The sequence below is a fragment of the Quercus suber genome, unplaced genomic scaffold (genome assembly GCF_002906115.3).
Source record: "Quercus suber isolate HL8 unplaced genomic scaffold, Cork oak 2.0 scaffold_91, whole genome shotgun sequence".
Taxonomy (NCBI): Eukaryota; Viridiplantae; Streptophyta; class Magnoliopsida; order Fagales; family Fagaceae; genus Quercus; species Quercus suber.
In genome coordinates, this window is record NW_027069556.1 from 1,281,450 (window position 1) to 1,425,628 (window position 144,179).

At 33.5% G+C, this 144,179-nt stretch overlaps 10 protein-coding genes, 4 long non-coding RNA genes and 1 pseudogene across 20 annotated transcripts; 9 read left to right on the plus strand and 6 right to left on the minus strand.

Annotated features, from left to right (window-relative positions):
* Window positions 1–15,833: 15,833 nt before the first annotated feature.
* On the minus strand, window positions 15,834–18,127 carry LOC111985574 (protein EXORDIUM-like 5). Its single transcript, XM_024017228.2, has 2 exons — window positions 17,538–18,127; window positions 15,834–16,841 (listed from the first exon to the last, which is right to left on the minus strand). Exons 1-2 carry the CDS (start codon window positions 17,987–17,989, stop codon window positions 16,226–16,228), a joined length of 1,068 nt encoding a protein of 355 aa, XP_023872996.1. The 5' UTR covers window positions 17,990–18,127; the 3' UTR covers window positions 15,834–16,225.
* Window positions 18,128–28,844: 10,717 nt separating this feature from the next.
* On the plus strand, window positions 28,845–34,135 carry LOC111985577 (uncharacterized). Of its 2 annotated transcripts, XR_010629337.1 has the most exons (5): window positions 28,846–29,113; window positions 29,284–30,623; window positions 30,919–31,081; window positions 32,745–32,800; window positions 33,674–34,135. It is a non-coding gene; the product is annotated as an uncharacterized LOC111985577 (long non-coding RNA). The 2 variants fall into 2 exon arrangements; XR_002880051.2 differs by having other exon boundaries at window positions 28,845–29,113; window positions 29,284–31,081.
* A 1,406-nt stretch (window positions 34,136–35,541) lies between these two features.
* On the plus strand, window positions 35,542–38,731 carry LOC136067927 (uncharacterized). Its single transcript, XR_010629338.1, has 3 exons — window positions 35,542–35,666; window positions 37,335–37,391; window positions 38,263–38,731. It is a non-coding gene; the product is annotated as an uncharacterized LOC136067927 (long non-coding RNA).
* A 2,873-nt stretch (window positions 38,732–41,604) lies between these two features.
* Window positions 41,605–44,147, plus strand: LOC136067914 (uncharacterized). 2 transcript variants are annotated; one of them, XR_010629312.1, is made up of 4 exons: window positions 41,605–41,738; window positions 41,873–41,936; window positions 43,404–43,870; window positions 43,950–44,147. It is a non-coding gene; the product is annotated as an uncharacterized LOC136067914 (long non-coding RNA). The 2 variants fall into 2 exon arrangements; XR_010629311.1 differs by lacking the exon at window positions 41,605–41,738 and having other exon boundaries at window positions 41,748–41,936.
* Window positions 44,148–45,371: 1,224 nt separating this feature from the next.
* On the plus strand, window positions 45,372–45,941 carry LOC111985572 (B-box zinc finger protein 32). Its single transcript, XM_024017226.1, has one exon. The coding sequence runs from the start codon at window positions 45,372–45,374 to the stop codon at window positions 45,939–45,941; it is 570 nt and encodes a 189-aa protein (XP_023872994.1).
* A 2,124-nt stretch (window positions 45,942–48,065) lies between these two features.
* Window positions 48,066–48,898, plus strand: LOC136067915 (uncharacterized). Its single transcript, XR_010629313.1, has 2 exons — window positions 48,066–48,324; window positions 48,425–48,898. It is a non-coding gene; the product is annotated as an uncharacterized LOC136067915 (long non-coding RNA).
* Window positions 48,899–52,755: 3,857 nt separating this feature from the next.
* Window positions 52,756–65,150, plus strand: LOC111985570 (uncharacterized). The gene is made up of 13 exons (XM_065774389.1): window positions 52,756–53,178; window positions 53,867–54,974; window positions 55,718–55,924; window positions 56,020–56,240; window positions 57,065–57,139; window positions 59,347–59,418; window positions 59,501–59,599; window positions 59,726–59,797; window positions 59,876–59,990; window positions 61,101–61,169; window positions 61,461–61,803; window positions 62,988–63,111; window positions 64,226–65,150. Exons 1-13 carry the CDS (start codon window positions 53,029–53,031, stop codon window positions 64,730–64,732), a joined length of 3,162 nt encoding a protein of 1,053 aa, XP_065630461.1. The 5' UTR covers window positions 52,756–53,028; the 3' UTR covers window positions 64,733–65,150.
* Window positions 65,151–68,090: 2,940 nt separating this feature from the next.
* Window positions 68,091–70,010, minus strand: LOC136067928 (amino acid transporter AVT3B-like). Its single transcript, XM_065774390.1, is given in 2 exon segments — window positions 68,091–68,955; window positions 68,958–70,010. Coding segments are annotated over 2 exon segments (1,263 nt in total). The 5' UTR covers window positions 69,607–70,010; the 3' UTR covers window positions 68,091–68,341.
* A 2,912-nt stretch (window positions 70,011–72,922) lies between these two features.
* Window positions 72,923–82,027, plus strand: LOC112010582 (alpha-1,3-mannosyl-glycoprotein 2-beta-N-acetylglucosaminyltransferase). The gene is made up of 19 exons (XM_065774391.1): window positions 72,923–73,207; window positions 73,407–73,457; window positions 73,557–73,644; window positions 74,503–74,565; window positions 77,610–77,644; window positions 77,738–77,814; window positions 77,903–77,948; window positions 78,098–78,160; window positions 78,480–78,546; window positions 78,617–78,685; window positions 78,787–78,856; window positions 78,966–79,027; window positions 79,173–79,262; window positions 79,356–79,450; window positions 80,155–80,217; window positions 80,318–80,356; window positions 80,441–80,611; window positions 81,275–81,402; window positions 81,567–82,027. Exons 1-18 carry the CDS (start codon window positions 73,136–73,138, stop codon window positions 81,389–81,391), a joined length of 1,338 nt encoding a protein of 445 aa, XP_065630463.1. The 5' UTR covers window positions 72,923–73,135; the 3' UTR covers window positions 81,392–81,402; window positions 81,567–82,027.
* Window positions 82,028–94,870: 12,843 nt separating this feature from the next.
* Window positions 94,871–96,070, minus strand: LOC112010589 (probable carboxylesterase 9). The gene has a single exon (XM_024042934.2). It carries the CDS (start codon window positions 95,843–95,845, stop codon window positions 94,871–94,873), a length of 975 nt encoding a protein of 324 aa, XP_023898702.1. The 5' UTR covers window positions 95,846–96,070.
* Window positions 96,071–99,463: 3,393 nt separating this feature from the next.
* LOC112010588 (probable carboxylesterase 9) lies at window positions 99,464–100,677 on the minus strand. The gene has a single exon (XM_024042933.2). The coding sequence runs from the start codon at window positions 100,564–100,566 to the stop codon at window positions 99,592–99,594; it is 975 nt and encodes a 324-aa protein (XP_023898701.1). The 5' UTR covers window positions 100,567–100,677; the 3' UTR covers window positions 99,464–99,591.
* A 3,856-nt stretch (window positions 100,678–104,533) lies between these two features.
* LOC112010594 (protein NUCLEOLAR COMPLEX ASSOCIATED 4) lies at window positions 104,534–111,677 on the plus strand. The gene is made up of 15 exons (XM_024042946.2): window positions 104,534–105,046; window positions 105,548–105,640; window positions 105,737–105,810; window positions 106,267–106,328; window positions 106,432–106,483; window positions 106,596–106,696; window positions 107,006–107,082; window positions 107,251–107,352; window positions 107,892–107,950; window positions 108,062–108,236; window positions 108,342–108,515; window positions 109,638–109,749; window positions 110,524–110,581; window positions 110,712–110,817; window positions 111,336–111,677. Exons 1-15 carry the CDS (start codon window positions 104,654–104,656, stop codon window positions 111,537–111,539), a joined length of 1,842 nt encoding a protein of 613 aa, XP_023898714.1. The 5' UTR covers window positions 104,534–104,653; the 3' UTR covers window positions 111,540–111,677.
* Window positions 111,678–112,255: 578 nt separating this feature from the next.
* Window positions 112,256–115,442, minus strand: LOC112010591 (probable protein phosphatase 2C 27). Of its 4 annotated transcripts, none has more exons than XM_065774393.1 (5): window positions 115,284–115,442; window positions 114,547–114,777; window positions 114,253–114,447; window positions 113,887–114,092; window positions 112,256–113,017 (listed from the first exon to the last, which is right to left on the minus strand). In XM_065774393.1, exons 2-5 carry the CDS (start codon window positions 114,742–114,744, stop codon window positions 112,459–112,461), a joined length of 1,158 nt encoding a protein of 385 aa, XP_065630465.1. In that variant the 5' UTR covers window positions 114,745–114,777; window positions 115,284–115,442; the 3' UTR covers window positions 112,256–112,458. The 4 variants fall into 4 exon arrangements, with proteins under 4 accessions (XP_065630465.1, XP_065630464.1, XP_023898706.1 ...); XM_065774392.1 differs by having other exon boundaries at window positions 114,544–114,777; window positions 115,284–115,441; XM_024042938.2 differs by having other exon boundaries at window positions 114,544–114,734; window positions 115,284–115,440.
* An 8,600-nt stretch (window positions 115,443–124,042) lies between these two features.
* On the minus strand, window positions 124,043–128,588 carry LOC112010581 (AAA-ATPase At3g50940). Of its 2 annotated transcripts, XM_065774394.1 has the most exons (4): window positions 128,481–128,588; window positions 127,149–127,216; window positions 125,064–126,067; window positions 124,043–124,854 (listed from the first exon to the last, which is right to left on the minus strand). In XM_065774394.1, exons 3-4 carry the CDS (start codon window positions 126,030–126,032, stop codon window positions 124,390–124,392), a joined length of 1,434 nt encoding a protein of 477 aa, XP_065630466.1. In that variant the 5' UTR covers window positions 126,033–126,067; window positions 127,149–127,216; window positions 128,481–128,588; the 3' UTR covers window positions 124,043–124,389. The 2 variants fall into 2 exon arrangements, with proteins under 2 accessions (XP_065630466.1, XP_023898695.1); XM_024042927.2 differs by lacking the exon at window positions 127,149–127,216.
* A 10,596-nt stretch (window positions 128,589–139,184) lies between these two features.
* LOC112010587 (probable anion transporter 5) lies at window positions 139,185–142,220 on the plus strand (annotated as a pseudogene).
* The last annotated feature ends 1,959 nt before the right edge of the window (window positions 142,221–144,179 follow it).

Consider the following 144,179-nt stretch of genomic DNA (forward strand, 5'->3'; position numbering starts at 1 on the left):
GTGTTGTGCACCTGTATGATTATGTTTCTCAATCTGACCATCCAATTGGTCTCAAATTTCACCAACACTAATATGTCACTATACTCTTCAATCCCAATGATCAAGATTTGAATATAATTTTCACCAAGTCTAGTGGTCTTAGGACCATTTATTAAGTTTGACTGGATTTGACCAACTTTAACTAAACTTTGACGGGACTTTCTCTAAATCCAACCGTTTAATTGTGATCATAATTTACCAGAATTAACTTTTCATTACACTCTTGAAATTCAACGATTAGATTTCAAATATAAGTATGGCGCGTGATGAACATGTGTTGTGTACCTATATGACTATGTTATCTCAATCTGACCATCCAATTGGTCTCAAATTTTACCAACACCAATATGTCACCATACTTTTCAATCCTAATGATCAAAATTTGAAAGTGAATTTCACCAAGTCCAGTAGTATTGGGACCATCTATTAAGTTTGATTGGGTTTGACCAACTTTGACAGCGCCTTTATCTAAATCCAATTGTTTAATTGTGAACATAATTTACTAGAATGAACCTTTCATTACACTCTTCAATCCAACGGTTAATTTCAAATCTAAGAATGGCACGTGATGGACATGTGTTGTGTACCTATATAGCTATATATATTCTCTAAATCTGACCATCCAATTGGTCTCAAATTTTACCAACACCAATATGTCACCATACTTTTCAATTCTAATGATCAAGATTTGAATATGAATTTCACCAAGTCCAGTGGTATTGAGACCATCTATTAAGTTTGACTGGGTTTGACTAACTTTGACTAAACTTTGACTGCACATTTCTCTAAATCCAACCGTTTGATTGTGACCATAATTTACTAGAATTAACCTTTTATTACACTCTTCAAATTCACGGTTAGATTTCAAATCTAAGTATGGTGCGGGATGGACATGTGCTGTGTACTTATATGGTGATGTTCTCTTAATCTGACCATCCAATTAGTGTTTTTTTTTTTTTTTTTTTTAAAGTAAACGTAGTTAGTCACATATTAAAATTCTTACATAAATATAATAATAACTATGATCATTTTTTTTTTAATTTTTAATAAGATAGAATGTGTGATAATTTTTGTGGTGTGGTATTTTTTTTTTGTTGAGAAAGTTGTGTGGTGATTTTTATTGAGTATATATGATTGTTTTTTTGTTTTTAAATTTTATTTCATAACTCATTAATATTAAATTCTTAATATTTTACACTCATTAACTCACTTAGATATATAAAGGTGCTTGATTCATGTACAATTACAAAATGCATGAGAAAATGGTAATTGCCAGTCAAAAATAGTAATTAATTAAAATTGTCTTCTTTTATTTTTATATTTTCCTCAAAATAAATTTGTCTTCTTTTATTTTTCCCATCCAAAATTTCCCAAAAATTTGTTTCCCTCCAACATATTTCACTTAGCTTCCCTCCCCCCAAAAAGCCAAAATCTGACATTTTATTACTTTAGTTTTTTTCCCCCAAAATTTGTTTCCCTTTCTCTAAGCCGTCACTCTTCTTCCCTCTTTTCTCTCCATCCTCACTGGCCATCAAACGACATCGCTTCATCCTCCAAAGAACCCGATACTCTCTCTTCTCTTCCCCTCACCAAACCCACTCCTCCTTCATGGCCGTCGCCGATCCCTTCAACCCTATCCCTAATCCCAAAATCTCCGCCTACTACCACACCGCCGTCGTCACTGAAATTTTTTTGGGTAGGGGGCCCCTTAAGTCTTGCGCCTATCCATCTTTTTTATTTTATCGCAAATTGGAATTTGGAATTCCCTAAAAAGCTCTCTATTCTGTGTTCCTTTTCTTCGATTGCAGAATAATGTTAAGAAACGTTTCAGGTAATTTTAATCTTTCATCTTATCTTTCTGTTTGGTTGCCTATAAAATTGAGAAGAGACAAAAAGTAGTTTTATATTTGCGATTCTTTTCATCAAACCCTATGCATTGCCCATTTTGCCTTTATTTTATGCATTTCTTGTTGGTTGCTATGATATTTTTTGATTGTGCATCAAAATCTAAAATTTATAATATTTAGTAGTTTTTTTTTTTGGTGGTAGATTAAGATATAAGAAAAGACATATTGTAAATGTATATGCCTGTCTAATTTATGGCTATCTTTAGTATTGTGAAGTTAGATCCTTATTGAATATGTAAATAAGGTTTCAACGAGGGTTTGATTGCATGTCTTAGCTCCTATTCTTTATTTTGTAAAAATCTGATAAAGATATTAAACTTTTACTGCAAATTGAAGTGTTAAGGAGGTTGGGTTTCCTTGAATTAATCCAAAACACCCTTTCATTGTCTTTTTTTTTGGTTGAATAAAGGCTATAGCTATAATTATTATTTAGATATATCTTTGTGTACAATTGGGAGCAAGAAGAAAGGACAATCCTCAAGCCACAGGCTCTTCCTTTTGCTGAGAAAACTTTGCTAGCTCTCTCGAGTTGTGTAGTTACTGCACAAATTGGAAAGAAACACATTCTTAGCTTAACATGTTTTGCCTAATATCATTTAGCAATTGTTCCTATTCAACAAAATAGCATGCTACATTTGTAAGTGCATTATCATCCCAGTGTCTTCACATTCCACAATCACTCTACTAAATTCCGTGACATGACTCCATTGCACCATATGTGAGAGAGGAGTAATGCACGTTCTTTTAATCAACGATGAATCACAAACTCTCTCAGACAATGCAGCAAACACCTCACCTGCTCTATCACGAATCACCGCTCCCACACCTCCAGTCCCATCTTTGAAGCTCAAACCAGCAACATTTATCTTAAAATAGCTTGAATCAGGAAGTAACCACTTCACTGGATCTAGATTGAAGTGAATATCCTGCTATTTCTAATCAATGAATCATTTTGTCATTTAAACATTGGCCACTTTCAAAAGCTACAATGGGGAAGGAAATTGAAAAAAACTTAAACTGGATAGTTAAATGCATGTGTTAGGAACTTGTAACTCAAATGGGAAACTCAGATTTGGGTTCATTCATGTATCAAGGTCAATTAGTCAATGTTAGTTAGAAGTAGTGCATGCAAATTTCACTTCATCAATATTGGCACCTGAACTCGTTGTTTTGCATTTGTGTTATGTGAGATTTTTTCATTTTTCATGCTATTCAACTTGCAATTCAGAGATTGGCTCCTGTGCTTGTATTCTCGTTTCAAAGGATCTTCCACAAACACATATCTTGTAGTTAATACATATTTAGATGAAATCAGTTGCTTTTGGCATTTTACATTGTAGATATTGCAAACACATCTCATGGACCTATGCTTTTCTGGTAAGTTCATAAATACTTTCTTGCAGCTCATTTGGCATGTTAATTGTAATTAGTTGGTTCCTTACAAACATTTACGCTTTCAGCCCTATATGTGAAGCAGCAGCCTTCTCTGTACAGTATTAAAAAAGGCTGTTAAATTTCTTTAGCTGAATTTTGTTAAACCTTTGAATGCTTGTGCAGATAAGCTTGGAGGAGGAGAATACAAAGGCCTTATACTCAGTGAGAATTATACTCACATTAAAGGAGGTAAGAGCTATCATTTGTAGAAGTATGATGTTGTAACTGTCATATACAACTTTTGTTTGGTCTGTTGATTCTCATTCAAACCTATTAGTTTCTTAAGAGTACATCTTTGAAACTCTGCCTGAATTTTAGGCCTGATCTTGTGTAAATGTGAATAATGAGATCTTTATCCCATACACGTCACTCAGTTCTATCCTTTATTTATTTATTTTTTTTGCCAAAAACCTTGGAGCTTAAAACTCTTAATCAGATAATGGCTGTTCACTACCATTACCCTCCTATTGTTGGATGGTGATTTGGCCCACAAAAGGGCTTGATACTGATAGTGGAAGCCTAGCTGCCACGCCACTAAAGTAGCATTTGAAGTAGATTTATCTTTCCACGTGAAGTCCTCTTCTGCTAAATTGAATATTCATCTAAAATCAATTATGATCTCCAGTTAGGAAGTCAATGCACTCAAGTAATTAAAGGTACCATTCGTATCAAATCAGATGTTGAGTGCATTGACTTCCTATGAATGATTTTACAATATTATTTGAGCTTGGCACCTATGCTTAGATTGGTGTACTTAGTTTGTGATGGGAAATTAATTATTGGTTAAACTATTACAATTTTTTGGGCCGACTTTATGGAATTTTGGCCATTTGGCTTACTTAAAATTCACAACTATTAATTTAAACTCTTAATTTTTTGTGTCCTAAATTCATTTTTTAATGTCATAATCTATTAATCTAGTCAAACAAATAGTGATATATGTATTGTTATTAACTTATTTCACAATATTATTATATGATTCTTTCTCTTATTGGGAGAGCTTCTTTTTCTTTTCTTTTTTTCTTCCAAGTGACAGGAAGAATCAATTTCTTGTGGCACTAGCATTATTTATTAAACAATTGACATAATTCTAGATAATTATGTCAATAGGTACACGTTCTTTATCAAATTTTCATTATTATTTGTTTTATCAATAGGTACTAGTGCCGTAAAAAAGAGGGATCGAGGAAAGGCAAAAGGCATCAATGCCGGAGATGGTGAAATAGAGGTTGAGATTTATGATGGCAAGTGAGTGACTTATTGCTATGTTGGTTTATTGAAATTAATTATGGTATCATAGCTATATGATAATGTTAACATGTTTGATTTCAATTTTCAGAATTATTACACCAAAAGCCACTTGAGAGATTACCATTCTTTTTCACCAAAAACTTAATGGAGTTTGGACAACTTTTACAAAATACCCAAATTTTGAGCTAGAGACTTTATATGCTTGATATAGAGCTCAACGCTTTAAGCATAAGCAGCCAAATGAGGAAGTGAAGAAGGCATTTGTAGAATCAGTGAAACACCGCTATTCTGATTGGATGTTTCGCATTAGAAATTCTATTTTTCAGAAGTACAAAGAGAAAGAAGATCGTTACAAGAATGGTCCTTCCTTCATTCTTACACCTTTTTGGAAAGAGATGGTAGATAAATGGATGGAGGGAGATTGGGGGGTGAGTAAAAGAAATACATGTCATAAACTCTCTCTCTCTCTCTCTCTCCCCATTATTTGTTAATATTTTCATAGAAACTAATGCTCTAGTGTGTGAATTATGTGTGCAGGACATAAGTTTGATAAATAAGGGAAACAGAAATAAGTCTAAAATTTTCTCCACTACATGTTCTATACCAATGGCCAAGTACAGATATGAAATGGTATATTATATTATCATCAAATAGTTTTAAATTTTATTGTATATTTACATAGTTTAATAGTATTGGCCAAGGTTTGCATTGGGTGAACCTGTTGTAACCAGTGGCTAGGTTTGGACTTGAAGTTTCACTTTTGTTAACTTCAAGGGCCAAGATATATTTTTCCTAACTTCAAGCTTTGGATTGTGTAGATGGCCTTGTTGGGTGTTGCACATAAATCCGGAATTGTTATATTATTTTAATTTATATTTAATTTTGATAGTGGTTTAAGTAATCAAATTAAGTTATTATCGTTGTTAAATTAAAAAACAAAGTTATTACTATTGTTTATGATATATTATTATATGATTAGATTTGATATAGTAATATGTGTACTTATTTATTGAAGCATTGATACAAATACAAATTCACTTTGATTGTTTCATTTTAACTCATGTTTAATGCTTTTATCTATTATTTATTTTAAGGATGGTTTTAGCAAAGATGAAGAGGACAACTCAAACAATAACAAGGAGGTCGAAAACAGCTTGGAGGGTGACTTAGTGGAAGACTAATATAGATCTTGTCATAATTTTAGTTGTTTAAGTTTAAAACAAGGTTTAATTTTAGAATTTCTTTGTATATTCCATATTTTAAAGTTTGAACATATATGAATTTTTATCATTTGATGGATCAATTTTTAGTAATTATTGTACTATTGTAATATGATAGTTAAACAAAAATGATATAAAATAAATTAAAAATAAATAAATAATAAAATATTTCAAAAATTATATAAAATATTATTACCGATGACATAAAAATTTGGTCATAAATAACTTTATAGTTACAACAGTCTCTCGCAATTTATAGAATAGCGACGCCCCTTAACCCCTTGCAAAAACATTTTAGGTGACAGCTTAATGTCGTCACTATTATTTCTAACTAGTTGCGAGGGGTTAAAATTCCTCATAAATAAATTTTAGCGACGACATTATTTGTCTCATCGTTAATTTGAAATTCACAAATAACTAATTGCGAGAGTATAAAGGTTTTTACAAATAGTTATTAATGACGACTACTTTCCCTTGCTAAAAATAAGTTGCGAGGGGTTAAAAGCCATGACAAATAAATTTTAGCGATGCCATTATTTGTCACTAAAAAGTATATCGTTAATTTGGAATTCGCAAATAACTAATTGCGAGGGTATAAAAGTTCTCACAAATAGTTGTTAACGATGACTATTTCCCCTCACTAAAAATAAGTCGTCGACTTTTCTCGTCGTTTGGTAATATATTTGTGAGGGCAAATTTGTTCAGTAACGACGATAGAGTGCCCTCGTAAATTTTTTATTTGCGAAGGTATGGTCGCAAAATCTCTTTTAGTGACAAGTGCAAATACGACGGCCTTCGAGGGCCATATGCCCTTGCTAATAACCTTTTGCGACGATATTTGAATTTTTGCGAGGGAATATGGCCCTCGTTAGTAGAATCTTTTCTTGTAGATATATATATATATTTTAACATTTTCTTTATGTCTAGAATATGAGAGATGATAAGAACAAATTGTCTGCCTTGCCTCTATCGCTTAGTTTTGTAATAGCAGAACACTGTTTTAAACTTTTGATCAATATATCCCCTTTATATTATACATGCATACATACATACATATATATATATATATATATATTTTTTAATATTTTCTTTATGTCTAGAATGTGAGAGATGATAAGAACAGATTTTCTGCCTTGCCTCTAACCCTTAGTTTTGTAATAACAAAACACTGTTTTAAACTTTTGGTCAATATATCCCTTTATATTTTTTTAAATATAAATTAAAATAGCTACCTTAAATATACTAATTGAATATACATTTAAAGAATTTAGTAGACCTTTAAACACATCTAATTGGAGTTCAGAGAAAGCACAACAGCCACTAATACAGATATAAAAATAAATAAATAAATCCAACAACCTGCATTATCCCTCTTTTACCATGGGCTAAAAGTGATGCTTTGTTAAAAGCCATTTCTTTTAATAATCTCATCAATTAAAAGTTTACTTAGGAAGGCAATGAGGAAGAATTTGAGAGAGAGAACAATAGCCCTTTAAATTTTAAACTTGATCTTGACAAAATGCAAATTTAAGGTAAGTTTTTTTGTCATATGAGATCAAAATCCTGTTATTTTTCTCATATATCTGCATAAATTTCTCCACCTTTCCCTTCTTATTTTGGATGATTGATACTTTATCTTGTACTACCCACATAACTAATTAAAGGGGAAGAAAAACATTAAGAAGAAGTAGAGCAAAAGAACATTCCATAGCATATATAGTAGAAATAATTAAAGACGCAACAAAGAGGTTGCAATTTATTCTTAATTATTCTTGGAAAAACCATACACAAACCAACATTAATTAACCATTCATTACATTGATGATGAGGCTTTTATCTAAAGCTGCATAATAAACCAAAACACCTAGCACATGGTAGATAATGTATCTAAATATGGTTCTCCAAATCAGGCTTGGCAAGTTGAACATGAGCAACCAGCACCACACTTGCATGAGCCCCTGCCAGCCCCACCAGCCTCTGCACTCTCTGGGCATGAGCATGGGTTGCACCCACAGTGCTGGCCACAAGTGCATGTCTTGTGTTCACCCCCACTCATAGTTGAATCCTTGCTACTGCACCTGTTTCACATTGCAAAATTCAATTTTTTTTTACTTAGGTATAAATCCATATTCACAAAGTTTGATGGTAATTTTTGGATCAAAGTATATAAAAGTATAAAAAGGTTTCATTGAAAAATACTCATATATAAATTCATGTTTGTTTATATAATTCTTTTGGGTCAAAGTATAAAAGGTTGCATTGAATTATTTAGAGTAACCTATATAATTCTTTTCAATTCTACATTTTGTTGTACCCTTAACATAACTCTAATGCTTTTCATATACCCTTTTGTAACATAATTAAATGAACAATGAAAAGCACGCTTTGGCCATGTTTGTTTATATGAGCAAAACATGGGGAGCTAATTGCCCAACACATATATATCGAACACTGAGTGATTACCTGCAAGAAACACCACCGGGGCATGGTACAGTGCAGCCACACTTGTCATTACAACCCATGCCTGAAACTCCTTGAATATCCGCCATTTTTTCACAACACCTTTCAATTGAATTACTTGCTATAGCGCTAGTTAAGGTACAGTAGTCTTCAGTTTGTATATCTTCCTTGCTACAGTGCTTTCCTTTATATAGTGCAATTCCTAGGCCTTTCATGTCTAATGCCAACTGGCACACGTATAAGATTTTCCGAAAATCTTACACGTACATGGCATTGTTGGGCACAAATAGTAAGATCAACATATGGCAAAGAATGAAGTTGAAGTGGCAAATCCAGAAAATCTTACACGTACATGGTATTGTTGGGCACAAATAGTAAGATCAACATATGGCAAAGAATGAAGTTGAAGTGGCAAATTGACTTCTTCATGGTTCTTCTTTTGCTGAAAAATGGCACACAAAGTTTTAGGTGGCTAACAACGTGTCAACTTTTAAGGTAGAAGAAGTGGTAGAGACTCTTCTTGTAATTGTTACACGTAGTACTAGCTACCTGTCACTTTTATATTGATCCGTCATTTTTTCTTTACTATTCACATCTGCCACATGAACTGTTTTGGCACAAAATATGCCATTTTACATGGTCTTAAATTTTTCTGTTCAAAAACCCAGATTGCCCTTAAAGATATTGTCTAATCAATAATACAAGTTTTGTCCGGAATTAGCTAAAATGATAGGATATCGTTGTTCTTTGACAATGTCATAACAACATGATAATAATCAATGTTGGAAATATTTTCTGTAAACATTCACAAACAGAAACACGAACAAAAACAGTCAAATTAAAGCTTTGACATCAATGACATGTATCATGTATGCAATTTGGAGGTTAATAAGTTTTCATGACTTGATGAATATGAATAAGCTTGGAGGGGCTATGAATCCCAAAAGGGCCAGGAGTATTTGAAAATAATTGCTAAGTCTTTGACCTTAGATTGTATATTAAACATCTTTCTCAATTAAGTTTACATTCTCCTTTTTTTCTTTAAAACGAAACTAAATTAGTATTATTTCACTCATAATAATACTACCTTAAAATAAGGTGTGCAAATAAGGTGTGCATGACATCCCACAAAATGTAATAAAAAAAATAATTAAAAAAAAAAAACAAAAACAAAACAAAACGTTTAGGATTTAAATCTCCTCTAGTGTGCTATTGAATTATTAAAAAAAAAAAATTAAAATTGACTCTCTTAAAAACATTCTTGACCTCAACCTATATATCCCAAGAGCACTAGCATCCGAGAATGATAAAAATAAAAAAAAAAATAAATAAAAATAAAAAAACATATTTTGCATCCTCAAACATTATTTTATATATTTTATCAACCCATTTTACAACTCACCCTACAATTCAGTTTTTATTTTTACATACAACTCAATAAAATAATATAAACTATCTGATAAAATAATAAAAAGTATTATTCTCTCTCTTTCCTCCTGCTATCTTTTTTTCTTCACACACAACCACAAGATTAAATATTATTTTTTTCTTTACAGCCTATGAATAGTAAGGATGCATATGCAACCTTACTATTCATAGGTTGCAATTTTTTTTTTAGTATACAAACTTGGATAGAGTGGATTTTTGCTGTCTTGGGTTGTAAAATAGCAACTCGAGGGTGTTTACACCCTCCAATGTTAGTGCTCAAACAAGTGGATTCTTACGGAAGATGATTAAATATATTTTTGGAGCAATGTTGCTCCCTCCTCTCACATGAGAGGTGGGCTCTACATGTGGGTCCCACCATGAGACCCACCCCAAGAATGAGCAATGCTCCCAAAGTAAGTATTACCCGATTTTTACTAAAAGAGATAATGATATAGGCCACGGTGGACGATAGCTCATTACTTTCATCCCCTTTGGCCCAACACAATGCTAATGCATTACTAATTGATATCTACAACCAGGCTTTCAAGTAAAGGGGTTTAAAAAAGAAAAAAAAACAAGATAAAAGGCTTTCAAGTAGCAGGTGATGATGCTACAAAATTATACTACCTCAAATTGTCCATATGGCTCGTCTATAGAAAGAGAAGAAGATAAGAAGAGTGAGCATAGCTAAGTTGTGTCGTCCTTTCTTTGGGAATGGACGAGTAATGTCTCGTCCGTGTTTCCTTTGGAGGCGGACGGTATGGTCTCGTCCGCCACAAAGGACGGACGAGTAACGCTTCCTCGTCCGCCACAAAGGACGGACGAGCAAAGCATGGCCGTGTCATGCTCGACCACCCTTAAATTGGATAGACGAGCCAAGCGCCCTTAACCAAAAAGGATGGAAACTCCATTGCTCGTAAAGAGGCATCGGTTCAGATGAAACGACGTCTAAAAGAAGTTACCTCCGATTTTGATGAACTCCTTAACAATAGGAGCGGTTATCAGAGCCAATAACCGTTCCACGCACTATATAAAAGTAATCCTGCGTAAAAGAAGGGCATGGAGACACTTTCTGGACTTTTGATCTAGAGAAGAAGAAAACACTTACATATTTTTCCTCTCCATAAAAGCCTTCTAACTTCATCATCGGAGGTTATAGGCCGCCTCCACCGGTCTTCGCTCTGATTGGTTTTGTTTTACAGGCCCAGTTCTCAGAATTGACGAAGTCTGAAGATTTCTAACCCACTGATCTTCCAGAACATCAGCAGGTATGGGGAGTTTTGTTATGCACATTCTGCAGAAGCACAATTGAAACTAGAAATCACTTGAACTTTGAATGCTCCTTCAATAAAAAGATGTGGATTTCTATTCTAAGAAGACCATTTCATTGTAGGAAATTGATTTTGAGAACACTATTTGTAAGCTAGTCCTAGAAAACTGCAATATATATATATATAACTAAATTGTGTGTTGTTATTATGTTGTCATTGTATTGTCACCATTTTGTTGACATTATGTCGACGTTATATTGTCATGGCTAATTATAGTATATTGTAAGAATAGTAGAATACGATAAATATGTATTCTCTCCTCTCACATAATAGTGAGTCTTTCTAATTAAATTCATGTTGAGACCTAGTATTCATATGAGAAAAATGAGCACGCATTTATTGTACTTATAGCGTATTTTATAATTTTCCATTTTGTCTTATTTCGATCATGCAACATACATAGAATTACATTCTCAATTCAGATTATGACAGTTTATCAAAAAAATTCAGATTATGACATTTTTCTTTTTGGTAGAAGTAGGCAATGCATTAAAAAACTAGGTACATAATTATTAAGCATGGACTAATAAACTAGTGTGCCAATGTCCATACAATCCAATAGATAAGCATTATAACAAAATAAGGACAATGATCATATATTCCACAAATCTTCTTTCTTTTTACTGCCCTCTTTAGCTAGCATGTCAGCAGTTTCATTAGGCTTTCGGAGCACATGAAGTGAATTCACCATCCATTTCATTGCTTTGAGGCTCCCTGAAATCATTAACCAAGGAAGAAATGCCAAAAGAACAATTGGTTAGTAATTTAAAACCTATGGATGAATCTAACTCCAGTAAATATTCCTAAAGAATATGGCCTTCTTTAAATGAATATATATTGAAATTTGGGTGATAAGCCCAGCTACTTTGAGGGGCCACTCTCATAACGTGGTTCCATCGCTGCTTATCAAAACAGTAGTGAGACAGCAATTGATCACAACAACTGTTGGTTATTTTATTATTTAGACACTCCTGGAGAAATGGAAAGCACTGACTACCATGGAGTCAACTTTTTATCAGCAGTGTAGACACTGAAACTTTTTTTTGCTGAATGTATTTTTTTTATTTTTTTGATAGGTTTTTTGGTTGAATGTAGACAGTGAAACTTAAAACTCATGGAAAGGCTTTGATGAAAACTCATGGAAATGCTTGTATATATATTATAGGGACTAATTTCATGAAGGAATATTCAAAAACTATATACATATTCATGTGCATCCAATCATGTTAACTACCAGAGTTCCTGCCCAAGCCCATATATAGTTGCCATGGCCTACAAGGGCGTGCAAGCAAGAAAGGGGAGGATCATGGGGACTGAGTCACAGACATACCCAATTTATTTATCAACTGTAGCTCTGCTCCTTCGTCCATTCCTTGAAAAACACAAATCAGCCATATGGCTATTTATTTTTGTCTCTTATACTCTTATTCTTATTGTACCAGCAAATACCTACCTTTACTTTGAAGAAGTAAATACTAAATAATTTACTTTTTTTTTTTTTGAAACTCTAAATAAATAATTTACATTTACCAAAAGAAAAAAGAAGTAAATAAATTACGTACTCTATAAGACTTTTGTGGCACAATTATTTTGACATGCCATGTGTGATATTAAACAACAGGAGTCACTGTAAAAAGCATAGAATTTGAATCATATCATGTGGTTGCATATGGGACTAGATCTTCTTTGTTCACCATGTTCATCAAACTTAAAAACATAAGGATAATAAACTATTCGATTCTATACCTATAAGATACCGAAAGTTTACATTTTTCCATTATAGTATTTTATTATTTTGTTCGTTTGTTTGTGTGTTGGGGAATGAAATGGCAAGATATTTTTGCTTGATTTATGGTACAATAATTGAGGTCCCCAACTTTGGAATATGTATAAAATGCTATTCTTTATAATGCTTATTCAATTTTAAATTAAACTATAAAATACTAAAGACCCCTATATTCTAATTGAAGTATATAGCTTGTGATATTCTGTGATTCTGGCCTCTTAAATCTACTTTTGCCAGAAAGTGCAGCTACTTTGGCCAGTTCTTCATTAACTTAGCCCCGACACAGAAGTTTCTATTGACTTTGGTAACTCTCTCTAATGGTTCGTATAATCAGTATGAAAATAACATTCTCATGTAAGCAACCAACTGATTGATTACATTTCGTACGTGCACAACATTTTACTCGATTAAAGTCTTGATTTGGTAATAAGAATCACACTTTTCTTGACACATTACTGAGCCGAATTTTTGTCTTAGACTAACATGTCCAGAATTGGATGAAAATCAATGGTGTATGAGATTTTGTTTGCTAATCTGATGCGTCAAATCGGTTGGTGAAACTCAAATCCAAAGAAAATTGTATCTTTTTTGACATTGAGAGCTACTTCTTGATGGTATTGTGTGTGGCTCTTCAACTCTCGTAGGTTGCTGACAGATTTTAATTTCAACCAAATGGGCCACAGTTAATATAGATCAGTCATCAGTGTTTCATAAAGGCACTCACATGATGGAGATATTTTTTTTCTTCCTTTGGATATTTTTGTTGTTTTATTAGTGTTTTCTTCGAACTTTTATAATAATCCGAAAAGACATTTATGATCAATAACTAAATATGCACATGCAGATAATATTTTCAAATCCTAGAATATTTTTTTATCAGTTGTTCTCAGTGACTGTGCCACCAACAAAAAAAAAAATCTTAACCCAACACTATAATTATAATCATTCTTACTACTGCTAAAATATTGGGACATCTATGATGCTGTGTGATCCAATTCACATGATCAAGTCCATTAAAAACTCTAGGATTCATAATATTAGTTATTACTAGTACTGAACAAATTGTGCACTCCTTTAATAAAAAATAATTGTGTAATCCGACTCAGTACTGTGTGTTTGTATTATCTTTTTATTGATATGTTTAATTTATTTACTTACTAAAAGAAAATTAATAAAAGTTATATTTAAAAAGTAAGATTTTAAAAAATTACACATAAACAAAATTCACATATAATAGAACCAAAAAAAAAAAAAAGTCATTCTCAATTACAAAGCTATAATTGCCTCTAAATCATATGTTTAATTTGAGACTATTGTTTTGGTAATAAGAAAAAATGTATAAGAGGGGAGAATGACAATTCCTGCGCGCCTAGAACAACATGGAAGGAAATAAATATCAACTCGCTCAATAATAAAGATCAAAAGACTCGAAGTCTAGAACCCAATACCTAAAATTTGAGACTAATTTAGCAATTAGGAGTTAATTTGGAAATTAATTAAAGTTCTATCCAGTTCTCACCCTCATTCAAATTCCATTTTGAGATTCACAATTCTATTGGGAAAAGGGACAGTTGTTTGTCACTCACCTCACCGGCACCAACAGGGTTTGGTAAATGGAGGTTTGGACGCTAGCTAGCTTTGTACCATTCTCTTATCACATTGAAACCAGCTACACACCCCGTTTGTAATAAACGAGCTAGTTTAACAGTGGGGGCCAGCATGGATGGCTTGAATTAGATATTTAGATCACATAACTCCTTTGTAATAATTTACCTCATTTATGTGTACTTTTGTGGGTCCTAGTATTAGCTGTGAATCACAAATGTTCAATTAAAAGTCACTACCACCCACTTGCCTTAAGACTTAAAGAGAATCAGAAATTGCCTGTCTGCTCTTGTGCCATCAAAACTTTTAAAAGGGCAAAAAGCCAAAACCCTCACCAAAAAGGGAGGAAGGAAAATTACTGACTAGGAAGAAACAGATTATACATCATTGGTATCATACTATCATGATTATCACATCCAAGTGGAGACTGCTGTGTAAAACTTTTTGCATTTTTTGACTTAGCCCTCAATTATTATAATAAAGTAGATTAATGAAAGATTACACATTTCCTATCAAACTTAAAGTATCTGAGACTTGTAGCAATCAATAAAGCTCCACATTGGACTTATGTACACACAAATTATTGTAAATTATTTCAAGATATTTCATGATATTTTGCTCAACTTTTAACTTTTGGTCAGTGTTGCTTTTTAAGATGGTAGTGTACCACATAGCATTGAAACATACTGACCTACTCTCCTTGTTATTTTGGTTATGCGGATATAAATTGATGCCAAAGTTTTGCCTAACAAGCACGATTGTTGTAATTTACATCATACATCTCTCATTATAGACAGTAAACCCCATACCCATCAAAATTTCTCAAGTGAAGATGAATCATTACTACTGCGAAGCTAATAAGTGCACGAATGCCTTAACTAGAAAAGGATTGGCAATTCACCATGACTTTGTTATTTTTGATAGCATGCCTTTGGACATTTGCATGCTTTGTTATTTTATGACAATTTGGGTATATAGTTTATGAAAGTCAGTTTTTACCACAAAATAAGAAAGAAAAAAACTAGTGCCCTCATCAAATTACTTCAATGATTTCATTATTTTCTTTGACAATATATATATTTTTGTAAAGGTATAATTGGTATTTGCTTTATCAAAAAGGGCATTCTACCGTGACACTACATTCATTTTAATAGCATTTTTGCACTGAAAAAGCAGACTGAAGAGTATTTAAATTTTTTCCAAGTTTGATCTGCCGAGTAGCATTGTCAGTGAAGGCTTGGCGCATGATTCTCTCCAATCACAACTAAACTGAAGTTCTTGCTTCAATGCTTTAACTCAACCCAAACATCAACAATCCAACATTTCACCCATCAAAAAGAAAAAATCTTTATACGAAAGACGAGTTCCCAAAAAAAAAAAAAAAAAATCAATATTCATCTCATGAATATGAATTCTATTACATCTCATGAATATGAATTCTATTACATATATACCATATAATCTAAAATCTCAATCCCACCATCACCACCTTCAAGAATTATGCATCACATACATAAATTCCTTCCCTCACAGTACGTGAGCTCCTATGCGAGATCCATAGGCAACAAAGGAAAATACATATATGCGATCTTCTTAACAACCAACCTTGCAGCCACCGCCACTGCCGCCACAACACACCACCACCACCACAATCCTAAATTACCCACCAAAAGAACAGCTCAAAAAAAAAAAAAAGAAGCTAAAGCATAGCTCATGAGCCACATTCCATTACAACCCCACTTAAAAAAGTTTCTTTCTTTTTCACTAATCCAACTTATTAGGACCAGTACAAGCCTGCAAAACCGGGCTCCAAATCCACTGCACAAGAAACCTCCTATTTCTAATCCCATTCATATTAAAACTCATCCCATCCCTACCTTTCATCACTTGTCCAATATACCCACCACCCCCACCACTCCCATACAACCCTTCACACAAATCCCCTATCTCTGTTGGTGCCGTTGGGTCCTCCCCAGCATACCAAGCATTCACCAATGGATTTGAAGACAACTCTGCCAACTCATGAGCTATCACACTGATCATTCCATCAATACCCACATCACCATTTGGGGGCGTAAGAGCTCCGGGCCCACCACCAGCCATGTACCCAGGAATGGCAAATGGGTACGCACAGACTTCTGGGCATTGCTTTGCTGAGTTTCCAATCCAAGCGTATGGCATGGTGTAGCCCACCATTGATGGAAACGTGAAGTAGTGGAAACCACAAACGGCCCTGCAGAACTCTTGAACTGTGACGTCTTGGGATGTGAGGATGAGGAAAATTCCGTTCTTGTGGTCGACGGGGAATGGGGCGGACTTCACGGCGTTGGAGATCACTTGCTGCATGCTCAGACGTGTGAGTTGGGTCCCATGGGAGTACCTGTTATACAACATATTACATAAGTAATTAAACTCACGAGTAAAAAAATGTTCAGTAATTTAGCATAGTAGCAATACGCGTCATTCTAAGTCAAGTTAATTCATTATAAGTTAAGTTAATTCGTTGATGTGGACACATCGACACGGCTTGGGCCCAGTGTTCCAGCTCATTAAACCGATATGCGGACACGTATCCTAAATGTGTCGCACGTTGCATCAGGTGTCAGGTCTCGTGCACACAAGAACACTGAACTAAGGCTTGGATCTTAATTTATCATGTTTATTAGCCATGTATAAATATAATCCTCTTCATTGTAAATAAATACTTCTATAGTTTAGATTAATTTTACAAATTTAAAAGTATACAATATATGTTAGATCTAAAAAAAAAAAAAAAATACTAGATTTAACTTGAAATAGAAAGAAAGCTTTTTTCAGAGTTTAAATAATTTTTTATAATTTAAAATGTACAGACATAACAAATTTAAAAATACTAAATCTAACGTTAAATAGAAAGGAAGCTTTTTTCATGGTTTAGATAAAGTTTTCTAATTTTAAATTTTAAATGACCAAAGTTACACTCTCAGATCCAAAAATGTACTAAATTTTAAAACTTTAAATACTGTGAAAAAAAAAAAACATTTTTGCTTGAAATAGAAAGCAAAGTAGGAATCTTTTAATGTAAAATTATTGGTACCTGAGATCGGAGTGTTCGCCGGCGATGAGGACGGTGCGGGAGATGTTGGCGCCGGTTTGATCAGTGTAGAGGGAAAGTGTGTTCCACCAGTCAGAGACTGAGGGAGAAGGAGCAGAGGTTGAAGAGAGAGATAGCAAGAAGTGTTTGATGGTTTGCTTGTGAGAGTTAGGCCAGTTGCCATACCATATGAGGTAGATGTTGATTGGGGAGGAGGAGAGGACAGGGCCCATGTGGTAACGGAGGTGGACAAGGTTTGAAGACCCTTCATATTTTTTTGAAGATGTGAAGGCTTTTTGTGGGAGTTTTGGGTTTATGTATTGTATTTGCGGTGGGTTTGGGTTTGTGTTTGTGTTTAAGGTTTGTGTTTTGGGTGTTGTGGAGGCATAGGCGAGAGTGGTAGTGAGGAAAATGAGGAAGAAAATTGGGACAAAGAAATGGGTTTGTGATGACATTGTTTATGCGTTTTTGGTGTGAGAGAGAACTGAGTTTGAGTGAAAGAGAGTGAAGGCAAGGGTATATAAAGGAGGGAAATGGGCTGGTGACAGCTGCAAATGTGTGGGTACTCTTTTACTTTGAGACAGTCTCTCTCTCTCTCTCTCTCTCCTTTTTCTTTTACTTTCTGGTTTATGTTTCAATCTATTCTGTTTTGTTATGGAGAAATGGGAATCAGCTTTTAGGTGTATGGGTGGCATTGGATTGGACTCCTTTTTTTCCTTGTTTTTGAAATAGTTACCGTTTTGGTTTACTTTCAGCTTTATTCCAAGTTTAAACTACTTCTTGTGTAGTAGTTCAATGATTTATTTATCTCTCTTTTTGGTATTGGAAGTATAAATTTACAGTGTAGAGGTTGTATCTGGAGTCTGGACCAAGTTACGTTTGTGGATTTCAAAACATTAGCCCCAGTTTATAGTAAATTACTACTCTTTTGTGACTAACTACTTGAATTAAGGAGACGATTGTGTGAAAGTTTTAAGCTTTAATTCTAAACCTACCTATACTACTTAAATATCATTAGACTTTACAGCTTTGTGCTTCGTAATCATTAAAAATTTTGTTTTTTAATGGATGGGTGTTACTATATAGATCTTGTTCAATAGGATTTTTACAAAGTGGTCATCCTATACACTTTTTATTCAATGTAAATTATAAATAATAAAAAAAAGAATAAAAATTTGGATTGAGAATATTCATCCATGCAAATTTTTCTAAGAAAAAATGGACTTTTCTTTTTTTTTCTTTTTCTTTTATTAATAGTAAAATGAGGAATGCATTAAGGACAAACAAAAATTGAGAGGAACCTATTCCTTGCTAAAGCATTTGCACATGAATTTGGTTCTCTATAGATAGATGTGTGTGGATTCAATGTTGATCAATATGGATGGTCGTCACTTCACTTGCACGCACAATTGGGCTAAGCAAGAGTTTAATAGAGGTGGGAGACTTGAACAGTTGGACACTTGGGCCATACATAAAGCATCCGACCCCACCTTTAACTAATTGATAGGTGTGTGACCCATCCCCCTCAAAACCCATAATTTAGTTTGAGCGCTAATGGTTGCTTCAATTCTCTCTCCAGGAACCATAAAAAACAAGTAGTTTTGCCAAACTTTGGAGTTTCTGTCAGCAAGAAGAACTCAATTACTCTCAATAAGTTACTAATTGGTTGATGTTAATAAATGTCCTTAAGGAATTGTTAATAAATCATATTAAGAAAGTTTAACATCATTATTATGGAAAATTGTCAACAAAATTGCCGGCAATTGTTAATAAATTATATTAAAAAAGTTTTAACATCATTATTATGTATAATTGTTAACAAAATTAATTGCTTTATCATTTTTTTATAAAACATTTTTAAAAATAAATTTTAAACCAATATCCGAGCATTGATTAATATTTCTCTTACTAATTTAATTCCAAAAGGTTTTAGCCTCGTGACATTCCCCAATCAATCACACTTCCTAGTGCTGGTTTATCATCTAAAAAGCTAGACAAAGTAGAATAGAAAATTTGGGCTTAGAATATTCCTCCAAAAAGATTTGCCTGAGACCAACAAAAAGAAAAAGAAAAAAAGAGGTGAGACTCTTCAATACTGTGAGTGATTTGGGGTTTCTCTAGATCAATTGGTTCACCTGGCTGCCTTATTGCTGAACTTTGGACTCTAAGACATGGTCTTGCTATGGCTAGGTAACTAAATATTGAAAAATTTAATTGTCAATGTGGATGCCTCTAAAGTTATTAGCCTTCTCTGTAACCCAAAAATACTTCTAATCGGCTCATCGAGGCTACTGTGGCTGATTGCAGTAACATTCTCCAAGTTTTTGAAGAATTCCATCTACAACACCGCTACAGGGGAGACCGACAAAACTGTTGATGCCCTTGCAAAACTTGGCTGCTGTCAAGCCAAACTTTTTGTTTTTTATGTAACTCCTTTCAAAATTATGGAGGTCCTATCTTCAATCAATGATGCTGTATTGAATTATTTACTCATCTAATTCAGGCCTCTACTATTTCTGATTAATACAATTATCTTTCTATTTTTTAAAATAAAATAAAATAAAAAACGCTCTTTCATTGTGATTTAAAAAATAAAAATAAAAATAAAAAAGGTTAAGAATGCTTACATAGTATGTATGGTCACAAGGGTGGGGACCAAGTCTCCAAAATTTAAAAAAATTATTTTATAATATGTATATTATTTACATTTAAAAAAATGTAGATTGATTCTCAAAAAAAAAAAATGTAGCTTGTAAAAACTAAAATTGGTCTCCCAAATTTTGAGTAATTTCAATGGTGCCCTTAAAAGAAAATAAATTATATTTAAAATCATATAATTTAAGAGGTTTAACAAATTGAACTAAGTAGAAAATAATAAATTTTTGTATATGTCTAATATAAGAAATACACAATATACTAATTAAAATTTAGAATAAGATAAATTATCTTAATAAATTAATTTGTATATATATGTGTAGAGGTTTGTTCTAACTAATATATTAGTATCACAACTTAACCTTCTCAAACTAAAATTTCTTACTCCATTTCTGGGCATGAAAAGATATCAACTCACCCAACTCAACTGTGGTTTGAGCAATATTACTTTCACTTATGTTCATCTGTGACATCATTTTTATATCATGCATTAATCGTTAAGAATCCGAAAATTTTACATTTTTACTCCAATTTGATCTATTTTGGATCTAGGTTTGTCGACCTATTTATTTGTCAGCACTCACGAGAAGATTAATGAACAGTGAATGTCAAATTGTCACTCTCGCAGATGACGTTTGCCCCTTTTATTATATATTTGATTGCCGCAAATCGTTGCAAAGGTTGAAAATGTTTTTCCAAGTTGGGTGTTGAAATTCCTATCTTCAAAATCATTCATTGAATTCGAGGATTTAGTTGACTTTTTAAAATCTAACTTATGGAGCAGTGCAGGGCAGTGCTGTACAGAATGCACCACCGCAAGTCCATAACATCTATTGCATATTGACCAAGATCTGTCATACAAGTCTCTGTAGTTTAGCAACAGCTACATCCATAAAATTAATATCAAAGCAAGTTCTAATAAAATAATAGAAATTCCAGTTAAAAGTTTTTTAATGCAAAGAATCACTGGTTGTTCTAACTTCTAACATGTTGGAAATTTTTAGAAAAAAATATAATGTTATAACAGATACATGTGGAGCTCAAATGATTCTTACTTTGGCATGGTAAGATCGTATCATAAATTGACAATTGTAGCCTTGTAGATCGACTAACAAAAAATTAGGACACAAATAACAATCATTGCACAAAAATAAATGAAGAATGAAATTGTGAATTCAAATCTAATTTAGTATGTGTGTAATTTACCAATTAAAAAAAATGTAAGATTTATGAGTTTGGCTCATGTTTTTCCATTTTAGATTGGACAGTTTGAAATTATTAGATCCGTCTTATAGACTCCTCTTCCCTTTCAATACTCATTTGTGTAGTTTGGGATAAATTATTTTATGAGACAGGTTTATGCAACATCCTTCTTAAAATTGATGAACACCACATATTTGTGAGACTCAAATGTTAGGAGGTAGGTGTTGTATAAACCCATAATTCTTTTTCTGACCTTTCTTGCCTAACAAAATTTAGCCACCTTGGGAGTTCACAAGTCCTACCATGAAGTCATACGCATGATATTACCACTTGATGTAAGTCCAAGTGGTGGACCACAGTACTCTAGTGCAGCCGTAACATAAGTCCAATTTCTGCTATCCAACACAGTTCATTGGATTGGTAGACTTTTTTTTTTTTTTCCTGTGATAAAAAATGGTGATTATGATGATTACTAGTAAAACTCAGCTCCATCACGTCCTTTTCTATCCCTATCATAATGTCTCTTCCCACTTTCCTCATGGCAGGCAAAAGAGACCCATATTGGAATTTATGTGATGCTAAAATGTTTAAGCTCGTGGCAGATTAAAGGTACCACGAGTTGCTAAGGTTTATAGAATAGAAGATATACTATGGTCCCATGTATACCAATGAAAATTAAAGAAGATGAATTGGTAATTTGGGTTATTGGTGAGCTGTTGTTTTGTAACTTTGTGACGATGTCACGAGTCATGACAAATATCTATGATTTATGAATGTGGATAGATAACTTTATCACCTTCATGTGATTTTTGAGCAACTTGAATGAGTAATCTTGGTGTCCGATGCATGAATACAAATTTAATTTCTTCCCCACCCCAAGGAAAGAGAAGAAGAAGAATCATGAGGTTTATTGTTTGTTTCTGGGTAGAATTGGCCTAAACATGACCCAGCTGACTCATCTAATTGCTACATCAGGCTTGAGATCTACAGGTCTTTGATAAGACGGTATTTTAATATCTGATATATGCATATTCTCTCTTACAATATATGAATCTAAGAATTATGTAGAATCCATATATTATGAGGGAAAATTCAAATATCGCATATATAAGATAATTATTACCTCTAATAACATATGCACAATATTCTTTTCACGGTGTAAGGATTTGAACAAAAAAAAATAAAATGTATAATAACATATTATTTTAAAATTTAAACATCTCCTCTCTTTTTTTTGGGTAAGTTTTATTTGAACCCAATTTACTTTTTAGGGGCTTCTATAAATATCAATTTTTTTTTTTTTTTTTTTTTGTTTAAGCTCGTGGCAGATTAAAGGTACCACGAGTTGCTAAGGTTTATAGAATAGAAGATATACTATGGTCCCATGTATACCAATGAAAATTAAAGAAGATGAATTGGTAATTTGGGTTATTGGTGAGCTGTTGTTTTGTAACTTTGTGACGATGTCACGAGTCATGACAAATATCTATGATTTATGAATGTGGATAGATAACTTTATCACCTTCATGTGATTTTTGAGCAACTTGAATGAGTAATCTTGGTGTCCGATGCATGAATACAAATTTAATTTCTTCCCCACCCCAAGGAAAGAGAAGAAGAAGAATCATGAGGTTTATTGTTTGTTTCTGGGTAGAATTGGCCTAAACATGACCCAGCTGACTCATCTAATTGCTACATCAGGCTTGAGATCTACAGGTCTTTGATAAGACGGTATTTTAATATCTGATATATGCATATTCTCTCTTACAATATATGAATCTAAGAATTATGTAGAATCCATATATTATGAGGGAAAATTCAAATATCGCATATATAAGATAATTATTACCTCTAATAACATATGCACAATATTCTTTTCACGGTGTAAGGATTTGAACAAAAAAAAATAAAATGTATAATAACATATTATTTTAAAATTTAAACATCTCCTCTCTTTTTTTTGGGTAAGTTTTATTTGAACCCAATTTACTTTTTAGGGGCTTCTATAAATATCAAATTTTTTTTTTTTTACTTTAAGTTTAATATGAGTGTTAATTTGATCTTTCAACTTTAAATTTAAACAATTGGCCCTATACATTAGGTATGTAACACATTAGATTTTATATTAGAATTTTGCTGTTAAAATGAATAGATTTAATCACATGATGTATACATGATAATAACTACATTTCAAATTTATTGATAACATGGAAAAAATTTATTTGTACGACACATCACGCAATGGGTCAGTTTTTAATGAAAAATAATAATAAATAGTTTTATTTGTTATAAACTAAAAATGCAAGAGGTTAAATGGATAATTGTTCAAATTTAAAGTTTAAGGACAAATTTGACGCTCAAATTAATGGTAAAAATTCCTATCTTTTGAAGCCAAACAACGATTTTTTCTTTTTTTTTGGCTAAATGAAAAAGGGGATCTCCAGTGTGGACTCGTCGATCTAATGACATATGATGATAATAGGTAACACCACGTATACCACTAAGGCCTTGTTGGAGCTATCACTTAAATCGCTCACCAATAAATTTAAGTACTCTCAAAGATTCAACATATACAATATTAACATGTTGTCCATATCAATATGGATGAGAGATATGCCACTAGATATTACATCTGTAGTCTAGGTTGATTTAATCAGCGTTCCTTAATAATTTGCATTTTCCTTTTTCTTAACAAAAAAAAAAAAAAATATGTAGGCTTAATTTAGAATTTGAGTCATAAAATATTCCCCCCAAACATACTCTTCGGCCACGGAAACAAAAACAAAAGCCCAAAGCCCAATATATAGAAAATTTACCTGTTCGAAAACAAAAGAATAATGAGCCCAATTTACCAAAAAAAATATAATAAAATCAATCCATTTTTATGGGTCCATTTGGAATAATTTATCTAAATTTTTGCTTCTTCTTTTTTTTTATGAAAGTGTGCATTTGAAAAAAAAAAAAAATGAAAAAAGGGGAAAAAAAGTTTTAAATAAATATACATAAAAATTAAAAGTTAAAAACTTAATTTTAAAGCGGATGCAAACTCGCCCGTAGTCAAAATTCAAAATTCAAACATGACTTTTGAGTGGAGTTGTGACATGCGTTTGTGTTAAAATCTATTTTTTTCTTCCTTGTGTGTGTGTTTGTTTCTCAAAAAAAAATTCAAAATTCAAAAAAATAAAACCCAATCAAAGGAGAGGGAGAGAGTGTATCGTTCATTCGTGTCTCTGCATCATCGCGCCCTCTACACCTGATCTACGGATCTTTATACATCTGACTCTCTCGAATACATATCCCACTCACCATCTAGTTCTCTAGAATGAATTGCATGTACTCATTTCTTCTGTTTTGCACAGTAATTCAGAGGACAAAATTGGGCTTTCCGTTTTGACAAAACGGCTAATCAAATGACATCTCAATTGAAGATCCCGCAATTGTCTTCTAAATGACATCTCAATTTGTGGGTCCAACTGCTTTCTTTCTTTTTAAAATTCTCTTATTTATTATTTTATTTACTTATTGTCAGGATAAATGTTAATATTTCATTTACAGTATGTTAATAGTTTCAACTTTCAACCGTTTTATATTCTTATATTTAAAGTCCAAACTCCCAATCAAAGAGTTCATTATTTATCCATTTAAACTTTCTGTCTCCTTATTCAGCCAAAAAAAAAAAAAAAAAACTTTCTGTCTCCTTTCTCCCTAATCCAAAAATAAACTATATACCATGGAAAACAAAGCTTCAATTCAATTTATATTTGTAAAGGATATGATCAAAATCAAACGGGGGAGATAATGTCAATTTGATGATATATTCAACCCCCTCCCCCCCCCTCTAAATTAATTTTAAAAAAGAAAACCCTTTTTTTTTAATTAAACTATATTTTTTCCGATATGATTTTGATAATAAATATTAGGGTAAATTACGATTTTGGTCGCTAACTTTTACTTTGTGTGTGAATTTGGTCATGATGTTTCAAATGTATCATTTTAGTCCTTAACATTTTGATATTGTGTTAAAATGGTCTTTAATGTTAAGTAATAGATAGAAAATGCTAATGTAGCTAATGATAAAAGTAAAATATCATTTTCATGCCACATATACTACCACATCAACATAAACTAAGGTGAATCAGATCAGTGGAGAGAAAATCTTGATGAGATAGCTTCAGTCTTGACCACTTATTATTGAGGTCTTTTCTCCCCCTCCAACCTGAGCCCTTCTTCTAGTGTTCCATCTCATGTCCCACAGGTCACGTGTGATTACAGAAAAAGAAGATTATGCATGATCAAGGTCTAATTGAAAAAGATAAGAGGGTATCATATGTTTTGAATTAATCCATTTTCAAATAGGCCTTGATCATGCATAATCTTCTTTTTCTTCAAGTTTATGTTTATTATGGCTTATTATCTAGCTTATATATACACAAAAATCTTACTTCACCCCCTAATTATAGTTTATCAAAACCTTACTATAATGAGCCGCTTTTTAAACAAGGTGCCAAAAACAAGTTATCCTAAATTGATACTAAAAATAATTAGATAGGAAAGAGAATGAAGTTAATACTCACTTAATTAATGTTAACAAATATAATATATATGACGAGAAAATTTTGTATGTCATATGAATGACAATTTTGTGTCACTTCACATGATTGGTGCATATGAGGAGTATTATACAAACAAGAAATTGTTCTTGTATATTGATAAGTCCTAAGAAATCAGTGGGCTGAAAAGTCTTCGGATGCTGTTGATCTTGAAGAATGAGTCCTGGAAAACCAAAGAAAATCAGAAAAGACCGGTGGAAGCTGGTCTTAAATCGTCCGATGGTAAAGTTAGTGGATTGAAATAGAAAAGAGAGCACTTCAAAGACTTCACCAATTTTTCTCTAGAATCCAAAAAAAGTGTCCATACCTCTGCGTAGAAGGGTCTTTATATAGTGTTAGCTTCACAGTTATTTCTCCTATCGTCGTAGAGTTTGGAGGATTCGGAGGGTAACTTCCATAACTGTCATAGGAGTCACCTCATCGGGACTTGTGTTCTGATTCAAACAATATGACTCTTCAACATGACTCTTGGCTTTTGGAAGAGTGTTGGAAGAGTGTAACTCTTGGTGAACCTCACTCGTCCATCATTAAGGACGGACGAGGTTCACTGCTTGTACGTCCTTCATTGGACGAGTGAATGAAGGACGAATGTAAGAGGACGGTAAAGGAAGGACGAGTATACCAACCCTTCGTTCTCCACTTTGTACATCGCTATGGACGGCCATATGGACGAGTAATTAACTTGACATTTTTCTTGCACCATCATATATAACATTATAATGTCTTTCGTAGGTAGCGTTTGGATCCAGCTGAACCTGTGTCTGCATTTTCAATGTTTTCCTCTTTTTCTTTTTTTTTTTTTCAAGTCGTGATTGTTAACTTTTCCCCGTGAACAGTACACACTAGTGGGTCCCGTACACTGTTCACGGGACTCACAAACTTTATTTTTCAGCAACTTTTTCATTAAAATAGGTCATACGGTACTATTCACACATTTAAAAATTATTTTACTACAGTGTTTTCAGTTTTCAACTGTATACAAACGAACCCGTAATTAACAACATGATAAATCAATTTTTTTATACATTTTATTATTACGTTATCATTTGAAATAGTGGAGAGAACCAAAGATTAATAAGAAAAATTTATAATAAACTATGTTGTGAACTTGTAAGGAGGAGAATAAAGAACATAATTCTCAATGTTTGGTGTCTAGTGAAAAGGGATAACAATATCAAAAGGATTACACAGAATGTTAGTATCTTTTTATCCATATTTGAGGATGCATCTAGATTGTCTAATAGGTGAGAATCAATTTAATTTCTAGATGAGATGATTTGCGTGCCTTCTTAACCACTAGTGTTCTACATCTTTCTTCTATAATCTAAGTTTGTTTTTTTTTTTTTTTTTTTTTTTTAAATTTAGGATATACTTGCTCAGATGAGAATGTCCAAATGGAGTCTAAAAAGTGTTTATAACGGTTATAAATTTTTAATTAAGTAGTTGGATACATTCTCTCTTGATAGATTGTGGTTTGTTTTTTCTTGACAACTTTGTTGTGCCCCTCAAATTATGCCTTTTTTCACTATCTTTAGTGAGTCGATCCAAGGATGTTATCTGTTTCTTCCTAACAATCACAAATATCAATTTGCATAAAGTAATAGGACTGCTTAAACTTGCCTTTTTCTTCATCAATTACTTATTAAAAATATGGTTAGATAGTCAAATCATAGCCTTGGGAACCTTGATCGCAGTTATATCAAGTTTTCTTTTATTGTGAATTTGGGATTGATTTGAGGCTCCCTTTTATTCTTGCTATTGCAATCTAACTTATCTACCAGGGCAAATTATTAGGTAGTCCCAAAGCATTGCTTGGGACTACCTAGTAATTGGCATTGATTAAAAAAATGGTTTTGATTTAGGTTTTTTTTTTTCTTTTTTTTTTAAAAAAATTTGTAAACTAGTTTGTTTTGGTTATTGATAATATTGTTTGGTGTTTTTTTTAAGGACTGGTTGTTTGGAATACCCTTATTTGCCATACGAATGCCAATTGGAATACTAACCAGTTCAACATATGTTTCTACTCTGCAACTTGACACTCTTTTTAGTGTTCACTAAGAAACCTCCCTCCAAGACCATCCTAGGCTTTGTTGTCTTTAGTGAAGCTATACATTAAAAAAAATACACATAAAAAGGACAACATTAATAATGCCCTATACTTAAAAAAATAAAAATCCCTGTACTTTAAAAAAAAAATGTCTACATCATTAATCATTCAGGCATGATGTAGTCTTCATAAAAATGTATAGGATATTACTGATGTAGTATTTTTTCTCTTTTTATGTATAGGGTATTATTGATGTGTAGGGTATTTTGGTCAACTTTTAGGTTTTAAGGGCATTTTGGTAATTTCGGTTATTTTCCTATATCGTTGGCATCTTGGTATTCACTTAGACTGTGGAATATAATCTTGATATTTTTCTTAAGATGCACCGCAAAAGAGTTCATGAAATTCATAAGAAGATGAAGGATACTGAACCTCTCATAAGATGCCTATACTTAAAAAAAAAAAAAAAAATCCTTATATTTAAAAAAAAATTATGATCTGACTTCAACAAAAAAAAAAAAAAAAATACGATCTATTGCTTTCTTCTTTTTTTCTTTTTCTTTCCTTTTTCATGTAATTTCTCTTGCATCTTCTGGTACGTGACATGTATGGATGGCAATTTTTATTCATATTTATAAACCCACCTATTACCCTCCTTATTTGAATAAGTTTTAACCTAACTCATTTAAATATTTGGGTTAAATGGATAAATACCCATTTAGTTATTTAATTAGATGGGTCTAAATGGATAAATCTACTAATACCCACTAAACCCACCTAAAATTTAAATTTAAATAAACTCACAAATACCCACTAAACCTTCTAAAATCTAAAACTTAAATAAACAATATAACCTCTAGATTTCTAAGCCAAAACATTCAGCCCTCAGTCTCACTCTCCTTAAACACTTTCCCTCAGATTTTCTCAGTAACCAAACAAAAGTAAGGAAATTCTAGAGAGAGATGGAATGTACCTAAATAGCGATTTGAGGTCGAGCTTCGATGGTGGCGTAGAAGGTCGTTGAAGGCATCATTGAAGATCATTGAAGGCATCAGATTTTCCAGGTAAGTCACTCAATTCTTGGGTTGATTTCTAAGTTAAAGTTTTTGAGAATTTTGGGTTTGGGGTTTTTGGAGACAAAAAAATTTCGGGTTTGGGGTTTTCGTATTTTTTGTTTATTGTTTTGTGATTGTTGCTGACCATGATTTTTTTTTTTTTTTTGGGGTTTAATTAGAGTGAAGCAATGAAAAAGACTTGGAGAAGATAGCTCAACAAGAACAGAAGCTATTTCCCTTTGAGACCTTAGTTGCTGCTAAAGATTTTCACAACTCACAAGCTCGGTGTGCCCCATAAGGATAGTGATGTGTATGGTTACTATGTTATCAATAGGACCAAATAGGACATTTGGTCCTATTGATAACCTGTTCATAAATTGGTTAAGGGTAGTTTAATGAATTGGTTGTTTGTAACATGTTCATAAATTCAACATTATCTGGGGTCTTTCAAAGGTACTAAAGATCAGGGGATTAATAAAATTTTGCAGAGGCATTTATATTTAGTAGTAGTTACAGTAATTTTAAGTGGAATTGTTTTGTCTTCTTTTATGCTTTCTAGCTACTTTTCATTGTGAACTTCATAGGAAGGAAATTATACGAATGGCTTTTTTTAGATTGATGGTTGGCAGTGTTGATGATAATCCCATGTTATGAGTTTTAGTGGCAACAATTGTGATCATTTATTCTGATTTAACAATTGGCTTCACTAGATTCCTTATTATATCTGCTAAAGGCTAAAAAGCTTTGTGTTCTGGGGATAAATTAGAAGAGCTTCTTATTGCTAATCAGAAATAGAATACTGCATTTGCAATGTAATTTCATATAATTATTATAGTTCAGAGACCCTAATTAACCAATCAAACTCTGATTCAAAGTTTGATGTAAAGTCTCTGGTAGTCTATAAAGAAGTTCTTAATAGTGTGTTCATGTATCTAGAACTTATTCAAATAAAAATTTAGATGGGATAATTTTTATTTAGAACTTAGATTGGATAATAAATGATTTTTATTCAGAATTGTGTTTATGTTCTTAATTTTTATTTTTTAAAATGATTTTCAAGGGATTGTATTCAGAACTTATTCAAAGTTTGAGACTAAAAAGGAGATGGGCTCTAGTTCTGATGACAGTTGTATGGCGTCTGTTTTGCAAATCTCAGAATTGTTCTGAATCTTACCATATTGGCATATTGTTGTTTGGCTTAACAATCTAGGAATATGGAATATCCAATTGTTGTTGTAACAGTAGTATTGAAAACTCAAATTCTTTTATTTGAAGTGACTGTCTTCTTTCTTTCAATTGACATTCTTTTGGGACTTTGTTGTACCATGAAAAGTGACAAGCATGTCTTTTTTTGATGTTTTTTTGAGTGTGTTAGGTGAGACTAAATTTATTCTCCTTGGTTTGGAGATTTGCTGAAGCTTAAGTACTTCGGAAAGCATGGGACGTAAAGGATGTTGCCCATCCCTACTTGCCTTACACTTTTGTTTTTGATTGCTTGGAAGCCCTAGTTTTATTTTAGGTAGTTGTTGGTTCATGAAAGTTGGGATGATTTATTGCTTTATTTTGTTGGACATGACAAATGAACGAAATTGGGTAGAATGCTATGGTACTCATCCATTTCAATTACACTTATCATTCTACTTCAATTTAATTTTAACTCTTATATGCCCAATACCATATTATTTCTTAAATTTTGTTTTTTTAATGTATATGTGCCATTAGATACTTGCTAAGATTGATGGACACTTGTCCTTTTGCTTATTTGTGCGGATAAAGTTTTGGAAATGAAGAGGCCATGGCTGTGAGTTTTGCAGGTGGTTGTTCCCTTGGTATGCATACTCTTTGGTGTTACTCGTATAAAAAGGGGAAAAACCTCCTCTACAGTTTGAAATCGTGACTTAAAGTAACGAGTTCAATTATTTTTGGCAATGAATGGATCTACACATTGTATGGAATAGACACTGCCAATATAAAAAGGCAAGTATTTGGCGTTGGAAATATGCTTTGATATCTCTAGCTTGATATTTTGTGTTCCCAAACTGTTATGATTGTATGTAGTTCCAAAAGAAATGCCTCGGCCTCTATTATAACTGTATCTTCCCTTGCCTTTGTTTGTGTCTGCATGAAGCTCTTGAGTAAAAGAGTTAATCTTTGCCTTTTGTACTGTTGATATTGCTGCCATAGCCATAAAATACTTTGAAGAGAAGTCATTTGATGAGCATCTTTTGCCAACAAGGCTTAATTAGAAGTTCCTTGCTCCCAATCAAATGAGTCCCTTGCTCCAAGTCATTCAGAAGTTCTCTGATTTGGTTGTCAAATGCTTAATCAAACTTACAAAGGTAGATTATAGTTTAAATCTTTCAGTCTATTTTACAACAAGAAGAAGATAAATTATAGTTTTATTAGATTTGTGGGGAAGGGGAAGGAAAGGAATAGGTTTAGGTGTCTTACTAGGCATGGGTAATTTCATCAATCCAATGGTTTTTCTAAAAACTTAGATTTATCATTCTAGGGGTATTTTTGGTAATTTTGGATGTCCAAGGGTATATTGGTAATTTTGAAAGTGTAGGGGGTATTTGGGTCATTTTGGGTATTTAAGGGTATTTTGGTAATTTTGGGAAGTCAATAGGGTATTTAACTAATTTTAGATGTATTTGGGTCATATTGGTTAAATGGGTTGGTTACTAATTAAATGAGTTTGGTGGATAATGGATAATTAATTTATATATAAACAGGTCATAAATAGATAAATGAGTAATTACACACTCAACTCATTTATGACCTAACTCATTTATGACCCAATCCGCTGATTTGCCACTCCTAGTGACATGACATAGTGTGCTTAGATATATTTGAAAATACGTGACATGACATAGTGTGCTTAGATATGTTTGAAAATACTCTCCCATAGTTTGGTAAGGACATGTAGCAGAATTACGTAATTGTTTTTGGGCTAGACTCAATACCCACAACCACCGTGCCGGAGACTCTCAACCCTGTCTAGATACCATAGCTGCTGGTGTTGGTGGAAGCCTGTACAGTTGTGTACATTGGCTATCCCCAACAATGATTAATTCCAATCCAATGCTACGATTCTACTGCCTCAAATTCATCTTAACCAAGAACCAACCTCTTAGAGGATCAACAACCTTCTTAGATACACAAATTTTGTGCTGCCAAAATTTTCTTGTGTGGGGTCGAAAAACATATTTACACTTGTTTGATAGGTATGATTCTACATTTTTCTTGTATAATCTATGTTTATTTTATTTATTTAGGGTATTCTTCCTAAATTTATAATCTGGTAGATTGTGGTGGAAAAAAAAATGACCCTAGCTTTTTTTAAATTGTTTTTGGTCTGTGATTGGTTTATCCTAGAAGATGTCAGGAAGAGAGAGATAGCCCACTTGCATACCTATTTTGTTTTGCCAAAAGAAAAAAAAAAAATCTTCTTGTAAATTTTTATTTTATTTTATTTTATTTTATTTTATGAATTGTACTTTGTTATTCTAGTGATGTTTTTGTTCCAATGTGTTACTGTAATATGAATCATTGTCATTCTCTTAGAGCATTTATATTTTTAAATTAAGTGCTTTTAATGGACCAAGGATCTGATAATATTTTTTTTATTTTTTTTAAGGCTGGCCTTTGGAATACCGATATTTTCCACACCAACTCCAATTGGAAGACTAATCAGTATGTTTCTACTCTTTTCTAAGTATAATTTCCTTGTTTTTATATTTTGTTATTTTATTTTTTTGCCATGGAATAGAATTAGCCTTGAAAGTTGGAAATAACATAGATCTTAAGGTGTAGGATGTGATGGACGGAATGAAGATGTCATTTGCTTGTCATGAATGTAGTCTTTGGATGATAGTATGTGTTTGTGCCATATATGTATGTGGGTAATCACTAGATTGTGGATTGTCAAGATGGTTGTAGAGGGGGCATGTTTGAGCTTTAAACATCTTGTATCTGCTGTGTTATTAATCAGTTGGTTGTGTGTGTTCCAGGGAACTTTTGAATCTCGTCCTCTTTAGTTTTAATATTCTTTTCTTTGCAATGTGAATCCCATGGCTCCACTTGGATACAGACCTTTTATTTGCTTCATGGAGGATGCTACTATTTAATAATATTTTAATCTGAGGATGGTGATTATAATTTTCATTTAGCTGTTCTAGTAAAGGATCATTGTTCTTTCTGGCTTTTGGTCCATACCACTTGTCTTAGAAATTGTTTTAATGAAGATTCTGATATTTATTCTATTCTTAGTGTCCGTTTGACATGATTAATTTTGTTAACTTATTTTACTATATTTAGCTTATTTTTGTTACTGTTCATTAGTCCTACTGCACTTTTTGATGTTATTCATGAGTCTCGCTGTACTATTTCAACTAATTTTTACCTTTATTTATAGTACATTCAGCAAAATGTTTTCAGTTTCAACAAAATAAGCAGATCCCAAACAAACCTCTAGTTTGCCCAACAAACATTGATGCCTTTTCATTCATGCTAGATTTAGATGTACTCTTGCTACTTGCTTGCAACTGATGTGAAACTGTTTTGTAGAATGAGGATGGGACTCTTTGGTAACTTGGTTCATTGCCACCGGGGGACTGATCACTTTCTATTACTTGATGTATCCACTGGCTATGATTCAGCCCTGAATCAATAGGAGATGATAGAGAATGCCGCTGTTATTCGTTTCAGTGGAAACTCCAAGCCATGGCTGGATTTGGCCGTTTCAAAGTATAATTCTTACTAGTCTAGATATGTTAACAACCATTATCTTCAATTTTGTGAAACTATTCTCTCTCTCTCTCTCTCTCTCTCTCTCTCTCTCTCATGTAGTGTTTGAATTTCAAGAAAAGAATTTCAAAATGTCTCGTTGCCTACCAAGGAGGTGTCAATGCTAACCTTTTGTTTTATGATCTTTCATTTACGCTGTGTTCAAATAATAAGTTCATGGACACTTCATTTTTTTCACAACATTTATATTTATATTTTAAAATTTTTTACAACTCTTGACATGATACTGTTGTAATTGGTGCATAATAAAGAATGTTAAAATTGGACCTAAGAGAAATTATGTTTACGTTTAGCCATGTCGGGAGTTGTGAAAATGTTGTCCCTATATGCTGTTGTTCAGAGATGAACATGCAGGATTGTGCCTTAAAAAATGGTGCTTGCCGAAAGAATAGCATGACTGAATGAGGATGACTGTTCATTTTTTTGTTGTAATACTTGGTAGAAGTTTTATTAGCTGAGTAACCCAATTTTAACCCTTACAAACCATTCATCTACTTTTCTTTCCTGCCAACGATATAATGCATATATGCAACATAACCAGGGGAAAAAAAAAATCTTGGAACTAGCTTTGACTTTCTAATCCACATGTTTGTTCAAGCTTCCAATACTCAAGATCAATGAAGGAACTTGAGATTCAAAGACTTGAGTTCTAATTGCTAGAACAATTGACGTAGAATATTAATTCATGTGGACTCAAGCCTCTAATTACATTTTGTTACCATTAATACCGGTATGTATATGTATTGAGGGTTAGTGGGTTTGTTTTTCATTTTAAAATTGATGAGAGAGAGAAACAAAGCAGGAAAGGTTGAACATTTTTTGATGTGACCAACTTTTTATTGGTTTTTATCTAAACCCATTATTAACATCACTTTTTTATTTATTAATAACTATTTATTATATCAGTTGTTTGTAATTTTTTTTTTTTCTGTAAAAATATTTGTATTTCTAGTATTATTCTAAATTCAAATACTCGTGTCCAAGCACAGGAGGAGTTGGAAGTGAGGTTTTAGTTCCATCCGTGAATGGTGAATACACAGTTGCAACTTGCAATTCTATTAGTTTTTTCTCAATGGGTTTGCTTAATTCCTGATTTCCTGTTTAATTTGACAGTACCCACAATTTCGGGCTTATTATTGGGCCTTTTCACCTTACGGGCTGTGGTCAGTTGCATGGATCTGTACTACTAGTCCACTAGTCAGTCTCTTTCCTCATCTAAATCAAAGGATTTTTTTTTTGGCTTTAATATAAGGAAATGTTAACTAATACGGTTTTCTTAACGTGAGTCTTATGTAATAATAATAAAAAAAGATAAATAAAAGAAAAAAATTTTTTAAAAAAAAACTTATAAATTTTATAAAAAAATGACATAAAATTGCAAAAAAATTGTCAAAAAAAAATCAAAAAATTTGTTGTTAACGGGTACCGTCAAGATAGAATTAAATATTTTTAATAAACTTATCTTATTTAATCACAATGTTAGTTTAATGAAGAAGAATGCCTAAAGCAGGCCACTTCCCCAAAGCTTCTTGTGCATCCTCAAGAGAAAAACTACTCCCCCAATTCGTTATTCTCATATACAGTTTTCTATATACGACCCTGCATAGCTAAAAGTCAGTTATTGTTACTCGTATAAAAAGGGGAAAAACCTCCTCTACAGTTTGAAATCGTGACTTAAAGTAACGAGTTCAATTATTTTTGGCAATGAATGGATCTACACATTGTATGGAATAGACACTGCCAATATAAAAAGGCAAGTATTTGGCGTTGGAAATATGCTTTGATATCTCCAGCTTGATATTTTGTGTTCCCAAACTGTTATGATTGTATGTAGTTCCAAAAGAAATGCCTCGACCTCTATTATAACTGTATCTTCCCTTGCCTTTGTTTGTGTCTGCATGAAGCTCTTGAGTAAAAGAGTTAATCTTTGCCTTTTGTACTGTTGATATTGCTGCCATAGCCATAAAATACTTTGAAGAGAAGTCATTTGATGAGCATCTTTTGCCAACAAGGCTTATTAGAAGTTCCTTGCTCCCAATCAAATGAGTCCCTTGCTCCAAGTCATTCAGAAGTTCTCTGATTTGGTTGTCAAATGCTTAATCAAACTTACAAAGGTAGATTATAGTTTAAATCTTTCAGTCTATTTTACAACAAGAAGAAGATAAATTATAGTTTTATTAGATTTGTGGGAAGGGGAAGGAAAGGAATAGGTTTAGGTGTCTTACTAGGCATGGGTATTTCATCAATCCAATGGTTTTTCTAAAAACTTAGATTTATCATTCTAGGGGTATTTTTGGTAATTTTGGATGTCCAAGGGTATATTGGTAATTTTGAAAGTGTAGGGGTATTTGGGTCATTTTGGGTATTTAAGGGTATTTTGGTAATTTTGGGAAGTCAATAGGGTATTTAACTAATTTTAGATGTATTTGGGTCATATTGGTTAAATGGGTTGGTTACTAATTAAATGAGTTTGGTGGATAATGGATAATTAATTTATATATAAACAGGTCATAAATAGATAAATGAGTAATTACACACTCAACTCATTTATGACCTAACTCATTTATGACCCAATCCGCTGATTTGCCACTCCTAGTGACATGACATAGTGTGCTTAGATATATTTGAAAATACGTGACATGACATAGTGTGCTTAGATATGTTTGAAAATACTCTCCCATAGTTTGGTAAGGACATGTAGCAGAATTACGTAATTGTTTTTGGGCTAGACTCAATACCCACAACCACCGTGCCGGAGACTCTCAACCCTGTCTAGATACCATAGCTGCTGGTGTTGGTGGAAGCCTGTACAGTTGTGTACATTGGCTATCCCCAACAATGATTAATTCCAATCCAATGCTACGATTCTACTGCCTCAAATTCATCTTAACCAAGAACCAACCTCTTAGAGGATCAACAACCTTCTTAGATACACAAATTTTGTGCTGCCAAAATTTTCTTGTGTGGGGTCGAAAAACATATTTACACTTGTTTGATAGGTATGATTCTACATTTTTCTTGTATAATCTATGTTTATTTTATTTATTTAGGGTATTCTTCCTAAATTTATAATCTGGTAGATTGTGGTGGAAAAAAAATGACCTAGCTTTTTTTAAATTGTTTTTGGTCTGTGATTGGTTTATCCTAGAAGATGTCAGGAAGAGAGAGATAGCCCACTTGCATACCTATTTTGTTTTGCCAAAAGAAAAAAAAAAATCTTCTTGTAAATTTTTATTTTATTTTATTTTATTTATTTTTTATGAATTGTACTTTGTTATTCTAGTGATGTTTTTGTCCAATGTGTTACTGTAATATGAATCATTGTCATTCTCTTAGAGCATTTATATTTTTAAATTAAGTGCTTTTAATGGACCAAGGATCTGATAATATTTTTTTATTTTTTATTTTTTATTTTTTTTAGGGCTGGCCTTTGGAATACCGATATTTTCCACACCAACGTCAATTGGAAGACTAATCAGTATGTTTCTACTCTTTTCTAAGTATAATTTCCTTGTTTTTATATTTTGTTATTTTATTTTTTTGCCATGGAATAGAATTAGCCTTGAAAGTTGGAAATAACATAGATCTTAAGGTGTAGGATGTGATGGACGGAATGAAGATGTCATTTGCTTGTCATGAATGTAGTCTTTGGATGATAGTATGTGTTTGTGCCATATATGTATGTGGGTAATCACTAGATTGTGGATCGTCAAGATGGTTGTAGAGGGGGCATGTTTGAGCTTTAAACATCTTGTATCTGCTGTGTTATTAATCAGTTGGTTGTGTGTGTTCCAGGGAACTTTTGAATCTCGTCCTCTTTAGTTTTAATATTCTTTTCTTTGCAATGTGAATCCCATGGCTCCACTTGGATACAGACCTTTTATTTGCTTCATGGAGGATGCTACTATTTAATAATATTTTAATCTGAGGATGGTGATTATAATTTTCATTTAGCTGTTCTAGTAAAGGATCATTGTTCTTTCTGGCTTTTGGTCCATACCACTTGTCTTAGAAATTGTTTTAATGAAGATTCTGATATTTATTCTATTCTTAGTGTCCGTTTGACATGATTAATTTTGTTAACTTATTTTATTATATTTAGCTTATTTTTGTTACTGTTCATTAGTCATACTGCACTTTTTGATGTTATTCATGAGTCCGCTGTACTATTTCAACTAATTTTTACCTTTATTTATAGTATATTCAGCAAAATGTTTTCAGTTTCAACAAAATAAGTAGATTCCAAACAAACCCTAGTTTGCTCAACAAACATTGATGCCTTTTCATTCATGCTAGATTTAGATGTACTCTTGCTACTTGCTTGCAACTGATGTGAAACTGTTTTGTAGAATGAGGATGGGACTCTTTGGTAACTTGGTTCATTGCCACCGGGGACTGATCACTTTCTATGACTTGATGTATCCACTGGCTATGATTCAGCCCTGAATCAATAGGAGATGATAGAGAATGCCGCTGTTATTCGTTTCAGTGGAAACTCCAAGCCATGGCTGGATTTGGCCGTTTCAAAGTATAATTCTTACTAGTCTAGATATGTTAACAACCATTATCTTCAATTTTGTGAAACTGTTCTCTCTCTCTCTCTCTCTCTCTCTCTCTCTCTCTCTCTCTCTCATGTAGTGTTTGAATTTCAAGAAAAGAATTTCAAAATGTCTCGTTGCCTACCAAGGAGGTGTCAATGCTAACCTTTTGTTTTATGATCTTTCATTTACGCTGTGTTCAAATAATAAGTTCATGGACACTTCATTTTTTTCACAACATTTATATTTATATTTTAAAATTTTTTACAACTCTTGACATGATACTGATGTAATTGGTGCATAATAAAGAATGTTAAAATTGGACCTAAGAGAAATTATGTTTACGTTTAGCCATGTCGGGAGTTGTGAAAATGTTGTCCCTATATGCTGTTGTTCAAAGATGAACATGCAGGATTGTGCCTTAAAAAATGGTGCTTGCCGAAAGAATAGCATGACTGAATGAGGATGACTGTTCATTTTTTTGTTGTAATACTTGGTAGAAATTTTATTAGCTAAGTAACCCAATTTTAACCCTTACAAACCATTCATCTACTTTTCTTTCCTGCCAACGATATAATGCATATATGCAACATAACCAGGGAAAAAAAAAATCTTGGAACTAGCTTTGACTTTCTAATCCACATGTTTGTTCAAGCTTCCAATACTCAAGATCAATGAAGGAACTTGAGATTCAAAGACTTGAGTTCTAATTGCTAGAACAATTGACGTAGAATATTAATTCATGTGGACTCAAGCCTCTAATTACATTTTGTTACCATTAATACCGGTATGTATATATATTGAGGGTTAGTGGGTTTGTTTTTCATTTTAAAATTGATGAGAGAGAGAAACAAAGCAGGAAAGGTTGAACATTTTTTGATGTGACCAACTTTTTATTGGTTTTTATCTAAACCACTATTAACATCACTTTTTATTTATTAATAACTATTTATTATATCAGTTGTTTGTAATTTTTTTTTCTGTAAAAATATTTGTATTTCTAGTATTATTCTAAATTCAAATACTCGTGTCCAAGCACAGGAGGAGTTGGAAGTGAGGTTTTAGTTCCATCCGTGAATGGTGAATACACAGTTGCAACTTGCAATTCTATTAGTTTTTTCTCAATGGGTTTGCTTAATTCCTGATTTCCTGTTTAATTTGACAGTACCCACAATTTCGGGCTTATTATTGGGCCTTTTCACCTTACGGGCTGTGGTCAGTTGCATGGATCTGTACTACTAGTCCACTAGTCAGTCTCTTTCCTCATCTAAATCAAAGGATTTTTTTTTTGGCTTTAATATAAGGAAATGTTAACTAATACGGTTTTCTTAACGTGAGTCTTATGTAATAAAATAAAAAAAAAGATAAATAAAAGAAAAAAATTAAAAAAAAACTTATAAATTTTATAAAAAAATGACATAAAATTGCAAAAAAATTGTCAAAAAAAAATCAAAAAATTTGTTGTTAACGGGTACCGTCAAAATAGAATTAAATATTTTTAATAAACTTATCTTATTTAATCACAATGTTAGTTTAATGAAGAAGAATGCCTAAAGCAGGCCACTTCCCCAAAGCTTCTTGTGCATCCTCAGAGAAAAAACTACTCCCCAATTCGTTATTCTCATATACAGTTTTCTATATACGACCCTGCATAGCTAAAAGTCAGTTACAAGTTACAACCAAAAAATGGGCTCCATAGGATAGCAATCATATTTTCAATCCAGTTTTGCTTACTAGCTTGTAATTGTTTTAAGGTAGTGATCTTCCTATCAGCTCTTATATATCATTGCTTCTGCTTCCACAAGGCCAGTTGAAGCTATAGGCCATTTAGGCCACCGCCTAAGGCCCCACTTATAAGAGGCCCCCAAATAGTAATAATATATTATATAATATTACTTTTTCATCTAAGAAAAAAAAATTACAAATGGTTGTCACTAAATCCCATCAGGCCATGAAGGCTTGTTTGTCACAGAGACCCGTTTCTCACCAAAAAAAAAATAGAAGAAGATTTCAAACGACTATCACCAAATCCCATCAGGCCATGAAGGCCCGTTTCTCATAAAGGCTCGTTTTTCACAGAGAAAAAAGCTGAAGTGATAATGTGACATGAAGGCTAATCCCATCAGACCATCACCAAATCTTTAGCTTGCAGAAGAAAAGATTACAAAAGGTAGAAAAAAGAGACAAATAAGAAAAAAAAGAAAAAGAAAGAAGAAAAAAAAGCACTCACTCTCTGACTCTCTCTATCTTGATTCTAAAAAAAAACACTCATTAGTTGGTTTACTCATCAATTGGTGTTGACAATAGACTTGGTGTGTTCACTGAAGGTTTGTTTTTTGTTTTCTCTTCCTTTGTCTCTTTCATCTTCTTCATGTTTGCTGCTGGGTGTCTCAGTTTTTTTTTTTCATGGGTGTCTGTTTTTTTTTTTTTTTTTTCTCTTTTAAAGAGGAGTTTGCTCACAGTTGTCTGGTTTTTTTTTTTTTTTTTTTTTTTTTGGCTGAACTTTAGTTTGGTTGTTGTATTCTTAACTTTTTTTTGTTTGTTCTCTTAAATTTAGATTTCTTTATATTCCTTTAGATTCCTCTAGAAGCCTTTTGAATAGTTCGAATAGTCAATAGACCCACTTGAAGAGAAAAGAGTTAAAGTATTGATTCTAAGAAGTTCAAGTATTACATGTTTTGTTTTGTTTTGTTTTTTTTTTTTTTTTTTTTGTTTTTTTGTTTTGTTTTGTTTTGTTTGTTTGTTTTTTTTAGAAATCAGATTTAAAGGGATAGTGGGTTGGTCTTAGTCTTAGTGGATCAAGTTGAGTCTTACACATTTTGCCAGTGGGCTGGTCTTAGTATTAGTGGATCCAATCAAGTTGAGTCCAACACATTATGCTAAAAAAAAAATTATTTATTGCTACACAAAAAAAAAAAAAAGAGTATTAATAACAAAATTATAAATTTAGAATAATTTACTTTGTATTAATATTAATTTTAATTTTTTTTTGTGTAGGTTTAAAGTNTTAGAGCATTCACATCAGCCCATTTAAAGTCTTCCAAAATACATATACAGTGTAAATTTTACACATTTTGAGTAAAAAACACCCACATCAGTGGGTGTAAAAGTATGTAAAGCTGGGTATATTTTTTCATGTGCTACAGTACCCGTGTAAATATACACGGGTACTGTAGCACATGTAAACATTAAAATAATAATTTCAGCCCACGGTACAGTATAAAAAAATCATTTTTCTCTTTTACGCTCTTTTTTTTCACTCACCTCTCACTGAGCACACCACACAGGTCTCTCAGCTTCTCTCCCTGTTTCATTCCTCTCTTCCTCTCATCTTATTTCTTCGTCTAACTCTACTAAGCTTTTGCTCATTTTCTATTGACAGACTCATCTTCTCTATTTGATCAGTTTGGGGGTTTTGTAGGGTGGATCAATTGACAAACTCATCTTCTCCATTGACAAACTTTGGGGCTAATTTCTCTAAAAAGGTATGGGTTTTTCTCATTGAGATTTTAGGGTTTTTTTGCTTTTTGGTTTCAAGCAAGATTCTTGGGAGTTTCTCTAAACGTTTTTTTTAGGGTTTCTTGTTTCAAATTTTTTCTGGTTTGGGGTTTTTTTAGGGATTCTTCAGAGCACACCCGAATGTTTGTTTTTGGAATTTATTAGCATTTCAGATTTTGTGTGTATTTATATTTGATTATTTTAGAGTTTAGGTAAGGATTAAATTTTGTCTTTTGATAGGGATTAGTATTCCTGTGTGTAGGGAGTGTTTGAAGACTTTGAATTGATTGAACCCCCTGTTTTGGGACTGATTAGCTTCTCCCTGTTTTCGGACTGATTGAACAGGGTATATACTTTGTGTCTTTGTGTTTTCGGACTGATTGAACATTGTTGTTAACCAAAAAAAAAAATCAATTTTGATAATTTCCAAATTACAACTCTTAATTAAATCCCATCTCAGAATCCCTCATGCAAGCTTTCAGCCCATTTTTCTTCTTTTTATTTTTATTGTTTAGTGCTCACTGTTTCCTAATTTAGAATCGGGTTTAACTCAAAATAACACATATATATATATATATATAAGTTGCAAAGTCCAATATGTTTGGAAATCACAGTATTCATCCTTCCCTGTCACCACTAGGATTAACTTAACTTGGCTTTATCATCATGATATTTTTCACAGCCTTACTATCAACCTTTAAATCATACTCCGTAGTATATACTGTTTTTTTTTTTTTTTTTTTGATAATTAATAATTCAATGTATCAATTGTTTTCAAAAAAATTAATGACAACCATTATAGCCATAAATTATATATTGGAGAAAACAATCACTGTTCTTTCACAAATGGATTTCAATGCATTACAAAACAAAATGACAAGAACAACACATTGCATGTTGCCTGCATTCTCTAGGCACATTCTTCTTCTTCCTGCCCTATGCATTTTAAAGAATTAAGTTCTCATTGCTACATATAAAAGCTAAGACAATGTTCTGAAGATAAAGAAAACGAGAAGATTATACCATGAAGATTATACAAAGTAGTATATACTTTGTGTCTTATGAACTTAACTATTGTTTGGTACTTCTTTTGTTTTATGTACACATTTATTTGGTTGTTTGATTTAGGGAAGGTGATAAGAAAAGACTAATTACAAAAACCCATCCAATTGTACTGTACATAAAGAGATATTCATCATCAAGAAAAATTAAATTGATAAAGCAACCCATTTATGTGCATCACACAGTTATCCGAAATAAAAGAGAATTTCATAACCCATTAATTCCATGCTAGTTAGCTATTTTTTATTTTTGGTAATGCTAAGTGTTTTTACTATGTGCTAATATTGTTTATTTAATGTGTGATGAATTTGTTTTGAGGAATGCCTTTTCTTTTTTGTTTTCAATTTTGTTGCTTATTAGTGCTGCTTCTGAATTACTTTGGTGTTTGTTAGGTGATGGATTCACAAAATCAAAATCCCTTCTTCCTTGACATTTTACAAGAAAATGAACAAGGTTTTGAGTCTCTTGACAGTAGCATTTTAACGTCCACTCCACATTCAGACGTGAATGTCCATCAATCTCCACCCCAAGTTGAAATAGGACAATCTATGCCCCCCATTGAAAAAAGAGAACTACTAAGAGACGACAACGGGGAATCAACTTCACTATAGATGAAGACATTAAGCTAGTGTCGGCATGGCTCAATGTTAGCTTAGATGCCGTGACATCAACGGACCAAAAACACGCAACATTTTGGGAGAGAATTTGGTCCACCTTCCACAATGACAAGAAATTTAACCGCACTAGGGATTCTTTAAATAGTCGGTGGCAAACAATTCAAAAGGAGACCAACAAGTTTTGTGGATGCTTGGCCCAAATTGAGAACCGGAATGAAAGTGGTAAAACTGAGCATGACAAGGTATTTCGATGAATTATCTAATATTTATTGTACATCAATACACTTTTAGTTTTATGATTCTCGTTATTTACTTTTGTAGATTGAAGATGCAAAAGCTATGTATCTATATAGTTGCAAAACTGCATTTCAATTGGAACATTGTTGGAGAATTTTGAGGAATGAAGCTAAGTGGTTGATTGTAAGAGAGAATTTGAAGACCCGCAAAAGACAACCAGCCACACAATCTTCTCATCCTTTTGCAAGCTCAATAAATCTAGATGAAGATAATGATGAGACGAACACCATATTAAAGAAATTTTTTTTTGTGTAGGTTTAAAGTGTAAAGTGATCATATTAAGTAAAACTGCAATTGTGCTTTTGATAAAACAGGTTTTATTGTTTTATACATTAAATTTATATTATTCTAGTTAAATTGTATTTTTTTTTAATTATAGATTGTGTTTCATTTATTCATAAATATTTTTTAATTACAAATGTCTACTAAAAAATATCTATCTGGATATGAAAAATTAAAAGAAAAAAAAGACAAAGAGGAGAACTAATTTAAGATCAACTATGTCACAAGAAATATTAAGTGGATTAGCTATACTATCAATTGAAAAAGAAATGTTAGCGGAACTTGAATGCAAAAATTTAATTATTAATTTTGCCCCTCAAAAAGCAAGAAAAATAAATTTTAATTGAAAAAAATATATGAATTTATAATTAAATATAATAAAAGGCCCCGTTTAAAGCTTTCGCCTGGGTCTCCCAAATTCGTTGAGCCAGCCTTGCTTCCACATTAGCAACCAAAGCAGCAATCAAATCCTCCTTTCCTGCATCATTAGAGGGAATGGGCACAGCAGCCACAACATGCATGTTGTTTTAGGTCATCTTGAACCTGCATTAAGAATGAAGAATAATTTTACAGTCCACATAAATAAATTTTCGAGCAGCCAAAGTCAGGCTTCTTTCATTGCAAGATATGGGTTGAAATCCCCAACTCAACTAAAATGCATATATATATATATATATATACACTCCATAAACTACTAGTTTGATTTGTCCAACTTTGCCTTAAATGATTCTCCAAGTTCTAAATTGCAATAGGGACGTAGATGTGAGCTTGAGCACATATCATACCATTAGGGGTGACAATTTTTATCCATATCCATGAACCCATCCATTACCCACCTTATTTGAATAAGTCTTAACCCAACCCATTTGAATATTTGAGTTAAATGGATAAAGACCCATTTGGTTATTTAATTAGTTGGGTCTAAATGGATAAATCCACTAATAACCACTAAACCCATCTAAAATTTAAATTTAAATAAATCCACAAAAAACCATTAAACCCTTCTAAAATCAAACACACTCTACCAACCACTCTTCAACATTTCCTACATTTTCTCATCATCCAAACAGAGTCATAACAAACACTACTACTACTTAACGCCAACCGCCAACTTAACCATTTTTTGTCGGAATATTCCCTCTTATTTCGTTTACCCTGTAAAAGATGAAGAAGATTAGGGCTTGTGAGCGTTGCAGCGAAGATTCTTCGCTGTACTGTGCTTCAGACTCTACATTTCTTTGCTTTCGCTACGTCGCTAAGGTTCACCAGGCCAATTTCCTCATCGCTCGCCATGTTCGCCAAGTGCTCTGCTTTAAATGCGAGGCATTTTCTGATTATCGGATCTCCGGCGCCGAGAATGATTGTCTCCAGTGGTATTACTGCCTGGCTTGCTCGCCGGAGGACGAGTTTGCTTCCGATTACAATTCTTCTGCCTCTTCTTCGGAATGCATTTTAAGCTCCGAGTTGTGCGTCGCTGGTCCGAAGAGAGTCGAGCTCGAAAATCGGAGTAAGGATGAGAAGAAGAAGAAGAAGGTCGCGAAACTTAGCGTTTTGAGCTCCGTCACGAAGATCTCCGGCGGCGGCGACGATTTGGTGTTTCCGGTGAAAATTTCTGTGAAGAAAATGCCTTTCTTTTTGTTTCAGGCGAGCTCATGTCTTCATGTTTTCTTCTTTTTCTTAAAATTTAAGCTTTGTTTGGATTCCAAGAAAGTTAGGAGAGAAAGGAAAGATTAAATGAGTTAGAAAAGGTTTCAACACGTGCGCTAATGGCAATATTAAAATTAAATGGGTTAAATGGGTGGGTTACAATTAAATGGATAATTAATTTATATATAAACGGGTCATAAATGGATAAATAGGTAATTACACACTCAACCCATTTATAACCCAACCCATTTATGATCCAACCCGCCCATTTGCCACCCCTACATACCATGCACGCTCCTGTCCATGTCATGTGATATATAGTGACACAAATTGTCTGGGTAACAACACCTAAAAACTTAAATAGTAACTCCTTCATGAGCCCCCTCCCCTCCACCTTCTCTCATCTCTCTTAGGGCAGTGAAGGAGAACAAAAGGGCTGAAATATTAAGAGGAGGTGAGACTATTCGAGAAGGGGAGAGTGAAGTCTGTGAAGAGTGGGGTGAGGGATCCAAGAGAGTGAATTATCATGGATTAATGGACACGTGGCTTATCGTGGATTCAAGAGAGTGAATTATTGTGGATTTTTTACCCAATAATTCACTTGTCACAAAAATTAAAAACTTAGATGAACACGTGTCAGAAAATTGGATTTCAATTAAAATCTAATATATATATATATATATACTCTTTGATGGATACATCTAATATTATTTAGACTTTTTGGTTTTTGCATTCAATAATTTACTTGCCACAAAAATTAAATACTTAGATGGACACATGGTGAAAAATTGGACTTCAATCGAAATTAAATTTAAAATTTAATTGGATTTAGACTCTTCGATTTTTACACTAAATAATTCACTTGGCACAAATTTTAAAATTAAATGGGATACATCTTTGCTGAGTTGTCCTCAAGTTTTTTCCTAGTTAAACGTAAAGTTTAGGGGTATTTTTGAATTACATAAAAGTTCAGTCCAAAGAGGGAAATCCTCTTATAGATAGTATAGATGATGTCATTTTATACTTACTTATAATTTATCAAATCCTTACTAAAATGCGTATCACTTTTAAAATGGTGTCCAACAAAAATTAACCAAAGGGATACTAAGAACAATTAAAGAGAAGAGAGGAGAATAACATACTCACCTCATGTCAGGAAATAAAAATTTTACCCATCATAATTTATCAAATCCTTACTAAAATGTGCATCACTTTTAAAATGATGTCCAACAAAAATTAACCAAAGGGATACTAAGAACAATTAAACAGGAGAGAGGAGAATAATATACTCACCTCATGTCAGGAAATAAAAATTTTACCCATCAAGCAATATTTTTTGTCATGTGTGAGTGTGAGTGTGAATGAAAATTATGTGTCACTTTGCATGATTCGAGCAATTAGATGAAGAATAGTATACAAACAAAAAATTGGTATTTATTTACAATGTCTTTCTCAATTAATAATAGAGGACACACTTTAATTTTTTTTTCTCCTCTAATTGTTACTCTAGTCTTTGAAATAGTGGAGGAAACCAAAGATTAAATTTTGGTACTTGTAGGGATGAAGGGCCCAAATATAAGTGTTGGGCCATGGGTTGTGCCCGAGGATGTCAAATAGCTCGAGGATAGATGAATACTAGCGAAAGCATGCAGATTAATGGGTCGTGGAAGAAGTCTAGTCTCAAGGAATATGGAAAAGAATCTCAGTTAACACGACTTTGTTGTAGCAGAAAACCATTATCATCGTTATCAATAGCTGATTTGGTTTGGTTGATGGGGTGTTTGTTCATGAAAATGGTGCTAGTGATGGTGGGCTTCCAAATCTTTTGGAAACACACATTAATCCACAAGAATTGCTATCTTTCAAATGGGCCAAAATTGAGAATTAACCATGTTTGCCAAATAATATAATTAGTAAGCACTGTTACAAAACTATATTTTTTACTAACATCTCGAGTTTAAAAGACTAAATTTAGGACCTATAAATCGAGTATTTGAGACTCAATTTCCAGGGTCTGATCATGTTTGATGTGGCCTTTTTTTTTACATGGCGTTCACTTGGAAATTAAGTCTTTATGACTCGATTTATAAGCCAATCAGTAAGCCAATCAGACTGGCACACTTGCCCATTAAAAAATTAGTTAAATATTAATACAAAGCCCAAGTTAATGGATGACAGCCAAGCATTTGGTACAAGTATTTGACACTTTACACTTTGAGTCTTTGACAGCCAACCATTTGTTGTCTAGTAGGAGACCGTGATAGAAAAAACTAAAAGCTCATATTCATCATCTCATTTGCAAAGACATAGCAGACTTTAGAAGACCCAAAATGCAAAAACAACAAAAACGCAGAAAGAAAGAGAGAGAGAGAGAGAGAGAGAGAGAGAAAAAGAACAAGAAGAAGAAATGGAGATGCAAGCTCAAGATCTGACTACATTTCATCGTGGTTGAGAAGCTTCAACAATGGCGGTAAGTATCCAAAAAAAAAAAAAAAATTGACTTGGTTGAACCTCTAAGAACCGGTCCTGGTTTCAAAATCATGATATATGGGTGTTTGGGCTGTGTGCAGCGGTCACGATGGGTTGGATTTTGGGTTCATCTGTCACCGTGGTTGTTGGTGTTTTGGCAGTGAATGGGTTTTCGTGGGTTGCGATCAGTGAGTTTATGGGTTGCTTATGGTAGCATTGAGATCGGTGGTTGTTTTGTTTTGTGTGGATGCGGTGGTTGTTGGTGTTTTTGCGGTGGTTGCGGTCACCGTTGGTTGTTAATGTGAGAGAAGCAGAGGGACGAGAGAAGAGAGAGGCCGAGAGATGTTTTTAATCTTATCTTAAATTTATTTTATTTTATTTTTCCTAAACATAGAATGGTGTTCTTCATAAAGGGTCAGCTTATAAATTGAGTCTTAGAGACTCGATTTTCAAGTGCATGCCACGTGGAAAGACGTGATTAGACCGTGGAAATCGAGTCTCAAAGACTCGATTTATAGGCCCTAAATCGAGTTTTTTAAACATGAGATGTTAGTAAAAAATATAGTTTTGTAACAGTGCCTACTAATTATATTATTTGACAAACAGTGTTAATTTCCAATTTTGGCCAATGGGCTAAACGTTAAGCAAAACTTAAATATAGACGCAGGTGTTGCTTTTCAAATGGGTTAAATGTTTAGTGAAACTTAAATATAGACACAGGTGTTGCTAGTGGCAAAGGACTTATTAGGGATTCCCACGATCCAATTGGTATTACTACTAGTCTGCAACAGAACTTTGGGATCTTAAAATGCATTGGATACGATTAATAGACTACCAATAGGATTTGACAACCAATATGATTTTCCAAAATGATAATCATAATAATCCACATGTTCAGCCCAAATGAATTTTTTGCATAAAAAAAAAAAGTCAAAAGCCAATAATCCATTTCTCTTCAAGAAACTCCAGACATTCACCATAACACATTGGCTTATCTTTGCCTTAATAATTATCTTAAAGTAAAGGATGACTTGTCTGGTTTGTATCCAACTTTTTTTTTTATTATTAAGAAATGCTACGTCTACGACAATTTTACAATATTTTTATAACAAATCACAGGTGGTTAGTTGTTATTGGTTCAAATTTGAAACTAACACTAAGATTACTTTTTTGCCCCAACAATAATAACCAGTAACAACCTGCCACTTAGGATTTGTTGTAAAAATATTGTTGACATATCATTTCTCTTTTTTATTAGGTTGTTTGGTTTGTATCCAACTTTTTTCATTACTTTGTCTTAAAAGTAAAGGATGATTTGTCTGGTTTGTATCCAACTTTTTTTAAGGTATTAATATTCTACAACTTTTTATAAGGTATTAATATTCCAAATATTTTTTTGAAAGAGAGATTAATATTCCAAATATGAGTGAAGTAGGTCGATATATTTTAAAACATCAATTGCTATCCATTACTTGTTCATCATCTCATCATTCGTTGACACTAGCTTATTGCAGTATTCCTTCCCAACATCTTCAAAAACCTAGATTTAACCAAAAACAAAAAGTAATTATGGCAAGCCAACAAATATTAGTAGTGGAGTCCATTTTGGGTATTGCCAAAAAACAAAAGAACGAATAAGTTAAAAAAAAATAAGAACAAAAACAAAAATAAAATTAAACATGAAAATGAGTCAAAACAAAAGAACTTGATCGGTAAGAAATCTCTTGAATTGCTTGATAGTTAGCAACTTAAATACGAGAGCCAAATGCATGCTGTTGTAAGAAAAGAAACAGACAAACTAGATACTCCCTGGCTTACTATTGCACATTATTGTTCTAGTGATGGAAATAAAGATTTCAAGCAAAAACAAAATCGAATACCAAATATGTGGGAACTTGTCAGCACCATCGAAGGGCTACTTTTGTTACTATGTCTTAGTGATCGTTTGGATACAAACGCTTTTGCATTTGTGCTTGTGCTAGTATTTTTTGTGTGAGTCCCATGCACTGTTCACGGGACCCGCAAGTACTGATTTTTCAGTAATTTTTTTAAAAAAAATTGGATCTCACGTCACTATTTATATATTCAAAAATTATTTTGTTACAATGTTTTTAGTTTTCAGCAACAAGAGATATTCAAACAGACCCTTAGTCTAGTTTTTTATAAGTTCATAAAATAAAAATAATTTATCTCATTAGTTAGTAAATTAATTATATATTTTTTATTAGAATATGTTTCCTTAATTAAGGGATAATATTTAACAATTTTTTAATTTAGTTAAAACTTTATCATTTAAATTTCAACAAATTTAAATTTTATTCAAACTAAAAGCCTACTATAATTTCTAAGCTTAAATCCCACACAACCCACGTTTTTGTTTTTGTTTTTTCCTTCAGGTTGAATGATTTAACAATAATTTAAAATAAATTTAAATTCTATTCAAACTAAAAGTCTATTAAAAAAATTTCTAAACTTAAACCCCACACAGACCCACATTTTTGTTTTTGTTTTTTTTTTTTTCCCCTCAATTTGCATCTTTTTAAATTAATATTTTATTAGGGTATTAAGCTATAAAGCTCTTGACTAAAGGAGAGGATTTAAAAATAATTTAATTTAGATAAAGCATTATCATCTAAGTTTTAGAAATTTAAATTCTACTCCAACTAAAAATTTATTATCAAAAATTTTAGAGCAAATATATATTTAGCCATGATTTTTCAATACAATCCCTCTTTAACCAATAAGTCATCCTTATAATCAAATCCCACACAATACACCCCACGTTGTTGTATATATATTTTTTTCAAAATGCAACTTACACTTATATTTTAATCTAATAATTTCATTTTACTTATTGTTCTTTACTTATGAATTTGCGTGTAGGATATTAAGCCAAAGAAAATTAACCATAAAGAAGCAAAACAATGGATACCCATTTAATTCTTGGTCCTCCTATGTAAGTTTTTATTATTTATTTTTATATTCTCAAATTTGAACTCTTTTGTGTATGTTTTGGTTTTGGTTATTGTATTTAATTTATGAGTGTGTTGATTTTTTCAATTAGACTAACACTAGGAAAAAATATCTAATAATTTCATTTTACTTATTGTTCTTTACTTATGAATTTGCGTGTAGGATATTAAGCCAAAGAAAATTAACCATAAAGAAGCAAAACAATGGATACCCATTTAATTCTTGGTCCTCCTATGTAAGTTTTTATTATTTATTTTTATATTCTCAAATTTGAACTCTTTTGTGTATGTTTTGGTTTTGGTTATTGTATTTAATTTATGAGTGTGTTGATTTTTTCAATTAGACTAACACTAGGAAAAAAATTGGAATTAAGGAACTATTTTGTTTATTATTATTTGTGTTGGTTAGGGTATATAACCTAAATAGGAATGATCAAACTCATTCCATATCTTATATTAAGAAATTAATAAAAACACATTTAAAATATAAAAATAAATAAACACTAATAAAGTCTAAACTCTAAACAATCAGAATTTAAAGTAATTTTTTATTAAAATTATTTACTTATTTTATAATTTATTATTACTATTTATTTAATAATTTATTTTTAATTATTTTAAAATTTTTGAACTTAAATGTAACTTTTCATCAAGCCGTGCATTGCACGGGAATAATGCTAGTTACTAATACAATAAATAATTTTTTCCATAAATATTGATATTTTCTTCTCCAAACAGCATGAAAATCATGCATCCTTTGGCGTATTTTTTTTAAAAATATTCATATTATGTTGCAAAGGCTAAAACTATTAGAATAATAAATAAATTATTGGTTCTTAATCTTATACTAATCTGATAATATTTTATCTCTTCTCTATATATTAAGAGAATTTGGAAAGTTAATTATGACTTCAAAAAATGTCAAAAATACCTATAATCTAATTAGATAATCGTTATTCTTAAAAAAAAATGGATTAAAATTTTAATTCAAAAAAATTTTAAAAAAATTACTAGAGAAGTTTTTTTCCTAAAAATTAGCACATACCCTATTTAAATATGAGAGGTGGTAATATGAGAAGTGGTACGTACACAACATTTTTACAATATTCTCATAACAAATCATAGACGATTAGTTGTTATTGGTTATAATTTAAACCTATCATTGAAATTAATTTTTTACTCCACCAATAATAACTTGTAACAATTTGTCACATAAGATTTGTTATGAAAATATTGTAAACATATCGTTTCTCATTTAAATATATCTCACACATGTTTAATATATTTTTTTTCTTCTTAAAAATTAGCACATCCTAAACCCACCAGTTTACTCAATTTCAAATCCTAAATTTTTTGAGAAATGAGTAAGAAGACGGAGGTAGTTTTGTACTTAAAACAGAAAATTAAAAACATCCATCCTTTTTTTTTTTTTTTTTTCAATCTCTCTCTCTGTCACTATCTCCATCTGTTTTCTCTTTCATCGAATCGCACACCCAAAAATAAAAATAAAAAATCATTTCATTTCATTTCTTACAAATCGAAACCATATTTTTTTTGATCGTTCTCGGTGCTTCTCACCACACCGATTTTTTCTCATGCACTCGCGCACGCTTCCGATCACTGCCTTTTCTTTTATTCCAATGTTCTGACTGATCGATCCTCCACACACACACACACACACGCGGAGGCTGTTTTGAATTTCAGCGGCGGCGGCGGCGGTTGCGGCAGAAGAAATGGCTTCGGCGCAAAACCAAGCGCCGAATGTGGATCTCTTCGATGCGTATTTCCGTCGCGCCGATTTGGACCGCGATGGCAAAATCAGCGGCGCCGAAGCCGTCTCCTTCTTCCAAGGCTCCGGTTTGTCCAAGCAAGTTCTTGCTCAGGTCTCTCTCTCTCTCTCTCTCTCTCTCTCTCTCTCTCTCTATCTATCTATTTGTGTATGTAATTTGATATTGAGTTGGATCGGAGTTATTCGAAAATTTTGATGTATTTTAGTTGTTTAAGCTTTTGTTAATGTCACTGATTGGTGCTAGGGTTTTTTGGATGCTAAATTTTGATATCAATTGGGATTTCAATTATAGTTAGGAACATGTGTATATTAGAGCGGTGTGCAATGGGACATGGAATGGGTTAATGCATTGAATAGAGTCTTCTTTTTTTTGAAGAGTGTTTTTGATTCACTTTCGGGAGTGGTCAAAAAGGATATGTCTTTTAAGGATTGAATAGAGTGGCAAAATAGGATAAATGTGGCGACTGTGATTAGTTTGTTGAGAATTCATAGCTGACTGCAAAATTGTTGTCATTTTGATAGTAATTATGCGCCCGTCGCACTGAGATAACAGAGAGTATTGACTTTTAGATTTCCTTTACTGTAAATGTTAGTGCTTGATATAGCTCTTTGGGGGAATTTCTCGTCTGTATACTTCTTCTTGTGTATATGGGTTGCAGCTCCTTTGGCACGTAGCATTCTTAGTCATATAGGAAAACGAGAACAAAATTATGGGTATAATGAACATGAGAAAGGGTATGATTTAATCAGTTTTAGTTTTATGTTGGAGTCTTTATCTGCAGATATGGGCGATTGCCAACCAGAGCCAGAGCGGGTTTCTTGGTCGGCCAGAGTTCTATAATGCCCTTAAACTTGTCACTGTGGCGCAAAGTAAACGAGACCTAACCCCTGACATAGTGAAGGCAGCATTGTATGGCCCAGCTTCAGCTAAAATACCTGCACCACAGATCAGTGTTACTGCCATGCCTGCACCTCAGTTCAATACTTCTGCTGCTGCATCAGCTCCTGCCCCTCCAGTTGGTCCGGTTACTCCAACATCCTCCCAAAATCTTGGGTTCAGGGGACCACAAGTTCCTCCTAATGCGGGTATCAACCAGCAGCATTTTCCTTCACAAGGAAGTCAGTTGATGAGGCCTCCACAGGCTGTAACTTCCTCTGCTCCCCACCTGACACAGGGTGTTGGCATTCGAGGATTAACTGGTGGAGTTGCTGTGACTGGGCCTCGCCCTCCAAATCCAAGCATCTCAAGTGATTGGGTTGGTGGAAGGACAGGTGCCATACAAGTCCCAGTCAGTGGAATGAGTACCTCAGCCAGTTCTGATGGATTTGGGCTGGCAACATCTGGATCGCCTGCCACACTGCCACCTAGGCCACAAGCAACATCTGGAATGAGGCCAGCCGGACCACCGGCTAAGGATTCTAAACCCTTGGATATATCTGGAAATGGTTTTGCATCTGACTCAATTTTTGGTGGTGATGTTTTTTCTGCTACCCCATCTCAACCAAAGCAAGATTCTTCCACACGTACGATTTCTGCAAGCAATTTACCAGTCTCATCATCAGTTGTTCCGGTATCTTCAGTGATCCAGCCTTCTTTGCAGACTTCACTCCCAACACAGCCTGTTGGTGGTCAGCGTCAGCAGGTCCCGGCACTTGCAAATCAGTACCAAAAGGTTTCAACACAGACCATTTCTGCATCTAGTTCATCTGGAATATCACTTGGTGCTGGGATTTCTGCTTCCAGTCAGTCCCAACAGTCATGGCCTAGGATGAGTCCAACTGATGTTCAGAAGTATACCAAAGTATTTATGGATGTAGACAAGGACAGAGATGGGAGGATAACTGGTGAAGAAGCCCGCAATTTATTTCTTAGTTGGCGACTGCCAAGAGGTAGAACTATTTTTCATTATGGAATTTGTCTTTGGGCTTTATGCCCATTACTAAATTGCTAATGTGGTTTATGAAAGGTTTATACTTTCTTGTATTTTCTTTTAGTCTGAATGCATAATATGCTATCAGTTCAAAGCTTCTGCTATCCTTATATCTGAATTTAGGTTGCTGTGAGTTATTGTTTCTTTCCTGTTTAACTTCCTGCTGGAATGTTTATTCAAATTATTAAGTTATGGTTTAAGTGCCCAATTTCCAGAATGGTCTAGATCATCTGATATATAACTCTAGCATAGAAGGAGCTTGGCTACTGGGTCATTTATTGTGCGTTTGTGACTTGTGTGCTGTTGAATATCTTTGGTGATCACATAGCCTTATGAGTTTGCACAAGCTCCATGTCATGGACCTATTGTTGTATAAGATGGGTTTTATCATGTACTAATGATTTTTTTTTTTTTTTTTTAATTTTTAATTTTTTATCTTGGTATGCTCAATGTTCAACTCTAGCAGATAATTTTATTTACAGAAGTTTCTAAAGTTTAGCGGCTTCCAAAGACTGGCTTTAAACCAGGAAAGGTCTATCTTGGTATTTTTTAAATTCTAAGGCTCAACATAGCCAGGTCTAAGGCTACGTCTTGTTTTTTGGCCCAACTTCTTACATATGTTTTATGCAGATAATTTCTTAATGGCAGCTAATAATCCCATGATCACATTGTTCTCACTAGTATATATTGTTTATATTTCAGAGGTTTTAAAGCAGGTGTGGGACTTGGCAGATCAAGATAATGATAGCATGCTTTCTCACAGGGAGTTCTGTGTTGCTCTGTATTTGATGGAGCGGTATAGAGAAGGCACTCCTCTTCCAGCAGTGCTCCCAAGCAGCATTATATCTGATTTACCTACCCCTGGCCAACCTACCAACTACTCCAATGCAGCATGGGGACATGCGCCTGGTACTCTTCCACACCATGAGTCTTTTAGTTTATGGTACCAACTGGTGTAATTTATTACAAAATAGATCCTATCTTTACCCTTTTTTTGTTCAAAGGTTTTCAACAACAGCAAGGGATGCCTGGTCCTGGTGCTCGGCACATGGCAGCAGGAAGGCCTCCGAGGCCTGTTGCAGTCCCTCAGGCTGAAGGGTCACAGGCCAATCAGCAGAAGGCAAAAGTTCCAGTGTTGGAGAAACACCTTGTAGATCAACTCAGTACCGAGGAGCAGACCTTGCTCAATTCAAGGTTCCAAGAAGCAACAGAGGCTGATAAAAAGGCACTTATTCTATCTCTGTTTCTTGCATCATTTTTCTTTAGCCATTTGATATTTTTGCTGGATTCCCATTATTTGCTATATCTGGGGATGTTGCAGTAAAATTAGGTGTTCAATGACATTTGGTTTCTTTGACTGGTTCTCCACTTGATTACCCTTGTGCTCTACTCTTTGCCATACCTTGCAAGCTGAACACTAATATTGCATGATCAACCAGCAAGAGAAAGCTTTTTCAACCATGCTGGGCCTGTAGCCTTTTTTAATTGTTGAAATCTACATCAGTTTGGTAGTGTCTGTTCTTCTATTTCTTCATTATATTTATTTCACTTGGAGCCCTATACTTTTCCGTAACCTCTTTATTTAGCATCTAAATCTATCTACTATTTTTAATATCACATTTCTGTTTTTCCCCCCTATCTTTGTATCTTACATATTTTGTACCATAGTTCTCTAGTTGTTAACTTGTTATAGGTTTATGGTTGCATACAATTGACCCATTCACCCTACCCAAGCCCTTCGTGTTTCTCTTCCAGCAACATAGCAAATTATAGATGACCCTTCTTGCAACATTGAAGTTTTAACTTTTGGTTTTGCCCTGAATTTTTTGTTTTCTTTTTATTATTTGTTCCAATTTGAAGATCTATGCTAAGTTGACATAAAAGCTTTCTGTTGTGATAATGAGTCTTTAGCGCATGGCATGGTATAGACTTGAATATACTTTTTATCATCTTCACCTGGTAGCTTTTTTACTTTGACCAAGATTTTGTGTTCCTCTTTCCTTCAAGAGTTGCTAATCATCTTTTGACCTGATCCTTTCTTAATTGTAGGTAGAAGAACTGGAGAAAGAAATATTGGATTCTAGACAGAAAATTGAATTCTGCCGCACTAAAATGCAAGAACTTGTGAGTATTTAATGTTCTTTTTGAAGGTTATATGACATTATGGGTCCGTTTGGATAGAACTTATTTTATTGAAACTGAAAACTGAAAACACTGTAGCAAAATAATTTTCAAATGTGCGAATAGTGCTATGGGACCCGTTTTTAATGAAAAAGTTGCTAAAAAGTAAAAAGTAAGATTTGTGGGTCCCGTGAACAGTGCATGAGACCTAATGATGTGCTGAAAAGTCAATAATATACTGCTACTGTTCATGAACAGTAGCCATGTCCCTTGAAATGAGTGCTGCAGCAGAGGAAAAAAAAAAGAAAGAAAAACGCAAACACAAGAAAAAAATCATCATTTTTCTTTAGCCATTTGATATTTTTGCTGGATTCCCATTATTTGCTATATCTGGGGATGTTGCAGTAAAATTAGGTGTTCAATGACATTTGGTTTCTTTGACTGGTTCTCCACTTGATTACCCTTGTGCTCTACTCTTTGCCATACCTTGCAAGCTGAACACTAATATTGCATGATCAACCAGCAAGAGAAAGCTTTTTCAACCATGCTGGGCCTGTAGCCTTTTTTAATTGTTGAAATCTACATCAGTTTGGTAGTGTCTGTTCTTCTATTTCTTCATTATATTTATTTCACTTGGAGCCCTATACTTTTCCGTAACCTCTTTATTTAGCATCTAAATCTATCTACTATTTTTAATATCACATTTCTGTTTTTCCCCCCTATCTTTGTATCTTACATATTTTGTACCATAGTTCTCTAGTTGTTAACTTGTTATAGGTTTATGGTTGCATACAATTGACCCATTCACCCTACCCAAGCCCTTCGTGTTTCTCTTCCAGCAACATAGCAAATTATAGATTACCCTTCTTGCAACATTGAAGTTTTAACTTTTGGTTTTGCCCTGAATTTTTTGTTTTCTTTTATTATTTGTTCCAATTTGAAGATCTATGCTAAGTTGACATAAAAGCTTTCTGTTGTGACAATGAGTCTTTAGTGCATGGCATGGTATAGACTTGAATATACTTTTTATCATCTTCACCTGGTAGCTTTTTTACTTTGACCAAGATTTTGTGTTCCTCTTTCCTTCAAGAGTTGCTAATCATCTTTTGACCTGATCCTTTCTTAATTGTAGGTAGAAGAACTGGAGAAAGAAATATTGGATTCTAGACAGAAAATTGAATTCTGCCGCACTAAAATGCAAGAACTTGTGAGTATTTAATGTTCTTTTTGAAGGTTATCTGACATTATGAGTCCGTTTGGATAGAACTTATTTTATTGAAACTGAAAACTGAAAACACTGTAGCAAAATAATTTTCAAATGTGTGAATAGTACTGTGGGACCTATTTTTAATGAAAAAGTTGCTAAAAGGTAAAAAGTAAGATTTGTAGGTCCCGTGAACAGTGCATGAGACTTACTGATGTGCTGAAAAGTCAATAATATACTGCTACTGTTCATGAACAGTGCATGAACAGTAGCTGTGTCCCCCGAAATGAGTGCTGCAGAAAAGGGAAAAAAAAAGAAAGAAAAACGCAAACACAACCGTAGAAAACGTGTATCCAAACCCACAATATATGTGTGTTCCTTTGATTGTTGTTGGGGATCTAATTGTTACATATTGATAAATGAAAATACTTGTTTGTCCTTTTGCTTACAGCTAATGACAAGCTTTTATGAATAACTTTTTAAAACTTCACTTTTTCAAAATACAAGTATACTTCAACACACTTTCAACAAAAAAAAAAAAAAAAAATCCTCAAACACACACAATATATGCAATGCTCTGCAAAATAGTGTTTCCTTTGCATGTGACATTGTTAGTTATGATAACTGAAAAAAAAAAAAATGTTTTGATGCTAGCAGCATGGACATGTCTTTAGTTATCTAATCCACCTAGGTTTGTTTGTTTGTTTGTTTGTTTTTTTTTTTTTTTTTTTTGTTTTTGTTCCCCAAATATGAAAAAAAATGACTGAATTTAATCGTCAATTTGTTAGTAGACCTCTTTTTTCCTGATCATTATTCTGATTGCAATCTGCATTAAAGGTGGATAAAAAATGTAAAGACATCATGTTTCTTACTTTGAACTTATAGGTGCTTATTCTGGATGGCTGGGAACTGCGCTTGTTTCTACTATTCTCTTTGTAGTCAGAAGCAATGATACTTAATTATTCCGCTATGTTTTCCCTAAATTTATTTTTCACTTTGGTACAAGGTTTTATACAAGAGCAGATGTGACAATCGCCTAAATGAAATCACAGAAAGAGCATCTGCTGATAAACGTGAGGTATCTTTGGATGCTTGAGCTTATGTATGTTTCCTCATGTTTCTTTTGTAATATGGGCTCAATGATCAGTATCTGTCTTCAGGTCGAGTCCCTGGCCAAGAAATATGAAGAGAAATACAAGCAAAGTGGAGATGTAGCCTCCAAGTTAACTATTGAAGAAGCAACATTTCGCGATTTACAGGTAGCCATAATTTCTTTTCATGAATGACCTATAAATGGCCTGCCGTTGGTCATTAAGTATTAAAAGTGTGTCATTGTGCTAGTCCTTCTGTTTTATGTTAAACAATCTTATGCTTTTTATTTGTAGGAGAGGAAAATGGAGCTTTATCAGGCCATTGTTAAGATGGAACAAGATGGCAGTGCTGATGGTGTTCTTCAGGTATGTCTTCACAAATTTGGTCTGGTGTGCAGGCTTATTTAGAACTTGTTTATGTTCATTTTCAACTGCAAATTTCAGGTCCACGCTGATCATATCCAATCAGATCTTGATGAACTAGTAAAAGGTTTAAATGAACGCTGCAAGAAATATGGATTACGTGCGAAACCAACCACATTGACTGAGCTTCCCTTTGGTAAGTTTTTGTCATACTTGCCCTGTTTTGTTTATTCCCTTTACCCAATGAGGAAGGCTTGGTAATCCTTCACTTTTTCTTTTTGTTATGTGGGAAAAGTATTTGCACTGTAATTGGATATTAATATTAAATTATAGAAATCTTAAGTTGAAATGTGATTATGAAAGGATGACAAAGGATAGGGGAAAAAAAAAGATTTATTGCAAACATTTTTGTTATGAACTACCTAATCATTCATTTTAAAATTTTCTATCTTTTCCTTGTTATTATGTAGAATGCAACATTTTATTATTTTAAGACAGTTCCTTAACAAACTTTTTGTCCCTCAAGCTATGTTTGAGTCCTTTTGCTTGGTGGTAAGAAATAGTGACACTTGTCTGTGAAATACTCATTCTTTTTTCCATTAAACAATGAAAAGCAGTTTTGTTTCACAGGGAATGAAATTTATTCCTATTTGTAATTAATTAGAAGCTTTCATCATGTTTAATAAGGGTCTGTTTGGGATCCGTTTATTTTGCTGAAACTGAAAACTTTTTGCTGAAAATACTGTAGATAAAGGTAAAAATTAGTTAAAATAGTATGGTGAGACCCATGAATAGTACTAAAAAGTGTAATGTGACCCATGAATAGTAGCAAAAATAAGCTGAATGGTAAAATAAGTTGGCTTGTTAATTTGAAGCCAAATGCACACTAAATGTGACTTATTAATTGCAATCTCCCCATTTTGAGTGTGAAATAGTAAAGCATCTGACAAGGATGGATTGATTATTGAGAAGAAATGGTGTTGCAGCATGATTGGATGTTGCTGCCCCAATCATTGATCTATATTTTTCCCTTCTTCAAGGCTTCAATTGATTTAATCCCAATTTACTTTTAGTTCTGTCAGTGTTATCCTGGGTTTGCCTTTTCTGTTCATCCAATTTTATTTTGATAATTTAATTGTTACAACAAGTGCAGGAGGGGGGATTCAAACTGTGTTTCTCCTCATAAAGAAGACCAAGCCATTGAGTTACAAGGCTCTTGGCTTGTTTATCCTATTTCATACTGCTGAAGATTTTGTGTTGTGTTATATTGCATTCACTTACCTAAAGTGTTTTTATTATTTGTTAGGTTGGCAACCTGGGATCCAAGAGGGTGCTGCTGACTGGGATGAAGATTGGGACAAGTTTGAGGATGAAGGTATGCAAAAATAATTCCACATAGGATGAGATCAGTCTTTACTTATTAACTTAAAGAGATATTCTGGGCATATCAAGTGGTATTTCACCTTTGAGCATGTGATACATTGGGTTACCAATCATGCATTGCTACATACACAACAACAAAGCCTTTGTCATAAATCATTTTCAAATATATATGTTATGATAATTGTCTTGCATATTTTGGTATTGCCATTTGTCCCTTATGCAATGTGCTCTGGTTGTGAGCCCGATGGCTGTGGTTGCTAATGAGTAATGCCCAATTTTTCAGGATTCTCTTTTGTGAAGGAGCTCACTCTTGACGTCCAAAATGTCATAGCACCTCCAAAGGAAAAATCCAAATCAGCTAGTAATGAAAAAGCCTCCACAGTTGAAAGTCCAACAGCTGCTTCACCTAAAGCTGATGTTAAGGTGGAAAAGCTGCAGACTATGGATGACCAAGCTGTTGAAAATGGATCGGCATATAATAGAAGTGAAGATGAGTCAGCAAAAAGTGCCCCTAGCAGTCCCTTTGCAAGGAGTGCTGTTGAAAGTCCACCAAGAGAATTCCCAGATTCTAACTTTGACAAGGCTCATAGTGCAGATGCCTCACCCAGTAATAAAGATTTTCAAAGGTATTCTTCTAAAATTGGTATATAAGTTTTTGTCTTGCAATATGTGTTTAGTTGACGCTTATTAATGCAGCACCTTGTTTCAACATTGAATGTGTATCTTTTGATTGAATTGCCCATTAAGATTTGTACGTCTTCTTCTTTGTTTTTATTTTGGTGAAGTGTTATTGTTCCCTCATTCTTTGTTCATTATGCCTTCTAATCAACAATATATCAATTTATTCTTATTATCACTAATGGGCCTATCTCAACTATCAGAGGTCATTATTTTAATGGTTTTTTCCTGAGTCTGCTCTATATGAGGAGAAGGTATTTGGTATCAAATGATATCATATTAGCGGTATCAAAATCTATTAAGTGTGAGACATGTCCACAAAAAATAATTAACCCACTAACAATTGAAAGACATGTGTTACTGGGTAGTTATTTTTACATACATGTCTCTCATTTATTCGATTTTGATACGGATGATGTGGTATCATTTGATACAAAATACTTTTTCCTATATGAGACCCTTTCATCTTTCAATGTAAATTATTAGTTACCATGTCTGATGTATTCAGAGAGATGGATAAAAGAAAAGGAAGCTATAACTTAATAAAAAGAAAAAAAGAAGCTATCATGTCCAATCTCAAAACATTGCATTGCAGTCTTTTTGACATCTGTTTGTCCTTGTGTGGCATTTATCTGCGGATAACAGATAATACTGCTGGTCTCTTTCTTTGTTTGATTGTTTTTGGCTACTAGTTTTAGTAGTCATTGCAAGTGATAGCAGTCTAATCCTACATGTTCTCTTCTTTGTAAATGGTGATACCTTTGACTTCTGACATTTACCTTTAATTCATGCATCTCATCATCATTGGATATATGCATGAGACACATTTACCTGCCATGACTTTGTTCATGTATACATAACTTGAAATACTCATATTCAATACCCCATGTTCATGTCAAATGGTAACAGTTGAATACTTGAAAGTACTGTTCTTTTTGTTGCTTCTGTGATCTAAGTTTATTAGTAGCTTTTAGAATACCAGTGCATATCTTAGCCATTCTACAACATTCTCTGGTTTGTCCTCTCCACTTGATGTAAATCTTATAATTTATATTACACGTATCTTTTTTTATTTTTTTATTTTTTAAATAAATATATTACGCATCTAATTATGTATTTACTATATGTGCAGTGATGGTGGTGCGGGGTCTATGTTTTCTGGTGATAAGAGTTTTGATGAATCAGCTTGGGGAACATTTGATGCTAATGATGATGTTGACTCAGTGTGGGGCTTTAATCCAATCAAAACAACCAAGGTATGCAAACCTACTTTTTTTTTTTTTTTTTTGATAGGTAATAAGACTTTTATTGAAAAAAATTGAACATCATGTTCACGATTGAATACTTTGAACAATGAAACAAATACAAGAAGATCAAGAGCTAAAAGAAATAGAAACTAAAAAAATCAGCTACACCAGTACAATCCGTACACCCCCAAATATGAGCCCAAAGAAACAGAGTACGAAAAAGTAAACATTTTAGATGTTCCAAAGTTCTCGCCTTGTCTTCAAAAATGCGGGCATTACGTTCCTGCCAGACTAACCACATTAAACATGCTGGGACCATGTTCCGAATGATTGAAAGATGCTTTCCAAACCAATTTCTCCAAATAAAGAAAAAATATTTCATTGACCTTGGCATTACCCATTGAATCCCAAACACTGCAAAAACTTCACACCATAAGGCATGAGAGAACTTACAATGAAGAAGAAGGTGGTCCACTGATCCCCCATCACAACAACACAAGCAACACCTATTGAATATTTTATTTAACAAAGGACTTCATGTACTCTATAGTCACGCTGCAACATATCCTGTAAACCTTGTGAAAAAGCAATATAATATATTATGTAAAATAAGAAACATTTGTTGAAGTAAAAATCTAGAAAATAAAAAGGAGGGCCAAGCCTAATAAGATAGCTTGTATACAAAAGTTCCCAACATACGAGCATGTATTCCTTTAAAATTTCGTAGGTTGATGTAATTTCGCATTATTTTTCTTCACTCTTAATTGACAACTCAACCAATCCCACACCCTTAATAAGATAATTCTTGAGGTGGCTCAAAAATTATTTTTGGGAAAAGTTAATGGGTGGGTATTGGTTTAAGAAATATTTTGAAAAACTTTTTATGGGAAAAGAAAATAGTAACTGATTTTTTGACAGTCTTTTATATTTCCTATAAAAGTGGTATTAAAACTTTTTTAAAATGGTCTATTAACAAATGCCCTAAGGGCATCCGTTAACAGGACCCATTAATTAATTCTATGGCTTTGATTGTATAGCCACTTGAATCTTTATGTTTGGTCATTAATGTGCTGGGTTCTAAATTCCACATGCTTTTATATAAAAAATGACTTGAATTGTGCAGGAGCCTGCTCAAGAAAGAAATGGAGATAACTATTTATTTGGGTATGGGGATTTTGGTCTAAACCCTATCAGAACAGGGTCACCACAGGCAGGTGGCCTTTTCCAGAAGAAGAGTACATTTGCTTTTGACGAGTCTGTTCCTAGCACACCCGCTGGCCTTTTCCAGAAGAAGAGTACATTTGCTTTTGACGAGTCTGTTCCTAGCACACCACTCTACAGTTCAAGCAATTCGCCACATAGATATGAGGGGTCAGGACCCGCTTTTGATGGCTTTTCAAGATTTGATTCTTTCAGCACGCATGACAGTGGCTTTTTTGCCCCACGTGAATCTCATACACTAGCACGATTTGATTCTGTTCTCAGCAGTAGAGACTCTGATCAGGGTCATGGATTCCCAACCTTTGAAGACTCGGACCTTTTTGGATCTGAGCCATTTAGAACATCCATAGATAGCCAACCTGCCAGTCAACCTGCTAGGAAAACATCTGATAATTGGAATGCATTTTAGCTGGGTGGTTCTGCATCTTATCTGTGTGCGTTTTTCTGCGTTAAAACCTTCTGAGTGCTGTTTATTTCATGATGATGCAATCTTTGGAGTGGTTTGAGTCAGCATGCTTCGGTTTGCAACCATCGAGTGCTTGTAATGTATTTTTGTATTACTCCTTGTGTATCCATCCTCCCTTTTATCTTTATTTTATTTTTTTTTCTTCCATTTACTTTTCTAGCTCTTCAGGTATTCTTTTTTTCTTTTCCGTCTTTGTCAGTCTCTAGTTCTGTTAAAAGAAAATTCTAAATATATATATATATATATATATTTTTGTAACACATTGATGAGTGTGTATCTTATCATCAAGGAGTTATCTTTGTTGTATGCAATTAAAAATCTTAAATAAATTTTTTGGTCGCTGATGTGTTGTTCTATGCAATTATTGAATAAATTTTGTTAAGTCAATGTGGCTTTATTGGGATCTTTCCATTAAATAGAATGTATATATGCATTGCATAATTATATTGGTAAGGGTAATGGGCCAAAACATAAAATTAATTTTTAATATGTTTCGGTGGGTGGCTCGTTGCCTTTCGTATACCCACCTCTTCCACTTCTCTCTCTCTCTCTCTCTTCTTCTTCTTCTTCTTTGTCTTATCACTTCGTGTGTGAAGGGTTTGACCAGTAATGTGGCTTAGCCGGATCTGTTTGAGATTCTCATTGATGATGAACTTGATGTTTTGGGGGTGTGGAATCTGGAAAGAGTAGTGTCGCGATCAGTGTCATCACTCGTAAGATTTAACACGATAGTTTCAACGGGTGTAGCTGGTCATAGAGAATGATGGCAAGGAGACAAGGTTGGGTAGATCATAGGTGCTCCATCCCTTCTTCGAGGAGGGATCATTACAGGTCTGGATTATACACGGTGGAGTTATTTTGCCATCCTTATTAGGTAGGGTGGTAGCATTAACATTGACAGGGTTGAACTGGTCAAGAAAAGGAGGGGGCATTTTGTGTCACCCTAACCTGGAGTGCTCTTCTGTTTCCCAAAGCTTATGCACTCCTTCACTTTTAAGTTGGTTATATCTTTTGGAGTTTTACCTGCACTGTTTCATTCTGACTTTATTTACGAGGTTAAGTGGGAGGATATAAAATGGTAGGAGGATGAAAAAATAGGAGGATAGAAAAGATTTTAATTTCCCTTTGTTGGGAGTGGAAAAGTGGAGAGAAGGAAAACGTCAGTTTATATAAATTTACGCATATACCTTTGTTAAAGAATGATGTCCAATTAAAACTAAAAAAGCGATAAACAACCAAAAAAAAAAAAAATCAATCAATCACCTAAATTTATTAAAAAATAAAAATCATGTCCAAAAAATAAATCACATCTAAACAAAAAAAAAAAAAACAAAAACAAAAAACACAAAAGAAAGCATAAAAAAAGAAAAGAAAAAAAAAAAAGAATATGAGCACTGGACAAAGCCTGCCCAGGAAAAAAAAAAAAAAGGGATAAGGAGAAGAGGCCAGGAGAAAGGTAAAAAAAGAGAGTAAAGAATTAGAAGAGCAACGTGGACGAAGCTCTTGTGCAACTGCACATAAGTATTTTCATCCAAAAATGATGCCCAATTTTTCTTTTTAGTTTTCTCCTCATTTTGGAAAAAATTTTTTGGTGCGCCGGAGAGAAAATACCTGAACCTTATTATTTATTTTCTTTCCTCTCCATCTAGACAAAAACACTCTAAAAAAGTTTTAATTTCCTTTTTTTTCTAAAGTTTTCCATCCACCCTATTTTATCTTCATACAAACACACACTAAAGTGTGTGGGTAAGAATAAAAAATTAAAATTATTTCACTATTCAGCTTATTTTTGTTACTATTCATGGATTCTATTGCACTTTTTGGCACTATTCATGAGCTCCACTGTACTATTTTAACTAACTTTTACTATCTACCGTACTTTTAACAATAATTTTTCAGTTTCAGCAAAATAAGTGATATCCAAACACACCTAAAGGAAAGGTGAAAATGGTACCGGTTAAATTAATTTTTAGATCTTTAATGATTTCCTTCTGCAGGTACAAGCACCTAAAATTCAACTCATGTTAATTAGCAAGAAGTGAAAACAGTACTCATTTAAATTAAAATTTTCAATAGTCAATTAACTTATTATAGCTCTTGGGTCATTTCAATGCCGTCTTTGTGCGTTATATATATGTGCAATTTAGGTCTTAAAAACGAAGTTAGGTCTAATATATATAACTGGTCTTACGACCTACCTTAACCCCCCCATTTGACCCTCCATTCTTCTAGAAGATGCAGAAATTGTTGAATTTTAAACTTCTTTAGAATTAAAAAGAATTGAAAAGACGAACAACATAGTCTATTTCAGGGGGCTGGTCTACAACCGTATCAAAAATGCACCCACACGAATCTTACACCGCATTTCTTATCACTTTCCAGATAAGGACACCAACCCTTACCCCACTGACACGAAAATTAGCGGCCAATGAGCGTTAGCAATCAGAGAAGATGTTACTAAAAAACTGATTTCAGCTGCCAGGTCATAGGGAAGATTTCTTGTGAAATAATTATTTATTGTATCTGACATATTCATCATCTCTCTCAAAATCTATGGTCTTAAAAATCTCGCTCACAAAATGTAAGTCCCACAACTGTGTAGGTCTAGATATTGTAAGAGGAATGATATATGCCAAATGCATTAACTATTAAAAAATTAATTGTTAGTTATGACACATCAACCTGTTAGGCAGGTGATGTGTGTATTGCCCTTGTTTATGGGCTTGGCCTACAGACATTTTACAAGAGATTTGAAAGAGTGTAGAACAAATCAAATTAATCAACCCAAGCATTTCCCTAATAGGAATTTCTGAACTAAGGAATTGCCATATCTAAAGATTTGATCCTAAATAAACATAGGTTCAGAAACCAAAAATGTTAATGTCTTCAATGTGACAGAAATGCAAAATCAACTGATAAGTCAGGTTGCATTTGCATCATCACAAATAGACGATTTAAATTTGAACACGTCTTACTTTATGAGACAAATTATGAAGTAGAAGACCTTGTTCCTAGAACTGCAAAACCAACAATAAATATACTATGAACACCTACAGGCAAGACAAAAGATGGTGCATGGCAGATGCCCCTCACTACCAAAGACGAGATAGCAAAACTCCAGACTAATGGAGCCAAATTGAATTGGTTCATTAAAAGAACCACTGAGTTGACAAAGTAACTTGGAACAACTCTGCAGGCATTAACAAAATATACTCCAAGTGAAGTCTGATTTTTCCAAATGGAAAGTAACTCCAATTCTAGTCCTTTGAAGACAAAAACAGCTACTCCATACAAGAGAAGATGAAAGAACAAAAGCTTTAAATCGAGATTCTCATAACACATTATTGTAAAATCATATGAAAAATGGCTAAGTAACGTAACTGAAACATACCCCACAAGAAATTCACAAGAAATTCAGAATTTCTGTAAGATTGTAATTTTGTACCTGCATTTTTTTATGAATAATAAATAATAATGCCATTTCTTACCAACATTGGTAACATGGTTCATAGTTCACTCTACACTACCATTCACAGTACACTCAATTTGAAATCATTCAGTTGGGAAGAAAATCTCCAGCAGAGCATACCAAGTTCCTGAAACCCCAAGAACAATTCCTAACAACATAATCCCCACATCCAGAGTCCATCCTTTCCATCCTATCTCGCTCCTAAACACCTTTAAGTGAAACAAGGGAGGCAAAACAAAGCCCAAAGCACAGCATACACCACTCCCCACCAAAGACAAGAAGTCAGCAAAATTTGGGACAGACAAAGCCACCAAACTCACCAATACAACCAGCAACCACCTCAGCCACAGGCAGTAAGACCCACCCCAAAACCGCCTCTCAACAATCTCATAAACTGGGTTCATCATTATAGGCAATGTAAAGAACAAATTCACACAAAGACCAAGTTTAACGAGAGTGCTCACAAAGCCTCCACCCAAATTAGCTGTGATCATATCCTTTGTATCTTCTCCAAAAGCAAAGTAACCGAATGCTCCAAATCCCCCATACATCAAGGCAATGAAAGCCATGGTCAAGGCCAAGACTTTCCCAAACTTGTCCTTATCTTTCATCTCTGACTCCAAAGGCAAAGCCATCCCAACCCCTTCAAATGAATAAACAGCCACACCCATTCCATAAAAGAACACAGAAACACCCCAAAGGCCTTCACAGCATGGCTCTGTTTCAAAAAAACCAACACATCCTCAACCATCACCACCCCAATTGCTCCAAGATCAACCACATCAGCAAAAATACTCAAAGGGGCTAAATGGGTCAAACTTGCAATTGAATTCAACCCCAACTGAAAAGGCAAGCACCCCCATATGTAAAAACTCTTGGGTGCCAATCCCAGAATCGTGGTGCTCAAATTACCAACATCAACCAAAGTATTGCCAATGAAAATCAAATAACCAACACAAAAGCCAGCTTGTGATAAAATAATCAGAATATCAACAAGGAATCTACCAGTTGGGCCACAAACGGTGAACCCCAAATCTCCAAAAGATGCAATCTTTGAGAATCCATTAGAAGATTCAAGCTTCCGGCGAGTGTAGACCAAGAGCATCATGCAATAGTGAGTTAGAGCAGCCACAGAGAAAATCATGAGGAGGTTCATGACCCAACCTGTGCGCTTGAAAGAATAGGGAAGGCCTAAAACACCAGCACCAACAATGGCAATGAAAACATTGGCAAAGGTCTTGGCTTGTGAGGACAAAGCTTGTGGTGAGTGACCAAGAAGAGGTGTGTCTTCTCTGGGTGGTGATGGAGCTTTCAATGCATTAGAGGAAGACCCTGCTTCAAAACCCATTATGTAAAACTCTGATTTTGACGCCAAAAAGTTTGTCTTTTCTAATCAAAATTTTGGTTTTGACTCAAAAAGTTTTGATTATTTGTAAAATTCTACAGAACTGAATGAATGAAAAAAATATGTCCATGAAAGAGAGAGAGGGCTCTGATTGTGTTTGTTAAGGCTTGGCAGATATATGCAAAGAGATTGAGAATTGGCAACGTGAATGGAGAGAAGGCTTTGGTTTCGGGTGTTTCAGTTTTCAGTTTGTGACAGAAAAAGTAGGTGGAAAATGGAAAATGAATGAGAAATCTTTATTGGCCGATAATTACCCGGCGGAAATCTAAACAGTCCTAGCTGAACTGGACACTTTTGTGGTTTACAGTTTTTATATGATGAAAATATCTGTGATTCTTTTTGGAAATAAAAGGGCCATTAGTGGTTCCTTAAAATGTTGGGAAATGATTTGCTTATAATAGATGGTAAGGCAGTTGATACTGTTGTTTAAACTATATTTTTGTTGTTTAAACAGTGTATATACGTTAACCCAAAAAAATAAAAAAGTATAATACTTTTTATCTAATGTATTTTTACAATATTTAAACAATGTTACTAAAAATCTCTTACCAAACCGGCTTAGTTTGAGCATGTAATGAATTTTTTTTTTTGGGTCTAGTGTTATATATATATTTTTTAATTTTGGATAAGTTTGTTTGTTTGTTTGTTTTTTTTTTTTTAATAAGATATAATTTCTACTCTAACTTAATCTAAGTGTATATGTGTGTGAAACTACCTTCTAGAGACTTGAACCCCGGCTCTTACCCCTACACCTTACAATTACTTATACTTGTGGAGTAACCATCGTACCAAGGGTGTGCGGTGGTGGATAAGTTTGTTTTGAAAATATGAATTAGTAGGAAAATGTCCTATCTCGTAGCCATTTTAAGTGGAGTTGTAGATATATTTTTACCGGATTGTCCTCAAATTTTTTTCCTATTAAACATAAGGTTTATGGATATTTCTAAACCACATAAAAATACTCCAATTCAAATATGAGAATTCTCTTATAAATAGTATATAGATTATATAAGAATAGAAGGTGAAAATTGTGCCAAGTGCCAACCTAATAAAGAGTTTCCCAACCCAAAAAAAAAAAACTTAAGATTTATAGAGATAATTGACTTATTAAGATTTAGATTAGAGAAAATGAAGGTTCTAAATTGTGCCAACTTATTTAAAAATTTATAATTATAGATTTTTTTTGAGAATTTTATAATTATAATTATAGATTAATTTAACCATTTAAATTTTAAATGGCTCAACCTAAACTTTATAAATAATTTACATTTACATTTTTTTTAATAGGAACCGTACATTTACTTTAACTTTAAATCATAACCATTAACTATGATTTAATGGGGAGGACTGTGCCAACTCATTTGGAGAGGATGAGTTAACTTTCCAAGAAAGGGTTTGTGGAGTTCAAGTGAAAGGCAAATGATATCCTTTATTTTTAAGTTCAAGAATTTGGTTAATAACCTTTCATTAAACCAATCTGAAATGCGCCAAAGGCCTTGTAGCTGAATTGGTACCTCCCCATGCACAAAGTGCTTGGAGGTCTTGGGGGGAAAGGATTCGAGCTGCGAGGTTAGCAGCATGTTGTAATGATCTCTCTAAAAGAAAAAAATCAATCTGAAATGCAAACATTGCTATGCTCTTCAAAAAAATCAATACAATTTGGCAAACATTCATATGCTTCTCTAAGGAGAACATTACCATTTAACTCACCCCAAAAAACATCAAAATTGGATTGAGAAGAGAAGTCTCAACCTTCTCCACCACAAAGATAACAGAGCTTGGTGTCATGAAAAGGAATCCATTGGTGCAAGATCCAACTGTTTGTTGCCAAGGAACTCAAATTTGAACCAATTCAAGTCGAATCTAGGCCAATCTTATACTAAAACAAAATCTCAAGGCAATACGTGCTTGTTTTGTAACTAGTTACATAAATAGTTACATAGAATAGAATTTTTATCTTATATTAAAAAAAGGAAAAAAGAAAAAAAGAGAACTAGTTACATAGATATTTTATATTTCTGAATTTCAAAATTATATCAACAGATTAAATATCTATATTACTGCAAAAGGTTCAAATGGTGCAAGTTGAAATTATTTAATTGTCAATAGGTCATAAAATCTAATCTTAAAAGGAATGCTAGAATTTTAAATACGTGCTTGTTTGATAGTAGTTGATATCATTTCATTTTTAGTTTTTGTTTTACAATATTATACCTAAAACAAATAATGTTTTTTATATAAAAAAATAGATGCATTTACAAGTTGCTCAAATAAATAGAATTGAGTCATATACTAAAGCATAATTTTTAACTAAAAAAAATTAACGACGGGAGCAATAATGCTAATTTTTTAAACTTGTGCGATTTCTAGTTTTACTTTAAAGTCCAATAACTTTCATTTTATAAAACTTTATTACTTTATAAATTTTAGGGAACAAAATAATGTATATGGGCCAAATTATATTTCTCTTATATATATAAAAAAATAAAACCTAAAAAAGAAAAAGGAAAAAAGAAGAAAAAGAAAGTAAGAAGATGAAGGTGGCCTATGTTAGCAAGTAGTAATTTATACTATCTATAAGATGATTCACTTCTTTAAACTGAATTTTTATATGGTTCAGAATTATCTCTTAGGTTGAATAGAGGGAAAAAAACTTGAGAACAACCCAGTTAAAATATATCTCTAACTCTATTTAAAATGTCTACAAAATATAACACTTTCTTATTAATGACTGGACATGTGTTTGTATCCTGATAGGTCTAGTGGCCAGTGGATAGAAGCCGGATCCCTTATTAATCCATATTTTCAAAAACAAACTTATCCAATTTTTTTTAAAAAGAAAAATTATGACATCAGACCAAAAAAGAAAAAAAAGAAAAGCTTCATCACACGCGCAAAGCTTAAGGTTTTATGATATTTATGAGATTTTGAGTTTAAATCTCTTGTGAACATATTTGACCAACTTGGAGCATAAGACAGAATTGCATATTGGAGAATAGTTTTTTTAATATAAAATAAAAATTTTACTATACCTTAATTTAAATGTATATGTATGTAAAACTTGAAATCAGACTCTTACCTTTCTCCACCCTCGAGCACTTATATTTTTGAATGACCAACGCAACAAAAATATGCTAGGGTGATTGGAGAATAAAATAAAATAAAAATGTAGTAAAAAACAAAGTGAATTTTTTGGTACTATCGTTTGTAAAAAAATAAAATAAAATAAAAATGTAGCAATAAACAGAGTGAATTGACTGACTCTTCAGAGCCAAGTCGAGAGAGTAAACGCACGCGGATCTAAAGAAATGAAATTCTGAACCTTAAACCATCTCCTAAAAGTAAACAAAACAAAACTAAGTATTTTGTTTTGCAGAGGAAGCTTTAGCTTTAGCTTAGCTTCTAGTTCTTCCAAATTCATAGTAAAATTTTTTATCAAAAAAATTCAATTTTTCTCAAAGAAAGTAAAAAAATGGCGAACATGGTCCTCTGCGACTATCGCTTCCTTCTCGTCGTTGCAGCCGTGGCCTTCATCTACATCCAGGTACCACTATCGATTCCTCGGAATTCACGCTCAAGTTGCTTCCTTTTGTTGTTGTTGTTGTTGTTTTGTGCCAATAATATTCTCTGAAAAAGTAGTAGGACTTTTCATTTCACAATTTCGTAATGTGGGTATTTATGTTACAAAGCTTTTAGCTTTCTCAATCCTTTTTTTTTTTTTTTTTTGGTTTGATTTTGAATAGATGAGACTGTTCGCTACACAAACAGAATATGCTGATCGCCTTGCTGCTGCGGTATGTCTAATCATGATGCTTGTTAAAAGAGAATTTTATGGGTATAAACTTATCATCATGGGGTTGCACATTGATTGTTTTTTTTTTTTTTTGGGAAAGGTTGAAGAAGAGAATCATTGTACGACTCAAATGCGATTACTAATTGATCAAATAAGCATGCAACAAGGGCGAATTGTGGCACTTGAAGGTGGGTGTGTGGTTTTGTTTCTTTTTCTTGTAATTTTGATATTGCTATAGATGTTTGTTTTAGGAAACATCACACATCAGTTACTGGTTTTACAAGGTCTTTTCCAAGAGATGTGTAGTAGACTATGAGAAAGTATGGGGAGCCATTGGTTTGGTCACGATTCGGTGATTGTAATGTGTTAAAGTTGTTGGGTAATTAAGTGATCAGCAGACGCACATAATGGTTGAAGAATGTGGCCATCAGCTAGATATGAGTTACATTAAATGTTTCTGATTAATTTGGAATTGTAACTGGGACATGTTAATTAAGGAGGTAATAGAGAGTATGACTTTGGATATGATAGAATGGTGAAAAACAATACATGTGGCTAACTGTGATTAGTCTGTTGAGGATCCATAGCCAACTCCAAAATTATTAGGGCTAAGGCTGGGTTGTTGCTTTTGTATTGGGGAAATTTTGTTAAAATCCTTTTGAAGCAATCAGGAGGTCATCGAATGAAATCCATGTTTTGATTTGGGTCATATTGTCACTATGATTATGGCACATGTTTAACTTTAACACTTGAGATAAATTTCTCGCATATGACATAACACATACGTGATCCCATGGTAGTGGTAGTCAATTTTGCATAATTGTTTGATCTTCCTTGGGCATTGCATGGTCATTCTGTGGCTATTTTTTGTCCGTTGTTGTTCCCCTGTCAAAAAATGAAAACATTTCATATATGTAGTTCCTCACAAGGATCTGGACAAGGATTATTTTTATTGCTTTATTATCTCTGTTTCTCTGTGTCTAAGTTGTTAATAACTAACAGAGAGTTTATTGGTACTTATTCTTTTAAGACTGCTTCTATTTCAGAAGAAAGGAAACGCCGAGAGCAAGATTGTGCACAACTGAAGGCCCTTGTTGAAGAACTTGAAAGTGTGTTTATCAATACTTAAACATAACTCTTGTTTTTAAGTCTATTTTATCTCCTAATATTTCCTTCCCCATGCATAACATCTGATAATCATTGCTGTTTTGAAAATTTGTGGATATTGATTAAGTGATTCCCTATATGCTTTCATAGCATGCATGTATATATGTTCAGGTTGTGTAATCTTTTAAAAAATGTATGTACACAAGTAAATCCTTCCCAAATATATCGAATCAGATTTAATTGCTGGCAAAAGGATGGAAACCTGAAAATAGCTAATTTGAAATAAAAAGAGCTTCAAAGACCAATTTTGAGAGAGGGCAATGCATAACCCACACCCCCCCCCCTCCCAAAAAAAAAAAAAAAAAAATGTCTTCATCATTTGATGAATCTGGGTTCACGTTCTCAAAGGCATTCGGGGAGAACTATCTTCCCTTCCTACGTACTCCATGTGATTCTTTACGATACCAATTTGTATTTAAAAAGGTTGAGAAAACTTCAAGAGAGATTTTTAGTGGGGAGGGCAGGGCAATGTTTCTAAATTCCATCTAGTGAATTGGGGGTAAGGCATGTTCACCAATGGAGGGGGAAGGATTGGGGATTTGAAAATTGAGTACTTTTATCAAGCCCTTTTAAAGAAATGGTTGCAGAGGTTTGGAGTTGAGAATGAACATCTTTGGTGACATTTCATTTTTGCAAATATGGAGAAACATGGCTGTTGGACAAAGGTGGTAGTTAGGGGTCTATGGAAAGTATTAAAGGAGTGTGGAATACTTTTCTGAACTTATTAGGTTTTTGGTTGGAGATGGCTCCTGAGTTCATCTTGGCTTTGACCTTTGGTGTAAGGATTGCTCTCTCAAAGAGTTCTTTCTTAACTTGTTTAGATTAATAATGGATAAGATTTCTCAATCGCAATGTATCTTGTTGATAATTGAGGTACATGGCATTGGAATCCTTAATTCACACGGTCCTTTCAGGATTAAGAATTAGATTCTGTGGAGAATCTGTTTGATTTGTAGTATTCAAACTTTGCGTCTAATAACAAGAGGATCAATTATCCTAGAGCTTGACTAAGGATAGAAAGTTTGGGGTTTGACGTTAGTACAATGATTTTCTTAGAGAATCTACAAGAGTACAATTTTTAATGGAGGACAGTATCTTAGAAAGTTGCTTCTTTTTTTTTCTTTTTTAATTTTTTTTAATTTTTTATTATTATTATTATTATTTTTTATAACTTGGATAAAACTATGATGGCAGACAATCTTCAAAAACAAAGTCTTAAGGTTTTTGATTGGTGTTTTAAGTGCAAGAATAGTACGGAGTTAGTTGAGCACTTCTTACTTCATTGTTTAGTGGCTTGGGATATTGGTAATTTTTATTTGCTAAACTCAAGGTAGCTTGGGTTATGCCAAAAACTGTGCAATAGATGCTAGAGTGTTGGCAAGGAAGATTTCATTGTCACAAGAGTTTCGAAAATATGGAAAGCAGTTCAATTATGTGTTTTGTAGACAATTTGGCAAGAGAGGAACAATAGAACTTTTAATGGCATATAACGCCCGTTATGCAATCTATGTTAAGATCTTTGACTACATTGGGTAGTGTCTCTGCATCATCTTTTCTAAAGTTTTAGATCTTTTGAATCTCATATTGTAATAATTTAGGAGTGGTTCAATGCAGTTGTGGCTCTAGGAATTTTGTTTAGGGTGTTCCTTAGGAAGCATAAATTACACAATCTTATTTTTTTTTAGCCTTTAGGTAATTAGGTTTGATTCAATGTTATTAATTCCATTCCGTTCCGGCTGTAACAGCCGGAAAATACTGTGCCAGTAAACAAATTGGAATAGTAACCCATCCTATTCCACTTTGGAAAAAATTTAGGGTCATTCCGGTTTATTTTGGGTGTTTCGGTAAATACCGGCCGAAATTTAAGATTCGGCCGGCATGAAGTTTGTGCTTAAAAAAAAAGAAAAATTGTTCTTAAAATCAAAACAAGTTTGCATTCTGTTATCCAAAAAACCTCAAATGGAAAAAAAGAAAAGAAAAGAAAAGAAATGAACAAAGGTACTTGTACAACTAAAAAAAATCGTATTGAGAAATTTGAGACTCAAAACTTGAGAAGAGGCACCACCGCACTGGTACTGGTAGAAGACACAGAAGTTACGAATAAGGAGGAAGGCAAAACGTAGATGTAAAAGTGTAGATGAAAATGCGATAAAATTTAAAAGTAAGAAGTGTAAAAATCGAGGAGACAGGAGACGTGTGTGGTTAAGAAAAAAGTAATTAAAAATGAAAAGTAATATATGTTTGGTGAGGAAAAATAATATTGTAATAAAAAATAATAAAAGGTTGAAAATTGTGTTGTATTGGACAATGTGCTCAGTCAAAGGAATCAAGCCACTGTCCAGCCTATATTAGTTTTATTATAAATATATATATATATATATTTATATATTTTTTTTTTTGAGTTTTTCCTTTTTGCTTGAAAGATCCCAAAATATTGTTAAGTTGCTCAAATTATGGACCAAAATTTAATTTTATTAGCATAAAAAAAATTCAAGGTGGTCCCAAAATTTTTTTTAAAGGTAAATAAATATAAAATTTTAAATTATTATATAATTTTTTTTTTCAGGTCAGGGTGGTCCTGGGACTGCCCTGGCCATAAGGTGGGGCCGCCACTGGTTCAATGAGCACTTTGCTAATTCATACTAGCTTCTCCTTCAAATAAACATTTTACTTATCAAAAAAAAAAAGGAAGAATGCTTTAGCCTTGAAAGACATTGGCAATTCTCTATTCATGTTTGTCTTATATGGATTGTGCAGATTTATTTCCTTTGCTGCTCTCTTTACAGCCAATCGACTTTAGTTTTTTATTTTTTTGTTTTTAAATTAATTGGTTACTTGGTGATTTTCTTACTTGTGAATCTCCAAATTATTGAGTAGATTTCTTTGCTGTTGCATTCAGGCTCTTTTCTTTTATGTCATTTTGATATCATATGAAATTACCTGTTTGACACAAGGCACTTAGCATCCTCTCTTGTTAAATTTTCAGTAAAGGGCCTACAGAGACTGACCGACAAAGTACAGGTTCTGATGAAATATGATGTTTTCTAACTATGTTTGTTGTTTCGGGTCTTTGCTTCTAATCCTTCTGACAAGTTGGTATGCCAAACTTCTTAGGTGCCGGTGGCTGCAGTTGTGATTATGGCATGCAATCGTGCAGATTATTTAGAGAGGACAATTAATTCTGTCTTAAAGTATGTTCACTGCATTCTATGTTTTGTGCTTTTAACTCAATTTTTCATATTTTCAGCTGACCCTCTGGCATGATTCTCCATTTTCCAGATATCAAAGTTCTGTTGCTTTGAAGTATCCTGTCTTTGTATCCCAGGTACTTACCTTTATAGGCTTGTTATTTCTGTTTTACAAATTAAGGTTTGCGATATGGGCATGCTTGATGCCCTTAAAACTATGTTCTTACTTAAGCTGTGGTTTTGAAGAGACTCATCACCAAGCATGGTGGCTTTTATTTTCTCTCAGGATGGAAAACATCCAGATGTTAAAAGTAAGGCATTGAGTTATGATCAGCTGACATATATGCAGGTAACTGTTGTGCATTTGTGAAGTTGTTTTTCGTGGTCAAATACCACTGGATAGTAGGGATTTCTTGCAACTGTCGAACATGTAGATGTCTGTCCTGTATATATCAAATATCTTCAAAGAAAATTTTCCTTGGCAGTGCTTTTAAATGAACATGAGACAAGTTTATCATGTTATATAAAGATTTGATTTTGTTGGTATACTCATATACTTTTAATTAGAAAGTGATTTTAATGTTCAACCATCAACTTATGTCCTTAGGAATAGCCTTAACTTGAGAGCTGTCCAGATTACCTTGAACACTGACTTCATTTCACTGCAGCACTTGGATTCTGAACCAGTGGAAACTGAAAGGCCTGGAGAGATGGTTGCATACTATAAAATTGCTCGTAAGGATATCTTGCTCCTTCTTTGATAACTTCTATAAACTTCACTGCTTATGTACTTGCTTATTTTTAGGTCATTACAAATGGGCATTGGATGAATTGTTCTATAAGCATAACTTAAGCCGAGTAATCATACTTGAAGGTGAAACATTGTTGCTTTATTTTTTTTCTTTCACTTCTTATAATATTCCTTTGAGTTTGTGGAAGAAGTGTATACTGATAAAATAATATCTCTGTGCATAGATGATATGGAAATTGCACCCGACTTTTTTGATTATTTTGAGGCTGCAGCAGCACTCCTCGACAAGGATAAGTACTGTCTTCCGGGAGAACTCAAAACTTTTAAATGATGGATATCATTTTATTTGAGTTATACTTCCAAAATTGATTTTATCATGTTTTTTGATTTTGAACCATGCTAGGTCCATAATGGCTGTTTCCTCATGGAATGACAATGGACAAAAGCAGTTTGTGCATGATCCTTGTAAGTTCTTTTCATCCCCCTTTTAGTATCATTCATTGATTAGACATTTTATTTGCTAATGTTTAAATAATATTTTGATAATTATTGAAACAGAACTTTCCTGTACTTTTTGTTTGCTTGATCTGCTATTTGATGTGCTCTGCAGATGCGCTCTATCGTTCAAATTTCTTTCCTGGACTTGGGTGGATGCTGACTAGATCTATATGGGATGAGCTGTCTCCAAAATGGCCTAAGGCATATCCTTGTTTTAATTTACTTTTGTGCTTGGATCCAACTATCCATACATATTGATGCATCTCTGTTTAAAATTTTCTTTAACAAAACCTTACTTACTGGGATGACTGGTTGAGGTTAAAAGAGAATCACAAAGGTCGACAATTTATTCGTCCAGAAGTGTGCAGAACCTACAATTTTGGTGAGCATGTATGTATTGATTTATGTGTTAAGGTTTTTATTTTATTTTTATTTATTTATTATTATTATTATTATTATTTGGTTTTTAGGTTTTCATTATCCCCCACCTCAGGTTTGCTGATAACGCAAGCATGTATTGGAATATTTAGTCAGTGAATGTATATTATTATATGTGCATGCAGTCAAATACTTGAAATTTATCAGTGATGCCACCAAATCTTCTTAGACAGTTAAAATTGTTCCTTGCAACAGCATATATTCAGGAAATTAACATAGTGAATTAAATGTTTGTGCGTTTACAATGGACAATTCAACCTGGTTATATGCAGTCAACAAATTTTTTTAATGGATAATATACTGTTAGATGTCTACTTGTTTTGAATCTTTATTTGAAAATCACTCATTTTCAGAATTTTGAAGTACCATTTAAAGTTTGATGCTAAATGCTGTGCTGATTTTTGTTGTTTCACCTGAGGAATATTAGTGACTTAACTCAGTGATTAAAGTAAACCTAGAGTGCATGCAGCCATGCCAATGAGCTCTAGTTCAAATGGCACCTCATTCCCTTGTAAGAGCAAGGTCTAGGGTGAGGTCTTGGGTCCAAAACCCTCTGAGTGCATAACTTAACCATTGAAAAAATGTGGATGCAGCTGTCTTTATCAATGTGGATTTATTATGGATTTCTTTTGAAGTCTTTACGTGATTTCTTGCAGGGTTCTAGTATGGGGCAGTTTTTTAAACAATACCTTGAGCCAATTAAGCTTAATGATGTCCAGGTTAGTACCAATTTCTCTTTGATTATTCTGTCTTGTTTGATTTAGTACTCGTTTCTTTTACATTTTAAATTTTAAAGATTTTTCCTTTTCTTTCCAAAAGGTTGACTGGAAGTCCATGGATTTGAGCTACTTGATGGAGGTAAAATATATCTTAGTTCTTTTTGAAGTGACTGCAGCCTTTGTTACATTTATGGTTATATAAAATATCCTCTAATCTTCTTAGGAGAAGTTCACAAAGTACTTTGGTGACATGGTGAAAAAGGCTAAACCTGTCCGCGGAACAGATGTTGTTCTGAAGGCATATAATATAGACGGTGATGTAAGAATACAGTACAAAGACCAACCAGAGTTTGAACGCATCGCAAACCAGTTTGGAATTTTTGAAGAGTGGAAGGTAATCCCTCACGGTTATGGCATACATTTCCTTTCATTTATACTCATATGGGGACTAAAATGTTTGATTTTATTTGAATATAGTGGATGATATGGTGGATAATTCCTGTTTTGTCCATCGACTTTGTTAGTGCTAGAGCTTTGATTAATAATAGCAGAGTTTTTAAGCTAAATAATTGCATACAATTACTGTTATCATTGCACAGAGGAAGTGATGAACTTGGTATTCAAAAGATTTTGAAATCCTCTTTGGCATTCTTATTATCGAGTGGTTGGATAATTCCTTTTTGCCTAGCTATTATTGTCAGTCTGACTTGTAATGTTTTGGGTCTATTTTGAATGTTGCATGCAATCAAGTGTGTGGTAATGAACCTAATGGTGCTTTTGTAGTTTTGTTTTCACCTTGACATAAGGAAACAATGAAAAGTTGGAGTTGATCTCACTCTCTCTCACACACTCCTATACTTGCACTAGGAAACTAGCACATTGACAGTGACAGAATACTAGCTGAATTATTTTAATCTGGCCTCTTTGGCTTTATGTGTTGTTGCAACTTGCAAATTTGCTTGTATAGTTGTATTATCTTTATTTGAAACTGATTTTTCTGCTGCTTTTTCATAAAAGCTTATGCCGTGCTTATCTTCTTGCTTTTACTCTTTTCCAGGATGGTATACCAAGGACAGCATATAAAGGAGTAGTTGTTTTCCGGTACCAAACCTCAAGGCGTGTATTCCTTGTTGGTCCAGATTCCCTCAAGCAGCTTGGTATTGAAGGTGCTTGATGCAAAAACAGGTTAGTGTAGTGACCACGTACACTTCATTATTGTCTTGTAACTTCACCAGAACCACCTTCAATATTGGTTGCTTAAAACTGTTGAAATTTTTTTGAGAGTAACTTAGTGATGAGTTCTTATTTATTAATTGGCATGAACGATTGTCTCTCATTTTAATGGACAGAGTTTATGGGGAGAGAATATTTTGACTGGGATAGACAATTGAGTCCAGGCAAAAGAATTGTTTTCAAACTAGACGGGGCACTGTTACAATTAGATATACAGCACCATTTACACTAAAGGATCTGGCCCCGAGTTCACAGGTTGAGTTTCTCAACAGCAATACCAACTTCTGTAATTGACACATTTAACAACTTAATGTAGCAGACACATATCTTTGCGCTCGTCAAGGTGGTTATCTCCAGAGGTTTAAACATTTGCAGATGGTCTTAATATATAGGCAAGAAGATGCCATGACTTATAAGTGTATACTTTTTCAGTTTTTATTTAAGCCCTTTTATTTTCTTTGATGGATAGCCACAATATGAGAATGTAATCCTAATTGTTGATTTGTGGCATCAGATGTACTTGTTGACACTGCGCAGTTTTGATATCAAATGAACCTCAACACGATAGATTCACAAAGGGTTATAATTTATGCACCGCCATATTAAAAAGGATGAGGCTTTCGAGTCAAGACTCCAGACTAAAGAGAGCTCTTTATGGATCTCATAAAAAAATTCCTGAAATTGTAGGATTTGGCAATTAGTAGCCAAAAAAAAAAAAAAATTTTTTTTTCTTCCAATCAGAAGTCACAGCTCACTACTTGCAAGTTGCAAGGGTGTTTCAAACGCTAGCGTGCTTTATTATTATTACTTGTATTTCATGGTTTTCCCGAAAGTCAGAGAAGTACTATATAAATTGTAGGATCATCATATTAATTTAACTAGTTGAAGACTCATGCGATGTGTGGAAATAAATAATTAATTATTTTGTAATTTATAATATAATGTATAATTTTTTTTTCTTTAAAATTTGTTGAAAATAATTTGTTCTTTCTAAAATTTAAAAAATTTCTATTTGATCAAATTAGGTCTACTTTGGTCTCATTCCGTCCAATTTGGTTCACTGGGTTAATTTCAGTCCCCTTTGATTCATTTTGGATTGATTGAGCTTTAAATTGATTCTTTTTAAATGTTGTCTTTTCAAGTTTAGCTCAAAATTTTTTTTTTTTCTTTCATAATTTTTGAGTTGAAAAATATGAAATTTTATTATATTTGAGCTAAATTCTCTAGTTTTGAGTTAAAAAAATACAAAAAAAATAGACATTAAAAATTAGAAATATGAGTCCTAAAAATGCAATAAAAATGATATATATTCAAAAGTCCAATTTGGTCCATTATGTCCTCTTCCGTCCATTTCGATTTTATTAGGACCACTTTGGTCCGCATTAGTCCTAATCGGTCCATTTTAGTCTACTTTAGTCCTATTCGGACCATTTGGTCCTCTTTGGTTTTATTCGATTCATTCTGTCCACATTGGTTCTATTCGGTCCACCTCAGTCCAATTTGTTCCTATTCTGTCCTTATGTCTACTTTAGTCCTAATCAGTCCATTCATTTTTATTCGGTCCCCTTCGATCCTATTCTGTCTACTTCAGTCTTATTCGGTCCATGTCGGTCCAACTTGTTCCCATTCAGTCTTATTCCATCCATTCGGTCCACTTTGGTTCATTTGGTCCAATTTGGTTCATTTTGGTCCACTTTGGTCCATTTTTGTGGAGTTACATATAGGGAAAAGACATGTTTGGGTTAAGAATACCTATTTTAAATCTAAATTTATTAAAAAATATATAAATCTCAAATTTGTAATATCTGAAATTTTAAACATAACATTTATTGTTACTACATAATTGTTGAGTCATATTAATGTAACATTTCAAATCATTTTGGTTCAGCTAAATTTAAGTGAAAGTCTTTCTAATATGAAGGCTATGAATATAATCTAATCTTTAAGGTAGTTATTCATTTGTTTTAAAGTCATTACTTTCAAGCAACACACACACACACACACACACACACACACACACACACACACACATATGTATGTATGTATGTATGTATGTGTGCACGCCTAAAATGAGGCTATTGGGCTGGGTCTCGCTTGGACTCACAACTTATTTGTATAGTGGGTTTGGATTTCCTACTTTGGGTTGTTCTCGGCACAGAGACTCAATGAGATCATTTTTCTCTCTCTCTACGTCACTTCCTTCTTTTTCCCTCGAATCTTTCCATCCCCCCATCCCTTCTCTAGCTTCTCTTATTTATAGCCAATTATTAGCGGGGTGATTATGATTACTTCCAAAACTAGTGTGATGAGGGGTCCAATGTCATTAATTGTAAGTGGGTGTTTAGGTGAGAATGGCTTTAGAAATGGTTCCCACTTCAGCAGATGTGCTCGGCAACGATGTTTCCTAAGGCACTGTCGGGCACGTAAAGGGTGGTGTGACCGAACTACCGCAACCTTGCTCGGGGACGACTTGCCGAGCAAGGACCACGTGGCAAGGCAAGATGCGAGCTAGCGTCGGCTGCCTGCTCTTTAGGCCTTCGAGTAACACTCAGCTTTGGGCTCATAGCTTTTGTGGGTTTGGGTTGGGATTTGGGCAGAATGGAGGTTGGGCCTTTGGGCCATGCTATTGATCCATAGTCCAAGGCCCAAACGGACTTGGATATCACAGGGCCGTACAGTATGTATGTATGATTTTTGTTTAAATAAATTTATACTGAATATGATAATCAAAACTCATAAGAAACTTGTACTGAATATGTATAATTTATTCTTTAAATTTTATTGTACATAATTTTTTCTCCCTAAAAATTAAATAATTTCAAAAAGTAATTTCCATCACTCTATTTTTACAAATATACAATTTAATAATAATAATAATTTTTTTTTAACATTTTTGATCGATATTATTCTTTTTTGAAATGATCAACATTTTTCTAACTATTGTTATTATACATTATATTTTCCCAGTTTCTTTTGGTACAATTAAAATTTTTAAGTTTCAAAGTTATTATTCAAATTCTAATTCTTTTAAGGAGATTATCATGATAACCAAACTTTTTATATAATTACAATTGATATTATTCAAATAATTAATAGTACTCTCAACCCAAAGTTGTATTTTTCCATTCTTAAATAGGCACACCAAATTATATTGAAGTGATTAGAAATAGACCAAATGGACCAAATAAATCAAAGTGGATTGAATGGACTGCATTGGACGGAAGTTGATCGAACAGGACCGGAGAAGACCAAATGGACCAAAATTGAGCAAAGTGATTCAAATGGATCAAACTAGACCGAATAGACCAAATCTTTCTAAATTGACCAAAGTATACTAAAATGACCGAAGTGGACTAAAGTAGACCGAATTAGACCAAATAGATGAAGTGGACTGAAACAGACCAAAATGGATTGAATGTCTATCTGTAATTAGCATAGTCAAGATTGTGTTTTGATATAAACTCAGATTCTTACTTCCAAAATAATTAAGTACTAACTCAAACAAAAATCAAAACGAAATTATAAGAGAAATAGAGATACTACTTGTAATGGGAACTAAAAAATACAAAAACAAAATGTATGGAACCAAAATAAAGTTTTAAAAATCACAATGATCCATCAATATAAAGTAGAGTTGCAAGAAAGAATAAAAAAAGCAAGAGAGAGAGAGAGAGAGAGAGAGAGAGAGAATACTATGAAAATTATAGAAAATAATATGAGAAGAAAAAAATAAAAAAAAAATAAAAAAATAAAATAATAAACACTAAATTACTCAAGTCATATTATATTATGTAATAAAATAACATTATATTCTTTTATGTTATAATACCTCACCACGATAGATTCACGAAGGGTTATAATTTATGAACCACCATATTAAAAAGGATGAGGCTTTAGAGTCAAGACTAAAGAGAGCTCTTTATGGATCTCATAAGGAAATTCCTGAAATTGTAGGATTTGACAATTAGCACAAAAATATAAAAAAAATGTTTTTTGTTTTTTTGAGTTTCAACCTATAGTTTTGGCTCCCAATGATTTCGAAGAAAAAAGAGTTATGTTAGGGATATTACAAATTTTATTATTATATTAATCTTTCAAAATCATGTGTGAAATTTTAAACATTTGACAAATTGATAACTAAGTTATTTTATTATTCTTTTTTATTTATTTAAATTATTATGTTGTTGACGTGGCACTACTTATATTCACTATAACATGAGCTCATAAATCTTTTTTTTTTTTTTATTTTACAGTAAATTAAAAAAAAATAAAAAAATAAAATAATAAACACTAAATTACTCAAGTCATATTATATTATGTAATAAAATAACATTATATTCTTTTATGTTATAATACCTCACCACGATAGATTCACGAAGGGTTATAATTTATGAACCACCATATTAAAAAGGATGAGGCTTTAGAGTCAAGACTAAAGAGAGCTCTTTATGGATCTCATAAGGAAATTCCTGAAATTGTAGGATTTGACAATTAGCACAAAAATATAAAAAAAATGTTTTTTGTTTTTTTGAGTTTCAACCTATAGTTTTGGCTCCCAATGATTTCGAAGAAAAAAGAGTTATGTTAGGGATATTACAAATTTTATTATTATATTAATCTTTCAAAATCATGTGTGAAATTTTAAACATTTGACAAATTGATAACTAAGTTATTTTATTATTCTTTTTTATTTATTTAAATTATTATGTTGTTGACGTGGCACTACTTATATTCACTATAACATGAGCTCATAAATCTTTTTTTTTTTTTTATTTTACAGTAAATTTGATAGTACTTATAACTCTTTTTTTTTTTTTTTCCACATAATTTCTCAAAGCTGGGAAATATTCTATTATCCCATGAAATTTTTGATAAATAGAGTAATTCTGGATTTCTAGTACCACAACCAATTCCATACTCGTTTTTACAACTACCCTGTTCAATGACATACATATATGTGCTGTGGTCAAAACCCTTCGCCCTACTTGCAAGGGTGTTGTAATTAAACTCAGCCGTACAATCTCTCTCTCTAGATTTTCCCAATAGTGTGACATGTACCCCAGATAAGTTCTAGGTCAAGTTTTTAATTCTAACACTCTGTTTTTTTTTTTTTTTTTTTCCTTTTTTGGCAATGAGTGCAAATATAATTTTCTAAAATGAGAAAATTTTAGAAAGTAAAAAATCACCACATAAAACAAAAAAAGATCTTCTAAACATACTGAGGTGCCAAGGATGCCAAATCTATTGTTCGTCTCTTTCCCTATAGTTTCCCTTCTAGACAGAATAGCACTAGTATGGGCTTGTATCAAGAAAACAAAAAAAAAAGAAGAACAGGTATGCATTTTTAAACTTTTTAATGGACTATAATTTATTTTTATTTATGATTTATCGTTTAGGAAAAGTGTTGAAGAATGTCCAAGGGTCGAAGAATGTCCAAGGGTCTTGTAGTTTAGTGACATTACCAGCTTCTTCTTCAAAGAGAATCTTGATTCAAAACCTCCTCCCTTATTAATGATACTAAGATCATATTTCATGTGCTAGATACCTCCCTTCCTTAGTCATTTTCAACCAAAACAGAATTTTGTTGTTGTTGTATAGTTATAAATATGGGTAATTCCAATTGCATATATTTTTTTTTACATTTTTTTATACAAGATAGAAATTCTACTCTTGCCTAATTTAAGTGTATATGTGTGTGGAGATGTTTTATTTTGGGAGGTTATTCTTATGGGGTTCTAGCTAAAGACTTTCCATCTTCTAAAGAAAATGGTTATTGAATTTATTAAACTTGTTATTTTTCTCTTAAATTTATGTTAACTCAATTAATTTTTCATATAACTTTATATCAAAATATATGGAGTTCATTATAGCCTATAAATGGAAAGTTCATAATGATTAGTTCATATCTATCTTAGAGCATTTCTATTAGCTTCTTTAAAAAAATATGCATTTTGTACTATTAAAACACATTTTATTTATTTTATATTGTCACTTTAAAAACACACCCCACATTCCATTTTTTATTTTAAAATCTATCACACTAAAATAATATATTTTCTTTTTATCCCACGTACTTTTTTATTGTTATTTTCTTCTTCTCAGACAAATCGAAGGAGAGAGTATAAAATATTAGTTTTCACAAAGATACACAACACTACAGTAATCTTTAAAAGTAAATAATGCAATAGCAACACCCATACAGAGTTTTAGTGTTTTTTTTTGTTTGCATTACCCAATGGGAATGCTCTAAGGGGTTAAGTGATAACCCATGACTAATGTCATTATTTGTATTGCATCATGTTTCTGGTTCTATCGCTCCCCCTTGCCCCACTATGCCTAAAAAATAAAAATAAAAACCTATTTTTTGCCTTCATTTTAACTAATCAAAGTTCTTATTTCTTTTATTAATAAATTTTTAAAATTTGGTGTGAAACATAGCAAAAGGGTATTATAAGAAAGGTAGTCAACATAATTAAAATTGGTTTCTTGTTGTTAGAATTATGATTAAGTGATTAAACTCATAATTTCCCAATAGCTTAAGTTTTTGGAACAATTAATAATTTAACATGGTATCAGAGCAGAAAATCTTGAGTTTGATCCCTGTTTTCACTCTATCTCCTATTTAATATGTTAAATTCCCACTTGTTGGACCTTCACTTATTAAGAGGAAGTTTAGACCTATCAGTGAGGGGGAGTGTTAGAATTATGGTTAAGTGATTAAACTCATCATTTTTTTAATAGTTTAAATTTTTGGGATAATCGGAAATTTAACATTTGTAGCTCATACTTTTTTTAAAATTTTTTTTTTTATTTACATTTTTAAATTGCAGTGAAAACTTCAATAGTAAAGCTGATCATGGAAAATGAATCACATTCTCACATAGCAGATGAAAATTGCTCTTTGGGTAAAGATGTCATGGAAATATTAGCAAGACTGCCAGCAGAAAGCCTTATCGAGGGTTTGCAAAAGTTGGTTTAGAATGATTTATGATCCAAACTTCGTACACAAATTTAAGCAAGTATTCATCATTAGAAAATTTCTTCGGCTTCAATATTTAGTTTTGAATGTCAACAATGGCAATTTGACAGGTTTTTTTTTTTTTTTTTTTCCTTTTTTGGCAATGAGTGCAAATATAATTTTCTAAAATGAGAAAATTTTAGAAAGTAAAAAATCACCACATAAAACAAAAAAAGATCTTCTAAACATACTGAGGTGCCAAGGATGCCAAATCTATTGTTCGTCTCTTTCCCTATAGTTTCCCTTCTAGACAGAATAGCACTAGTATGGGCTTGTATCAAGAAAACAAAAAAAAAAGAAGAACAGGTATGCATTTTTAAACTTTTTAATGGACTATAATTTATTTTTATTTATGATTTATCGTTTAGGAAAAGTGTTGAAGAATGTCCAAGGGTCGAAGAATGTCCAAGGGTCTTGTAGTTTAGTGACATTACCAGCTTCTTCTTCAAAGAGAATCTTGATTCAAAACCTCCTCCCTTATTAATGATACTAAGATCATATTTCATGTGCTAGATACCTCCCTTCCTTAGTCATTTTCAACCAAAACAGAATTTTGTTGTTGTTGTATAGTTATAAATATGGGTAATTCCAATTGCATATATTTTTTTTTACATTTTTTTATACAAGATAGAAATTCTACTCTTGCCTAATTTAAGTGTATATGTGTGTGGAGATGTTTTATTTTGGGAGGTTATTCTTATGGGGTTCTAGCTAAAGACTTTCCATCTTCTAAAGAAAATGGTTATTGAATTTATTAAACTTGTTATTTTTCTCTTAAATTTATGTTAACTCAATTAATTTTTCATATAACTTTATATCAAAATATATGGAGTTCATTATAGCCTATAAATGGAAAGTTCATAATGATTAGTTCATATCTATCTTAGAGCATTTCTATTAGCTTCTTTAAAAAAATATGCATTTTGTACTATTAAAACACATTTTATTTATTTTATATTGTCACTTTAAAAACACACCCCACATTCCATTTTTTATTTTAAAATCTATCACACTAAAATAATATATTTTCTTTTTATCCCACGTACTTTTTTATTGTTATTTTCTTCTTCTCAGACAAATCGAAGGAGAGAGTATAAAATATTAGTTTTCACAAAGATACACAACACTACAGTAATCTTTAAAAGTAAATAATGCAATAGCAACACCCATACAGAGTTTTAGTGTTTTTTTTTGTTTGCATTACCCAATGGGAATGCTCTAAGGGGTTAAGTGATAACCCATGACTAATGTCATTATTTGTATTGCATCATGTTTCTGGTTCTATCGCTCCCCCTTGCCCCACTATGCCTAAAAAATAAAAATAAAAACCTATTTTTTGCCTTCATTTTAACTAATCAAAGTTCTTATTTCTTTTATTAATAAATTTTTAAAATTTGGTGTGAAACATAGCAAAAGGGTATTATAAGAAAGGTAGTCAACATAATTAAAATTGGTTTCTTGTTGTTAGAATTATGATTAAGTGATTAAACTCATAATTTCCCAATAGCTTAAGTTTTTGGAACAATTAATAATTTAACATGGTATCAGAGCAGAAAATCTTGAGTTTGATCCCTGTTTTCACTCTATCTCCTATTTAATATGTTAAATTCCCACTTGTTGGACCTTCACTTATTAAGAGGAAGTTTAGACCTATCAGTGAGGGGGAGTGTTAGAATTATGGTTAAGTGATTAAACTCATCATTTTTTTAATAGTTTAAATTTTTGGGATAATCGGAAATTTAACATTTGTAGCTCATACTTTTTTTTAAAATTTTTTTTTTATTTACATTTTTAAATTGCAGTGAAAACTTCAATAGTAAAGCTGATCATGGAAAATGAATCACATTCTCACATAGCAGATGAAAATTGCTCTTTGGGTAAAGATGTCATGGAAATATTAGCAAGACTGCCAGCAGAAAGCCTTATCGAGGGTTTGCAAAAGTTGGTTTAGAATGATTTATGATCCAAACTTCGTACACAAATTTAAGCAAGTATTCATCATTAGAAAATTTCTTCGGCTTCAATATTTAGTTTTGAATGTCAACAATGGCAATTTGACAGGTAAAGTATTAGAAAATTCCTGGTGCACATTTTTTCGAATTGAAGATGCCTATAATGGGCTGATACTTCACAAATCTACAAATTATAGCAATCTCCACGTCTATAATAATAGCAATGACCAAATGATCACCATCCCTCTGGTGCCACTAACGAGTTCAAGAAACTACTATTCATTGGTACATGATGTTTCCATCCAAAAGTACAAGGTCGTTTGCTTTTGTTTGCGTAATCATATTGTGAAGTGCTATATATATGTTCTGGATAGTAATGATGATGAAGTAAATGAAGCTCCTACTTGGAGGGAATTGAGCTTCTCTTTCCTAGTAAACTTTCCAATTTATCCCACAGTAGACTTTGGTAGAGTTGTGTGTAATGGGGCTCTGAATTGGATTTCAAAAACTGAAACAAATCTGATGGCATATGTATCAACAATAGACATATCAAGTGAGAAGCTTGGGAAAAGAATTGAGTTGCCATCTAAACCCAGCTTGTGCAACATGACAATATTCTTCAAATGCAAGTTATTAGCTTTCAATGGATTTCTTTGTTATGCTAATCCAAGTTCCAAGGATAAATTTGATTTTTGGATCTTGAAGGGTTGGGATGAACTTAAACCTATTTGGATCAAGCAATATACATTACGCCTTTCATCGGTGATCTGCAAGTCAACAAGTTTGAAGAGTTTCGTTCATGATAATTTCTTACCTCTTGCAATATACCATAGTGTGCACTCTTATTCAGTAGAAGTCATGATACAGTTGTTTGTATACAACGTGAAGAGCAAAGAGTTGAGGAGTGTTGAGGTTATCGAAGATGAATCAGTGGATGCATGCTCCCTTCGTCATTTTTCAAAGTTCACTTTTATCAATAGATCTTTTGGCAGTTAGTTGGATCTTGGAACTAATTATTACTTATTAAAGATATGTGTTAAGATAAATATTTGGATCACCGTGCACCTTTAGCACGATGGTCACTTCACAAATATTAAGTGCTTATAGTAAAATTTTTATCTTGTATCAATATATATATATATATATATGGATTTCAATTTATTAGTTCTTTTTTTCATCCTCAATTTTGGACTATTTTCTTATTAAGAATGTAATTAAAACATGGAGCTCATGTCTTATTACTAGCTATATATGTTCACTTTTATTAATAGACCTGTCCGTTGAAATTAATAATTAAGTTATTAGTTATCCTATTTGGGTATCCAACGGCATTTCACAAATTTGACCTAGTCCCACGCTACATGCTTGATTGTTGCATGTTGAGTGAGTCTATAATCCATATAGGAGAAGAATGAACAACCATAACTTGAATGGTTGCAAAAACACAATGGGAAACTAATTAAGTTAGAGAGTACCTTTTTCTCTCCTATATTTTGTTTCTTGGTATGCTTAGAGAGCATCTTGTAGATCTAATGGCCAACCTGCATGGTCTAATGGCTAGCTGAAGTCCGGTATGGTGGGATCCAACCATACCTCGTCTTAAGTGCTTTCCACATCTCTTGAGGTATTTGATACTCCTCCAACGTCTCAACAATCACATCATTGTGCATGTATTGCATAATATTGTAAAGTGTGTGCATTGATTTTTCTTAAGCCAACTCTCGAAGGCAATAAAATCATGATGAAGTTGTTCGATCGATATCACCTTGATTAGGGTCAGCTAATTAATGGGTTAGAGTCTTCAAGACCTCGATCGTGTTCATTTAGGACATCTTGGATCTTATGATGCTAGATTTCATAATCATTCCCATTCAACTTATCTTCCATATTCAAATTAACAAGGATGCCTTTTGAAGCCATATAAGATATAACTACAAAAATTGTGTAAGTAATATTATACACATGTTCTAAAAAAGATTTGCTCCGTCAATCTAAATTAAATTAAATAATTTATCCCTTACTAGCTTGTAACTCATGCATGCACATAGATACATTTAAAAATTAATAAACATGGTTTTTTATCATAAAAATATATATAATTTGTCAAATTATTAGAAAAAAGTGAATGTAATTAGTTGCATGTTAAAATTCTTGCCCTATTTTAATACTACTTATGCTCTTTTTTTTCTTCTTCTAATTTTTAATAACATAGAACATGTGGTAACCTTTGTTGTGTGGTGATTTTTCATGAGTAGATATATGACTAGTTTCTTATTTTTATTTTATAGTTCATTAATATATTGAACTCTTAGTATTTTGCATTTATTAACTCATTTGGCATAAAGATTTAAAAACTTAAATGGACACATGACACAAAATTAGCCCATAATTGAAATCTAATTGATTTTTCTCTAAATTTTAGCTTTAAATATATAATAGCTTGTAACCCTATGCATATGCATGGATACACTCAAAAATACAAAAAGATGCATAATATAATTCTTATATATATAATTTAAATACTATTGATAATCATTTTTATATTTTGTTAACTCTTTAAAAAAAGTTTAAAGATATTATTGGGTATAAAATGTAAATTGTTCATTTAAAAAAAAAAAAAATATTGTGAAACACTTTTTTTTTTTTTTTTTTTTTTTACGATTAATTTATTCTAGACTTTTTGGTTTTTGTACTTAATAACTCACTTGGATAAATATTTATGATGTGGTCTTACATTTGATTCTAAAATTAAGAAATAAAACTTTTTAAGAATAAATAATTTAAGATATATGGCGCAAAATTGAAACTCTAATTTGGAATTCTAATTTGAGTTTTTCACAGTGTCACCTATTATTATATATATAAATTAGTATGTAACTTGTGTTTACACACGAAAACATTTTATAATTGTGATGATGAAATATTCATCTTGGTTTCCACACTAAGCAATATGAATGAAGGTCACTTGGCCCCAAGATTTAAAAAAATTATATTCTCTTTAAGTTTTATTTCATTTTGCCAAAGACCTTGTAGTTGAATTGGCACATCTCTATACACAAAGTGCTAGGGGGGAAAGTATTCGAGCTGCGGGGTTAGCAACATGTTGTAATTATTTCTCAAAAAAAAAAAAAAAAAAACTTTTGGATCTCTCGTTCTCACAATAGTGTAAATTCATGTATTAAAACTAAAAAAAAAAACCTCACTGTATTTTGTGTTGAATAACTCATTTGACACCAAAATTAAGAAGAAATTAGAGACACATAGCACAAAATTGGACACTAATTAAAGGCTCTATTTGAATTTTTTTTTCTTAGCTTTATATATATACTACTATTTAAGGGACTTTCTTTGTTTGAGATCCTCATTTTTTTTTTTAAATTCAAAAATGCCCATACACCCTTATGTTTATGTAAAAACAAAACTAAAGGAAAATTGGTAAAATATAACTTTAACTCTTACTAAAACATTATCTAAAAAATAGGGTTATTCTCATGTTGATTTTCAAATTACTTTATCCACTTATAAATTAGATTCTTAAAATAAAAATTAGGACAAAATTTAGCTACAAAATTAGTTGTAGGTTAAGATTACAACCTTACTCAACAAAATTAACATTATTAAATATTTTGAAAATCTAACTATTGAATTACATATTTTTTACGCTCTTAATATACATGTCAAATTTTGTGTCAATCGGATAATATATATTATATGATTTATAAGCTTATATTTTGTGCATAAATTTAAACTATAAAAACTTGCAATTTAAATAATTTATTGATGACATAATTATTGATATTTCATTTTTTAGAAATTTTGCAAGTATGGAGGATATAAGAAGAAGATGTAATCCAACGGTGAATTTGTCAAAATTTGTCTCCAATAAAAAGATATTGAGTAAGATTATAATCTTATGCTACAACTAATTTTGTAATTAAGCTTTGTTCTAAAAATTATATATAAAAAATAAAAACTTTTTTTTTAACTATAAAATATGACTACTAAGACCAATATTTTCACTAAATTAAAAATAAAAGCCTCATTGCATGCATGAAGCGCGTGCGATGAAACTAGTGTGTGTGTATATATATATTGCAAAATAAAAAATTGCAAAGTTTCCTCCTAATCATATCTCTATTACTATTATCCATATTTAACAGGAAATTATGGATAATGTGACTTATTCGAGTAATTAAAATACATATATGGATGAACATTTGAACAGCTAATAAATTAATTGGAGGAGATTCTTTCACCATTTGGAAGAAATAAACTTGGTATATTTTTTTTTTACCTTTGCATAAAATGAATCACCCACATTCATACATTCTCTCTCTTTCATCAACTAAAATACAAGATTTTTTTTTTTTTTGAGAAGAAACTAAAAAACAAGTAGAACACTTAAAATCACTGGCTAATTAAGAACAAATTTACATTAGTAACATTGAGCTCACGGTTTGTTTATGAATTCTTTAGTCATTTCCACAAGAGCATTTGCCCTCGTTGGATCTACCATGTCGATGCCATGGAACCCGGTATGGTTAAACTGCGCTTCGATCGGGACCCGATGACTCACCAACATGGCTACAAACTCCTGTAGCCGATCCATGATGGGGTCCCCAGTGAACCCAATCACAAGGCACCTACCAAGCTTGCTAATGGCGCTTGTGTGTGGACCCTCCACCATTGGATTACAACACCACATGTCCCTATCTTCACCTTCTGGCAGCGCTAGCTCCCAGAACATATCTTGTACACACAAGGGCAACACAGGGTCCTCACAGCTTTGTGTCTCTGAGTCAGTCCTTTCCATCCCACCAAACAAGGGTTGGTTCATTATATTCCCAGCAATCCTCAACGGCTCCAACTCCGTTCTCGTTGCTTCTAATGCAGTGAAAAATACTATGTTGCCACCATTGCTACTTCCATGCAGATAACACCTCGAAATATCTCCGTTTTCTCTAATCCATTGCTCACCATTTGGATCCAAAGCTTGTTCTCTAACCCAGAGAACCGCATCCATTGCGTCCTCATATTGAACTGGCAGCCTATTCTCTGGGGCAAGGCGATATCCAACATTGACAACAATGGCATGAACTTGGTCTGTGAGCGTCGAGCATTGTGAATGGACAAGGGCAGAGTCCCAGTTGGTTAAGATCCATCCAGAACCCGCAAAGAAAATTATGATGGGAATCCTTGTATCCTCATCTTTTGAAGAACACAGTTTGGACGTTGGTATGAAGATTCGAACCCGGGTTTTGTTTTTGGGATTGAGAGTGAGATCTTTGGAAACCACAGGCTCACCATGAGAGGCCACAGGGCTTGCCTTGATCCTTGGGAAGTTCAAATATCGAGTGATAGTGCCATCAGGGTTGCGACCAATTCCGAAGTGGTCATATGGGTCTATATCCAAATCTGTCAACATAATCTATGAATGAAAGATGTTATTAGTTTTTTTTTTATTTTTTTTTTTAATACTTATTTCTGGCAAATGATGTAGAACAGTTCAGGGTTTTCTACGTTGAATAATAAATGTTTCAAGAAAATGAAAATTTTGGTGTTGAATTTTTTATTGTTAAGAAAAGATAATGGTGGGGGAAGTTGGATATATACTACAGAAACACGTGAAAATCCGGGTTTGCAACGAAGAAAAATAGGGTATTTTGAGGTTTGAAATTTTCTAATGCTGTACAGAATAGTGTATTAGCTGGGCAAAAACAGCATCTGGTGTGTGAGTCTTATTTAAGGGTGGAACAAGAAAAAAAAAAAATCCTATAGCATTGTGGTTTCAAACGTCCAAGATTTGAAAAAAAAATTATTTCAAATTTGGAAAATTACTTACAGATGGAGTAAAATTTTCAGTTAGTTTAGGGAAACTTTTGGGTAAGTGCCTAATTTTAAAGGAAGGAACAAGGATTTAGGAGAACATTAGAGGGGACAAATAAAAGGGATTCGGTTAATTAGTTATAAATTTATCAAGATAAAGTCCAAGGAGTTAGTTTTAAATTTAACAAGAGAAAGTCTAAGGACACAGTATAATTTTACACCAGTTTTACAATAATATCCTTGTTTTTGAGTTGTGATAAGTCTTGATATAATTTATTATATTATATTTCATTAATTTACTTTGACTTATTATAGGTTAACACCTTACTCGTTATAAAGATATTGCGACATTTTGTTGTGTTTTTAGAATAACTCATTTAGTAACCATTTAATGACGTAATTAGTATGTTGAAAGATTTGGATATGTTTGAACGTTTATTGTGTAACTAAAGAAACCAATTTAGTAACTGTTTAATGGCGTAATAGGTGGGTTGAAAGATTTGAATGTGATTGTTGTGTTTCTAGGATAACTCATTTAGTAACCATTTCGTGATGTAATAAAATATTGCAACATTTTGTTGTGTTTTTAGAATAACTCATTTAGTAACCGTTTAATGACATAATTGGCATGTTGAAAGATTTGGATATGTTTGAAAGTTTGTTGTGTAACTAAAGAAACCAATTTAGTAACCGTTTAATGGCGTAATAGGTGGGTTGAAAGATTTAAATGTGATTGTTGTGTTTCTAGGATAACTCATTTAGTAACCATTTCGTGGCGTAATAAGTGTGTTGAAAGATTTGAATGTGTTTGAATTTTTTTTTTCTCTCTCTTTTCTCTAGAATAACTCATTTAGTAACTGTTTAATGGCATAATAGGTAGGTTAAAAGATTTGGATGTGTTTGAACTTTTGACTTGGTATTTGATTTTTTTTTTTTTTGGAATTTTCAGATATGATAGATTTATATTATAATAAAATTTAAAATTTTCTTATATGCACTTAGAATTTTTTTAATAAAAAAACTAGTTTAAAATATTTTTTATTTTTTTTATAGAAATGATATTTTAAACAATAAAAAAAATCAATAACTAACTTTTCCCATTATGTTAATACTAATAAATCAAATGACCTTTTTTTTTGTTCATTTATGGAATTTTTTTGGATGGATTTAAGCTTTATTAACATGCAAATTGAAAAATAATTATATGTTAAATGTCATGTCAAATTCTAATAGTTTTTTTTTTTTAGTAAAATCCTTAAAACTCAAATTATAAATTGCTGTTAAATTTTAGTAGCATTTTTTTAATGTTTAAATGTGTTGATTCAAAATCCTGTAATACAAATGCAAATTTTGATTTTTGTGCTTGCCTCCCATGTATTGTGTTATTTCAACTATTTAGGAGAAAAATACTCTTACATCCCTTGAACTTTAGAATAGTAACCATGACAAACCTTGAACTTTTATTTTAGTCAATTTACTTCCTAAATTTTAGGTAAGAGCCAAATCATTAATAACTCTGCTAGTCTTCTATTATTATACTTATGAAATAGTCACATGCGACGCAAATGGACTTCAAAATACCAAATTTAATCCCATCATGGACCCAATGGTAGGAGGAGGGAGAAACATACGACTCACCAAACCTGCCCACTACATATCCCTCCGTTCTTAGCCAAGACTTTTGAAATCGGTCCAAATTCACTTGCAAGACCGAGTCTTTCCTCTCTCTCTCTCTCTCTCAATCGTTTAGTTTACGATTACTCGTTTCTTTGTTGGATTTTTTTCATTGATCTGACTGAAATTAACAAATTATTTGCCCATTACCTGTCTAATTTAATGCTTCAATCTAAATCCTAATGTCTTTATTTAGCCCGATTTAGTAAAAGATGGGTTTATTGTATTCTTCTTAATATTTGGTCTCCATCCAACTCCTTTATAAAAAAAAAAGTGGTTCAATTGATTTAATCCTCTTATCCTTTACCAATTGCAACTTACTAGACGTACTTTTTTATATTACAAAATGACCAAAGTTTAAAATATAATATATAAAAAAATTATTACAAATTACCTATTTGTAGTTTGGCCAGATTTTACTTCTCATCATACCTAAAGGCTGAAGTCCCACCATACCTCATCTTAAGTGCTTTCCACATCTCTTGAGGTATTTGATACTCCTCCGGCTCACCAATCACATCATTGTTCATGTATTGCATAATACTCTCTTCGTCTTAATTTGTTTATCATCTACTTCATTTTAGGATGTTCTAAAATATTGTCCTATTTCTAAAATTAAAAACTATTAATTTACTAATGTTTCTATTATGACTCTACTTTATTTCTAAAACTATTTTTGATAAATTTATTTAAGGGTAATTTTGGAAACTTATATATTTTTATACAACAGATAAGATAATAAATGATGTTCTCTTAAAAAGTTGACAAGATAAACAAATTAGGATGGAGGGAATATTGTAAGTGTTTGCTTTGATATTTCTAAAGCCAACTCTCGAAGGCAATAAAATCGAGTCCAAATTTTCTATCATACTCTTCTTACTCCACTCTATACTCTACCAATAAAAGTATTAATGATAGTATTTAATTAATTAGGTAAACATGTGGCAAATTTTTATTGGTAGAGTATAGAGTAGAGTATGAAAAGTGGAACAGAAGATTTGGACTTAATAAAATCATGATGATGTTGTTCGATATCACCTTAATTAGGGTCAGATAATTAACGGGTTAGGCTCTTCAAGACCTCGATCGTGTTCATTTAGGACATCTTGGAATTTATGATGCTAGATTTCATAATCGTTCCCATCCAATTTATTTCCCATATTCAAATTAACAAGGATGCCTTTTGAAGCCATATAACTACAAAAATTGTGCAAATAATATTACAAACACGTTTCTAAAAAAGTTTTACCTACATCAATCTAAATTAAATTAAATAATTTATCCCTTATTGCAAAATAAAAAATTCGCAAAGTTTCCTAATCATCTCTCCAATCTCCATTACTTTTATCCATTGTTAAGTTTAATTTATATTCCACATGAAATTAAGTACAATGTGACCTATTTAGATCACTCAACTAATTAAAAGTTAAAAAATATATATGGATGAACATTTGAACAGCCACTAAATTAATTAGAGGAGCTTCTTTCTTTCACCATTTGGAAGAAATAAACTTCAAATAATAATAATTTTTTTAACCTTTGCATAAAATGTGTACATGATTATCAGATCACACATTCATACATTTTCTCTTATTTATCAACTAAAAAGCAAGTCAAGCATTTGACATCACTAGCTAATTAAGAACAAATTTACATTAGTAACAATTGAGCTCATGTTTTGTTTATGAAGTCTTTAGCTATTTCCACAAGCTCATTTGCTGTCTCCCTGTCTATAAGATCGATGGCATGGAAACCACTGTTGCTAAACTGTGCTTCGATCTGGACTTGATGCTTCACCAACATGGTTACAAACTCCTGTTGCCGATCGACGAGGGCGTCCCCGCAGAACCCAATCACAAGGCACTTACCAAGCTTGCTAATGGCGCTTGTGTGTGGACCCTCCACCATTGGATTACAATACCAAATGTCCCTATCTACACCTTCTGGCAACGAGAGCTCCCAGAACATATCTTGTACACACAAGGGGAACGACGGGTCCTTAATGCTTTCCATCTCTGAGTTAGTCCTTTCCATCCCACCAAACAAGGGTTGGTTCATTATAATCCCAGAAATTCTCAACGGCTCTAACTCCATCCTCGTTGCTTCTAACGCAGTGAAAAATACCATGTTGCCACCATTGCTACTTCCATGTAGATAACACCTCGAAATATCTCCGTATTCTCTAATCCATTGCTCACCATTTGTATCCAAAGCTTGTTCTCTAACCCAGAGAACCGCATCCATTGCGTCCTCATATTGAACTGGCAGCCTATTCTCTGGGGCGATGCGATAGTCAACATTGACAACAATGGCATGAACTTCTTGTGCGAGCGCTGAGCATTGTGAATGGACGATGACGGTGTCCCAGTTGATTGAGATCCATCCAGAACCCGCAAAGAAAATTATGATGGGAATTCTTGTATCATCATTTGAAGAACACAGTTTGGACGTTGGCATGTAGATTCGAACTCGGGTTTCGTTTTTTGGATTGAGAGTGAGATCTTTGGAAACCACAGGCTCACCATGAGAGGCCACAGGGCTTGCCTCGATCTTTGGGATGTTCATATATCGAGTGATAGTGCCATCAGGGTTGCGAGCAATTCTGAACTGTTCATATGGGTCCATATCAGACTCTGCCAACAACATAATCTACGAACGAAAGATGTTACTATCAGTTTTTTTTTTTAATACTTATTTCTGGCAAATGATTTTGAAAAGTTTATTGTTTTGTACGTTGAATAATAAAATTTTCATGCAAGTGCATGAAATTTTTGTTGTTGAATTTTTTATTGTTAAGAAAAGATAATGCTGGAGAAGTTGGATATATATATGTTACAGAAACATGTGACAATCCAGGTTTGCAACTACGAAAAATATGGTATTCGAGGTTTGAAATCGGTTCAACAACGACATCTGGTGTGTGAGTCTTATTTAAGGGTGAACAAGAAACAGAAAACAAAAGAAACAGATCCCATGGTATTGTGGTTTCAAACGTCCAAGATTCGTAAAATTTTGAATTTGGCAAATTACTAATTGATGGAGTAAAATTTTCAGGTAGTGGGAAACTTCTGGCTCAAAAATAGGGTCAAATTTTAAAAAAAGAGGCAAGGATTTAAGACAAGAAAAAGTCTAGTCATACGATAAAATGTCCCGACATTTTACAATACCCTTGTTGAAATCGGTTAATACCTTTCTTGTTATGAAGATATTGAGACATTTTATTCTGTTTTTAGAATAAATCATTAACTGTTTAATGACATAATAGGTGTGTTGAATATTTGGATATGTTTTAACTTTTGTTGTGTAACTAGAGGAACTAATTTAGTAACCATATAAAACTGTTTAATAACATAATAGGTGTGTTGAAATATTTGGATATGTTTTAACTTTTTTTTTTCCTTTCTCAAAAAAAAAAAAAAACTAGAAGAACTAATTTAGTAACCATATAAAACTGTTTAATAACATAATAGGTGTGTTGAAATATTTGTATATGTTTTAACTTTTGTTGTGCAACTAGAGGAACTAATTTAGTAACCAATAACCATATAATGGCATAATAGGTGGGTTGAAAGATTTGAGTGTGTTTCTAAGATAACTCACTCACTAACCATTTAGTAACATATTAGGTGTGTTGAAAGATTTGAATGTGTTTGAACTTTTTTTGTGTCTTTAGGTAACTGTTTAATGGCGTAATAGGTGAGTTGAAAGATTTGAATGTGTTTGAACTTTGGAATGGTATTTGAACTTTTTGGGATTATTCAAATATCATAGATTTCTATTACAATAAATTTTTACATTTCCTTATATGCCCTTTGATTTTCTTTTAAATTAAAAAAAAAAAACTAGTTTAAAATATTTTGTATAGCTTTTATAGAATGATACTATTTATTTATTTTATTTTATTGATACAAGATAGAATTTATACTATAACCTAATCTAAGTGTATATGTGTGTGAAGCACCCTCTTGGACACTTGAACTCCGGCCCTTTCCCACCACACTCTACAAGTATTTATACTTGTGGAGTGATCACCACATCAAGAGTGCGTGGTGGTATAGAATGATACTTTAAACAATAAAGAAAATTGATAACTTTTCTCATTCTATTAACGGTAATAGATTAGATGACTTTTATTTGGTTCAATTATGGATGGATTTAAGCTTTATTAACATGCAAATGTGAAATAATTATATGTGAAATGTCATTATATTACACGTGTTTTTTCTAGTAATATCCTTAAAACTCAAATTATCAATTGTTGTTAAATTTTAGTAACAATTTAAAAAATATATATATATATATATTTAAATGCATTGATTCAAAACCCTTTAATACAAATGAGATTTTTAATTTCTGGGTTGTGCTTACTTACCTCTCATGTATTGTGTTCTTTCAATTTTTTAGGAAAAAAAATGCCCTAACATCTCTTGAATTTTAGAGTAGTGGTCATGACACCTCTTAGACTTTTATTTTGACTAGTTTACTCCTTAAACTTTATGCAGGAGCCAAATCAATACCTCTGTTAGTCTTTTATTAATATACTAATGAAATAGTCACGTGAGACGCACATAGACTTCAAAATACCAAATCTAATCCCATGAACTCGTTGGTAGGGGGAGAGAGAAACACGCTGTTCACCAGACCAGCCTACCTTCTATCCTTCCGTTCTTGGCCAGAAACTTTTTAAATTGGTCCCAGTTCACTTGCAAGATCAAGTCTTTCTTGTTCCTCTGTGTATGTGTAGAGAGAAAAAAATGGGTAGCTAATTAGTTTGCAATTTCCCATCACCTACAAGAGTCTCTAAATATATATATATATAGGTAAAGTTTAGAAAAAATTCAATTAGAATTCAATTTTGTGTCATGTGTCTAAATTTATGTGAGGACCACACTATAATTATCCACTTAAGTTTGTGCCATGTGCTCACTTAAGTTTTTTAATCTTCTTTGTACTGAGTGAGTTAATGAGTGTAAAATACTAAGAAACTAATATTAATGAACTATAAAAGGAAAAAAACCAATCACATATACATATTCAATAAAAATCACCACACAAAAAAGATCACCATACGTTCTATTTTATTAAAAATTAGAAAAAAATAATCATAAGTAGTATTAAATTTAGGTAAGAATTTTAATATGTGACTAATTACGTTTACTTTTAAAAAAAAATAATTTGACTAATTATTTATATTTTTATGATAAAAATTGTGTTTAATTTTAAATGTATTTATACATATGCATGTGTTGCATGATATTTTTATTTTTATTTTTTTAGTAATTTGACTAAATATTTATACTTTTATAATAAAATTTGTGTTTAATTTTAATGCGTTTGTATAGATTACATGCTAGTTGGATGTTAAGGTAAAAAGATTCCATATTTTAGTTCTTTGTTGGATTTGTTTCATTAATTTGACTGAAACAAATCATTTACCCATTACCATTTAGAGCACTAGCATCGAGGATGCAAAAAAAAATTATATTTTACATCCTAAAAATCTACTTTATCTATTTTATCATCCCAGTTTTTATTTTTATATACAACTTAATAAAATAATATAAACTACAAAAAAATTCTATAAAAAAACTATTGATTTCTCTCTCATCTGTGTATCTATCCTCAACAACCAAACTCACACTAAGAATCACTAGCATCACCGAACCAACCACCTAGAAACACCAAACCAACCAAACAGCACCACGACCACCACGACCATCACCTTTTAAACACCATTGAAACACCAAACCAAACCTCAAACCCACAAATGGAACACCAAATAGAAATCCCAAATCCAAACCCATAGGACTCATCATAGCCAAAATACCCATCACTTGCAACCAATTTGGAATACCCACTGCCTCCACAACCTTGCCTACAACCACTTCAACACAAGCCCCAACCAATTCAACCTAATTGATTCAACCCTAACCCCAATTTGAACTAAAACCCAAATGATCGAAGAGGGAGAGATAGAATTGAACCCTAAACTCGAACTCCACCATGAAACCCAGCCAACACCCAAATGAGCACCACCGAAACCCAACCCAGCAACTATCGAAGAAATCAACCCATTATTGAAATCCATCACAGAGACCCACCACCAAAACCCAGCTATCAATTCAACTCCACTACTTAAACCCAACCTAGCAACCACCAAATCACCACCCTTGAATCCAACCACCATTGAAACCTACCATCATTGAAACCCACATCACCAAAACTCACCATCAGCAAAACCCACTATCACTGAGACCGACCGCTAGAACCCAGCCACCGATTTAGACGAGAAGAAATAAATGAGAGAGAAACAAAGAGAATAGAGAGAAGATGGTGAGACGGTTAATAGTGTTTTTCTAATGGAGAATAATGAAGTGGGTTATAGGTTACCTAACATTACTAGTTTCATTTAAGTAAAGTAATAATTTTCAAATTTCATGTACGCAATATGAAATCAATGAAATCAAGTCAAACCACAAGAAGGTAATATGAAATTATCCCTCTCTCTCTCTCTCTCTGTCTCTCTATAGAACCTAATAAAGAAAAGAAAAGAAAAAAAAAAGATTATATTGTTCCAACTTCCAAGTTCCATGTACTAATTCAGCCACGTTCCCATTCGTGACAAGAGAATAAAAAACCCCGCGCATCCAAACAGACCCTCCCCCTTAAACCCTGTGTCTTTTTCTACTTCCTCCAAAAACCCTAACCAGAGAGAAACACACAGAGTTCAGCCATGGCTTCCATTGCTTCAAAAAACGCAAAGAACAAATCGAAATTGAAATCAAAATCGAAATCTAAATCGAAAGAGAGACTCTCTCTGTCAGAGCTGAAAACCCTAGGGCACCAGCTGCTCTCATCTCGAGCTCACATCAACAACCTCCCTATCCTCCTCTCCCACGTGTCTCCGACCTCGCCTCCTCCACACGCCCTCGAATCCCTCCTCTCTCTCCACTCCTTCTTCGCTCCGATCCTCTCCGACCTCCCTTCTTCCAAGCCTTCTTCCGCCAACCACCGCGATGACGACCCTGAACTCATCTACAACACCTGGGTCCGTTCTAAGTTCGATATCTTCGTCAATTCCCTCATCGACTTCGCCGCCTCTCCTCTCGCCGACGAAACCCTCAAAGTCTGTTTCTTTTTCTTTGTAAATTGTTTCTTTATTATTGAAGTATTGCTAGGGACACAATATTTTGCACAATTTTTAGCTTTTATTTTTTGGTAACTGCTGACATGAGCAGTTGTGATTGGTGTGACGACACTTCCAATTTCGTTCACCACTGACACAACTTTTATTATCAATTATGAAAATTATAGTGTTCTTAGACTTTGTTTGTTTGTTTATTTGGTTAAATTATGCTTTTAAGTTTATTTTTGGTCATTCAACTTTAAAAAGTTCGAATTGGGTCTCCCAAATTTAAAAAAATTAACAATTTTTGGTTCTATTAGGACTGAATTGTTCATTTTTTTTGAAATTTTAGGGTCAAAATCCGGACTTTTTTTAATTTGAGTGACGAAAATTGAGGCTTCGCCAAATTTCATGCCCCAAAAGTATAATTTACTCTTGTTTATTTTGATTGTGCGTTTGTCTAATTTGTTTTTTTTTTTTTTTTTTTGATAATTTGAATAGGAGGTTGTGTTGGATACGATAATGGAGTTTGTGAAGGTTGCAAATGGTGGGAGGTTTCACTCTGCTATATACCACAGGCTTTTACATGCTATTGTAAGTTTGGACAATTCCTGAGGTTTTTATTTTATTTTTTATGTTGTTATTATTTGTTACTTCGCTTAGTGATGGGGATGGACATTTCTGTTGCAGGTTCACTCCACGGTGCCGGTTAATTTCGTTGTAGACTTGCTTGTGTCGAAGTACTTCAAGTACATTGATGTACGGTACGATCACTTTCTTACACTGCCAATGTTTGTGAATTTCAGTTTTAGATGATGGTTTAGTTACTGTAGTATGTTGTTACTTAGTGTTCTCAGTAGGACGGGAAAGATGTAATCTCTGCTGTGTCTATGTCATGGTGTGTGTTAATTTTATAGTAGACTTGATTTGTGTCAAAGTACTTCAAGTACATTGATGTATGGTATGATCACTTTCTTACATACCAACGTTTGTGAATTTTACTTGTGGATGATAATGTGGTATGTTGACATGTTGTTACTTAGTATTCACAGTAGGACAGGATAGATGTAGTCTCTTTTGTGTCTATATTGTTCTTTCAGGTTTCACTTTGATTGCTTGCTTCTGGTATCTTAAAATTGTTGTTAACTTAAATGTTATCTTCTGTTTTTAATTTTTACTGTTGAAATAATTTTTTTTGAATTATTATTTTTCACTTGCAGTTATTTTACCTACATTAGCCTGGAAAAACTTGCTAGAACTTTGGAGGAAAAAGACATTTCTGGTACTTTTCCTGCTACACACCACATTGAAACTTGTCTGCTAACTCTTTTATTTTTATTTTTTTGGTATATACATAAGAACATTTTATTGATTTCTCTCATCAGATCACGGAGATGTGAATGCAGACAGCAACGATGAGAGTCATTCAAAATCTAGGTAGGTATTTTTCATGTAGTTGTTTCTTCCTTCTCTTACCTGTGCTCTTCTTTATCAAAAATCTAGATGATAGCTGTTGAATTTATGCAAAAGAAGTTTACTTTTCTTGCAGCTTGGAGATTTTTATTCACAATATACATTATGTTATATCGCACATCCCCTCACTTGAAGGCTCAGATGAAAAATCAGATTTTGAGATGTGGAGCAGATCAGGTGATTGCTTGCTGGTTACTCTTGGAGCTTATCCTTTCCTTTTCAGTTTTCTTCCAATATATGGTGTCGTAACTCCTTTAGTTTGTATGTATATATATTCATGACTAGTATGTATCAATCTAGTCTATCCTCTATATGTCCTTTATTCAGTTGCACCTGCATGATTATTATCTGACATTAATGCTAACTGCCTGGTGAACATAGAAGATGGAAATACATAATTTTAATTACTGTACAACTTTTGTTATTTGGGTTCAATTAAGCTTTAATTTTGCTTGTTTCTTTACTGATTAAGATTCTTATCTAAAGGAGGTGATAGTAAAGAGCTCTCTGGGAATCCAAAGGCAGAAGATAAACAGCTCCATACTGAGAAGAACAAGAATAATGTAAATTGCTATTGTTTTACTTGTGCAGGCTCTTTAATGTTTGTACTATTGGTTAAATTAGTTCTAATTGTTCATTTATAAACTCCATTGTATTATTATGCTTAAATGGATAATGTCCACTGATATTCTTTCGTATATTTCTTTTTGATATTGTGTATTTGTGTTTAGGTGTTGTCGGCTGCCAAAATTGCCAAAAAGATGAAATTAAAATTTACAAAAGCATGGATTTCATTTCTTAGGTTACAGCTTCCACTTGATGTATACAAGGAGGTAAGCCTCAAACTTTTCATACTATGTTAGAAACAACATATTGTGCTCTTAAGCATAATCTATTAAATGTCAAAATGCATGGAAATGAAGTTGTCTTACTTGTTATGGCTAGTCTTGAGGTTAGAATTAAAACAAATGCCCTGGCAATCAAACTTGGATCCTCAGATCCTAATAGGTTCTCTTGTCATTTTTGTAACTTTTTTCTTTTCCCCCTAATAATCTTAAGCCATTATTTATTTTTGTACAACTTGTGATGGATATAATTTTCATTCTCACGCCAATTGCATCTGAACCAAATGGTATCTTCTGCCCCCAAAAGTGGTGGAAGGTAAGGTAATGGTTTAAATCTCATATGGGTGCATGAGTTATGTTTATATATATAAAACAATAATTTATGAGTTGAGTTCTTGATTCTTAATATTAGCACCAATTTGATTGGTTTTTGGTAATTGCTGTCTCTCTCTCTCTCTCAGCATGTTTGTTATTCGTTTTTGCTGTTCTTTTTATCTTAAGGTGCTCCATTATTTTCTCACGTTCAGGTTCTTGTGACTCTCCACCAGGCCGTCATTCCTTATCTGTCTAATCCTATAATGTTATGGTAAAATTTACATACTTAGTAGATTTCATATTGTTTCATATTTTACATCTTGCGTCTTTTTCTCTTTTGAATGGTGAACTTGTGTCTAATTTACTCCCTGACAATGTGCAGTGATTTTTTGACGAGATCATATGACATTGGTGGTGTTGTCAGTGTCATGGCTCTTAGCAGTCTCTTCATCCTCATGACACAGTATGGTTTAGAGTACCCTAACTTTTATGAAAAGCTTTATGCTTTATTGGTCCCTTCTATCTTCATGGCAAAACATCGGGCAAAATTTTTCCAGGTAACTTCATAGTTCATCTTTACGCTTTTATGCTTTAGCGTTGGAATTTAGGCTCTTCTTGAGCAATTTCTTATTTTCTAAGTGAATGCAATGTATTTTCTGTAGCTTCTTGATTCTTGCTTAAAGTCTACACTTCTGCCGGCATATTTGGCAGCTGCTTTTGCTAAGAAATTGAGTCGGCTGTTGCTTTCAGTTCCTGCTTCAGGAGCATTGGTTATTATAGCTCTGATTCACAATCTTTTACGAAGACATCCTTCAATCAACTGTTTGGTGCACCGGGTAGCAATACAATCTTACTATTTACTATCAATTATATTTTTTTGGTTCAATTTCCCCATGATCCATTTGACTTTGGTGCAAGTGGGGTTCACTGGGTTTATTATTATGAGTAGGATTATAGGTAGATTCTATATCGTGCATTGCATAAATTGCATCTCCTTTGCTTGTTTCTTGAAACTTTTTCTCTGTTTGTTGCCTAATGCAGAATAACATAACATAAAAATTGGAGTTAAATAGATTGGTTTCCACATGATAAATACCAGTATGTTAGATAGGCTTTATAGTTGTGGTATGGAGGAAAATATGCTGGTTTTAGAATATCAAGGTTTTCTACATAGTATAATGATAAAGTTGCCACCTGATTGTGTGATTGGTAGTACAAGAAAATTTAGAGGTGCAGCACATACTTCAATGATACAATTAGACCAAGTCATATTATTGGCCCCCACTATGTTTTTGCAATTATTAACTGAAGACTTGGCATAGGGGTTTGCAGCTCCATGATGCATTTTGCTGCTAAAGTTGTAGCTTTTGTCCATGAAGTTGACAAGAGTTGCTAAAATTTATGTTAGTTATGAAAAATACGCTTTGGCATCAACAGTAAAAGGGATCAACTTTAATGTACGAAATGAAATATATGGATGATTGGGAGTCAAACAGAGGAAAGAGTGAGAGTTACTCTTTCAGCAGGAGTTTTGGACACTTTGCATCATGCTGCTTATGAAGCTTTATCTGTTTACTATTCCAAACTATGAATGGAAATGGCAAACTTTTTCTTGGAGTCCTATTATGTTCTGGTTGTGTTCAGTAATTAATAGCTGTCAGTTTAGTAACACTAGATTGGTTGGTTTCCAGTATGTTCAATCCAATGGAGAAAAAGCACATAAGGTTCACCAAATTAGATTTGGCCACTCAGATTTTTACTTTCTAAACTTTGGTGAATGGATGGTTTTGACCCTGTATCCACTAATTCTTTAAATATCATAATTTTAAGTTCAACTAATAACTCTTGCCAATGGTTTAAGGTTTTTTTTTTTTTTTTTTTTTTTTTTTTTTTTTTTTTTTTTTTTTTTTTGCATTTCATGCATTCTGTAACAAGGGCTAAATTAGAAGTTTGTGCAGGAAGTTCAAGAGGAAACCGCAAAAGAAACAGATGCAGATATGTCCAGCAGGAAACTAGGCATTGATCATTTTGACAATGAGGAAACTAATCCTATAAAGTCCAAGGCCATGAGTAAGTATCTTCTTGAATCTTTTTCTATTCCTCTCTCATTTTGGCTAATTTACTGCCCTTAGCCAACCCAAAGTAGTTGTGAAATGCAGTATTATGACTTTATCCATCACATCACTCTGTATGCACTTTTGTTTTCTATTATCTTACTTACCCATTGATGAAGAATACAGAGCTTGAGTGCTTGCAGATTGGTACAAATTAACTATGATGCTCCCAATTATTGCATAGGTTGAATTTTATTAGGCTTAGTTGCACACTCTTATGTTTTGGAAAACTTGTAGAGCCATTAAACTGGGATGAAAAGGGATCATATGTATTTAGACTTTTATTTTCACATTTAAGATGTTTTGGTTCAACATTATAATACAACTGACCTCTATGGTTTATGTTGTTTAGCTTTGAGGCTGGAACTGGATTGATCTTCTTGATGCAACTAGGCTCACTAAGTAAAACCACTCAAAAGTATAGTTCATGACTTCTGTACATTTTTGTTTGTTTGGCTTGGAAGCCTAAAATCTCTTTTTTTCTTCTTCAGTTCCTTAGTACTGTCAAGTTTGATGACCTAAGAAGGCATCCTGTTTTAATAGATATAAATTAGCGTGATCCCTGTATCATGTAAGCCATGAATGTGAACATCACATGGATCCTCCACGTCTTCTCTCCAGTTTACATTGCTTGATTTCATTCGTTAATATATTTGCTCACTCTGAGTGGTGCAATTACTTTCTATTGTAACTTGACATATTGATGAACTCATGAACATTTTTGGAACAGAAAGTTCCCTTTGGGAGATTGATACCCTCCGTCACCACTACTGCCCTCCTGTCTCAAGGTACATGCTTTGATCCTTGTTATCACACCCCTACATTTGCATGTACATATTCAAATGTACATATATTTTTGTAATGCATGTACAAATGCTTGATTCTATTTTGTAATGTATTTTTTCCTTATGGTGTTAGGTTTGTTTTATCACTTGAGAATGACTTGACAGTCAGAGCTAAAACGACTGAAATGACAGTTCAAGATTTCAGTTCTGGTTCGTATGCAACAATTTTTGGGGATGAGGTAATGTTCTCATGTCTGTCAATACATGAAAAGCTTTTATTAATTTTCCATTGATCAGGAAAAAAAAATCTGCTTTTTATGCCATTGACTGGATTTAACAGTGAAATACTATTTTAACCCTGATTGGAGCATGATTGGTAGTTGAGTACCTGTCAATGTGCCCATACTTATCCAAATGCATTTTTACAGTGCTATCTTTGAAGCTTAACATGGGGTTGCTTCAGTATTACTTATCTGGAAAATTAAATGAGATAACTTTAATTGCATCATGGAGACAGTTTTCTGTGTGCGCTCAACTAGGATATTTCACACACTGCTACCATATTTCAAATCTATGCCTTTAGTCACCTTAAATGCTGGCTCAAATTAGCTGTTTGTTAAATTAGTTAAAGCTTATTTTTTCTAGTGAAATAATTCAAGGACACAGTACGATCAAGTATTTGTTAATATTTTGGATGCTAAAACATTTTGTTTTATGCATTTTAAGTTCCCTCAAAGCTTCTCCTTTAATATTGCAGATTAGGCGAAGGGTAAAACAGGTTCCACTGGCATTCTACAAATCTACTCCCACCTCTTTGTTCTCAGAGTCCGATTTTCCTGGTTGGACTTTTAAACATGATGGCAAGGAAACAATTGATGGCAATGACGAGAAAGAGATTACTAATATATCCAATGAATGTAATAATAGTTCTGCAAAACGACAACGAGTAGAGAGTTCATGATCTAAATGCAGTTTTCTGTGCATGTGTAACCAATTATCATAGTTATGCAGAACAACGAGTAGAGAATTCATGATCCAAATGCAGTTTTCTGTGCATTTGTACACGTTGTTCATTATATTCGAGTTCCATTTTCCTCTTTGGGTTAGGCTTGTATTTCTTTTTGCCAATGGGTTAGTAATTTACTAATTTTGTCAGTAGGTTTTGCTCTGCTCTGCTGCCAATTATTTGTTCCTTACAAGTGTGCTACAATTTATCTGAAATGAAACCAAAAAAACCAAATGATAAATAAAATATTCTCTTTAAGGTGCATCATTGGAAAGTGATCTTGTGCGAAATCATGAATTTAATTGTTATGTTTTGTTGTCGCACCTTAGGTACAGTTCCTTAAATGTTGTAATTTAAGTTTTCCAATTGAATTAACCATGTTTATGCAATGATGATCAACAGTCAATGAAACAAAAATGATGTTATCTTTACCTAATGACAATTAAATTCATCCATGTAGCTTATTAACTAGTGTAATATTATGGTTAAATTTACCTAGGGAATTTAAGGTACAATACCTAAAGAATTGTTTCTAAAAAAGAAAGAAAAAAAAAATTTTGTTGACAAAATTTAGCTTTTAACTTACGATGGTCTTGTGGGTATCCAGGGAGGTGGTACGGGAAGCTTAAAAAATGAAAGGTCTTGACCTCATACGAAGGGTAACATGAATCTTCAAAATGAAACAAGGTTTCCTTTCTCTAGGACATCCTGTCTCCCATGGAGAATAAAAGTTCTATTTCAAGTTTTCATTTGAGCAAGATCAAATGCATGCCACGGTTGGCTATTCATAGTATTATCATTCAAATTTGCTATCAAGCACCCCCATCCAGTATTATCATTCAAATTTGCTATCAAGCACCCCCATCCAATCTAATCATGTATTACTGTCCAGAAGATCTTGGAGAAGATCTAGACTTTCTGCAGATATACACCTTTTGAATTGAAGTTTTGGGATCTCAAGCGCAGGTGGTGGGTCTGGGGAGAAACAGACAGTAACAACAGTCAGGTTATCACATGTATTGCGTTTGAGTGCCTCCCTAACCAGCTCCCTTGAGCATCTCTCCGGATCATTGTGAAGCATTAACTCTTTCCTTGCAATTGTTACTGCACACTGGCTGCTCATCACATCCCATAGGCCATCACAGCCTAGAATAAGGAATTCATCTTCTTCATTCAGTACCATGTCCTGAAGCTCTGGCTCTGCACTCAAGGGACTGGATGAGCCTTTGGGATCTTTCATGTGCCAATCTCCAATAGCTCGAGCCACTGATAATTGACCATTAAGGTATCCATCATATACCACACCACCAAGCTTCTCAATTCTTAGTCTCTCAGAGAAGCTATCGGGTTTATGATCTTTGGACAGCTCTACTGCCTTACCACGTTTCCCCAACACAGCTCGACAGTCCCCTGCATTGGCAATTAGCATCATCCTGGAAGGAGAGATCATATGTCAATCATAAGTGGCCTCATCCCTAGAGACACAGAATAATCATAGCTAAATTCTTCAGACATTGCATCCAGAGACTGTCCTATATTGAGTGGTTAAAACTCTTCATGTAGCAAGCATTCATCTTAACTTTATTTGATAAGAAAAACTGACAGGAAAGATGCTAAAACTACTACCGATTTTAATGCAAATTTTTTTCAAACTAGTGTGGTAATGAGCATGATTGACGCCTTGTCAACAATTAGTTACGTAATAAAATTTGCAGTATCCCTAAAATCACTCATTTGATCATTATTACTAAGTTATACCATAACCATGTCTCTACAATGGAAGTGATTGCCAACCCAATCCCAAAATAACATACCCATGTTCCCAACTGTGATTTCAGGACCTAGAAAGTCATAATGAAGATTGAAGACATCCAGAGATGAAAACATTATTGGTGGCCCCAAACAGCAAAAATAGTTTAGTGGCAAGTGAAGTTTTATTCCACAGTTAACCAAGCATGGTAATTACCTGAACAAGATAAGAGTAGAAAGTAACCGTTATATTTGCAAAGTCCAACTTATATTTTCATTAATCATTTTCCTCCACATATAGGCTGCATAATATCTTCATTGCCAATTGATCAATTATTATTTCCTGTGGACATGAATAATTTCTGACGATACCGTAAGCCTCAAGGATAATGCAGATACTAGTATTATGTACTTCATAGATACTAGCCAACAATCATAGGAAAATCATTTTCAGTTATGTGGTAAGATTTTAATTCATCCAATATTGAATTTCAGGAAATTAATTTTTCTAAAACAATGAACAGAAATAGCAAGTTCAGACTAGAAACATTACCTTCCAAAAATAAGGGCAGTCAAGGCAGTGGTGCCAGAGGAACTATCAAGAGAAGCTGCATCAGCAAAAGCATGGTCAGCTCTCAGAAAAGCACTCTTAATGGCCTTATTCACACAAATGGGGAAATGAGAGTCCTCCAATATAAATCGAAGAATGTTCTCTCTCACAAATAAAGCTGCATCTATACCCCCATGGCCATCAAACACCTGCAGCAGGACAGTAAGATCAGATCACATAGCCAATGGCATGCTATGGCAATTGTGCAGTCACCACTGGTCTATTGCTTATTTACCAATCTACAATTTAAGTATCGGCAATCTAGAATTAAAACTCTAAATCTATGATTCCAGCAATTAAAATACAGACCCCATAGAAAGCTCCAGGAGAAGGGAAGGGTGCAGTTGAACCTAGATGTTCAAGAAGATTATCGATACATATGTGCTCATCCTCCATATAAGGTTTGGGTCCAATCTCTGAACAGCTTCCAGAACGAAAAACAGGTACAAACATGGCATTACCATCTGATGGTGACTCTGTGCTAACAACCCCACTATCCAATTCCTAAGCAAATGGATCACAAATCAAAATGCAATACATTACACGTAATACAAATTCAGTATGAAAAGAAGATGAACACTGCAATATAGATTTTGTCACCACTTCAGCAGTAGAAGCCAACTGAGTTGAGCTCATGCTGTGTCTTATTGGTGGGAGGTACCGAGGAGGTTTCCCCATGAGCACTACTTTTGTGCTCTCTGCAGTTTCAGATTTATCATTTCTCATTGAGGTCACATTCCCCTTTCTGCAACCATCTTCTAAAATGGAAAGATGAGGTTGGTATTCAGTCCCTGCAGCCATTTTTTTTTATTTTAAAACTTGCATCCATTCAATCTGAATCAAAAGCAAGCCAATCAAGTTGAGGTTTATATTGGTAAAAGACCAATTGCTAGTAGAAGGAAAGAAGGAGAAAGAAAAAGGGTACAAAGTAGCTTTAATTTCTTTCCTTTATATGGAAAAAGCTAGGTAGAAAAATCCAAGAAACTTTTGAACTCATCTCCGCCATAATTGCTAGTAATACAACCATGTGCAACCCAAGTTGAGCTGAAGTTATGGACTTACAAGCTAAAAAAGCTTACTTAGATATATTCTCCCCAAAAATTAACATGTAAATATAAATTCATAGGAATAGTCACAAACCCAGATCACAAACATCAGAATATCCACAACCCATATCGAATTTCACAAAATTCACTAATTTCAAATCAATACGAATCCTAAAAACAGAAGAAACTGACGAATCAAACGCTAGGCAACTATAGATATATAATAAGATACATATGTGCAGGAGATAGAAGATGAAGAATAAGATAATCATAAACTCATTATACTTGCCGTACAATTATGGTGAACAATTCTTTAAAATGATGCTTGATTCCTGGAAGGAAAGAAAGAATTAAAAAAAAGGAGGAGTGAGTGACAACCACAAAGGCACAAAAATAAAGCTCCAAAGCTTTCAACTTTGAGATAATGGTGACCAGGGACTAGGACTTTTTGGAGTCTAGGACACTGTTATTAGTGTTGGAAATTAAAGGAAGTGTAGGACATAGTTGTGTACTTTTGTGATTTCTGAGCACGTGGCTATGTGGGATTGGGGGGGTTGAGTTTACGTAGTCAGATAAGATTTGGAAGAGTGTGTTTTTTTTTTCAACAATTGCGGCTGAGATATCCTGGCCGCTGGATCGTTTGTACGTGGGAGAAATAAACGGTCAGATGTGGGGAACAGTTTTCATAGGTAGAGTATAAGGTAGTTGACAGTAGTTGACACATTGGAATTTGGATGTGTAGTGTGGGGGCACGTGTGCAGCTGCTATTTGCTTTGAATCTTATCACAGAAACGTCGTTTCTAACACCGTTTAAGATTTTTTTGTTTTTAATGGAAATTTAATTACAAAACAAAAGTCTCAATAGTTGAGTAGACACCCATACATATCTATCAAATTTATTTTATTTTATTTTATTTTATGAAGATCTTTATAAAAAATTGACTTTCAACAAAGTTAGGAGGATCTAATCTAATACAACATAAAAGGCTCCCTACAGCTACAGCTAGCTAATTCATGTCTTTACTTTGCTTTAAAAAAGTAAAATTCTTGTCTTTACTTTTACTAAAAGATCTAAGTAGTAGTTTTCAAAAAAAAAAAAAAAAAAAAAGGATCTAAGTAGTAATTTCCTTCTTTATCAAATGTTGGAGATGAGTCACCTCAACCCAAGTGGAAATGACTCTAGATTCAACTTTTTACAAAACGGCAACAATGTCTTTACCAAAACCCATTAGTATTTTAATGCTTGCTCTATCTTTACAGACAAAAGTAACATGAACCTTTCCGTGGGCCATTATGACCTTTGGCCTATAACTTAGGGGAGTTCGGCCCTTAAGACCAACAACGTACCTAGACCATGATGGTGACTGGTAAGGGTTAGTTTCAATGCACCGGAGTTGACATGATATGACTATGTGTTTGCATCGTGTCGACTCTAATGCATTGGAGCACTAGAGCTAATTCGTGTCTAACCATTATAGATTCATAGACAAAGAAATTCATACCATTGGAAAGAAAACTAGGTTCATAATATGCCTATCTTATTATTTATCAAATAGAAATATTAAGGAGAATGTCTAAGCGCACACCTAAGTATGCATTCAAATCTCACCTTGTAATTGGTTCATGGTGGTCCCATGTGTAAGTGTGCTAAAATTCCATCACAACTTGACATTCAAATATATATGTTGTGAATTAGATGTAGGTTTGGGTGTGGCCGTAAGCGTTTTATGTGTCGATTAAACGCATGCAGGGAGGACCAAATGCTGACAAGTGCCTTCAGTTGCAAACAGTAGCCAAGTAAAACTGATCATTGGATCAATAGAGAAAGGAGTAGCTCGAGAGTCTTGGAAAATATGGTCTCACTCTCACACCAGACTCTGCATAATTGTATAATACGACCTTCTCAACTCACCATTGCATTTACTGCCTCCAACCCCATCTATCCATCAAATTTTAATATTACTTTAAATGATTGGCTCCATAGTTGGAAACCAAGAAGAGAATGTCGTCATTAGTTTGTTCCTGGTGTAGTAAGTTTTTCTCCTCTTTATAGGTCCTATCCAGATGATAAGGTATCCATTGAGTTTTCATACAATCGAGAATTCAAAGTGACTTTGTCCTCTCCATCTTGATTTACTACTGCCAGCAGCTTCAACCAAAGTAAAAACCTACCATTCTCTTCATTGCTAAATGCTAAGGTTGCTTCCAAACCTCCAAGCTTTATTTCTTGACAATTTGATCCTGATTAGATGGCCAAGACTCCCAATTTAGGTCCCAAATTTTTTCCATCTTAGCGTATATTTAGTTATTTTTCTTTAAGATATTCAAGTGCTAATTTTTAAAGAAAAATGCTACAATTATTTCGAATAATTACAATTGCATATGAGTCCAAATCTTCTGTCCCACTTTTCATGTTCCACTCTATGCTCCACCAATAAAAACTTGACACATGTTCACCTAATTAATTAATTACTACCATTAATTAATGATGGTAGTATTAATAAGTCAATAAATGGTAGCATTTAATTAGTTAGGTGAACATGTGGCAAGTTTTTATTGGTGGAGCATGGAGTGGAGCAGGAAAAGTGGGACAGAAGATTTGGACTCATTGCGTATATACCCATTAATTTATATGCTAATTTGTTCTTTGTTAGTTCTCAATGACATTAAATCAATTATACAATGCTTTGTAATATTTACACTGCATTAGTTTACAAGGTCTATGTGATTTCTTTTTTGATGAATAGGTCATGCTATTTCTTATTTAAAATTGGATTGCACATATAATGAACATGATAAGTACATTAAACGCTTCCATGAGAAGTGCTTGTTGTTTGGATATTAACACTTGTTAAGGCGATATGTGTCACGTTAAACTCCTGCCTTTATGAGCCTTGAAGCTTGCAGTAGTAAATTTCAAGCTTTTACTTTAAAAAGTTTTAAAACAATTCTAAATTTTCAGAACATCGTTAATTTCAAGTTTCAACAATGGCTTTAAACAACAATTAAAAAAAAAAGGGAAGGGGGGGGTAAATGTAATATAGAAACAATTCAAAACACAAAAAAAAAAAAAATTAAACTTAAAAAATTAATAAAATTTAACAATGATTAATTGAACCAATATTAGGATAATTTTTTTTTTGATAATCTATCAAGGTTTTTTTTTTTTTTTTTTTGTAGAAATTATAATTTTGTCCACCCAAAACATATTATCAAATAAACAATTATTAGCAAAATCTAAAAATTAAATTTCTATACGTGCATTGTTATAAAATAATAATAATTAAAATAAAATTGCAAAAGTTAAAATTTTTCACTTATCCGATTATTCGTTTGGCTAACCTTTACTTTTCTTTAAATAAATGGCATTATAGAGTATTTTGCCCATTACAAAGGATTAGAAAATAGACAAAATTAGTAAAGTCTCATAATTTAATATCTAAATTGAGCACTATAAAAAAATCATACTATGTAATAGAATAAATAAATTTAACATCTAAATTGAGCACTATAAAAAATCATGCTATGTAACAGAATAAATAACAAATTATCCAAATCATGTGTGGGGGGAAAAGGGCCCAGCCCAACATAATGGGCCGAAAACCCATAGGAGAGCTATTTTGCGACCGAGAAGAAGAAGATGGAAAAGGCAGGGCCCATCTGGAAGTGGAACCCTCAGAAGGAAGAATTGTTACAATCTGAAGAGGATATCTCCTGTCCGAAGAGGTTGTAATCCTCTGACACAAATATTATAAATCAATTGAGTGTGTGAAAGGCCAAAATGACCTTCCGAGAACTCTACCTGATCAAGATAAGCTCTGAGTATGCTGTGAAACGATAAGGATGGAGAAATATCTAAGGGGAAAACTGCCACCACCGTATTTAATACACTGCAGCAACTTTTCTGGCCGCATTTATGTGGAGAAGACCTCTGAACAGTGCATCCTAACTTACCGCCACTCACACAGAGTTAAAAGAAGATGCTTGACGTGACATGTACTCAAGCAAACTCATGGATGAGGAACAAGTGGACGATGGAGATGAGGAGAACGGTGACTATATAAAGGAAGGAGGCTCCTAACGAGAAAGGAGAGAAAAAAGAAGAACGAGAGAGAGAGAGAGAGAGAGAGAGAGAGAGAGAGAGAGAGAGAGAGAGAGAGAGAGAGACTTGACTGTAACCCTAAGACCTTTGTTCATCAGATAAAAAATAATATAGCTCCTCGGATTTTTAGGTTTTATGTGTAAATTCATGTTAGTTTGTGTTTGAAAGTTGTGATTCGTTGTTGCCAACCCAATACTTAACCTAGATCTTTTACCCATTCTCTACAAATTTATTGTTTTAAGCTTGGGCCATAAATCCTAACCTTACATAATGTTATGTAATAGAATAATATTATATTTTTATATGCTATATTTAATTATTTAGAACGTAATAGGATAATATTTAACAATAAAAGAGAATTAAAAAAAAAAAAAAAAAAACTAAATCGCACTAATCCAAAAAACTATAAATAACACTACTCAAACTCTTCTACTACATGGCCCTTATTTATTACCTTTGTATTGTCAATGTAAATGTAATTGTAGATTAAAAAAATGCACAAAACACATAGTATATATTTATAAAATAGTGTAAAATATTATACATATTTACATGAAAGATGGTCTTTATATTTATTTGGTTTATTTTAGTCAAATTTTCATTTATACTAATTTAATATATTTATTTATACTTTAAATAATTATTAAATTAATTATGACATCATCATAGTTGAGCATCGGTTGAACCTCGATCCGACCTCAAAAATCTTGAATCTCTTCCTTTAACGATTCAATGAACGGTTCAGGTTTCAAAACTATGAATACAACAATCTCTCACTTGGACGGCATAAGTCATCCAACCAAAACTATTAAATGTGAGCGTCTCCAAATTCAACCTAGTCCGTAATATGTTTGCAAGTACCTACTCATATCAACAATACATATACATCGACAGGATGCATAAAACATAATCAAGTAATCAAGTGCTTACCAACACGCGACAAAATTATTAGAATGCAAGTGTGGCACCTAAATGACATAAAAATGTCATCAATTCACTTAGTTCCATAAGAAGCCCTTCGAGACATAACCTGAATGTCTCGCATTATAATATTTAGATTATCTCAAAATATTTAAGTGTCTGCCCAAGACACAAACTAATTAAATGAGGCTAGGTCAAAATGCCTCTCACGCAATGTAGTGCTTAATCCAAAATAACACAATCTATTGCTCGAGCATGGTTTGCCATAAATATACATGCTTGTGCACACCACAACAACATATGGAAAACATAATGCATTATATTCTCGACATTCTCTTCTTGGTTTCCAACTATGGAGCTAATCATTTAAAGTAATATTAAAATTTGATGGATAGATGGGGTTGGAGGTAGTAAATGCATTGGTCAGTTGAGAAGGTTGTATTATACTATTATGCAGAGAGTTTGGTGTGAGAGTGAGACCATATTTTCCAAGACTCTCCCGAGCTACTCCTTTCTCTATTGATCCAATGATCAGTTTTACATGCTTGGATTTTTTAGATTTGAAAAATCAGAATTGAACTTTGCTCAAATTTCAAGGACTAAAAGTATGACATTTTACCATATTTGTTTTCCTTTTCACATCGTTTTCTCTGGCTTGTTAAAGTTTTCATTTTCAAAAATGAAAAAACATGCGTAGAAAAGCGCATCAAAAAGCATGCCATGTTTGTGTGTTAGTGAGGTAGATGTTGTAGAAAACATGCACTTTCTTTCATCTGTTTGATGCATATTTATTGGCTCATAAAAATAAGAAACACGTTTTGAATTGCCTCTTCTCCATCTGTTTTCTATTAACTTATGACTTATGTCGAATTATCAGATGAGAACAAATCATATTATTAACCTTTTCAAGTTAGGCCTTGTTTAACTTATATGTAAATTCATGGTTAGACCACATTATCTCCTTTTATTTTATATGAATAAGAAACATTGGGACTATTTTATCTATAAAAATTAAAATNGTGTGTGAAAGGCCAAAATGACCTTCCTAGAACTCTACCTGATCAAGATAAGCTCTGAGTATGCTGTGAAACGATAAGGATGGAGAAATATCTAAGGGGAAAACTGCCACCACCGTATTTAATACACTGCAGCAACTTTTCTGGCCGCATTTATGTGGAGAAGACCTCTGAACAGTGCATCCTAACTTACCGCCACTCACACAGAGTTAAAAGAAGATGCTTGACGTGACATGTACTCAAGCAAACTCATGGATGAGGAACAAGTGGACGATGGAGATGAGGAGAACGGTGACTATATAAAGGAAGGAGGCTCCTAACGAGAAAGGAGAGAAAAAAGAAGAACGAGAGAGAGAGAGAGAGAGAGAGAGAGAGAGAGAGAGAGAGAGAGAGAGAGAGAGAGAGAGAACTTGACTGTAACCCTAAGACCTTTGTTCATCAGATAAAAAATAATATAGCTCCTCGGATTTTTAGGTTTTATGTGTAAATTCATGTTAGTTTGTGTTTGAAAGTTGTGATTCGTTGTTGCCAACCCAATACTTAACCTAGATCTTTTACCCATTCTCTACAAATTTATTGTTTTAAGCTTGGGCCATAAATCCTAACCTTACATAATGTTATGTAATAGAATAATATTATATTTTTATATGCTATATTTAATTATTTAGAACGTAATAGGATAATATTTAACAATAAAAGAGAATTAAAAAAAAAAAAAAAAAAACTAAATCGCACTAATCCAAAAAACTATAAATAACACTACTCAAACTCTTCTACTACATGGGCCCTTATTTATTACCTTTGTATTGTCAATGTAAATGTAATTGTAGATTAAAAAAATGCACAAAACACATAGTATATATTTATAAAATAGTGTAAAATATTATACATATTTACATGAAAGATGGTCTTTATATTTTATTGGTTTATTTTAGTCAAATTTTCATTTATACTAATTTAATATATTTATTTATACTTTAAATAATTATTAAATTAATTATGACATCATCATAGTTGAGCATCGGTTGAACCTCGATCCGACCTCAAAAATCTTGAATCTCTTCCTTTAACGATTCAATGAACGGTTCAGGTTTCAAAACTATGAATACAACAATCTCTCACTTGGACGGCATAAGTCATCCAACCAAAACTATTAAATGTGAGCGTCTCCAAATTCAACCTAGTCCGTAATATGTTTGCAAGTACCTACTCATATCAACAATACATATACATCGACAGGATGCATAAAACATAATCAAGTAATCAAGTGCTTACCAACACGCGACAAAATTATTAGAATGCAAGTGTGGCACCTAAATGACATAAAAATGTCATCAATTCACTTAGTTCCATAAGAAGCCCTTCGAGACATAACCTGAATGTCTCGCATTATAATATTTAGATTATCTCAAAATATTTAAGTGTCTGCCCAAGACACAAACTAATTAAATGAGGCTAGGTCAAAATGCCTCTCACGCAATGTAGTGCTTAATCCAAAATAACACAATCTATTGCTCGAGCATGGTTTGCCATAAATATACATGCTTGTGCACACCACAACAACATATGGAAAACATAATGCATTATATTCTCGACATTCTCTTCTTGGTTTCCAACTATGGAGCTAATCATTTAAAGTAATATTAAAATTTGATGGATAGATGGGGTTGGAGGTAGTAAATGCATTGGTCAGTTGAGAAGGTTGTATTATACTATTATGCAGAGAGTTTGGTGTGAGAGTGAGACCATATTTTCCAAGACTCTCCCGAGCTACTCCTTTCTCTATTGATCCAATGATCAGTTTTACATGCTTGGATTTTTTAGATTTGAAAAATCAGAATTGAACTTTGCTCAAATTTCAAGGACTAAAAGTATGACATTTTACCATATTTGTTTTCCTTTTCACATCGTTTTCTCTGGCTTGTTAAAGTTTTCATTTTCAAAAATGAAAAAACATGCGTAGAAAAGCGCATCAAAAAGCATGCCATGTTTGTGTGTTAGTGAGGTAGATGTTGTAGAAAACATGCACTTTCTTTCATCTGTTTGATGCATATTTATTGGCTCATAAAAATAAGAAACACGTTTTGAATTGCCTCTTCTCCATCTGTTTTCTATTAACTTATGACTTATGTCGAATTATCAGATGAGAACAAATCATATTATTAACCTTTTCAAGTTAGGCCTTGTTTAACTTATATGTAAATTCATGGTTAGACCACATTATCTCCTTTTATTTTATATGAATAAGAAACATTGGGACTATTTTATCTATAAAAATATTAAAATTTAAGTGTTTTTTTCTTCTAACTTTAAAATTATACACAAAATATAAGTTAATAGATCAAAAAATAAATTAAATCCTATTAATAATAAATTTAGTTTGTATATATAAAATATAGAGAGCATGTATCAGTATATCTAACAAAAAAATTTTAAAAATGTTAATTTAATAATTACTAGTATCACGCCGAGATAAATTACACCATATATCCACAAAGCTTTCTTTATTTATTTAACATAATTTGACTATATGATGTGTAGTTATCAGTCATCACTCATCAAACATGACAACTTAAAAGATGCCTCTTATATAAGACACTGAAATGTAGGGCCCTCTTGATAGGTTTGTTTCAATTCTTAAAAATCTACCATCTTCATGGTGAGCTCATTTCATTTGCACATTGATTAGCTTCTTTCAAATACTTGACCAGAACTTGTATTTTGTTTTCTCACGTAACCCTTTATTTATTCTAGTTTTATTGCCTGTACCAACTACCAATTCTTATATTATAATACAGTATATTTTATGGACCTTGATTGTTTGCTTCATCATCACTTTTCTAAATTTTAAAAGTCTTCTTAAAGACCCCATCCCCCCACCCCCCTGATTGTTCTTATAATAAATAAAAATATAATTATAAAATATATTACTCATTATTAGATTAGTTTAATTTGTAAAAAAAAAAAAATAATAATAAAACCACCATATAAATAATTATCACGGCTAGTATAAATAAAAAGAAGCAATCAAGTCAAATAAGTTTAAAAAAAATTACAAACCAAATGAAAGGTAGGGAGGTAACCACGTGTCCAGCTCTTCACATGGGGAATGAGTGGTGCCTGCCAGCCAATGCCATAGTGACAGACAACTCATTGATAAGAAAAAAAACTTGGCTTTTGGTACATTCCAACATGTACTACATGACACACAAACATATAGAACAGGTCAATGTCTGGGCTAGATTTAATAATTATGTATTCCATACATAGCCATACCCTCCCATAAATAATATCCATAAACCCATCACATGTTTATGCATTCTCAATATTGGTTTTTTGATTAAGCACTTCGACAACTGCTTCAAGATTCCTCAGCAATCACAACTGCTCCAAGAGCAGCACCGGGATCTTCAGTCCTTGAAGATTTCTCAGCACCGGGAGCTTCAGTCCTTGAAGATTTCTTAGCAATCTTTTTTTGTTTGAGATATTCGACAACTGCTTCAAGAGCAGCATCCGCATCTTCAGTCCTTGAAAATTCCTCAGCAATTTCAGCTGGGGTAGCCTCTGCATTCGCAAGCAATTCTTCAATCTGTCCATAGAGTTTGTGGTCTTCAGTGAAATCAAGATAAGTAGAAGCCAACATCTTGAACAAATCCATGGTGCAATATGACATGGGCACGTGCATATCCATGCGGCCTGGGCGAAACAAAGCAGGATCAAGCTGGTCAAGTTGGTCCTTATGATTGGTGGTGAACACAATAATTTGCTCTTCTCCACAGCTCGACCATAATCCATCCATGGCATTCAATAAACCTGAAAGTGTGTACTGAAAAAATAACATGATAGTAAATATTATTAAGAGTAAATCATAAGATAATGTCATTTGCAACTGTTAGTTTGATGGTACTGGTGAAGCAAATAACATCCTAAACTTTATTTTTTGATAAGTTGTCATATATACTAGCTAGTTAACTTCATATTTCATATATATTGGAGTATTTGCAACTAGGTTTTTAGAGAATAAAGAATACAAACCTTTCGGTAACTGTAACTGTAAACATCCTTTTTTTCTTCCCCTCTTTTTCCCAACTGTGTACAATCTATATCCTCAAATACTATCATTGAACGATTAGATATTGTAAGCAATATTTGTCTCAACATTGAATCTGAATCTACATTTGAAATGTCGAAAAAATAGACATCAAAGTCGAGGTGATTAGCCATGGCAGCAATCAAGGTTGATTTACCGGTTCCTGGAGGGCCGTAAATCAAATACCCTCGTTTCCATGCTCTGCCAACTTTCTTGTACCACTCCTTTCTTGTAACAAACCGGTCAAGATCATCTTTGATACTCCTCTTCAGCTCTGGGCTCATTGCCAACTTATCAAATGTAGCTGCATGTTCAAGAATAGTACAACTCCATTCTTGACCAGTTGGAAGATTATGATCACGTCTACAATTAGGGCTATAAAGCTTCATCCCCTTTTTTTCTCTTTGTATTTCCTCAGCACGATCTATTACATAAGGTAAATAAGACTCTACCACTTCCTTTTTGAATCTCTTATCAAAGGTAAGCTCAAAAATATTCTTATCAGGAGGAGGTTGGAGTTGGAGGTGGTGCCCAGTTCGTACTACACGTAACTTCCATCTGAGCCTAATGTCTCTGAAGTTATCAATAACCTCTTCCCCCATCGCAATATCACAAATTGGTTTATTTTGTTTAATTGCTTTTCTACATATGAAACGTTTTGGTTTTGGTGAATCATTAATCTTCTTTCTTAGGTAGATTGTGGCAGCGTAATAGATTTGATCGACAGCGAAATCACCATACTCTTCAATATTGATGTAGGTGAGTCGAGAATAGAAATAATCTTGAAAGGCTGAGGAGAGATAATTGCTGACTGCTTGTGGTATGAGCTCTTTTACCGTGGGAGTTAGTACAACCACAACAGCAGCTGTGAACCATGGTGCCAATGCTTTAAGCACCTCCATGAGAGTAAACATGGTTTGAGGGTATGGTTGTATACCTCTTCCAAATCCTGGAAAAAATGAGAACAATGTGGTCAAATGACAACTTTTTTATGAACAGTATTTTGAACAAAGTTTTTCTCCTTGAGAAATTCTTCAAACTTTTATTTATATATATATATATATATTTTTTTTTTAACGGTTAAAATTTAAAAATCTCATCATTGAATTTTGACAACTTTTTTATGAACAGTATTTTGAACAAAGTTTTTCTCCTTGAGAAATTCTTCAAACTTTTATTTATATATATATATATATATTTTTTTTTAACGGTTAAAATTTAAAAATCTCATCATTGAATTTCATGATCTTTATATTCTAAACATGTTTATCAAATTTCGTGTAAATCAAATGTTATTTTTAGATTACAAAAACTTAAAATTTTAACATTTAATTAATGATATGGCAATTGATAGGGACAGAACTAGAATTCAAACCTGAGAGAGCCAAAGCTTAAAACAAAATTATTTTTATAATCTACAATTTTTTTTTTTTAAAGTTTCATTATTTCCATATTTCGTAGTTCTATCCACCAACTAAAAAGGAACTTCTCAACAAAATAAAAAAAAAAAAATCTAAAATCAAAATAATTACAAACATACAAGCACAAGTTTATATGTATTACTAATATTAGCCACATTACACAAAGGACAAAAACAAAGTTCACAAATTCATATATATTACTAAAGTTAGCCATATCACAATGACAAAAATTTTAATGAAACCAAAACAATAAGACCAAAGACTTTGGTCAATTAATCTCACAAAAAAAACTCACTTATAACTTTCCAAACACTAGACTCACAAATTCCTAATCACAGTTGACAGTACTCACAAAACTAGTTACGTACTATTGTCCTAGAGGTCTCCTTTATTTCTTTATAGATAAAACCAAAACAAGAAAAAAAAAAAAAGTTACAAAAAGTCAAACACTGAAACCGGTCCACACAAAAAGCCACAAAATTACACAGTAGTTGAGAGACACAACACACAGTTCATAAAAAGCCACAACTCACAAACACGGCAATCAACACACCACAGTTCATGAAAAATGCAGTTCATAAAAAAAAACGCAGAGAGCAGAGGGCTAACTGGCTAAGGCCGGGCAATATAGCAAAGGATTTGAGGAGGAGGAGGAGCAGCAGCAGACCGGATCTAATCTGCCAATTGATATTTAATCTTTTAAAAATATGAATGTATAAAGAATATAATAAAATTATGTAATTTAACTATTAGATTTTCAAAATTCACAAGCAATATAAAAATATATAAAAAGTTTGAAGGATTTCTTTCTAAATTTCTAAATTAGTTTAAAAATAAACTCTGTTCAAGTAATATAAAAAGTTTGAATGATTTATTTTTTAGTTTTTAAATTAATTTGAAAAGAAGCTTTGTTGAAGTATTTCTTAGTTTTGCTTAGACAAACAATTAAAATTATGGAAGTTTGGAGTCACTTCACAAAAAGGACATCAGCCGTAAATTTTTTGGAATAAATCTCCACCTATGTGCTAATAAAATTTAAATATAACCCTAGCAAAAAAAAAAAATAAATAAATAAATTAAAAGAATATGCAATAACCAAGAAAATTAATCACACAAGACTTAATCTACTGCAATAAAATAGAGAATGCAATGTCCAAGTTTACGTCCAAAATAGTTGAACCTAACCACAATCAACCATGGCTCACAAGAGTCACAACTAACTAAAATAGTAATATCTCAGTAAATCATTCATTAATACCTACATTAGCAAACACTAAAATCACACAAACACATGATAATGAGCACTCATCAAGCATTTAAGCAAAAGATCTGACACATTTTTTAGCCTGTTTGTTTCCCGAGAAAAACGCATGGAAAACTACAAAGTCAAAACAAGTCTTTCACCGAAACAAAAATCAACTCAACTCAGCTCAACGCAATGCAATCATTTAGCTCAGTTCCACAGTTCGTTCCTCTGTACCAAACAATGAAGCAAAAGAAAATGAAATTTAAAAAAAAAAAAAAAAAAAAAAAAAAAAAAAAAAACACTGAGAGTTGAGACAGAGAGGTGAGAGCTTCAGAGTGTGGGAGTTGAGAGTGACACTGAGAGAGAGGCACGGTAAGAATAAAAGAAAAAAAAATTTATCAAGCGTATATTACTTTAATCGGGCTGGAGAATTTAAAAAAAAAAAAAAAAAAATAGCTCCCAGCTAAAGTGAACAGCCACATATAACTGTGTTATAGCCTATAACAATGAAGGTAAAAATTTAGCTCGTGAGTAACAAATTTGAAAAATACAATAAGGTTGTTTGGTGCAGTTAGATCAATGTATAGTACTAAAAAAATACCGTAAAACTTATAAATAATAAATAAATAAATTAAATAGTAAAAAAAAGTTAAATAATAAAATAATTAATATTTATCTCAAACATAATGTAATACCTCTGTAGAAACTCAGTGAAACCAAGAACGCAACAAGCTCTCCGCTCTGAAAAAGGCACTGTTTATTTATTTATTTATTTTCTTCCTCCTCTTCGTACAGCTTGCACCCTCCCCATGTTTCGCTCTATTAAATCCCTTTTTATAGTCCCAGCTGCGTCACTATTCCTGAGCGTGTCTCACAAGGCTAAGGTAATTGATGAGAAACTTCCTGAGATAAGACAGTATTGTGGGCGTTTGGATTGCGCCGTCCACGTTTCCTCAAATCCGTGTTTTTTTTTTTTTTTTTTTTTTTTCGGCATAATTTGACTTTGTAAGACAAAAAATTCTTGTCATAAACAGTATATATACTGTTTACGTACATTGTTTATGTACTGTTCATAAAATAAAAAATATTAAAAATAACTCTCACGATATTATTTACATATTTAAAAATTATTTTACTATAGTATTTTTAATTTTTAGTTTTTAATTTTAAGTTTCAGCAATAATAAATTCAATCTAAACAGATTCAAAATTCAAAGTTCTATAAAATCCTGTCAGCAAAAAAAATAAAAAAAACTCTATAAAAACCCAGACCCAAAAAACTAATAAATAAATAAATGCTGCGTCACTGTTCCTGAGCGCGTCTCACATGGCTAACGTAATTGTCTATGGTGGGGTTTGGATTCCGCGTTTGCAACGCGTTTTCCTTTTTTTTTTTTTTTGGCCGCAATGTTTGACTTTGGAAGACAAAAAAATCTGTGCATGAACAGTATATATTGTTTACGTAATAAAAAATATTAAAAATGGGTTTCACGGTACTATTTACACATTTAAAAATTATTGAGCACTCATCAAGTATTTTTAGTTTTTAGTTTTCAGTTTTAACAATAATAAATTCAATCAAAACGGACCCTATATCTTTTTTTGGGAGACTCGAGGTAATTGTCTAATTGAGGAGAAACTTCGCGTAGATAAGATTCAAAGCTCTGTTAATTAAAGAGTTTGACGGGTTAGAATTGGGGAAGGTATGATTGTGAGGTACATGATTGATGGGGTTAAGATCAGGTACAATTGCTAAAAGTAATTGCACCATGCAATTACACTATTTTCTTCATAATTTTTTTTATTATTTTTAACTTTTAACTTTAATTTTTTATATTTTTTTAATATTTTTTTATTTAATGATTGAGATTGAAAGTTACTTTTTGTAACTTTCAGTCTCCACCCTTCGATGCTATTACATGAGGTGCATTGCACCTCATCTCAATCCATAATTGATGAGCTTGTCTCACAAGTCACAAAGCTAAGGTAATTGATAAGAAACTTCTTGTAAATAAAGATTCAAATGTGTAGCTGAAACTTGAAAAAAAAAAAAAAAAGAGGTAAAAAATTAAAAATATCTATCCTAAACACACGGTTTCATAATACATTCCATCTAATAGTATGCGTTTGTTTCAGCTTTTAAAAGTTAAAACACACTTTTTGAGAGCAGGTAAAGATACGTGTGTAGAAAAGAAAAAAAAGAAGAAATAAATAAATAAATAAACATGTGCATAAAAGAAAAAGAGATAAAGAGAACAATAAAATAAAGAATAAGAAATTAAAACTAAAAAATGCTACAAGTTACCAATATATGATTTATTGTGAAAATATTATAAAAATATTTTTACAACAAATTTTAGTTAACAATAAATTATATTTGTTATTATTATTGTCGGGCCCGTGGGCCCGATAGCCTCGGCCCATCGGGTATTAGGCCCAAGGCCAACGCCGAGGAGGACTGACCAGCCAAGGCTAAGTTAGACAAAGCCTCTTTTGTGACCACGCTGAGGACCTGTTCGTCCTCGGCATTCTAAGGATAATCTTTGGGAGGGGACAAGCTCAGAGCAAACTGTCACATTCGCACTTAATGCATTCACCTAACCCCTCTGGCTGCATTAATGGGGATATAACCCCTTAGCAGAGCAACGTTGGTCAGAGTGAACCACTTGAGTACTGGTGAGGTTTTAAAATAAACTATGGGTGAGCTTCGTTCAGTTTTTTGAAATTGGATTTTTTGAAAAAGTAGGAGTTTCAAAAAGTGCAGTATGAAATTTGATTTTTTTTTTTTTTTAAGTTGAATATTTGGTAAAAACTGTTAAAAGTGTTTTTTTGAAAAAGTTAAGTGTTTGGCTAGCACTTATAAAAAGCGCGGTTTGAGTTCTAAATTAACAAAAATGACAATGTATATATAAAAGAGTTTATTTTATACTTAAATCAACTACTTAATAATACTTACTAAAAAAAAAAAACTACTTAATAATAATAATTGTAGGGACTCAATTTGGATTGACCCTGAGTACGAATGGGTTTTCAGCCCAATCAAGCCCAAACAATAAATTTTTAGAGAGTGGGTTAAAGGTTTAGGCGCTGGCCGTCGATCACCAAGCATGAACCTTCTTTATAAAAAATACTAGGAGTTTTCTTTACAAATGGGGGAATGCTCCTCGGCCTGTGGCCGAGGAGACCTTTTTGTTCTCCCTCCTTTCTCCCTCCTTTCTTTTCTTTACTGGCTTTTCTTATATAGTTTTCATCTGCCTATCTCCTTATTCCATCTGTTGATCATCCATTTGCCTCTCTTCTGGCCGTCTGTCCCATTAGAGGCCTTATTAGTACTCAAGTGGTTCACTCTGACCAACGTTGCTCTGCTAAGGGGTTATATCCCCATTAATGCAGCCAGAGGGGTTAGGTGAATGCATTAAGTGCGAATGTGACAGCTTGCTCTGAGCTTGTCCCCTCCCAAAGATTATCCTTAGAATGCCGAGGACGAACAGGTCCTCGGCGTGGTCACAAAAGAGGCTTTGTCTAACTTAGCCTTGGCTGGTCAGTCCTCCTCGGCGTTGGCCTTGGGCCTAATACCCGATGGGCCGAGGCTATCGGGCCCACGGGCCCCACAATAGCCCCTCAAAACCCTGCTGCACGTTCCCTCAGACGGGGAGGAGGGTTTTGATACCTGCAGGCTCTCTAGACGAGTCGCCCCACTTCGGTTTTGTGCTAACGCTGGCGGTTTAGCGTTTCAAGACTTAATGGGTACCCACATTAAATTTTGGCGGCACCACGTTTCCCACTTTCAGCGGCATGATCTTTTGCTTTTATGAGCAAGCGGTTACATTTGGGGAACCTAAGGGGGAGTATAAGTACCTATTTGAACCGCTCGATTTCATCATTTTCGCGTTTACAATTGTTGACGCGTATGATTTGAATCTGGTTGGACTTCTAGACTATCTGAAGAGTACTGTCATACTTCTGTAAGTCTTCTTTTTCTATCGATCTCAAATTTTCTTGATTTTACTCCCCCTTTTCTTCTCTTAGAACTTTTAGTCATCTTTGGGGAATGGGTAAGTTTAAGAAGTTAGTTGAGTCTGACGAGATGATGAACAAATTCATCGTCGACTATGGAATACCCAATAATGTGAGTTTGAAGTACTGTGAAGAAGGGGAGTGGTACCTTAAGAGGAGAGAGGGTGAAGTTGTGATCCCAATATTCGCTTTTGTAGAAGGAGGGATGAGAATCCCTATGAGGCCGGTGACCCTCAATTATCTTAGGCATTTCCGCCTGTCTCCTACCCAGTGTGCCGCGAATGTGTTTAGGATATTAGGGTGCGTAGACATCTTGAATGAGAAAATGGGGCTGAGACTAACTCACCATGATGTGAACTGGTGCTATAACCTTCATCACCTGAGGGGTAAGACGTATTATATGAAGACAAGGGACGATAGGATTCGTCTCATCCAGTGTCTTCCTGATTCCAACAGGGGGTTGACTCAAGATTTTCTTATAGTGTCAGGAGAGTGGCACAACGGCTTTCATTGCCCAACAGTAGAGGGGGAGCCAGGTAGGACATCCGAAGTAGGAGATAATTTAGGTTTCAGTATTCTCAAGTTTTATAACTGTATATTCGATTTGGTTGACTAACCATAAGAGTTTCACTTTTCTTGCCACAGATCCGCACGCCTTTGCACGTCATTTCCATCTGGTTAACAAAGCGGATTTGGAGACCGTTCTTAGGTCGGACCTTTTCCTAAACGAAACCGATAACCAGGTCCGAGCTGCTCATCACATCCTCGGATGCGACCCAGCTCAGAAATCATTCCCAGTCCCGAAGCACGTAATTAGAGCTCGTGACCCTCGGCTTACGCAGATCACCGTGGTGGAAGACGGTTTTGCATTTACTGAGGGGTCTTATATACCCGAAGGCATTCCGCTAGCAGGTCCCTCCTCATCCCAGCAAGTAACGGTGGCCGAGAAAGGACTATCTAAGAAGGCAAGGGAGGTGGTTGAACTGAGTTCCTCCGAGGACGAATATAGTGTGTTTGACCTAGCTGATCAGTCCGAGGATCCCCCTGGTGATCTAGGAGACCCTCATTTGTCCGAAGCCGATCTCCAGTCCTTAAGAGTTGGTACTCAAGCTGAGATGGGTCTAAAAAGAAAGCCCCAAACCAATCTTCTTGACTTACTCGAAGGCGGTTCAAAGAAGGGTGGACCAGAAGAGTCGCAGCCCCAGCCTCCAGCACCTCCGCCCCAGATTCTAACTGTGCAAACTAGGTCGTCTTCTGCTCCCACAGTAACAGACCCTCCTACCGAGTCTCATGACCCGAAAAGGAAAAGACTTTCCAAGGGTAAGGAGCCAATGGATGGGAGCAAATCCCATTCCCCGCCCGAGGAGGGTAGGTTTCGCAGGCCTCCGAAGCAACTGAAACTCGGTGATCAACGGAAGGGTAAGAAGGCCACCCAGCAGTCCGAGGCTCAAGCCTGGCTGCCCGCTGCCATGCTCCATGATCAGCCCCTGATGGATAACGCTTCGATGCGAGAATCCCAAGGAAACGAGGGGGCTCTCGTAGCCGAGGCCCTGGAGAAATCTCTTCTTCTTCCCACTGACATGGCCGAGTTAGAAAAAATGAGTGGGGTAGAGGTTGTCCTCGACCTTAAGAAATATCTAGGCATGGTGGGTCCTTTAGCACCTATTTACTTTATTCAAAGTTTGCCACTTAGTATCTTTCTTTCTCTTTACGGAGTTACTTGTTTTTATTGGCAGGCTATCCAGGCCCTTTTCAGGTTAGGCGAGGAGGTCGATGACCATAGCAATGCCTTAGCGCAAGAGCGTGACAAGTTCTTGGAGGCTGCCAATACTCTTAAGAGATCTGAGGCCGACCTAAAAAAGGCGACCGATGATCTGACAGAAATGACGAAGGCCAGGGATACTGCTGTCTCTGACCTAGCCGTGGCCAGGAAGCAAGCTGAGGATCAAACTAATCGCTTGCAAGATGTTGAGGGTCAATTACAAACTGTCAAAGAGAACATTACCTATATGAAGGAACAGTTGACCAAGGCAATCCATGAAAAAGGTGTTGCCGAGTATGCCAGGGACGAGGCTGTGAGAGCCAAAGACGAGGCGGTATTTGCGAAAATAGACGCTGAGCGCTCTGTGGAAAAGGCAGAGGAGGATGCTTTCGCAGATGGGGTGGCTAAGACTGAAGCCACCCTTCGGGCTCAAGTTCCTGCAGTGTGCAGGCATTACTGTTCTCAAACCTGGCATGAAGCCCTCAACCAAGCAGGGGTTGATGCCTCATCTGATCTTAGAAGGGAGGACAGGGTATATTACCCTATTGCCATTCGCGAGGTTGCACCTGCTGCTCCCGAGGAGGGATCCTCATTACCAGCGGTTGAGAGTCACGATAAGACCGCCGAGGATACATCATTAACTGACCAACCATCCGAGGAGGTTGAGCCCCAGAGAACGTTGGGGGAAGTTATAACCGAGGGTCAGGAAATACCACAAGACGTAGCGAGGCCTACGGCGGAACCTTCGAGACCAAGCCCTTAGGCCTTGGCTAAAGCCTTTTGATTTGCTCATCGGATTAATTTACCTACTGAGTCGGGGAGACTAGTATACGACATAGGATAATTTTGTTTATTTTCTCTTTTATTTCATTTTGTTTCTTGCCTTAGTGGCGTTGTAAGGAAATTGTGTACTTTCCGTTTGAACTGAATACTTAATACTTTGCTTCCAACTAATGATATTTTCTTTTATTTGCTTTACTATTGTATTCTGCTCAATATTCGTATTCTATTCTGGAGTTAGCCTCATGAAACCATCTGTTATCCTTCAAATATAAATCTAAAGACCGTATTATAGCTTGACTCTAAGTAACGCTTTGGTTTTTCTTCAGATAGTTATTTTCTCCATGGGTTCGAGTCCGAGGACCATGCAATACCTTGGTTATGCCTAGTACTTCTATTTTTCTATAAGTATCTAGTTTTCCATAGGTTTGGGTCCGAGGACCATGCAATACCTTGGCTCTGTCTACCACTTCTATTTTTCTGTAAGCGGAGGTTTGTCCTCAGACCGCTTTACTGGAGATGATTCCTCTTTGGGTCAGATTATGATCTTTACACGTGACATTGATCTCGTCTCCAACTCGAGGCCCCATCTTTTTCATTTATGAAGCGCCCTTTGTCTGTTCGTGTTCCGCGCTGGACGCCTCGGTGCGCGAAACGCGCCTTCATTAATGTCCTCGTGAATTAACACGAGTCCAACGGTCTACGGCCTCCTTGGAAATTGATGGCTTCATTATTATCCCAACTGATAATTCTCTTTTCGAACTCTGCATGAATTAATTCTTACCAACCCCCAACCCCTATATAAAGTGGGGAGATGGTTTCTCCACAACCCATGGACCTCTCAACACAAATAGAACAAAACACATTCTTCCAACTTCCCAACCCCTTTTAACAACCCCGCCAGAATTGTTACCGGGATTGACAAAAATCGGTATGGACGCAGCCCCCACTGGGCTTTCGGTGCGGCAGAGTCTAGGCGTAACCCCGATGGCGCCCTTCGAGGTGTCCCAGAGGGGTGTTGTTAGAGAACCTAACGTTTTTCCTCGGAGCACACCCCCGACGAGGAAGATGTGCGAATTCACCTCATGGGCGATGCTCGAGTGTTGCCGTCTCCAACGGCCAACACTCGAGAGGACCGGAGAGAATCGAGGGAACATCATGGGGGAAGGTATCTCGGAGCCCCTGCATCTGCTCCTCTCTTTGTTCCAGCTCCGCCTGGCCGAGAAGAGAGTTGTTGGTAGCCTGGAAACATGATTGCCCTTCCCCTTCTCCGCCTCTCGTCAAGCTCTCCCATTCTCTTTATACCAATAAAGGGACGGCTTGACACTTCACACCGGCTAATTTTCTCTTAAGGCAGCTCCACCTGGGCCTCTGATTGTAGAAATAGCTGGTAGTATTAGCTTGTAAATTTGTATGTAAGACACACCTGCCTGAGCCTCTGATTGTAACTTGTACTTTTTCTATTCATGAAATAATAAAATCAAGATCTTTCTTTTCTTTTTTCTTTTTTTTTTCTACTGTCAAATCTTCTATATTTTTTTTTTGTTGTTTTTTTTTTTTTTCAACCTACTGTAAAACGAATACTCGGAACACTCGTCTGGTGCGCCGGCCAGCACCCTAATCCTTCCCACAGACGGTGCCAATTGTAGGGACTCAATTTGGATTGACCCTGAGTACGAATGGGTTTTCAGCCCAATCAAGCCCAAACAATAAATTTTTAGAGAGTGGGTTAAAAGTTTAGGCGCTGGCCGTCGATCACCAAGCATGAACCTTCTTTATAAAAAATACTAGGAGTTTTCTTTACAAATGGGGGAATGCTCCTCGGCCTGTGGCCGAGGAGACCTTTTTGTTCTCCCTCCTTTCTTTTCTTTACTGGCTTTTCTTATATAGTTTTCATCTGCCTATCTCCTTATTCCATCTGTTATCATCCATTTGCCTCTCTTCTGGCCGTCTGTCCCATCAGAGACCTTATTTTCTTTTAGTTTTTCTCTTTTTTTTTTTTAAAAAAATATAAATATACTTTATAGTATACTTTTAGCAATTTTTTTTTTTATAAAAAAAAAGTTAAAGAAATTGTTTTAAAATCTCCTCTTTATTGGGCCTGGAATATGCCACGAGTCCCACGATATTCATATGAAAAAGAATTTTTCACGCCATGATAGATGTAGTTATATACGTTAATGGAATCAACAATAGTTATTGAATAAAATTCAACAACTATGCCCAATTGCCAACTATATCCAAGCAATGAAAAACGAAATGCTCACGCTTGACGCTAAAGGCCTTGTAGTTAAATTGACACCTCCCCATGTACAAAGTGCTTGGGAGTCTAGGAGGAAAAGAGTTTGAGTTGTGGGGTTAGCAGCAAATTGTAATTATCTTTAAAAAAAAAAAAAAATCTCACGCTTGACTAATATTCCAGTTTCATTTAAAACTAATGCTATGAATCTCTAAACATATCCAAATCGTAGACCACAATAAGAACATAAATATACAAAAACTTTATTGCAGAAAATAAAAACACCAAGAAAATAATTTTCTTTGGTTCTAAAACTCAATCAACATGTTATACAAGCATGATATTGAATTTGGTCGGGGAGGGAATTGAATAATTCTATTTCTTCTTTTTTGGGTCTTCCATAGGGTTTTGTTTAGTAGCCGTTGGGTTTCTTGTGGTTGGTTTGGAAGAGAAGAAGTGAGATGAAATAAGCGAGAGAAGAGATAGAAGCATAGAAGAAGAGCAAAGGGAAGAGAGAAGCGTAGGAGAAGAGTCTTTGATTTGGATTTGGTTTTTTGTTTATATAGCATCCACTTAAAGTAAATGAATGGTCAAGACTAAAACACAATTGAATTAATAGTTTAGATTTAGGTGAGTATCGGGCCCAAAAAATAAAGAGTACAGTATAATAACCCGTATATCAAAGAAGCAAATCGATGTGAAATGAAACGATTTTTAAAACAAATCTAGTGAGGGCCCTACCTTTACTGTCTTGTGGATGAGTGATGACTGCACATCATTATAGTCAAATTATGTTAAAATAAATAAAAAAAAGCTTTGTGGATACATGGTGTAATTTATCTTGGCGTGACACTAGTAATTATTAAATTAATATTTTAAAAATTTTATTATTAATATTTTTTTTTATATAAGATAAAATTTTTACCATAATCTAATTTAAGTGTATATGTGTGTAAAACTCTTTTTTGCAGACTTGAACTCCTGCCCTTACCCCCACACCCCACAAGTACTTATATTTGTAGAGTGATCATTGCACTAAGGGTGCGCAGTAAAATCTTATTGTTAGATACACTGATACATGCTCTCTATATTTTAGATATACAAACTAAATTTAGTATTAATAAGATGTAATTTACCTTTTGATCTATTAACTTATATTTTGTGTATAATTTTAAAGTTGGAAAAAAAAAACCCTTAAATTTTAATATTTTTATAGATGAAATAGTCTTGATGTTTCTTATGCATATAAAATATAAAAGAGACAATGTAGTCTAACCATGGATTTACATAAAAGTTAAACAAGGCCTAAGTTGACAAGGTTAATATATAATGCGTTTTGTTCTCATCTGATAATTTGACATAAGTCATAAGTTAATAGAAAACAGATGGAGAGGAGGCAATTCAAAACGTGTTTCTTATTTTTATGAGCCAATAAATATGCATCAAACAGATGAAAGAAAAGTGCATGTTTTCTACACCATCTACCTAACACACACACAAACATGGCATGCTTTTTGATGCGCTTTTTTACGCATGTTTTTTCATTTTTGAAAATGAAAACCAAAACAAGCCAGAGAAAACGATGTGAAAAGGAAAACAAATATGGTAAAATGTTATACTTTTAGTCCTTGAAATTTGAGCTAAGCTCAATTCTGATTTTTCAAATCTATAAGATCCAAATTTGATTCTTGAGATTTCAAAAATTGAACAATTTTGTCCTTTCATCTATGGGTTAATTTGATTTTTGTTCCTTATATATGAGTTATTTCCATTTTTGTCCTTTTATGGTTTTGGTTCAGCTTTGGTACTTAAAAAATTATGGTAACTAGTATCTCGTTAGTCAAGTAAAAAAAGAAGAAAGAAAGAAAGAAAGAAAGAAAGATTGAGTTACTAAATTATGGACATTATTAGGCTCTAAACTTGTTTGGTTATGTAACAATTTATAAAACTATTAATGTGTATTATTTAAACAAGTTACATAACTCATTCAACAAGTTATAATCAAACTACATATGGATGGCTTCTAGGGATTAATGGCAATGGAGCAGGGTGAGGTTGAATCATGGGTGTCCCGTTCCTGCCTCGCCTCCTTTTTAAGGTGGAAAAATTCGTACAAGGTGGTAGTAGGGCAAGTCAAGTTTGGGGCAAGTAAGAAATGTTTTACTAATATTAATGAGATTACTTTGACATTGATAAGATAAAGGAAAAATGGTGACTATGAAAGTACTAAAACAGAAGTAGACACAAGTGTTTTTGAAGATAATACTAAAAATTGTATAACTAAGATATGTATATAAAATATTATATGTATAAATAAGTGAAATATGTATTAAATAATTTATGTATACACACATTCAGGGGAGCACATGCAAAACCTGTCCCCACCGGTGACCTCTTTGGGTCGGGGAAAATCTGTTTAAGGTGGAGTGGGCCAGGTCATTTTTGTCGTCCCCAGATTAGTCTCTTCAATCGTGACATAGTGAACTTGGGGAAAACAACTTTAAACGAGTTTGGAGGTAAGTTTTTTCCCTAAATTATTACCATTTTGACATTTGAGGACTAAATCTGAATTTGTTTACGTTAGAGTAACAAAAATCGAACCTACACAGACTGGAAAACAGTAATAAAAAGTTCCCTCCTGAATGTGATCAAAAGAGTTCTTGTACATATGTTGCCATCTAATATGGAAAACTTGGGTGGGTATGGGACATGAAGGCAAAGCACAGAAAGTCAGTTTTAGAGCCGCAATATATTCTTTGTCATCAAGGTTTGCATCTTTTACTACGTGTCACTCATTGAAGCTTGAAAGTGTTTTGTTCTGAGCTGTTTTTTTAAATATTCTTGGGCATGCCTACAATTTGTTTGTCATATTTAACACAAAAGGGGAAATTTTATTTATTTATTTTTTTCTGTTATTTACTTTGATTGAATGAATAGTTCCAATGCGTGGTTTGTTGTTCTTAGGCTTAAAAAACAGTCGTTTAAAGGTAAGACAAGCACATATTGAGTTATGACAACTTTTTGAGCTGGTTTAATTTAATATCTTCGAAACTTCTTTTTGAGGTGGAAAAAGGAGGGTAGAGAGACAGAATCCATAACTACAACAGTGCAACAATGTATTGGAGGATTCATCCAACATTGGGAGATTATGGAATTTTGTAATCATAATCATGAATGCTTAATCATTGAAATTGTTTTTTTACATATAAAACCTTTTGTAAGGTATTGATTCCGTTTTGGAAAAACTTTGGCTCTAAATTGGTTGGAGCTACCTTGTTCCAACCCCATGATGTGGCGATTAAAGAAACCATCCATGTGTAGTTTTAATGACATGACTTTTCTAGTGAGTCATGTGACTTGTTTAAATACACATGAATAGTCTTATAAATCGCTATGTAATAGGTTGAAAAAAATAGTTCCAAACTAGTTTAGAGCCAAACTTTGTCCTTATGTGTTTAGTATCATATATTTGTTCAAAGCTAGTCCTGAGCATGGTGGAGAGTTGTGGTAGGTCTACCGCCGATGTAAAAGTTAGTCACTTTATTGTTGATGGATCCACCATTTCCTTGATTAGTCTTTTGAGGATCCATAACCATAACCAACCTCAAAATTTTTGGGACTAATAAGGTAGGTTGTTGTTGGGTGATGACTCCCTGCTGATACTGCACTAATAAGCAATTCCTCAGATGATTGTAAAAGTAATTCTAACAAATGTTTGGGATCATTTGCCATTTGCTTCTAGCCGAGTGAGAAGAAGTGGGTGTATTATATTGATGCATTCAAATAACTTGCATCTGGTTTTTACTCAAGGATTTACCTGTTTGAGAGTTGGGTCCATTGAAATGGCCAGTTCTTCCAACATGCCGGGCACATCAAATAGTATCTGTTAAATTTTATGAGCTGTTTAGTTACAAGGTTTGATAGCCTGTTACATTCCTTTAAACAATTTGAACATGTTTTGCATGTTGATAGTGCATTGATATCTGCATACATGCTGATATAAATGACATAGGTATTCCTTTTATTATGTCTATTTTATTTTTTTCCTTTCTAGGCCATCTTCTTCAACAGAGGTTTGTAAGGGCATGAAATTCCTGCCATCTTCTCCTGAAGAACTTGATGTTAGGATTGATAAGACATGAGCTTCGGGAAATAAGGCTTATTGGCAGAGGGAATAGTGGAAATAAATGTGGTTCTTCCACAAAAGAACAAGTATTGAGGAGGATGAAACTCCCTAAGCGTTACATGATTGTCCTTTTAACCTTCATCAGTACGTTTATTTGCTATGTAGAACGTGTGGGCTTCTCAATTGCATACACTGTCGAGGCTGATGCTGCTGGTGTAAACCAATCAATTAAAGGTTCAATACTTTCTACATTCTACCATGGATATGCCTGTTCACAAGTGGCAGGAGGATGGGCAGCTCAGAGAGTAGGAGGAAGATGTGTTCTCCTCGTCTCATTTACGTTATGGTCGTTAACTTGTGGTTTTGTCCCAACAGATCCAAATCATGTCATAGTTTTGGTGATAGCCCGCTTTCTTGTAGGCATGGCACAAGGGTTTATCTTCCCATCTATCCACACTGTGTTAGCACAGTGGGTTCAACCTCATGAGAGGTCTAGATGTGTTTCTCTTGCAACATCTGGGATGTACCTTGGTGCAGCTGCAGGAATGCTCGTCCTACCAAGCCTTGTGAAGCTCAGAGGCCCAAGATCTGTTTTTCTTGCTGAAGCAGCATTAGGTGCTGTATGGTCAGTGCTTTGGTTAAACTATGCCAGTGACCCTCCTTTGCCTGAGCATCCAAAATCCAATGCTGCTCGTTTTGGACACTTATTTTCGTCAATAAAAGAGAGTCAGAAGATCAAAGTGGAGAATGTAGGAGGTTCTATCATAAGTGCTAAAATACCATGGAAGAGCATTTTAGTCAGCTTACCAGTTTGGGCAATTGTGGCAAACAATTTCACATTCCATTATACATTATATGTGTTGATGAATTGGCTGCCAACATATTTTGAAAAAGGCCTCCAGCTTAGTCTTCAGGAAATGGGCTTTTATAAGATGATACCTTTTCTGAACATGTTTATATTCTCAAATGTTGGTGGGGTAATTGCTGACCACTTGATTACCAATAGGATCTTGTCTGTGATCGGAACCAGGAAGTTCCTAAACACAATAGGATTTGTAGTTGCTTCTGTTGCATTGGTGGCACTTCCTATTTTCCACACTTTGGTGGGGCTGTCTTTTGTTCTTCTATGGCACTTGGTTTCCTGGCACTAGGAAGAGCTGGATTTGCTGTGAATCACATGGATATTGCTCCAAGATATGCAGGAATTGTGATGGGAGTTTCTAACACTGCTGGAACATTAGCTGGCATAATTGGAGTTGATTTTACTGGGCGGCTTCTTGAAGCTGCTAAAACTGATAATTCAGATCTTTTGAGTCCAGAAAGCTGGAAATCAGTGTTCATGGTACCGGGGGTGCTCTGCATCATCAGCTCACTTGGATTTTTATTACTCTCAACCGGGGAGAGGATTTTCGACTGAGGTAAGCTTGTTGTAATTCTCATACGGTTCATTATATATACAATTGTGTAAATTAAACCTATGAAGTGAAAGATTTCAGCATTGACTGGTTTAAATATTAGAAAAATCATTTGTTGATTTTTCTTGTGAATTAAATTGGGCTCATTTGCTCATGCTTTTCTGATCTCTACAATACAATTGAGCAGGCTTAGTTTAGGCAAATGAAATATTTCCTCTTTTCCAACATGTTCAAGCAAAGTTGACACCATACAGAAAATCAAGGTGCATTTTCTGGAGCTGTGTAAACCTGGGCAACCATATAGTGAATCAGACATGTTAATTGTACAATCTCTAAATCTTCAGATGGAAGGAACACAAACTTCAATTTCTAGTTTTAGACTTCTGAATGCCTAGAATTGTTATCCAGCATCCTTCACCTCATCAAACTTGAATGTGGCTAAGATGTCACTTATATGAATTATTTCTTTTTGCTGTATATTCTTCAAGCAGTGGCGATGCCACGTTGGGTTTAGGATGTTTCCAAGAACAACCTGACCAAAAAAAAAAAAATTATATATAATAATTAAAATCTTTTTATTTGTCTATCCATAAAAAAAAAAAAAAGCACCCTCAACCAAAATTAAGAACGCTCTCAAAAGTTTTATGCCAAACAAATTTTGAACTAAAATCTTTAAAAAAAAAAAAAATGGTAACAGAGATTCTGGAAAAAAAAAAATTGTTACAGAATAAGCCCAAAAATAAAAGCCCAACATCAATTCTAAACAAAACTAACCTCAACCAGATTTTTAAATCAAAATACATTATTAACTAAATATCCAACAAGCCCAACCCAAACGTATTCTCAAAAAAAAAAACAAAAATCCTACCTTCTTCTTCATCTTCTTGGTTATGGACACTTTTTTTTTTTCCTGGGTTCCAGACCCTTCTTCTTCTCTTCTTCTCTTTTTTATTTTATCTTCTGGTGGGTTTCGGTCCTGCTGCCAGTCTACCTTTCCCTTTTTATCTGTGTGTTGTACAGGTAATATATGTGACTATTTGTCTTAAATTTTATCTGTGGGCTTCGGTCCTTCTTCTCTTCTTCTCTTCCTTAAATTCTATGTCTCTTGTTTTACATTTTTTATTTGTTCTGCTTTTGCCAACCCACTAGTGGTTTTGGTGGAATTTTATAATGATAAATATTTTGTCCATGGGCTAGGCTAGCTGTTAAGTCCATGTGAGCTCCGGATCCTCTTTTACATGTATTTGGTTATTCTTTTAATAAAAGTATTCTACCTTTTCAGTAAAAAAAAACTAATATTAACATCAATTTTTTTTTTTCATATTATTACTTTTATTATATTTTATAAATGATTGAACTTATTATTATTATTATTATTTGGGCTTAAAGATTACATATAAGTTGAAATATGTACTTATAGCTTCTTTAAAATCTTTAATAATTTATATAGGTTTTTTTTTTATTAATAATAATAATATATATATATATTTTCATTATAAAATAACGTAACTCTGAAACACCCTGAAACGGTACGCCGAAATAGGCCGGTATCGAAATATTCCATTCCAATAGGCAAACCAAAACGAGGTCCGAAACGGTATTCATAACATTGATTATACGAATACGCGTCCGCCTATTAAAATCTTAAACCTAAAATCATAAACTTACCTAACCTAAAATCGAAAACCACCTAAAGAAAAAAACATTATCAATGACAACGCCTTACGCCTCTGCCTAAAATTTCATCATCAAGCACATAGGTGTGACGGGGCAACGGTGCCTCCGTTCATTTCTTTTCTTTTCATTTTTTTTTTCCTTTTGAGGTTTTTTGGTGTACATAATGCAAATTTGTTTGGGTTTTAAGAACATTCTTTTTTTTTTTTTTAGCACAAATTTCATGCCGGCCAAATCTTGAATTTCGGCTGATATTTACCAAAATGTCCTGAAACACTCAAAACAAACCGAAATGACCTGAAAGTTTTTCAAAGTAGAATAAGGTAAGTTATTGTTCTGATTTGTCCAGGAACACCCCGGACTATATTGGATACATGACATT

Excerpts from the sequence above, each read along its gene's own strand:
- LOC111985572 (XM_024017226.1), top strand. The coding sequence starts at position 45,372 with ATGAAGAAGATTAGGGCTTGTGAGCGTTGCAGCGAAGATTCTTCGCTG.
- LOC112010594 (XM_024042946.2), top strand. The coding sequence starts at position 104,654 with ATGGCTTCCATTGCTTCAAAAAACGCAAAGAACAAATCGAAATTGAAA. Across the intron at positions 106,484-106,595 it reads GAGAGTCATTCAAAATCTAG|CTTGGAGATTTTTATTCACA; the intron begins GTAGGTATTTTT and ends CTTTTCTTGCAG. Across the intron at positions 107,083-107,250 it reads CTGAGAAGAACAAGAATAAT|GTGTTGTCGGCTGCCAAAAT; the intron begins GTAAATTGCTAT and ends ATTTGTGTTTAG.
- LOC112010589 (XM_024042934.2), bottom strand. The coding sequence starts at position 95,845 with ATGTTGACAGATTTGGATATAGACCCATATGACCACTTCGGAATTGGT.
- LOC111985574 (XM_024017228.2), bottom strand. The coding sequence starts at position 17,989 with ATGTCATCACAAACCCATTTCTTTGTCCCAATTTTCTTCCTCATTTTC. Across the intron at positions 16,842-17,537 it reads GGCGAACACTCCGATCTCAG|GTACTCCCATGGGACCCAAC; the intron begins GTACCAATAATT and ends GTTGTATAACAG.
- LOC112010591 (XM_065774392.1), bottom strand. The coding sequence starts at position 114,744 with ATGGCTGCAGGGACTGAATACCAACCTCATCTTTCCATTTTAGAAGAT. Across the intron at positions 114,448-114,543 it reads TGGCTTCTACTGCTGAAGTG|GAATTGGATAGTGGGGTTGT; the intron begins GTGACAAAATCT and ends CCATTTGCTTAG. Across the intron at positions 113,018-113,886 it reads ACTGCCCTTATTTTTGGAAG|GATGATGCTAATTGCCAATG; the intron begins GTAATGTTTCTA and ends CTCTCCTTCCAG.
- LOC111985570 (XM_065774389.1), top strand. The coding sequence starts at position 53,029 with ATGGCTTCGGCGCAAAACCAAGCGCCGAATGTGGATCTCTTCGATGCG. Across the intron at positions 57,140-59,346 it reads GCACTAAAATGCAAGAACTT|GTTTTATACAAGAGCAGATG; the intron begins GTGAGTATTTAA and ends CTTTGGTACAAG. Across the intron at positions 61,804-62,987 it reads AGTAATAAAGATTTTCAAAG|TGATGGTGGTGCGGGGTCTA; the intron begins GTATTCTTCTAA and ends CTATATGTGCAG.
- LOC112010581 (XM_024042927.2), bottom strand. The coding sequence starts at position 126,032 with ATGTTTACTCTCATGGAGGTGCTTAAAGCATTGGCACCATGGTTCACA. Across the intron at positions 124,855-125,063 it reads ACAGTTACAGTTACCGAAAG|TACACACTTTCAGGTTTATT; the intron begins GTTTGTATTCTT and ends TTATTTTTTCAG.
- LOC112010588 (XM_024042933.2), bottom strand. The coding sequence starts at position 100,566 with ATGTTGTTGGCAGAGTCTGATATGGACCCATATGAACAGTTCAGAATT.
- LOC112010582 (XM_065774391.1), top strand. The coding sequence starts at position 73,136 with ATGGCGAACATGGTCCTCTGCGACTATCGCTTCCTTCTCGTCGTTGCA. Across the intron at positions 73,458-73,556 it reads CTGATCGCCTTGCTGCTGCG|GTTGAAGAAGAGAATCATTG; the intron begins GTATGTCTAATC and ends TTTTTGGGAAAG. Across the intron at positions 79,028-79,172 it reads GCAGTTTGTGCATGATCCTT|ATGCGCTCTATCGTTCAAAT; the intron begins GTAAGTTCTTTT and ends TGTGCTCTGCAG.